Source organism: Mauremys mutica, chromosome 2, assembly GCF_020497125.1.
Source record: "Mauremys mutica isolate MM-2020 ecotype Southern chromosome 2, ASM2049712v1, whole genome shotgun sequence".
Classification (NCBI taxonomy): Eukaryota; Metazoa; Chordata; order Testudines; family Geoemydidae; genus Mauremys; species Mauremys mutica.
In genome coordinates, this window is record NC_059073.1 from 281,194,992 (window position 1) to 281,339,170 (window position 144,179).

A 144,179-nucleotide genomic window follows, 5' to 3' on the forward strand; every position below is an offset into this window, starting at 1 on the left:
TCTCCTGAGTAGGGCTGTAGATTAATCGCAGTAAACTCATGCGATTAACTCAAAAGAATTAATTGCAATTAACAAAATTAATCATACTGTTAAACAATAGAATACCAATTGAAATGTATTAAATATTTTTGGATGTTTTTCTACATTTTCAAATATATTGATTTCTATTACAACACAGAATACAAAGTGTACAGTGGTCACTTTATATTATTATTTTTTATGACAAATATTTGCACTGTAAAAATGATAAAAGAAATAGTATTTTTCAATTCAGCTCATATAAGTACTGTACTGCAATCTCTTTATCATGAAAGTGTAACTTACAAAGGTAGATTTTTTTTGTTACATAACTGCACTCAAAAACAAAACAATGTAAAACTTTAGAGCCTACAAGTCCACTCAGTCCTACTTTTTGTTCAGCCAATCGTTAAGACAAACAAGTTTGTTTACATTTATGGGAGATACTGCTGCCTGCTTCTTATTTACAATGTCACCTGAAAGTGAGAACAGGTGTTCGCATGGCACTTTTGTAGCCGGCATTGCAAGGTATTTACATTCCAGATATGCTAAACATTCATATGCCCCTTCATGCTTCGGCCACTGTTCCAGAGGACATGCTTCCATGCTGATGATACTCATTTTAAAAAAAAGTGTTAATAAAATTTGTGACTGAACTCCTTGGAGGAGAATTGTATGTCTCCTTGTAGCTGGGCGGTCATCCCGCTCCGCCTCAGAAGGGGTTAAAAGCCAGCTCTTGGAGAGGCTGAGAGAAAAACCTAGGCTGATTGGGGAAACAGCCACAGCTGGGGCCATGCCCCAATCAGGCCATAGTTGGCCCTATAAAAGGGCTGTGAGTCAGGAGTTCAGGCACACTCTCTCTAACTCCCTAGAGAGAGAAGGACTTGGCTGCATGGGAAGCTGAGGAGGGTACCTAGGGTGGAGCAGTGCCGGGGAAGGGCAGAGGGAGCTAGGGAGCTCCAGCCTAGAAAAGCCCCAGGCTGCAGGGAGACAGCTAATCGGCGAGGCAGGGACGGGGCAGGGTTTATGCAGCACACTAGGGGAAGCCAGCAAAGCCTGCCTGCAGGAGCCCAGCTTGCTGGAACTCAGTTTTTCCCCTCCCATCCCTGCCGTGGGATCAGCTGTCTCCCTCCTGCTGGGGAAGACAGCTGATCGGCTGTGGGGTGTGCAGCAAGCTGGGGGAAGCCGGGCAGGCCCAGCTTCAGAGCGGAGTGTGGGCCCCGCCCCTGGCGCCATGGAAACCACCCCTAAGGTGCAGCTTTTTTGAAAATGTGCTGAGGGGAAGCAGCTGCTTCCTCTGCACCCCACTAGCTACGCTACTGCTTTAGGTCTGTTACTGAGTGGCCAGAGAGGTTGAAGTGTTCTCCTACTGGTTTTTGAATGTTATGATTCCTGATGTCAGATTTGTGTCCATTTATTCTTTTGCATAGAGACTGTCTGGTTTGGCCAATGTACATGGCAGAGGGGCATTGCTGGCACATGATGGCATATATCACATTGGTAGATGTGCAGGTGAACGAGCCCCTGATGGCATGGCTGATGTGATTAGGTCCTATGATGGTGTCCCTTCAATAGATATGTGGCCAGAGTTGGCATCGGGCTTTGTTGCAAGGATAGGTTCCTGGGTTAGTGTTGTTGTTCAGTGGTGTGTGGTTGCTGGTGAGTATTTGCTTCAGGTTGGGGGGCTATCTGTAAGCGAGAACAGGTCTGTCTCCCAAGATCTGTGAGAGTGAGGGATCATCTTTCAGGATAGGTTGTAGATCTTTGATGATGCGCTGGAGAGGTTTTAGTTGAGGGCTGAAGGTGATGGCTAGTGGCGTTCTATTACTTTCTTTGTTGGGCCTGTCTTGTAGTAGGTGACTTCTGGGTACTCTTCTGGCTCTATCAGTCTGTTTTTTCACTTCAGCAGGTGGGTATTGTAGTTTTAAGAATGCTTGATAGAGATCTTGTATGTGCTTGTCTCTGTCTGAGGGATTGGAGCAAATGCGGTTGTATCTTAGAGCTTGGCTGTAGACAATGGATTGTGTGGTATGTCCTGGATGGAAGCTGGAGGCATGTAAGTAAGTACAGCAGTCAGTAGATTTCTGGTATAGGGTGGTATATATGTGACCATCGCTTATTAGCACAGTAGTGTCCAGGAAATGGACCACTTGTGTGGATTGGTCTAGGCTGAGGTTGATGGTGGGATGGAAATTGTTGAAATCATGATGAAATTCCTCAAGGGCTTCTTTTCCATGGGTCCAGATGATGAAGATGTCATCAATGTAGCGCAAGTACAGTAGGGGCGTTAGGGGATGAGAGCTAAGGAAGCATTGTTCTAAGTCAGCCATAAAAATGTTGGCATATTGTGGGGCCATGCGGGTATCCATAGCAGTCCCGCTGACTTGAAGGTATATATTATCCCCAAATGTGAAATAGTTGTGGGTGAGGACTATATGTTCCATTCTATGCGTCCGATGAAGTGGGCTGTAGCCCACGAAAGCTTATGCTCAATTAAATTTGTTAGTCTCTAAGGTGCCACAAGTACTCCTTTACTTCAAAGGCAGCTGATTCTCCTTTGGTATTTAAAGAGATAGAGCTGTGTGCAGAGCTAGGGGAGATGACCAGGCCCTAAATTACTTACCTCACAGAACCAAGATGGGCTCAGCAGCCTCCCTCTGAGTAAGAGGTTCTGCATCTAGAAGAAGCTTTCTCCCCCACCCCCCAACCCCTTCCTTCTGCATCCTATGCAGTCTATCGAAGATTCATGCCAGTTAATGCTAGTGCCTTTGATGGAGACTGTACCTACAGCAGAGTAGTTTGTGGCTGCTATGTAAATACCACATTTATTTTCAGCAAATGAGAGGATGTGTCCTATCAGCCACATTGCATTTGACATCTTCGGAAATTTAGGGCCCGATATTTGGTATCCAGTGAAGCCGTAAAAATGTGGACTCATCACATCCCTAATCACAGCACTTAAGCAGCTCACATGAGTACTGTGGGGCTTATTTATATTTAATATTTATGAATTGATTTGTGTTCTTTGTGCGGACTCTTTAAGTGCAACATATTAATCATATTGTTCTGGTTGCCATCTCTTGTAATCTCTCAGTTTTAACCCTATCCTCATTACTAACAGGGACGAGCAGAATCCTGCACTGTTCTCTTTTCAGGTGAGCATGAATGCTCTCAGTCCCCATTCCTTTGTCCTGCGTATGCTCCCAGCTACGATAGCTACTCTTTTTGCTAGTCCTTCCTCTTGTGACACCCCATGTCATTCCAGAGGTCTGAAACAATAATTTCTCAAATCCACAACAGGACGCGTGTGATGCCCACTTACTTGTATTTCAGGAGGATGCTGTAGCTTTCAGCCATGATCATGTGGTTTAGTCACATGACTGTATAAATGAGTGTCCTTTGACAAGGTTCCATCCCTTTGGGCACCTTTTGTGAAAGAAAGGCCTGCTTGTAAGGAAGAGCAGCTGTAATCCCTGAGCAATAACAAAATCGATACATAGATAACAAGGTCTGTAGATTTGGAAGTGCTCTTTTTTTCCATATTACAACAGTACATAGAGAAACTTTTTAATTATGTTCATGCAAGCCGTTCCTTTAACGTACAGTATTCTTGCCGACTTAACAGCTTTATACCGTACGGTAGCGGTGCAGGGAGGAGTTGGCTAGGAATTCTATTATCAAGCCCTGTATTGCAGAGGTCACTAAATGCCCTGTAATACGGACAGTGGGCATTGTTCTCTGCTGCACAGCACTTCATGGAGTCACTTACACCTGTGCAACGTGAGCATCAGAAATGGTACCCAATCAAAATGGCAGCCTGTCATACCTATTTTGCACTTGCTCTCCATAGGTATAAACAATGACACATGGTGCAACAGGGAGAATCAGGCCCAATAAGTACAGCAAATGCCAGCCACAATGGGGAGGATTTGAGGATAATTGTTCAGCCTTAACCCTGAATTGTGCAGGCACACAAATGTCATTTTGAATGTTTTGATTGGTGATGGAGGGACATCTCCACCTGGTTGGAGTTTGGGGTGAGTCCAAAAGGCTCAGCTACTTCTCTGATGCTTATCAAACCTTGGGCGTTTGCACAAGTGGGCTGAAGACTCTGCCTCAAGCTTTCCAGCACTGGTAGGACCTGGAAAGACACCAGAAATGAATTCAACAAGTTACCTGAGAGCCTCCAGAAAATGTTTGGCATAATCCTGAAATAGGGGAGAAGGCCCTAAAGCAATGGGGAGCTTCTTAATCTAGTTTTTATCATATCCAAACGGCTCTTGGCCAGATCATTTCTGAAAAGGGGTGTCACTGACTTGTGGTGTGGTTCTTGGCAGGGTCACTGCTGCCCCTGTTGGGACCCCCTTAGTTTGCCCCTGATCAGGGCACAGGGGTGAAAGTAACTTAAGGGACTTACCGGTACGCAGGGCAGCCGGGGTCCTGAGCAAGGTGGGGAGGGCAGCTCAAATGGAAGGGGTGGGGCCTTGGGCAGAAGGAGCGGGGCTGGGGTCAGACTCCCCCAGCCAGCCCTTCAGCATGGCCCGGCCACGATTTAGAGGGCCCAGGGCTCCCGGCTACTGCTACCCCTACCCTGGGACTCCGCCGATGATTTAAAGGGCCCAGGGCTCTTTAAATCACCGCTGGAGCCCCATGGTAGTGGTAGCGGTGTGCGGGAACCCCAGGGCTCTGGCAGCGATTTAAAGGGCCAGGGGCTCCAGTCACTGCTGGGAGCCCTGGGCTCTTTTAAATTGCTGGGGCCTGGGGAAGCTGCCCCTTTTGGCCCCCCTCATCAGTGGCCCTGCCAATACAGTCAGATGTTCTTACTGGTACACTGCATCGTCCTGGCTTACTTTCGCCTCTGTCAGGGCGGTACTTTGACTGAGGCTAGAAATATGCCTCAGGCTCTTAGCTGTGCTTGGGGAGGCAGCCTAGAGCAGGGGTATTTCCCCTTTGCTGTCCTAGGCCTTTCTGCCTCCCATCCCCTCCTTCTCTTCACTCTGTCCTTTACAGTAGACCTTGTTTCCTCTGTGAGTGCCTGCCTCCATAATTTGCAGTTCTGGCAGCTGCGCGTAGGTGTGGTCGAGCTGCTTGCCTGCAGATAGGAGAGGCTTCCCTCCCACTCCTGTCTAAGATCAGTATGGGGTTTACAGACCCCGGCCATGTCTACACTACAAAATTAAGTCAACCTAAGTTACGTCGACATACAGCCACTGCAGTAATTAAGTCAATTTTGCATGTCCACACAATGCTGCTTGTGTCGGCAGTGTGCGTCCTTACTATCTGCACTTGCATTGATGCAGAGAGCAATGCACTGTGGGTAGCTATCCAACTTGCCCCTATGTAGCACAGGGTGTTTTGGGAGGGGCCTCATGAAGGCAGACAAGAAGCGTAGGGTTTAAACATGGGTTCAACATTCCATGATGCCGTTTTCTCCATCACATAATCCCATGGGCATCCTGTTATGTTTTGTGCCTCTTTTTAAAATTCCCACAAACCTGTGTGTCAGCCATTTCTGCGAGAAGCATGGATCCTGCACTGCTCTTCAGTAGTGTGATGAGCATTATGAACACAGCATGCCTGATCCTTGCAGTATTTCCAGAGCCACAAGATGGAATATGATGATTCCTTGCAGGCTGCCTTGCTGTGCCATGGAAAGAAACAATTCAAGGTTGTTGTTGGCATTCACAGAGCAGCTGCACATGGTGCGCCGTTGGTTCTGGGCCTGAGAAACAAGCACTGACTGGTGGGATCACATCGTTATGCAGGTATGGGATGGCCTCCTGCACTTTCAAATGCAGAAGACCATACTCCTGGAACTGTGTGCAAAGCTCGCCCCAAGTTACCCTCCAGCGCTGTGACACCAAATTGAGAACTGCGCTCCCAGTGGAGAAGTGAGTGGCGATCGCAGTGTGGAAGCTGGCAATGCCAGATTGTTATCAATCAGTCGGGAATCAGTTTGAAGTTGGAAAATCCACCGTTGGGGTTGCTGTGATGCAAGTATGCAGGGCCAATAATCGCGTCCTGCTATGAAGGACTGTGGCTCTGGGCAGTGTGTGGGAAATAGTGGATGGTTTTGAAGCAGTGGGGTTCCCTGACTGCAGTGGGGTGATCGATGGTGCATACATCTCTGCTTTGGCCCCCCTAGATGCTGGTGGATCACTGGGGTTGTTTCGCCATCATCAATGTGGGCTGATCATGCATCTTCCCTGACACACGCATCTTTAAGAACACAGGCCTGTACAGAAAACTGCAAACAGGGACTTTCTTTCCACACCAGAGGATTACCATTGGGATGTGGAAATGCCCATAGTGATCCTGGGAGACCCAGCCTACCCCTTTCTCCCATGGCTCATGAAGCCTTACACTGGCCACTTCAACAGCAGCAAGGAGTGCTTCAACAACAGGCTTGGTAGGTGCAGAATGACAATTGAATGTGCCTTTGGCTGTTTGAAAGGGCGCTGGTGCTGTCTACTCACAAGATTAGACCTCAATGAAAAAAAATCCCCATGGTCATAGCTGCTTGTTGTGTGCTTTATAATATCTTTGAAGCAAAGGGGGAGAAGTTTCCCCAGGGGTGGAGGTAGAATGGCTGTCTGCTGATTTTGCGCAGCCAGATACCAGGGCTGTAAGAAGAGCTCAACGGGGGCTCTATATGGCTCAGGGAGGCTTTGATGAACCATTTTAACAATGAGCCACAGTAATGTGTGTTGCTGTAGTGTGCTGTGCCTGGCATTTTTCTTTTGCACTCTCTTATTAACATTATGAGTGCTGTGTGTGTGGTAATATAACATTGCAAATGCATCTATTGCTGTTATCTGTGAATGTCAGCCCCAGCCAATATATCTTGTGAACTAATAAAGATGAATTTAGTTTTCATAGACTTTTATTCTGAACACATACAGACATATTTAAAACTGAACAAAACTTTATAAATACAGGTGTATAAACCCCTCACTGCCCGGGGGAGGATAAAGAACAGTTGTGGGCTAAGGAGGCCGCGCCCCTACGCCCTGGAGGAGCATGCTTGGGCTGGAGGCAGGGTTTAAAATCCAGCCACGCAATTCAGACAAGGGCTGGGAAGCCAAGGAAGAGGATGTGCCCTGGGGGTGCCCACAGAGGACCAGAGCTGAACCTGCAGCAAGCCAGTGGACAGGGGAACCACAGGATCCAGAGACTGGGGCAGGGGCTGGAAGCCCAGAAGGCAATGTTCACCAGAAACCAGTGGTAGCAGGATGGGATATGGACTGGAGTAGAAAGTGGCCCAGGCAGTTTGATGGAGGCTGACACCATACAGAGATAGGTGAGCAGCTGAACCAGTCTCACAGGGCCCAGGGGTCAGAACCCGGTGGAGTAAGGTGGGCCTAGGTTTCCCTACCTCGCCTGCACTATAGCCACTGGGTGGGGCTGCTGCCACTTTGAACTGAAACTGTTAGGCAGGAGCCCCCTGCACCACACCCCTGATCACAACAGGGAAAAGAATCTTTGAAGGGGAAAGAACAGTCATTTCCATTTCACTAACACACCAGCCATGTCGCTCACAGGTCAGTGTGTGTATGGCTGTGATTGTCTGTACTCTCCCCTGGGGTGGAGTGGTAGGGGTACTGCGGTGGCTCTGGATGCCATGTGGAATGGGGCGGAGGCATGTAGGGACAAACTGGAAAGCTGTTCTCTGTGGGCTGTAGCGGGAGGTGAGCATGGATCTATTGAGCCTGAAGGTCTGTCAGAGACTGCAGCATTGGGCCAAAGAAATCTGATAAGGTTCAACAAGGACAAGTGCAGAGTCCTGCACTTAGGAGGGAAGAATCCCATGCACTGCTACAGACTAGGGACTGAGTGGCTAGGCAGCAGTTCTGCAGAAAAGGTCCTAGGGGTTACAGTGGACGAGAAGCTGGATATGAGTCAATAGTGTGCCCTTGTTGCCAAGAAGGCTGGGGGTGTTGCCCCACCCCTTGGCTTGAAGAGGTTTCCATCATATACAGGGTTTACAGTTTTGTTCAATTGCTCTCAGCCCCTCCCACCACCACCCCAACACAAATTGTTCTGGCACCCCTGTTACTCAATGTAGTACTTTGCACTTGTCTTTATTGAATTTAATCTTATAGATTTCAGACTAATTCTCCAATTTGTCAAGGTGGTTTGAATTCTAGTCCTGTCCTCCAAAGCATTGGCAATCCCTCCCAATTTGGGATCTTCCACAAACTGTATAAGCATACTCTCCACTACGTTATCCAAATTATTCATGAAAATATTGAATAGTACCAGATCCAAGTCAGAACTTTGTGGGACATCATTAGATACATCAACCCAGTTTGACAGTGAACCATTGATAACTACTTTTTGAGTATGGGTTTTCAACCAGCTATGTACCCACCTTATAGTAATTTCATCTCTATACCACATTTCCTTAGTTTGCTTATGAGACTTTCATGTGGGATTCTGTCTCAAGGTCTTTACTAACATCAAGAGATCACGTTTACTGATTTTCTCCCCATCCACTAGGCCAGTAGCCCTATCAAAAAAGGAAATTAAGTTGGTTTGGTAGGATTTGTTAATTATTATTCAGCTTGTCAGAAATCAGTTTTTATTTTTAATGTTGACAGATCTGTTTTAAGCACTTTTTTATATTTTCACAATTGTGGAATATTTTTGAGGGGTTAGACATTTATTTAATGACAGACATTGAGCTTCAAAGAGTTAAAATTTTATAACTGTTAGAAACAAATTGTGAACCTCACAGGTCAAAATATTCAAAGTAAAGATCCTTAAATCAAGCTCTGTTAAGTTCTCAAGCAATACTTTTCTTACTCTGCATATCTATAAATTTTTATTATTATTGATGGAAATATTTTCCCATCAGTTTGTGTGCATACAGTGACATTGATATTTACCAACATTTGCTGATTTAAAAAAAAAAGCTTATCCTGCCAAGCTTATTTAGCAACCTGTTTAATAATTTGTTCCAATATCTTGCCATGTGTAGAAGTTTGGCTGACTGGTCTATAATTCACCAAGTTCTTTTTGTTCCCCCTTTTAAAAGATAGATACTATGTTTGCCCGCCTCTAGCCCTTTGGGACCTCCATGCGTTATCAAAGATAATTGCTCATAGTTCAAAGATTGCTTCAGCTAGTTTAAGTATCTTTAAGGTGATTTTCATCAGGCCCAGATGACTTGAATACATCTCATTTTTCTAAATATTCTTTAACTTGTTCTTTCCCCATTCTGGCTTGTTTCCTTCTCCTTTCTTGTTAATATTAGTTGTGTTAAGCATCTGATCACAATTGACCAGCACCTGATCCAAGAGGTGAATATAGCTGGACTGCTTGGCAATAGTGACCATAATATAATTAAATTTAATATCCCTGTGGTGGGGAAAACACCACAGCAGCCCAGCATTGCAGCATTTAATTTCAGAAAGGGGGACTACACAAAAATTAGGAAGTTAGTTAAACAGAAATTAAAAGGTACAGCACAAACAGTGAAATCCCAGCAAGCATCAGCGAAACTTTTAAGTTGAGCCTCTATTATGGCATCTTTAAAATGTATACCCCAAATTAAAAAACATAATAAGAGAACCAAAAAAGTGCCACCATGGCTAAACAACAAAGTAAAAGAAGCAGTGAGAGGTAAAAAGGCATCCTTTAAAAAGTGGAAGTTAAATCCTAGTGAGGAAAATAGAAAGGAGCATAAACTCTGGTAAATGAAGTGTAAAAATATAATTAGGAAGGCCAAAAAAGAATTTGAAGAACAGCTAGCCAAAGACTCAAAGTAATAAAATTTTTTTTTGCTAAGTACATCAGAAATAGGAAGCCTGTTAAACAACCAGTGGGGCCACTGGACGATCAAGATGCTAAAGGAGCACTCAAGGATGATAAGGCCATTGCGGAGAAACTAAATGAATTCTTTGCATTGGTCTTCACGGCTGAGGATGTGAGGGAGATTCCCAAACCTGTGCCATTCTTTTTAGGTGATGACAAATCTGAGCAGCTGTCCCAGATTGAGGTGTCATTAGAGAAGGTTTTGGAACAAATTGATAAACTAAATAGCAATAAGTCACCAGGACCAGATGATATTCACCCAAGAGTTCTGAAGAAACTCAAATGTGAAATTGCAGAACTATTAACTGTGGTATGTAACCTATCATTTAAATCAGCTTCTGTACCACATAATTGGAGGATAGCTAATGCGACGGGAATTTTTAAAAAGGGCTCCAGAGGTGACCCTGGCAATTACAGGCAGGTAAACCTGACTTCAGTACTGGGCAAACCGATTGAAACTAAAGAACATAATTGTCAGACACATAGATGAACATAATTTGTTGAGGAAGAGTCCACATGTTTTTTGTAAAGGGAAATCATGCCTCAGTAATCTACTAGTTTACCTTGAGGGGGTCAACAAGCATGTGGACAAGGGGGATCCAGTGGGTATGGTGTACTTAGATTTTCAGAGAGCTTTTGACAAGGTCCCTCACTAAATGCTCTTAAACAAAGTAAGCTGTCATGGGATAAGAGGGAAGGTTCTCCTATTAATTGGTAACTGGTTAAAAGATAGGAAACAAAGAGTAGAAATAAGTGGTCAGTTTTCAGAATGGAGAGAAGTAAATAGTGGTGTTCTCCAGGAGTCTGTACTGGGACCAGTCCTATCCTCCATAAATTATCTGAAAAAGGGGGTAAACAGTGAGGTGGCAATATTTGCAGATGATAAAATAAAAAACTACTCAAGATAGTTAAGTCCCAGGCAGATTGCGAAGAACTACAAAAGGGTGTCTCAGAACTAGGCGACTGGGCAACAAAATGGCAGCTGAAATACATGTTGATAAATGCAAAGTGATGCATTTTAGAAAACATAATCCCAACTATACATATAAAATGATGGCGTCTAAATTAGCTGTTACCACTCAAGAAAGCGATCTTGGAGTCATTGTGGATAGTTCTCTGAAAACATCTACTCAATGTGCAGAGACAGTCAAAAAAGCGAACAGAATGTTGGGAATCATTAAGTAAGGGATAGATAATAAGACAGAAAATATCATATTGCCGCTATATAAATCCATGGTATCCCCACATCTTGAATACTACATGCAGATGTGGTCACCCCATCTCCCAAAAGATATATTGGAATTGGAAAAGGTTCAGAAAAGGGCAACAAAAGTGATTAGGGATACGGAACAGCTTCCGTATGAAGAGAGATTAATAAGACTGGGACTTTTTAGCTTGGAAAAGAGACAACTAAGGGGGGATATGATTGAAGTCTATAAAATCATGACTGGTGCGGAGAAAGTAAATAAGGAAGTGTTATTTACTCCTTCACATAACACAAGAACTAGAGGTCACCAAATGAAATTAATAGGCAGCAGGTTTAAAACAAACAAAAGGAAGTATTTTTTCACACAATGCACAGTCAACCTGTGGAACTCTTTGACAGAGAATGTTGTGAAGGCCAAGACTATAACAGGGTTCAAAAAAGAACTAGATAAATTCATGGAGGATAGGTCCATCAATGGTTATTAGCCAGGATGGGCAGGGATGGTATCCCTAGCCTCTGTTTGCCAGAAGCTGGGAATGAGAAACAGGGAAAATATCACTTGATGATTACCTGTTCTGTTCATTCCCTCTGAGGCACCCGGCATTGGCCACTGTCGGAAGACAGGATAGTGGGCTAGATGGACCTTTGGTCTGATGCAGAATGGCTGTTCTTATGACCTTTTTAGTGAAGACTGAAGCATAATAGGCCTTATACACCTCAACTTTCTTGGTATCATCTATTAACTCTCCTTGCCCACTAAGTAGTGGATCTACACTTTCTTTTGTCTTTCTCTTGCTCCTAGTATATTTAAAGAACCTCTTCTAGTTGCCTTTTATGTAATTCACTTTGTCTTAGCTTTTCTGATTTTATCCCTATATCCTTGTGCTATTCTTTTGTACTCCTTAGCAATTTATTCATATTTCCTGTTTTTGCAGGATACCTTTTGATTTTCAGGTCAATAAAGAACTCCTGATGCAGCCATATTGATCCCTTACTATTCTTCCTATATTTCCTTCGTATCAGAATAGTTGTTGCTGTGTCTTTCTTTAAGAAACTGCCAACTCTTCTGAACTCCTTTTTCCTTAGTTCCCCCCAATCCCATGGGACCTCTCCTACTAGCTCTCTGAGTTTTAGTCTGCTGTCTGAAGACCACTTTCCTTATTCTGCTCTTCTCACTCTTTTCTTTTCTTAGAATAAAGAAATCATCATTTCATATGCACTTTCATCCAAGTTCCCTTCCACCTTCAGATTTGCACCCAGTTTCTTCTCTCTGTTACTTAGAATCAGGTCTAAAATGGCTGTCTCCCTGATTACTTCCTCCACCTTCTGAAACAAGAAGTTGCCCCCAATGCATTCCAAGAACGTATTGGACACTTTGTGTTTTGTTTTTGTTGTTTTTCCAACAAATATCTGTGTGACAGGTTCCCCCCGGGGTGCCACCTGGAACTGGGGTACTGCTGATCCCTCTGACCCACCAGGCTGGGCTCCCTCTCACACTGTGCTGCTGTGACAAGCTGCAGACACGCTCCCAGTCTTGCACTTCCACCAGCATCCACACAGGTACGGACACACCCAGCTGCAGTTACATGCAGGCTTTCTGACCAGCCACTCCATGTGAACCAACAGTGGAAAGGCTACAGCCAAAATAAACCCCAGCTTTCTAGCTTAGGACCCCAGAGCGGTACCATCCTGCTCCGGTCCAAACCCCTCAACCGGTATGAATTTATTATCCAATTCATCTCCTCCTCAATGTGGAGAGGAGTATGCAACAGCCTCTCTGAGCTAAGATTCCCACACACTTCACTCCAACTCATTGGTTTAAAACATAAAATAAGTTAATTAACTACAAAAAATAGATTTTAAGTGATTATAAGTGATAGCAAAATAGATCAAAGCAGATTACCTAGCAAATGAACAGAAACGCAACCTAAGCGTAATATACTAGTTTGGATATTGATAGCAGTTTCTCCCCTAACAGATAGTGCAGGCAGACTCGTAGATTCTTTAGGCACAAGCTGCAGTGGTTTTACAGCTTGGGTTTCTCAGGTCTTCATAGACTGTCTAGAAATCCCTTTAGTCTGGGTCCAGCACTTCCCCCAGTCCAGTCCTTGTTCCTCATGTATTTCCAGGAGTCTTCTTGTGTGGGGAGTGAAGAACAACAGATGATGTCACTCCCTGCCTTACATAGCTTTAGCATATGGCAGGAATCCTTTGTTTCAAAATTTGGTTCCCAGATCAGTTTGTAGAAAAATACTGACATCCCAAGATGGAGTCCAGAATCATGTGGCCTGGTCACATGTCCTTGTAGAGTCATAGCAGCCATTGCTTACAAGCTGGCCAAAACATTCACAGGAAGGTTACGTTCTTTCAGGGTCCATTATCTTCGTTGATGGGCCATCAGCTCTATGGCTTCTTCATTGTTGTACCAGAAAGGCTAGTTGTGGGTGTTACCCAGATTAAGCATGATTGAAATACAATATTCTTAACTGTAGATAAAAAAATGATACATGCATACAAATAGGATAATCATATTCAGCAAATCATAACTTTTCCAATGACACCTCACATGACCTGTCTTGTACAAAACGCATCATAATTATGCCATAATCATATAATCATATCACTGTGAAGAATAGGGGGTGCAGTGTCACAAGCTGGATAGTTAAATTCCCCCTTTACAAGGGCTGGTGTTTTGAGTATTTGTTAATCTAGAAATGCCTCCTTCTCTTGATTGTGTGAAATATAGTAAAGCCCTAAATGTCCCTGTTTCTTTCCCCCCTTTTATCTTTACCCTGGGACTTTCAACTGGTCTGCCACTCACCTCCTTCCCCACTTTAGTGTATGCATTCTTGATCTATTATGCAACACATCCTCCCTTTTTCCCCTGCCTGCCCTTCCTGAACGAGCTATACCAATATTCCGGTCATGAGATTTATCCTACCAAATCTCTGGTGCCAGTTAAGTCATAATTTAGCTTGTATACTAAGACTTACAGTTCTTCCTGTTTATTCCCCATACTTCTTGGGACATGGCTGAAATCAAGTAGTTTAGGTTGCCTAGAAGAGGTCTAAACTGGAGACACAAATACCTGCAGTTAGAAAAATGAACGAGGGGAGCTCCAAAGGATTAGTGCCTCTTTAAGGGTTAATGACTGACTAGTGAAAATCCCTTTCTGATATCCAACCTAAGTAACTCTTATTCAAGCTCATTGTGTAGCATTTACGTTCTTTCTTATGGTGTCTCGAGTCAGGCATTTGTAAACCTAGCGCCTCTGTAAAGCAATCTTTCTACAATGAACTTGTTTCCTTTTTGAAGCTGTTGCCGGCACAGAGGCCCGAGGACAGCAACAGTGGGGGTTCGTTGCCCGGTGTGCGCCGCACTAATTAACACACCAGGGTGGAGAAACAAACCAGGTTTATTTGAGCCCAAATAAGGTGCAAGGGAGACATAGCAATCTCAAATCCTGCACACCGATACAAACAGCTCTCTCTCTTTATACATGATTTCAGCTAAGCATTTCCATTCCCCCCACACTCCTCCCCCTTACCCCCCCTTCTTCCCCCTCCTGTCTATTTTCTATAACAAATACATCATGCAAGTAGCCATTACACTAAGCAGGTTAAATCATACTTGGCAAAAACCACTTTAGCTCGTTAGTACCTCTTCTGTGAACAGTTATCTGTACTTTCCCACCGTGGGGGCTACGTTCTCATGCATATAACTTTAATTACAGCATCTGCTTTCCGCCTATCTTATTTAGTATTGGCTACATCTAGTGTCAAGCAGCCTTGCAGCTGCCAGTAGTCAGCACATAACACAAGAGGTTACAAAAGTTTAGTAAGGCTAACAAAAGCACTTTACATAAAGGTACTTTGGGTCACATAGGCCCAAAGCCATCCTCCCGAGTTACCTAGATTTATGCCTAGTGACACCAACAAAGCCTTTCCTCATAGGACTTTTCTTCCCATAACCCCAACCAGCTCTTTTACTGCTGCAGAGCGATCTGCTTTCTATTTGGTAGGTCTTCACTAGACCCGCTAAATCGACTGCTGGTGGATCGATCTCAGAACTTCAATCCCAGCTGTAGTGTAGATGTAGCCTTGAGACAATACACATGACCGTCTTTACAAAGTCAGCTTTCAGAGCAGTACCATACACCTAAAGAGAACAGAATCCAACAATCCTGACCCTTTGTCACCTGCTCTTTAATATACACTTCCTGGAAAAGCAGAATAATTCTTCACCTTTAAAAGTAAGAAGGATTGAGGGAAAGCCAGGAGTTTAGAATGCTAACTAGCTGAGTGCTCCTGTTATGGGTGGAATAAAATCTCTGTTAATGTTTCTGTCCGCTCATATCGGTTTCCACAATGCAAGTAATGTTGATTCATTCTGTGTCTGACTTGTTTGTCAAATGTACTTGATCCTACTATCTGGAGCATATTACCCGCTTGAGTTTTAAATGTAGAAGAGATGCCGGGGGGGTTGTTTAAAAACCGCCCTGAAGGAGAAATAGCAGAATAATGGCTCTTTAACACAATTTGCTGTCGTGCTCATCACACAGTCCCTTTGCTATGATACCTAGAACTTAGAAGAAAAACCTGGCTGAGGTGTTGTTGCAAGCCAGGAAACACACATCCAAGTAAATCAGAGCACAGCATTTCCCAAAGGGAAAATTGCTAGATGTGCAAACCATTTTTAAACTGATACCAGAAATGAACTTTTATCTTCAATCAAATTTACTGTAAATCAGAAATTACTCTGTAAAATGCAATCTATTAGGCAAAATGTATCCTGTCACTTTCAATTAACTAGCTAAAAGGTTGTTAATGAATAACTATTGACTTTAAGAGGAAACACTTCTTAACCAGCTTCAGATCCATGTTCATGATATTTGACAAATGAGCAATACAGAGCTGGTGCACTCATGCTAACCTGAAGGTAGCTGTTCAGAATGGCTATGCATAGTGATAAATATGTTGTACAATGAGTCAACTATAATAATAGAATAGATGCCTAGCTCTTTTAAAGTTGCGTGTATTAATATACTAACTGCTCTGTAACTGTTAGCACAATAGGGCCAGAATTGTCAAACTTGTGAGCCTAAAGTTAGCTGCCAAGAGGGGGATTTAAATGCATAACTTGCACTTGATTTTCAGAGGGGTTGAGTGTCCCCACCGCCCTGTGAGGTGAAACGGGGAGCTGTGGGTGCTCAGCACCTCAGCAGACCAGGCCGCTTATTTAAATGGCTAAAATATGGATTTATATGCTTAACTCTAAGCTCCCAAGTTTAGATAACTGAAGCTCATGTGCTTATATAGATTTACCTCCTCTGTGAGGTGGGGCAGGTGAAAACCCATAGATAACACATCACTTCTGTCAATCAGCGTGCATTGTCAGAGGTGTATGGTGGAATGCTCCAGGCCCCTGGGCAGCTGGGGCAAGCGTGAATGCTTGGAGTTGAATGCTGCTCCTTCCTTGTGGGCATGCCAAGCTCAAAAGGCAGTGGAAGTGGTATGGTTTCACAGTGTGCGAAGATGCCAGATGATCTTGCTTGGCAGGAAGGATGATCCCATGCTTAAGGCACTAGTTTGGGACTCCAATCCTGGCTTTGCCACATGACTTCAGGGCAAGTGACTCAATCTCTACGTGCCTCTGTATGCAAACTAGAGATGCTGCTGCTGCTTTTGTCTGCCTTGTGCATAGAGACTGGACTATTCCCAGCAGGACTGTCTCTTACTGTATGTGTGTGCAGCACCTAGAACAATGGGGCCTCTGGGGTTGCTGCAATAGACAAGAAGGAGACTGCAAGGGGGGCTTGGGGCCCATCGGCTATAATAATGGCTTCAGTGACTTTGACTTTCCAGGGCTTCCCTTGGCTGTAGCTTTTGTACAGATTTAAAAGCTACTTTGTTCAAAGCTTTACAGATTCAATTTAGCCTTAAATGAAACTGCTGTCTTTGAGCTGATCATTTCTAGAAACCTAGAGATCACATCTGAACCATGACAGCTGCCACCACGTTAATTGCATGTTTAAAGTACCAAGTGGTATGATTTTGTTGTTGTTGTTTTTTTAAGTGGTTTTCCTAGTGGAAGGGAAACCCAAATGTCTCCAGCTCCCTGAACTAACCGAGAATGATCAAGATCATAAAGTTCATGCCCGGCATGCTGCTGTAGCAGTCTATCTAAATGAAAACGAATCCATCAGCTAGCTCTCCTTAAGAGACCATCTGCAAGCTTATTGTTTGAAGTAAGCCTGTTGCTATAAAGGTTAAAAGGGACCCTGTTGAGAAATATTTGACCTCCCTTAACTGAGCAGTGTAATCTCTACTCTCAGTACCCTGCTGCTTCAGCACTGGATACTTTTTTTATAGGAGAACTGAAAAATTATTGTGTGTGATAAGTACACAGTGCACTATTTGTGACCCTGCAACCAACAAAGCACTCATAGTTTTTCTTTGCTGTCTCAGATGTACGTGGCACAAATGTCTACATTTCCTCATTCTTTGCCCCACCCCCACCCCTTTGATGTCTATCTGATCCATTTTTGTAGCCAGGCAAAGGACTAAAGCTCACTAGAATCCTGCTAGGTGAAGTCAAGTGGGTAGATCCCCAAGAATAATCATAGTACAGAGTCAGGTAGATCATGACAAGCTGAGGACAAGCCGAAAAGTTTATATCTGTGATTGGGCTGCCCAGGCCCGGCACTGCACACTCGGACATGGAGAAGTGGTACTGCCTGTCCTACTTCATTGACATGTGTATGACATGGGCCACTCTCACTCATTCTGTCTGGGTCTTGTATAAACACACACTTGTCTAGAAAATGCCAGACTGTAGCCAGGCCCCAAACATGGGTATAAGGAGCCATGAGTGCAAAGTCATATGGGGAATGTGAAACAACTGGAGTCCTTGTGTTCCCCTGCGTACAAAAATAATCTTGGCTACTGCTCCTAGCTACCCCAAAAGGAGTGGGGAGGGGGGTGACACCTTGATGCCGTTTGCACCTCTGGCTCAGGTTCATCTCCGTAAGGGAAGCAGCAATGTGCATACTTCCCCTGGATGCACAGAGCTCAGGGCTGTGGAGGTTTGACCCCATCAGAGACCCCCATCAAGGAGCTGAGCCAAAAAACTACAGCCAGGCCCTGAAATGGCAAATTTCTGTGGGCTAGATTCTGCCAGCCTCATTCACATTCAGTAGCATCTTATTCTAGAAAAACCTTATTGAAATCAATGGGAATACTGGCAGACTAAGTACTACTCCTGTGAGTAAAGGTGAGAGAATTTAACCCTATGATTTTTTTTCAATACAGCAGGAATTAGTTTACTGACTAGTTAATAGTATATCCAGACACACCTATATTCTTACCTCTTTCATCAGAAAACAGGACAGAACCCTTCCTCCCCCCCACAGTTAATTATAGATTCCTCATAAAAATTATATCCATTAATATCTGCTTTCCACAGGCCACCTCAGTAGCACCAGCCATGCATTAGAGGGCTCACTATGGAGTTTACAATGAGGAGGTTTAGTTGTTCGTTGGGAGGAAAATATGAATAGAGATTAGATTTACGCAAAGTCAATTGAAGGGGACCTTGACTTGCATGAAAGTATGCCACTAGATTGTCACAAATTCTTACCTGTCACAAGAACTCAGAAGTAGAGATGCTCCCTCTCCAATTGGTCTAATGTTCTGCTCGTCTGACTTAACTATTCATCTCACGTTCCCATCCAGGCAAAGACTAATGCTGCACAAATTATAGGAATGGATGTTGGGTGCATCAACAACAGTAAAAGCTAACAGCACTGCACAGGGACCGATAAAGCTTAGATAAAAACTCCTGGTTTTCTCTCTTCTTCATTGGTAGTTAAATGTGATTTCTATTATCTTATTGTTTGCTTTAATGTTATATGGATCCTGTCAAAACCCCATAGTCTCAGCACTGACTGTTCCACTAGAAAGAAAGGACTTTGTAAATAATAGTACCTTTTCTTGCTGAAATGTGTTTTAAAACAATCCTATCTGATCTAATGCAGCAAACCCTTCACTGTTAGTGATAGTAGCAACTTATAAGATTAGGAGGGTCAGATAAGTGTCGATATCAGACTGAATCTAACTCTCCTGACTGTACCCCACATTCATACTCATCCCTTGCTCTGTCCCAGCCCAGATCCAGTGCTGAATATCCCCCTTCCTAATACATTCAAGTCTTGTCCCCTTTCTTCTGCCATTCAAGTCCTGGCATTAGACCCTTAGCTGGTGTACATGGCTATGTCTTCACTGATGTCATAGCCTCGAGCATCTGGGCCGTTTGGATGGCAGGTCTTGCAAACTCTGTTGGATGGGATTTCTGGTCACCACAAGTTTCAAACTTCCCTGAATTTGTGGACTCTAGGGTTTTCTTGTTACTCCAGCCTCAGAGTGACCCATGTATCTCTGGGAGAGAGGGAACCAGTGCAGGGGTATCAGTTGTGAGGTTGGGCTGATTGTCATTAGAGGGATTAATAGTGCCATCTAGGAGGAAGTGTCTGGGATTGGATCCTTTGGACAGCAAGGGAGCGGGAGAGAAAAAACTAGCTGAATATTTCTTACTCAGAGCTGATTTGTCTGTCTCTCTTAATCAAGAAGTATTAGATGATCGTACACTGTGAGCTCAGTGAGTGAGGAAGTTCTGAGCCTTCCTGAGAGGTTTTGGAAGGCAGTTCCAAATTACAGGGCCAATGAGGAGAAAGCCATCCAAAGATCAAAGTTGGGTCCTAAGAATTAGAAAGAAAGCTGAGGCAGAGGCCCTTAGCCATCTAGCCGGTGTATAACTTGAGCCAAGAAGATGCCTGACCTAGGAGAACTTTTTCTGTAAGAGCAGAGGGCTAGAATCAGGGCAGCATGAAGGCAACTTTGTGCCGCTGCTCTGGCATAGAGGTGGATTAACTGGCCACTGTAGGATTCCCTCTGGGTGGTGGGGACCTTGGGTGGTCCAGAGTTGTTGTAATAACTCCTTTGCCACCATCCCTCCCGGCAGCTAGTAGAAAGGGTATGACTGAGTCAAGCAGCAGCATTTGGGGCATCTGTCCACACTGGTAATCTCCTTAGGGATATTTGTAACTGGCATAAATTAGAGCAGGCTTCAGGCTTCTCTAATTTATGCCAGAGACTGGATTTGCACACAGTTTGCCCCAGGATATGGGGAGCATTAAGGTGGCTTAAAATCAGTCTTGCAGTCCTCCCTGCCCTATGCTAAGCTGCAGCTGCAGATCTGGCTCCTATATTTTCAGGTGAACTTGCTGTCTTATGAGCAGGCAGGCAGTGCATGAATTAGACATTTACATGAGAATGTGACTCGCAGGAAAGACCTCTAGATACTGCCGAATTTGGTGAGTATTCAGAAGACAGGGTAGTTGGAGGGAGTCATTGGAATTACTCCATATCTATTGTATTTTGTTGAATTTCTCTCATTTGTTTTTTCCCCTTATGGAGGATCAGTTCATTAACAACCCCTTCCTCATGCCTTGTGCACAATTGTCTTCCATCATATGCCTTCAAGAGATCAGAAAGCCCATTATAAAGCTGGAGCCATCACCACCATTTCAAGAGCAGGATTTCAGGTAAATTGATTGGAAATTGCCTCCTGTGCAATTCTGAGCTGTTGAGGACAGGAATGTTCATTGGATGTGAAACTGGAACACCCATAGAGGGACACAACTGGAGGCCATCTCAACTTTATGGGCATTGGAAACAAGATGTGCATTAAACCAGTGGTTTTCTCAACCAGAGGTCCAGGGCCCACTGAGGGGCTGCAAGCAGGTTTCAGGGGGTCCACCAAGCAGGGCTGGCATTAGACCTGCTGGGGCCCAGGGCAGAAAGCTGAAGCCCAGGGCTCCAAGTCCTACCATCTGGGGCTGAAGCTGAAGCCTGAGCAACTTAGCTTTGCAGAGCCCCCTCTGGCATGGGTCACTGGGCAATTGCCCTGCTTGCTACCCCCTAACGCCGGCCCTGACTTTTATATGCAGAAAAACAGTTGTTGTGGTACAGGTGGGACATGGAGTTTTTATAGCATGTTGGAGGAGAGGGCCTCAGAAAGAAAAAGGTTGAGAACCCCTGCATTAAACTAATGTTGCAGTTGGACTTCATTGCAATGAATTTGCTCAGAAAGCCAGAGGAAGTTGGACTTCATTGAATAATGAAGTCCAACTTCCTTTGGCTTTCTGAGCAAATTGATGCACAGCAGCAAAGAGAATTTATTCATGAAGAATAAATAAAATAAAAAATAAAAAAGCCCAAACAAGTGGAATCTATAGCACCTGACAGATGCACTCAGGATCTCTGCAGACTTCTTTGCCCTGTCTCTGAGGAACAACTCTGTGTGTTGTAATATTTATATTCTGATAGCACCTAGAGGCCAACTGTGTCGGCGTCCTATTGTGCTACATTCTGTACAAACATAATAATAATCTTTAATGCTTATACTGCACTCTTCGTCCATAGACCCCCCCCCAGTGCTTTACAAAGGTGGGAAGTGTCATTATCCTCATTTTGAATATGGGGAAACTGAGGCAGATAAATGTCAAGTGACTTGCCCAAGGTAACTCAGTAGGCTCATGAAAGAGCCAGGAATAGAATCTAGGTTCCAGCCCATGCTCTATGCACTAAGCCAAACTGTCTCTCTTTTAGTAAGTGACAATCCCTTGCCCAGAGAGTTTATAATCTAGAAGACAAAATGCAACAGGTGGATGACAAACAAATGCATCAGGATGGGTCAGGGCAAAGGGAGAAAACAGTAACAAAAGTAGAATGTGTGCAATTAACCACTCAGGGAGCAGTAATCACAAATCACCATCTACCTAGTCGAGTCTCATTCAATAGCACTGCCTAGAGGATAGATTAGACAATCAGAAAGGTCTTTTCTATCTCTTACTTCTCTGATTTTTCTGACATGACACCTTGGCATTGCACTAATGCTGGCTATAATATTGTCAATATGTGCCAAAATTACCACTCTATTGGAAGCAGATTTTTGATGCCCTTGTTGGGGGATCTGATGGGGTCAATCAGGCCTTCTCTGTCCCCTTCTGGAGGCATTGGCACCCCTGCTCAAGGAAAATCCACTCAGTCCAGGCTACCAACAAGACAACGATCTAGAGCCCTAGAAGGGCCTGGAAAAATATTGTCCAATCAAGAGCCAGCAGGCCAATTAAGATGCCTGCATCTTCTTAGTGGCAGAGCTAGGGAGACGGGGATTCAGCACCTCCTCCTCTGCACTAGTGCAGAACCAGGTCAGGACTTTGTGTTTAATGCTGGCATTTGAGTTTTTTCTTTCTTTGTTTAAAGGCACAGAGAGCCAAGTCCTGGGTTATTTTGTTATTTAACTGTGGAGAGACTGATGCCAAGCGTATGGCATGAGCTATCGTGCTCCAAGCAGGCGGCCAAAACTTATGGATGAAGGCAGGGAATGCCTGCAGTACCATGCTTGGTCCAACAGGGACCTGTTTGATGTTGCTAGAATTCTGCAACTGGCCATTTCACAAGATGCTGCAATATCATATATGGAGCAGGGGCCTCCTGAAACATGGCTAGACATTGTCCATCTCTATGCCACATGGCTAATGACGTGTGGCTGGAAGGATCTACAGCCCCATTGATTCAGGATTGATAGTATTATGCAATATTTGTATTATGGAGCAACCAGAGGGCCCCCTCCCCCAGTATCAAGGCCTTGTTGTGCCAGGTGCTGTACAAACACATATGAAGTTGCAGCTGCTGCCCCACAGCATTAGAAAGCCAGGAAGCATGGCAGACATTGCTGGCTTTGAAGAGACAGTTTCCATGATAGATCTGAGGCATTCTTCTTCCCAGGACCTATATCATAGGTTTCCTAAATTAATTTATCAAGTCAAAGAAAGTTTGAGCAGATTCTTCAATGTAACCTTTTCTGGCAAACCTCTATGCAGGCAGCACGGTGAGATGGTGCTGTGATGTTACACCCCATATTCTTTAAGGAAATATGCTTATGATACGGATATAGAATTACTGAGATATATTTTATGCAAGATGGGTCTTGTAAGGTGTCATTGGAAAGGCTATAATTTACTGAATGTGATTATCCAATTTGTATGCATGTATCATTTCTGTATCTAAAGTTAGGAATATTGACTATGTACCAATTACAACTGGGTGTGTACTTGGGAAACACCCACCAGACAACAGGCCATCAGCCCTGATGGGCCATTAGGAAGAAACAATAAGGCTTTGAAGATACTAATCTCTCTCCTTCCTGAGAGGCATCCTGGGACATTGCTGTGACACTACTAGGTCATGTGGTCATGTCACCTGGTACTAAACACCATCTTGGACTTCTAGTAGTTTGCCACTAAAAGGAGTGGGAAGTCAAGACTGGGAAACAAAAGATTCCTGCCTGATGTAAATCTTATTTAAGGCTGGGGAGTAAGTTGATCTTGGTTCACTCTTCACTGAATCCTCACCCTGGAAACACCTAAGGAACAAGGACAAAGGGAAAGGGGGAGGAGTGCTGAACCCAGGCTGGAAAAGGGATCTGGCCTGTGAATACGATACCTGAAGATTTAAGCTGCAAGCAGAGTAGCTAACCTTCAAGAATTTCTGCAAGCTGCCCAAAATCAACATTTAGGGTGAGAAATGACTACTTGTAACCAGTTTCTTTAAGATCTTAAGCTCAGTGTGCATGTTTTGTTGTATTTGCTTAGTAATCTGCTTTGTTCTGTTTGCTATCCCTTATAATCACTTAAAATGTACCTTTGATAGTTAAAATTATTTTTTGTTTATAACATAACCCAGTTTGTGCAATTCATATCTGGGGGGCACGGGGGGAGGAGAAGGTGTGTATGTCTCGCTCCACGTTGAGGGAGAGGGTGAATTTTTGAGAGTGCGCTGTGCGGACTTTTCTGTACAGTGCATGACAATATTATTTTGGGTTTACTCCATAAAAGGGGGTGTGTGCACTTGAGCGCTGGGCTATTTCCTAGCTGAATCTTCCCATAGAGAGCTGCTTGGTGTGTGTGTGTGTGTGTGTGTGTGCGCATGCGCGTGCACACGTGCACACGCTGCCAGAGGTCAGGGAGCCTGATTCAGCAAAACAGGGAGAAGAAGCCCAGGCTAGTGAAGCAGGCAGGCTCACTGAAACCCCAGTATATCAGGTGGCATATCAGATGGTGGTGGGGGGGAGGGACGACACCCGTCACAGGTACCACAAGCAAAGCAGACAGAGCAGCTTTGTGCTCAAGAGCAAAACAAAACGATTTAATAACATTTATCATTGCCCCCCAGAAGAAAATATCAGAAGAAACTTGGGATAAAGTTTCCCTAGATTATTCAAGAACAGTACAGATGTTTCTAGAGCCACCTCCTCCTCCACGTATTCCATTTTGGAATTCTCCCTCCTCCCTAATCCTGCCTGCACAGACAATAAGCTCCTGAGGTGTTTGCCTCAAGATTTCAAATATCCCAGAAACCCCAATGATGCCTCAGGGTCCACTAATTGGGAACTGCTGCACCTGTGGCTTTCAAAAAAAACAGGAGTACTTGTGGCACCTTAAAGACTAACAAATTTATTTTAGCATGAGCTTTCGTGAGCTAAAGCTCACTTCTTTCAATTAGCCACAGCTGGACTAGTCAGGTTCTAGTGGTTGCTACCAGCCAGGAAATAACTAGTAGATTTATTCCCTCCCTGGGCACAGCTATAACTTTATGTAAGGGGATAAATAAAAATACAAACTCTTTCAGAGCTTTGTAATTATTGGGAGGCCCTAATCTTTCCTGTTGGTTTCAGGTGAGCTTTGTCTACACTGCTCCACTCAATTCCCTCTTTGTACAGGGAAAGAGACTATGGTTTTCTTTCTGATTTGGGGGAAGGGTAAACTAGAACATTGTAGAGGTTTACAAAGGAAAAGAATGGTAATGCCTTTTCACACCCTGTTGGAATCATGTTCATTCATATCCATGCACCCCTATGAAAAAGACTACTCGGGGCAGCATAAGAGCTGTTTGTTAAAGGAACAAAGCCCCCGCAGTTTTGGAGAGGGGAAGGAAAAGCCATTGGCCCCTTGTTAACTCCTTTTGGGGGTAACTTTAAACAAGAAAGAAGGGGCGGCAGGTGAGTTCATTCCCTTGGAGCTGTCTTTTCCTAGATGAATAAAAAAGGAAGGGAAAGAGGTAAACAAATCTTAAATAGACAGCCACCTGACTGGATTGTTGCTTGCATGTTGAGCTCTTGGGAGAGTCATGTATGTACGTCTCTACTTATTTCTGGCTGTCTACCTTTTGCAGAGCCTCATTTTGCCTTTATTTATGCCACTATCACTCTCCTCTTGATTGAGCTGCTGAGAACTCACATCTCCTTGAACAAGCTCTGTGGTGCATATTAAGTTAGTTATGCATGCAGACTCAAAACGTCTGGAGTGGGAGTGGGGCTTTTGCTGTTTGACGTTTCACTTTAAAAACGATCAGATCCATGTGATTATTTAGGGCCCTTACTTCTCAAGGCTTGTACTCCATCCAGCCCACTTCTGAGTGACCCCAAGTCACTTCTTTGGGAGACTCTCGCACAGTCCAGGTCTTTCCATCCTGCCTCTTGTACTGAACACAATACACATGGTTTTTAAAACATACTTTGTGTGTGTGTGTGTGTGTGTGTGTGTGTATCTATCTATCTATCTATCTATCTATCTATCTATCTAAAGAGGTGCTCTTTGGAGCTGTGACTAGTTGATATAAGGTTACCTGCTGTTTAAGCTGCACATCTGGGAAATGCAGAATGGTGTTGAAGGATTCAAGCACAGAAGGACTTGGGAGCCTTGTGAATCTGTGCAGTAGAGTTTATTCAGTGCTGGAAGATAGGTCAGATTTTGCTCCTACAAGGCATGTGAATAATATAGCCGCTCAAAGGCATTTTAGCAGCCCATGCGCTTCTACTACTGCATGGAAGAATGCATGTTTTAAATATTTCAGACACATCTTGTTGCACAGAGTTGTGTTGATCCAGTATGTTCTGTTGCATTATGTCAGAAACTGACATGACATGAGGTAATTGGATTTGATGTGACATAATCCAGACATAGAGGAACATGTGATAGATGAAAGAATTTTTCCTGAGGCAAGCAGAAACAGGCTGGTACTGTATAGTACCTGCAAGGGGGGAACGTTTTTAATTCTCTACTGCTGCTCCTCCAGGGAGGTACATTGTTCAGTCTATACACAGCTGTAATTGAAAACGCTCAGTGTGGATATTTTAAACCACTATACATGATGCTGAGTTTGAAGTGAAATGAAGCTAAATAAAAATTCTAAGAACCCCAAGTATCCAATAGCATGAGAAAAACCAGAATCCCATTTATATACAATGAAGTGTGAGCTCCCACAGCCTATGAAATACTACTGAATTTGCGTCAATTCCTTCAGGCTTAGAAGGCCCTTTCTTTCCTCTTTGCTATATTTTTGGGTGGCTAGCTGGCTGGCCATGGCATAGCTAGTTGGTGTTAGAGATGGGCCTAAAATGGAATTTCAGATCCAATTCCTCCTGAATTTGGAGGATGTTCAGAGACAGATTCTGAGCCAGTATCCATTGTTTGGTGGAAAAGCAAATGCTGATGGGTTCATATACGTCTCAGTTTAGGTCCTGATCCTGAGCTCCCTGTGGGTGCGTCCCTCCTTCCCACTGAAGACAATACCACTCTTCATGGATGGATTGGGGTCTTAACTAGTAACTCCCAGTCAAAGTCCATTCTGTCTAATCTTAGCTTGGGAAACTTCATAAACCCATAGATGTTCATTTTCTCTATAATTAGTGTGGGCCTGGGGGGGCCTGAGCAGGGGATATCCCAGAGAGCTTTTATATTAGCCACTGGCTTGATCCTAAGGTTGTCAACTTTCATTTGTGGAGGGACATTCCCCATTGAAGAGTTTTAGAGTGGGCAGAAGAGCCCCTGAAAATGCATTAGTGCGGGGTTACAGAAGCATGTCTTGACATTACAATGTCTGTGAATATGAGGTGATCCTCTGTCATATCAGCTATAGTAGTCTATTTATTTGTCTTAGATGTATAGAAACCGTATAAACTTGTCTGCCTGAGATTTTTTTGTGGTTCCTCAACACTGTTATATCCAAGTGTTTTCAGCAATGGCAAACTGAGTTTCAGTCTTAGCCTTGAACATCCTTCATTTGGGTTTGAAAGAGATGCTAAATGTTGTTCTTCTAGTCTGTGTCCTTTGAGGTTCTTTAATATAAATCTCTGCCCCATTTCTTAAAAGCCAGCTCAGCTGCATGAACTAGGCTTTATTTTTATAGGGTCATTATTTTTTATATTGATGATCATTTTCTGAAAATAGTGTGAGCGCTAACTGTGTACAGCCCTCTAGACATTTTAACAAAACCATATTTCAGTGGTGGTATCGATTGCCTATCGATACGGTGATATATGACCGTGAGTTAACATTAACGGTGCACTGTGTTAACTCAAGTAACGTGAAAAACAAAAATGAGAACTGGGCTTGTTCTACTTTTTGCTCCAGCCTGTGACCCTCTCACTGTGTTTTATTGCTCCCCCTGGGTGTTAGCTGATCACAGGGACAACCTCTAACTGTTTCCCTTAATGGGTGATAAGCAAAATCAGCCAGGGTTTCTAGTATGGAGATAGGATCTAAACTGTCATCCTCCCCTTGAGTTGGTGCACACGTTTTGTGTTGGTAAGTAGAGAAGCAATCAAGTTCACAATTAAAACAATTCCCACTCTTGATCACCCCTATACAATCCTAGAGCCTTAACATTCCACAGAAGGGGAGGGTTCATTTTACAGCAACTCGGGGGGTTTCAATTGAGTTCACTTTTAAGGCTAACCCCAGAAATGAATTAGGCACCAGGACAGCAGTTCAGCCTGCAGAACCTTGATTACTGTTAAGAATGTATAAATTGTAGAGGGAGAGAATCCTAGTCTGCACTATTCCTGCCTGCACCAGAGCGATAATCCCATGTTGAATACTCACCATCAGTCACAGCAGATCTGCACACAGCTAAAGTTGCTGGGAGCATTATTTTAATATAGGTATTTTTTTTAAGTACGGCAAGTATCTTTATGTCCATGTTTACAGAAGGGGAAACCAGAGGCACTGGAAGGTGAAGTGATTTACTCAGTGTCACACATAATGTTAATGGCAGAACTGGGAACAGATCCCCTGACCCTTGACTCCCTGTCTAGGGACCTATCTGCTGGACTGTGCTGCCTCTGTAAGATAAACCAGTAAAACTATAGATTGGTTATAGCAGTATGTGGATAAGAACGTGGCTATGTACAGGGAGTAGGAGAGGAAGGATGGTCGAGTGGTTAAGGCTTTAGCTGGGACTTGGGTTAAATTCCCTGCTCCACTATAGACTTAGGGCATGACACCTTTCTGTGCCTCAGGTCCCAGTCTATACAATGGAAAGTGCTATCTGACGGGGGTGTTGTGTGCGGATAAATACGTGAGATTGTGAGGCACTCGCACACTAAGTGATGGGGACTATATGCGTGCCTTAGATAGATAGCAGATCTGTCAAGTAAAACAGTGCCATTTTCACAGTTAGGAGAGCTGCCCTTAAAGCAAACAGAAGAAGCTAGAGAGAATCAAGGGCCAGTGAGGTCAGTTATTCCTCTCTGGCCTACTGTCTCTTGCAGCTTTTCTTTTTTTAAATCACAATTGTTGGTGGAAACTCCCCTTTTCTCTAGTTCCCCTCCCCAGGGCCTGATTGGACAATTGGGCACTTTCGGCCCCCACGTCACACCCTTTGCTGGAAGAGGGGGCTCTTGGTCACCTCTGCTACAGCCAGAGCTCACAGATGATCAGAGCCGACTGTAGGGTGAATAAGAAGTGGGAGCTCTTCAGCCTTTCCCAACCTCCTGGCTCCTGCTTGGGTAGGGGGTCTCGCTCTTCCACCCAACCACATGGCCACTGTTCCTGCTGTGCCCTGGGCTCTCCTCGGTGGTGGTCCTACTTTCTCCTCCTCCACCACCACTGCCTTGACGGCAGTTCTGCAGCCTGGTTTTCACACCCCTCATGTAGAGACTGCTCCTCTACTGGGGCTCCCTGGGGCTGCTGCTCCTTCTCAGGAACGTGAGTTGTCTATGTGCATATATAGCCCCTTTTGGCCTAGTATCTAAGCACCTATGAGTGGATTAACCACTCTTCAGCTGCTGCTGCTCCTGCTCAGGCTGGAGCTCCCTCTAGTTGGTTGTCTCACACTCTGCTATCTCTGCTCCCAGGGCCTGCTCTTCCTTTCAGTCCCCAAACAAAGGGGAAGGCCAGGCCTGGGGCTGGGGAGGGAGCCCAGCTCCTGACAGTGCACAGAATGGAGGCTAGCAATCAAAGAACAAGGCCACTAATAACAATGATTTGGGGGGGGCAGCATGAGGGACTCTTCAGACCATTGGAGAATGGGCGAGGGGGAAGTGGCACTCCTCCAGACCACCACAGTAAGGGGAAAAGTGGGAGCTCTTCCTCTGCTTTTAGCTTTGCTTCCCTTCCCCTTAACCCCTGCTCCTGTTTTACACTGGAGAGAGAGAGATCAGGATCAGGCCCTTTAAGAGCAAAGTATCCCCGTAGGACTCCACCCATAACTCACACAACATGAGCACTAACAATGGCCGCCAAGCGCTCTTTCGCCCATTTCTCAATGTTAACGCCTTGTACCCCAGTTCCCCCATGCATTCATCTCAAACTCTGGGGAGAAAAATAAAATCAGCCACAGATTACTCAAGTCTGCTGAGTGTGCTGTCTAGACCAGGGCATACATTCTTCACTCTATGCATGTGCATAATTCCCATTAACTCTAATGGGAGTTATGTGCTTGCGTTCACAGGAGAATATGCCCCTCTGTCTGACATCTCATTTCATCAGTTATGGTACTGAATGACCTGCAAACAGTGGGGGTCAATGTGCGGCAGCTGATCTGAAAGAAGCGAACACCAATCAGCCATTTTGGGTGCCATGGTTACATATAGGAGCTAATTCTCTTCCCTAGTGTTAATGGAGTGAAGAATTGGGCTCACATTCTCTGTGATATGAGTGCAAATGGGGAAACTATAAGATTTTTGCAATGTATTTACTAAACTTTTGCTGTTGTATTGAAATAAGTCTAATCTTAAGCTCCCAACTGTGCTTATGCTCGTGTGTAATGTACTAACTCCCAATTTACACCATAGTAAATGAGAGGAGAATCAGCCATGTGGTGATGGTCTGCAAACATTATGAGGTATAAATTCTATGGAAGAACAACAATTGGTACAAGGTGGTATAACTAGGAGTAAAGAGATAAAACTGGGAAGGGAAAATTAGGTTGAATATTAGGTAAAATTTCTAGACAGTGAGCTATATTAGGCTGTAGAATAGTCTAAAGGGAGTGGTAGAAACGTCATCACTTAGCATTTAAAACGAGACCAGACCCTTCCTTGCATATGGATCTGGAACCCCATGGAGAGACTTTTGGTGGGCTGGGAGAAGTGAGGAATGATGCTACAGAGGCAGGACTTTTGTACGAGGTCCTAGGGCTGGGCTCTGGTAGAATGCTGTATTCTCTTCTTTCAGACCAGGCGAGTGAGATAGGGAGTATAGTTAACTGAGCCCCACAACAGCCCTCTGAAGTGGGTATAAATATCCTCATTTTACAGATGGGTGACATGAATGTTACAGAGCTAAAGGGCCTGATTATTTTTTTTGAAGGTGCAGAGCAGCTGCTGCTCCCATCAACTTCAACTGGATTTGTGGATGCAGAGCACCTCTGAAAATCGGGCTCTAAATGACTTGCCCAAGGTCATACAGCAAGGGACAAAACTGGGCAGTCAATACGGGAGTTCTGACTCCCAGGGCCCTGTTCTATCTAGAGCAGGGGTCGGCCACCTTCGGCACATGGCCCATCAGGGTAATCCACTGGCGGGCCACGAGACATTTTGTTTGCGTTGACCGTCCGCAGGCCTGGCCCCCCTACAGCTCCCATTGGCTGGGAACAGCAAACCACAACCACTGGGAGCTGCAGTGGGGCGAGGGGTGTGCCTGCGGACGGTCAATGCAAACAAAATGTCTCGTGGCCCGGCAGTGGATTACCCTGATGGGCCATGTGCCGAAGGTTGCCGACCCCTGACATAGAGGACGACCCTCACTGTGTGTGATAGAATTTGTAGTAATTGGTAAGAAAATTTGGTCTCTGTGAGCGCTCTGTAAACATGTGGTGTAACAGCCTTGACGTGTACTGTTTAAAGGTACAGTCACAGCTTTAATTATAATGTTGCAGTGGTTTTATTTTATATCCATTATTTATACCTGACCCCACTTCAAGCCCCCTTTTAATATTATCAGCACAAACCTAAAAGAATCTGCCTCAGAATAGCCTAGTGTGTTGAGAGTGGAGAAAAATCTATGGGTGGAATTAAGGCATATTTCACATATGCCCACTGCTGTTCTCTCACCATTTACAGACCTTGATTTCTTTCCCTTTGTAAATGTTTTCCTGAAGCATGCTTGTCTGGATCAAATGTCACCACTTGGTTCAGAATTCACAGCATGGGCTTGATCCCGCTAGCTTTGCTTAGGCAAAACTCTCATTGACTGAAGTGGGAATTTTGCCTGAGAAAGGCCTACAGGACTGGACCTTGAGTGTTTGTCTATATCCAGTGTTTAAGGTAATCCCCATGCAGAGCATCATGCCACTTTATCCTTGCAGGGATCATCATCTTGTTCTGTGTTTGTACAATGCCTAGCACAATAGGATCCTGTCCATGAATGAGGCTCCTAGGTTCTGTGACGGTTTTATACCTGTAAGCAAGGTCCGAATGAGCTCTCTCCTGACATCTGGTGATGAGCAAGGAGAAACGACTTCAGGAGCAGACCGTATTTGCATAGACATGCCTAGGTAAGCAGCAGATGGAGCTGCTTTGCCAAAATGATCAAGTTTGGCTGGTTTGGGGTTAGTAGGGTAATGAAATGTTGTTATCCTTATTGTATGAGTAAAGGGCAGAAGAACTGTGCTTAATATGCCCTAAACTTAACCTCACTTGCTAAGCAGGGGCTAGGGGTCCCAAATACCAATGAAGATGAGAGTGGGTGGGGGGCAGGGATTCCTGTTTGCTGGTGAGGAATCTGCCTGAAGAATTCTAGACCCCCCGGTTGGGCTTTTTATTTCCTGGGTTTAAAGACAGAGCTAATTAGATCTATTGAGAGTTCTTGTTTCTGGTTGGTGATTCCTAGAGCTCACAGTGCTGCTGAGGCGGTCTAGGAGCTAACCTTCGGCCTTGTGTGGGGACAGTGAAAGACAACACAGAAATGGTACTGGTGGTGAAATCACTGAGAGCTCAAATCACTAAGGACAGGCCTACACTTAAAACACTGCACTGCTGTAGCGCTTCAGTGAAGACGGAAGTACCCTAATCTATCTCTGTGTGAGAGAGGGTAGCTAGGTCCTCTTTACAGCAGGGGTTAGGTTGGAATAACTGTGTCGCTTAGGGGTCTCAGCCTGGATGCCAGCCCAAAGCTAAACATCTACACTGCAGTTTTATAGCCCACAGCCCGAGCCCCATGAGCCTGAGTCCGCTGACGAGGGGGAATCTGCACCCGAGCGGCCAGCTCAAATAAAGCTCCAAGTGCTATAGGATGAAAAATCCAGTACCTAGAACTGGCTATATAGGAATCGACCGGAGAGAAGATATGAACAGGCAACCAAATGGCATAAAAGGAGATTGATTTCTCCCTCTCCACCTCTCGATTTAACTGCTCATTTTCATGGGGGACAGGAATAATAATAAACCACTGACTCCATTGGGAGTAAGGACTGAGGGACACATTCATCCTGGCAGCAGTGCAGCACCAGCAGGAAGGAAGCTTCCAGTCCCCATTCCGATATGGAGCTGCTAGGGGCCAGTTCAACCTATTGCAAAAGTCTAAGGCAGGCCTGAGATCTGCTCTACTATGCATCTCTGTCGTGCTCTAGCGATGGCTCATAGGGAGCATTGCAAATGTGCTCCGGATAGACTCTGGCCCCCCTCCAGCCTGCTCCTGATGTGCCACCTAACCTGCATTACCCCGTGTAATAGGGCCGGGGCAGAGCTGGCTCTCTGCCTGTTGGGCGCCCCTACTGCACTGAATTCACAGCAGAAGAGGAAACACTCCCTAAGGCTTAGTCTGTGCTTAAAACTTATGCTGGCACAGCTGTGTCAGCCAGGGGTATGAAAAAACCCACAGCTCTGACTGATGTCACTATGGTGACAAAGCCCCCAGTGTAGGGGCAGCTGTGTTGACAGAAGGGAGGTGTGTTCCTACACTGACAGAAGAACTCCTGTTGGTGTAGGCTGCCTCTACACTAGGGGCTATGCTGGCATAGGCTCTGTAGTGTAGATGTAACCTGAGTCAGCTTTGGTTAGGAAAATCTCTGCCCAGGAGTGGGAAGGAGGGATAATGGGGTTTCCATATAGACTCTGCCTTTTATGGATATGGGGGTCTGTGAGTTCTCAGGGCCAGACTTACAGCTCATGCATGCTGCTCTCCTGACATAAAGATGTGGGGGGGGGGGAACTCCCCAAAGGTGTGTTTCTTCTCCTCCTGTCGGATTTTCTGGGGCAATATGCCCCCAGCTTATAAATTTAGCAACTGAGCCATACTCACTAACAACTGAAGCATTAAATCTCCCATTGTGCTTTCAGGCTGATGCTCCACTTTTTATTGTCTACACAAATCTGTAATTATTAACTCTGAGCAATTTTCATGGGCCAATAAATGTTAGTTATGGTATATCTAGTAGCTTTATGAAATGTAATTAGTGCTGGAATGGTATGTGATACCCAGGCGTTCTGGAGAAGAACCTTTTATCAGCTGTAGACATTTGTCATGTTAACTAAGAAACAAAAACAAATAATGATATTGTTGTGCTGGGTTAGACCCCCCCTTCTGGGATGCCACTTGATGTTCTGGGGTTTCACTGAGCCCCTACTGCTCCACCAGCCTGGATTCTCTCTCCCAGCTTTGCTGAATTAGGCTCTCCATCCTCTTGCAGCGCGCGCGCACACACACACACACACAGATACAGACTGAAGTCAGCTCTGTGAGAGGATTCACCCAGCACTCATGTGCACACCCCCTTTGGGGAATAAACCCAAAATAATATTGTCTTCCACTGTACAGAAAGATCTGCACAGCACAAGCTCATAAAAATTTGCCTTCTCCCTCAATGTGAAGAGAGAGATGCACAACTTCTTGCCCCTCAGTTAGAAATTGCACAAACTGGGTTTAATAATAAACAAAACAAATTTGTTAACTATAAAAGGCAGATTTTAAGTGATTATAAGGGATAGTAAAGAGAACAAAGCAGACTATTGAGTAAGTAAAACAACACATGCATACTAAGCTTAAGATCTTAAAGAGATTGGTTTCAAGAAGTAATTTCTCGCCCTAAATGTTATTTTAGGCAAGTTGCAGAATTTCTGTAGCTTAGAGTTCCAGTTATTTCTTCCTACAGACTGGACCCCTGTCTCAGTCTGGATTCACCCCTGCCTTTCCCCTCAGATTAGTTCCTTTGTCCTGTTAGGTACTCTCAGCAGTCTTTCTTCTTGGGTAAGCAATGGAGGAAAGTCCAGATTAACCCCCTCCCCAGCTTTAAGAGGATTTACCTAAGGCGGGAAACCTCTTTTTGATCCTGGAAAATGACCCCTCACTCTCACAGACCTTGGGAGGCAGGCCAATTCTTGCTTACATACAGCCCCCAAACCTGAAGGAAATACTCACCAGCAACTACACACCACACCACAGAAACACTAACCCAGGAACCAATCCCCGTAACAAATCCCGTTGCCTACTCTGTCCCCATATCTACTCTAGAAACACCATCATAGGATCCAGCCACACCATCAGAGACTCATTCACCAGGACATCTACTAATGTGATACATGCCATTATGTGCCAGCAATGCCCCTCTGCCATGTACATTGGCCAAACCGGACAGTCTCTATGTAAAAGGATAAATAGACACAAATCAGACATCAGGAATACCGACATACAAAAGCCAGTAGGAGAACACTTCAGTCTCCCTGGACATTCTATAACAGATTTAAAAGTAGCCATACTTCACCAAAAAAACTTTTAAAACAGACCTTGAAGAGAAACTGCTGAACTACAATTCATTTGCAAACTTAACACCATCAATTTGGGCTTGAATAGGGGACTGGGAGTGGCTGGCACACTACAAAAGCAATTTTCCCTCTCTTGGTATTGACAACTCATCATCAATTATTGGGAGTGGACCAGATCTACCCTGACTAAATTGGCCTTCAACATTGGTTCTCCACTTGTAAGGTAACTCCCTTCTCTTCATGTGCCAATATATATTTATGCCTGTATCTATAATTTTCACTCCATGCAGCTGAAGAAGTGGGATTTTAACCCACAAAAGCTTATGCCCAAATAAATCTGTTAGTCTTTAAGGTGCCACAAGACTCCTCTTTGTTTTTGTGGATACAGACTAACATGGCTACCCCTCTGATACTAAAGACTCATTGTCTTTTTCTAATGGCCCATTAAAGCTGATTGCTTACTGTCTGGTGAGCGTTTCCCCAAGTACACACACAGTTGTAATTGTTACAGAGTCAATATTCCTAACTTAAGATACAGAAATTGTACATGCATACACATTGGATAATCACATTCAGTAAATCATAACCTTTCCAATGATATCTTACATGAGCCATCTTGCATAAAGTATATCTTAGTTATGCCATATTCATATCATAAACATTTCTATGAAGAATATGAGGTGTACTGTTGCAATTGTGTCCTTGGACTGGCCCATATTCCTCCTGTTAACTTACTTACTGTTTCCAAGATTTCCTTATGTGATGTTATGTGCTGGAATGTTTGCACTAAATTGTAATTGATCACTGTTAGCTCTGGGATTCTATGGGCATCTCCATATGGAGACTTACAGCGTGACAAGCTGGTATGCTGTAGATTTATACCCTGGCTTTCTGCACACCCAGTCTCTGTGTAGACAAGATCTAATTCAGGTTTCACTATCCTATGGATTATTGATTATATTACAGTGGAATCTAGAAACTTCAATCAGGATATTGAGCCTTATTTAAGGGTCTCAACATGCTTTGCAAACAAAATCCCAAGAAGCCTATGCCATAGGTTAGTGTTGTTATCCTTGCGTTATAGATAATTAATATGAGCCATAGTTGGGTTAAGGATTTAATTTTCAAAATGATCATTTTAGGGACTGATCAGAGAGGTGCAGAGTGCCTCCTATATGACCCACCTAATCTGCCTGTCTACGCATTTATACAACACTCATCACCTTGGTATTTTAGCACTTGACTAATCTGAAAATAAACCCATTAGGGATCTCTATCTCTTTCTGTCCAGCCCTGCAGCAGTCAAAACAGACAAGCCGGGTCCTGCTGCCTGACCCGCCTCAACATTTTCCTGATAAGGTTTAAACCCCTGTCCACACAGCAGGTATCTCCAGCTAAGCCTTCCACCTAGCTGCTGTGATGAAACCCCCATCCCCAATCCTTTTACCTGACCCTGGATCTCATGCAGGTCTCCCTCTGACTGAGTTGCTTGCCTACCTTTATCTGGGGATCAGGTGATCTGCAGGAATATCACCTGACTCCTGACTTCAAACCCATCATGTGAGAAGCAGCTAACTAGACACAGGCCAACTCCCTTAGATGGCCAGCTCACCCTGTGATAAGGTGTGTAACATTACAAAGTCTGAATGGCAGTTCAGCCCTCTTTGCCAGGGCATAAAAGGCAACACAAGAGGCATAGGAAGTGGCCTGACTCTCCTCTCATTTACACTGAGGTAAATAAAGAGCAATTCCATTGAAGTGTATGGACATTTGCTAGTGTAAACCTGGTGTAAGTTGAAAATGAGACCCCTGGCATCTGACTCTGTGTTCAATGGGGATCTAGCGCAGAGAGCGGTGGACTAGGTGAGTTGGAGTTGGGAAACCAATAAAAGGTAGGAACAGTCAGCACCTCCCAGGATTAGTCCCTCAGTGCAGACTGACATGGTGTGGGTTGGGGTTGGGGGAGAGTGGATTCACTCCAATCCAATGCATTTTTGCATGATTTATATTTTCTTTCGCTGACCTCAAAGGTCTTGCGATGTTTGAAAATTGCATTGTCTTAACGTTGCATTTGTAGGTTATACACATTGCAGAGTTATAAATCCTTCTGAACACAGCACACTTCTACGGCCTAATTATATTGTCACCAATAAAGTCTGGAGCAGGAGTGTATGTGGCACAGTGCTCTGCTGGCCCAGAGTTCAGATGGCATTCATAGAGGCATTTTATCAGTCAGTTTCAGGAGACATTAATTAACGAGATACTTCAATTAGATCATTTCTATCACTAGGAAGGAATTATTCTTCATGGTCAAGATTACATCATCTTAATTAGTCCCTCTCCAAGTAATGTGCTTCTTCTCAAACCCTCAAGAAGGGTATATTCATTAGAGATAATTAATATTCAAGTTAATTGACTGTACCCTACAATTCATGGAGCCCCTTTGAAATAGATTTTCTAGTTAGGCATAGGAGACATATCCAATAGCAAATAAGTCTGAGACAATAGTAAGCTGTTGGGAGTCAATTTGCAAAGAGGAGTCTTTCCCAGGAAATGATTTGTTAGGAATTATTTGTCCTGTGCTGTTCAATATGCATCCTGAATTAACACCCTGCTACTAGCTCAGTGCCTCTGCCTCACTCTGCTTTCCACGATTGATTAAACAAGTGGAATTCTCAGGAGTTTGCCCAATTTATTTCTATTTTTATTGTTAGGCTAATAAAAGGCAATCATCTAAAACTTTTGTTTAAACCCCTTTTCCCTACTGGACTCACACAAGTAATGGGCCTGCCTTCTACATAGTTTCTGGCATCTGTATTCTTGCATTTGGATTGCTAATATTTTCCAAATGTGCCCTACAGAATGCACTGGGATCTTTTTGCTGTTGGTTTTAGAACGCATTAAAGCTGACATTTTGTGGCCCAAATCAAATCGATCTTCTGAAGCTTGAGTTTGTCATCTATTTAGAGGGAACGCTCTGTTCTTCTGCTGGCATATAGTACGGAGGGTACACAGAGAAAGAACAAAACAATTGCATTTCTTTAAGTGTAATTTTAAAAGGGTTCCTTTATTGATTTTTTGGATAGAACAATGCTGAAGAAAACATTTCTGATTGTGATAAAAACTAACCTGCCAGGCTGCCTGACGCCATATCTATGGGCACATTTACTCTTTCAGCTTTCTGGCTAACCATACTCTTTGCATAATAACCTTAAAAGGATTGGTCTAGGATTCTAGGTAGATCATGACAATACTTTGCACTTCTATAGCATCTGATTCAGGGATCTCAAAATGCTTTGCAAATAGAATCTCAACGCCTCTGTCAAGGAGGTAAGATGGCTAATCTGAGACCCAGAGAGGTTAAGACTCTGAATTTTGGAGGTTCTGAGCACCCACACCTCCAACTGAAGTAAATGGAACTCCAAGTAGTTGACATCTCTGAAAAGCAGGGCCATAAGTGAATTGTTGAATGTTACACAATGAATCAGTGACATAGCTGCAAGTCTTGACTCCGGTTCTCTTCTCTGATCACTTTGGGGGCAGGGACCATCTTTTTATTATGTGTTTGTACAGTGCCGAGCACAATGGGATCCCAGTCAATGACTAGGGCTCCTGGATGCTATCATGCAAATAATAAATAAATAAAAGAACAGCACTTTGCATGAATTTGATTTAGCCTGTATTTGTTTGCCTAGCCATAACATCTCTTTGGATAGAATTGCAAAGTATTATTATGACTATTAATAATCAGTTATGTTTCTTACTCTGAAAAAATTCTTATTTATAAAAGCTATTTCATGCAACTCTAGTTTTTAAACTAGGTACTTCTCAGTTGCAGCTGGTTTTTAAAAATTAGATGGATCATTGTTCCTGCAAATTTAGTCTGAAGAAGATGGAGAATATAGTACAATTAGACTACCATAGCTTAACTTTCCTAAGAACAAGGCCTCAGGCAAGACCTGTGTGGCCCAGCATTCCCTAAACCTTCAGTCCACCAATTGTCTAATCCTCTTTCTGCTCCCTAACCTCCACTGACCTCTTCAGGCCCTTCCCCTGATCATAAAAGTTAATTGTCAAATCAGGGGACAGAATGCCATGTGATGAATAGCATCTAACCAGCTCAGCTTGAATGTTGAAGACTCGCAGTGAACAATAATGGCCAGGTCCATAGAAGTAAAGAAGATCATGACAAAATTAATGGAGTGAATTTGTGTAATAAATGTACTTGAGTCAACAACAGTCTGTGTCTGGGTATTTTCACAAGCAGGAGAGACTGTCTTCGCTGAGACAATTATTCACTAACACCTCAACCTCACAAGGTAGAGAGTTCCCTCCACTCCTCCTGTAGCCAATGGGAATTGAGGACATTCTACACCTTGGAGGATCAGTCTCTGTGGTAGGTTTGATGTAACCCCCCATTTGCTATCTGGAATCTCCATCTGAATGCTAATCAATCAGATAGAGAGGTATGGCCAGGATTTACAAAGGACAAAGATCCAACTTGCTTGGACCCGTACAAGACCCTTTTCCAACCTAAAGGCGAGGGACAGGAACAAGATTTTCAAAATTGACTATTTTTGTGTGTCTGTCTTTGGATGCCAAACTTGAGACAATTTAGTCACTAGTTGCTGTTTAAATTCTTGGCCCTGCATGTCTTTGCAATCATATTGTATCACTATTCTAACTTAAAGCCTTCTCTCTTTATTACAATATCCATATTGTATCACTATTCTAACTTAAAGCCTTCTCTCCTTATAACTATAGCAACATTGTTAGCAATAGAAGATGGAAGCATTTACTTACCATTTATTTTATTATCTCAGGTTTTTCCATTAACAAATTAATTTTAATTAAGCCAACCTTATCTGTTGAGGTACTTATATTGTGCCCATCACCATGGTATCTGGAATTAAGATTGTGAAGGTCAACCATTGCTGGCACCTCCTGAGAAAGAAATCTGTTTCTGACCTTGGGGGCTAAAATAGAAGAAAGGTCATGGCCTAAACTCACAGTCAAAGCAAGACGATTGTGAGTCATTGCCTCAGTGAGGGGTTCTGAGTACAGCTGACTGCAGTTAAGAGGGACCAGGGAAGAATTTATAGACTACAAGGGGGACTAGATTGAAATTTTTCAGGTGAACTCTCTGAGGGTCAAAAATGACCTTTTTCAAAATAGAAAATTTTTGCAAAAACACCTGCCCATTAAAATTTTTGGGCAAAATTATTTTTTCTGCATGTTTTCATTTTTCACTTTTTCTTTCTCTTTCCTTCAAACTCGCACTCATTTTCCAAACTAATTTTAATGAGGAGAAAAAAGGAGAGGACCTTGGAAAAGGAAAAGGCAAAATAAATATAAAAAATTAGTAGAAAAATTAAATGGACTCATTTTAAATCGCGTGAAAGGAAAAAATAACTTCAAAAATGTAAGATGTTTTGTAGAATTGTTTACATTTTCCAGCCAGCATTGACAGGGGTGATGCAGATTTGTCCAAATTAGGCACAGACTGACATGAAACTCTATAGTCTTCTGCAACAGAAGCTAATACGATTTACCCTTTTAGTTACAAAAGAGGTCGCTGTCCCTTTAAGTGTGAGTAGGTGCAGAAGGCTTTTGTCCCTTGCCATTGCACCTGAGAGAGGCATACTAATCAATGTCATTTATTTTAAATAGCTTTTCAATTCCCACTTCCTCAGGGTGTTTGGTATTTACACACATGACAGCCACCTTGTCCGAGCAGAGCCCTTAAATTGAATCCAAAAGGGGAGACGTGGGTGAGACAGAGCTGATCCGGCTGAAGGACAGAATTTGCTTTTCAGCTCCGTAATGTTGACAGGAAGTGATGTGTCCCCATGCCAGTGCCCCAGCCATGACCTCCTGATTATGTTTTCACAAGCAAAGGGGGCCAGTTATCTAACCGAGTATAAATCCAGACCAATGAACAAAAACCACAAGGGCAAGGATCCCACATGTCCAAACTTCAACCAACCTGCACTGTGCAGTCAGAGTGCCTTCAATGCACTGTTTGAAGGACAGTGTGGTCCAGTGGGTAAAGCACTGGATGGGGGTCCAGAGATGTGAGTTCTATTCCTGCACTTGCTGTGTGACTTTGGGCAAGTCACTTTTCCTCTTTATGACTGTGGTTTCCATTCCTACTCTTCATCCGTCTGGTCTATTTTGACTGAAAACACTTTAGGGGCAGGGACTGTCTTTCACTTTGTGTTTGTGTAGTGCCTAACACAAAGGAGCCCTAACCTTCACTGAGGTCTCTAGGTACTAATGTAATACAAATAAATAATAGGTCCTTTAATGCAATGTGTTCTGTCAGAACTTCATAAACCTGTTATGATGAAACAGGCTTATATTAGAAATAGGCTCTGGTCTGACAAGCACTGACAAGAGAATCATTAAACAAAGTTCACTCACTCTTTGAAGCTATTTTTTCCCCTTTGAATAAAGGGAAAAAATTATCTGGAATTTGTGCGGTGGCAGTTTCCTAGGGACTGTGTTATTTGGAAAGTGATGGAGTATTTTTAAAGTGATCTAAGCTGAAAACCCCAGCAGTGTATTGATTAAACACAGAGCTAAATATTGATATCCATGTAAAAGTACAGGTGGTGCTTTGCTTCTGTGTACGGCAGGCTAGGGGAAACCTGTGAGCTTGCTTTATCACAAAATCCAGAAATGGCATTTCATCAATCAGTGTAACATACATTTAAAAAATGCCCCTACAGAGTTATTTACCTAACTATCCAGTCTAAAATAGCTAGCATGTAAAGCAAGCCTCGGGTACAGTCATTATGCAGCAGCATCAATTTTAGGCTTGGATATATGTTATGGAATGGAAACCAATTGCAGTAGGAGGACGTGCTATTGTTGTTTTATGGGGGTAGGCATTGTGGGGATGGAAAGTCTTTGAACATAAACAGTGAAGGAATAACCCAGATTTTCCTTTCTAACCAGCATGTAACTCACACAACAGGATGTTAAAAAGAAATGCCCTGGAGACTCCTTGGCTTCTAGGCATGTTTTCTATAAGGAACCACACACTGACAGGGTGTCTCAATCCGCTGAGTGTTGACAAGCCCAAAAGCAGAGTTAAGAGAGCCTCTGAAGCTGAGTGAAGTTAGTGTCAACAAGGCTGGGATTTCATCCAACCATAAAGCATGCAACCAATATGGAATATCTGTCAATCTGTATTGAGGAGCAACTAGTGCCGTTACCATAATACTTAATCTAGACTCGCAATGAGCATTGAGCTCCGGGTATAGGATGGAGCTGTAGAATGGACACATGTTAAATGCTTTTTGTCCAGAAAGATCCCAAAGCACTTAACCCACTTAAGTATATGCACTTTTACTGTGATAACTGAGCAGTTGCAGAGCATTTTAATTACAGCTGCTAATTAATCCTGACAACAGCGTGGGGGAGTTTCTATTGTTGTCCCCATTTCGTAGATACATAGAGGTTAAATAACTTGCTGCAAGGTTCTCAGCAAGTCAGTGGGAGAGCCGGAAGTGCAGAGCTGAAATTCTTGGCTCTCAATCCTGTGCTCATTCTAATGATATCACATAGCTGCCTGTGTTTTATTTAGATACATATTCATGCAAGCACACAGTAGAAGAACACTGCTTGCCCCAAACTCCCTCTTAACTGACACTGAGTTAGGTCCTCTGTTTTGAATTATTTGCCCATTAATGCACATCTCTTATCTAACCCTCTGTTTATCCTAATTCTAATGATGTCTCCTAAACCATTGCTTATAAACAGGGTACTACTACACATGGTGTATAGGTCACATCACTGCTTCACCCCACACTCACACTCCAGCGGTAGCTGTGTTTAAGACAGCAGCTCTTGTACTCCAGCAGTGCTATGTAACAATGGGACTGATTCGGGCACTCTGTGCGAGGTGTCTATCAGCGCCAGTGTGGGGTACACACGTCATCACAGTTGCTCAGAGGAAAATAAAATAATTTTAAGGACTCAGGATTTTCTTCTGCATTTTGCTGTGTTCCCCAGATATTTAAAGGATATTTCTACTAGCTTTGCCACCTGATTCAGGTTCCTTGACACTAGAAACAGGTGTACTATTGTCCTTTTGAGTTTGCAATCACACAATCTCAAATGGTAGCTCCAAAAGAGATTTGAACTTCCCGAGTTCATTGTATTGATGTGTTCACTATGAAGCCTAATTGTGATTCTTAAAAGTAATTATGTTTAACTATTTTATTGTACTGGCTACATTTAGAGTAGTAGTTTTTAAGGCCAGTAGGGACCATTAGATCATGTAGTCTGACCTCCTGCATAACAGTGGCCAACACTTTTTACCCAATGACCCCTTTTATTGAGTCTGGGTATGGGTGTTTGGCTAAAGCGTATCTTCCAGAAAGGCATCCAGTCTTGATTTGTAGCATCTAGCCAATGTGCTTGTCCATTGCATTATCCGAAGCCACATCTTGACTGATTGCTGTAGGAATTAAGCTGCGAGTATTGAATCTATAAATAGCCCCATGCACTATCAAATGTTCTTTTATTACATTTCTTGAAACCATTGGTATTTGGCATAAAAACAAAGGTGAAAGTAGTATTTCCACTAGCATGAGGTAATAATAAGCATTAAACTCATGATCTAATTTATAGGATATAATGGAATTCTGGGAAACGTAGTGGGTTTATGATCTACCAGGAGTGAATCAAGTCAGTTCAATAAGCACACAAATATTTTTGAAAGAGCGTCTTTGATATTCTCTGATTTTGTTTTTAAGTTAGGGCTAAAGCGAGTAGAAATCAGAAAGAGCAAAACTTTGGCATGGATCCCGCCCATTTTCGGATAATCCTCTTCCTCAAAGATTTTGGGAGAAAAGAATCCCTGCCGAGCTTGCTAAAATTCCCTTCCAACTCCCATTGTCCCTGTTAATTGGTGATAGCATCCTTCATGCAGAAGCACTAGAGAGATGAAATAAAAGGGAATATTCAAGTAAAAGGGAGTGAACAAGAGGCTGCTATATCCTGTGAATGAAGTACATAACAATGACCCAGAATAAGCTAATATATAAATGAAAATATCAGCTTTTTCCTTAGCTGGACTTTTTGATGCTTTGAAAGTTCACGTTAATTCCAGCTGTGTGAGTCCCTTCATTAATTAAATGGTCAAGAGAAACTCCGTGTGCAGTACCAGCTCCGCGATCAAATGATGAAAGCAGCATGTTGACATCCTTATTCTAAGCTGCACAATCACCTTCAGGGGCTGCATTCAGAAAGAATTACTTTGGCTTCGGTGAATTTAAAGAATTCCAGACTCCTCTCAATAGACTGTAAATCCCTCAATGCAGAAACGAGAAGGAGCCTTGCTGACACCCTCCTTGATGTTCCTAATGGTAAAAAACATTAGGGCCAAGTAGGTAGATCTAATTATTTAAAAGGGTGCCAAGCTGCATTGTTCCTCAGTTTCTCCTTTCAGCGTCTATTTAATGAGAAAGGTTGGCTTGGTTTATTTTTTTTAAGTGAGTTCTGATTGCATTGCAGTTCAGATTTATACTCTCTCATGGCTTTTTGTTCATTTGAAAATTCACTGCACACGTATCCATTTGGGCATTTTACCCCTTGGAACTTAACTCAGAGAGATCAGCAAGAGAGTGAGTGTTCTTGATCAGGAATGTGGTACCAATATCAGTTACTCCATTGTGCCACCGGTCTCTGACTGGGGCTAGGGCTGGTGTAAATGCAGAAGAACTCAGTTGACTTCAGTGGATTTACACTGGCATGGCTGAAATCAGAATCTGGCCAATGGAGCTTTCTCCTATCTGTTCACATAGCATAGGTAAACTAAAAATAAACTGGAATATCTTTAGAATTATCCTTTCAGTCTGAAACCCAACTCGGCAATTTATACTGCAAAGCAAGTGACTTGGACGATGACCATCAGCTTTATGGAATGTAAGAGCCAAATCCTGGGGAAGACCTGAAGGGCTGTTGGTCCCATATCGATCAGCTGCATAGGGTGAGGCCAAGGAAAGGTTGTCCAAGTGGATTCCACTCTCCCTGCATATACAGAACACTGCTTGGAGGAAGAGCCTTGGGAGGATGGGAATATGACCAGTGACAGTATGTACCAAACCTTCCTCCTCAGGTTACTCGAGCTTTGTGAGGAGTCCAGATCTGGCCCTACAGAAACACAATGTAAACAAAATCATAGGTTCAGCTGACCTGATGCTGAAGGAAGACTGCAATGATTGACCATGCCTGATGCGGTGTTTTGGGTACATAAGGGTTCTGTAAACCTGTATCTCTGATTCATAGGAGTGCGAGGGCAGAGAATGCTCCTCACACTCTTCCCTCAACCTTGCACACCTGTACAGGTCTGGCCACAATCTGGTCCTCTATCTTTTATGAAACACTGACATTCTGCAGGTAGATTGTCTCTGCAGTTCAAGGAATACCACCAGGTTGAAGTCTCAGTTGCATCTGGAAATAATGAATACTTCAAGTTTGGAAAATTGTAAATCCTGAGGCCCCAATCCACGAAAGCTCTTCAACATGAGCTTTACATACTTTGCTGATTCTGCACCTTAATGGCTGGTTTGCCTGATACCCTGCATATATCCTAGGTTGGGCAAAACGTGGGCAGTTTGTGGGAGGGGCAGTAAATCTGTACACCTGGGCACCCTATGTCAGGCATCTAAGTAGGAGGGCTGATTTTGAGAAGGGCTGGGATCCCAGCAACTTCCATTGACCTCAACTGGGGTTCAGCATGTTCCGCCCTCCTGAAAATCAGCCCCTTTGATGTAGGTGCTGTGACAAAGTTCCTCCTCTACCTTGGTGGGTCCTGCGCTTATTGGCGGATTTGCTCACCTCAGTGATCTTCCCCTCTGGTGGAACCCACAGTCTGGATCAACTCCTCCTGTGTCTGATCAGGAGTTGGGAGGTTTGGGGGGAACCCAGGCCCACCCTCTACTCTGGGTTCCAGCCCAGAGCCCTGTGGATTGCAGCTGTCTATAGTGCCTCCTGTAACAGCTGCATGACAGCTACAACTCCCTGTGCTACTTCCCCATGGCCTCCTCCAAACACCTTCTTTATCCTTACCACAGGATCTTCCTCCTGGTGTCTGATAATGCTTGTACTCCGCAGTCCTCCAGCAGCACACCCTCTCCCTTTCAGCTCCTTGCACCTCTTGTTCCCAGCTCCTCACACCCGAATCTCACTGACTAACTGGGAGGCTTTTAACTAGTTCCAGCCAGCTCTTGATTGGCTTCAGGTGTCCCAATCAATGTAGTTATCTCCACTGCTTTCTAGAAAGATCTTAATTGGCCCCAGGTGTCTTGATTAACCTGGAGCAACTGCCATTTGGTTACCATGGTATCAGGGATTTGTGTATCCTGGGGCTAAAGTACCTGTTCCTCACTACTTTACTGTAGCCATCTGGCCTTGCCCCATCACAGTGCGTAACTGTTAGAATAGCAAATCAAGAGTGTACAAAGAAGCATTTGGGAAGGGATGTAAACCCACCAGCTTTGGGGCTGCAACTAGGGTGACCAGACAGCAAATGTGAAAAATCAGGACAGGGGGTAGGGGGTAATAGGAGCCTATATTAGAAAAAGACCCAAAAATTGGGATTGTCCCTATAAAATCGGGATATCTGGTCACCCTAGCTGCAACCAACATCAAACTATTGAGGGGGAAGAGGAAGCTTACCCTGGGGGCAAGAGGTCCCAGAACTGGATTCAGGGTTCCTTCCTCTGAAGCAAGTGGCAATGGTCACTGTTGGAGGCAGGACGTGGGACTAGACACCAGGGCCGGCTCCAGGGTTTTTGCCGCCCCAAGCAGCAAAAAGAAAAAAGAAAAGAAGCCGCGATCTGCAGCTCTGCTGCCGCCACTTCAGTCTTCAGCGGCAATTCGATGGCTGGTCCTTCGCTCCCTTTTTTTTTTTTTGCAGTAAGAAAACAATTTCTGCAGAGTGAGGTCCTGGCCACATGAATGAAATTTTCGGCCATGAATTAGAAGAGGCAGTGGTATTACTTGACCACCCCTTCTCCCCCAGATGCATAAGGTGGATTCACCCAAACACACTCCTTGACTCTGGGCAGGGCCGGCTCCAGCTTTTTTGCCACCCCAAGCGGCGAAGCAAAAAAAAAAAAAAAGAAAAAGATAAAGCTGATCGGTGGCACTTTGGAGGCAGCTCAATCGCACCGCTGCAGCAATTCGGCGGCGGGTCCTTCACTCCCTCTCTTCCTCTTCGGCGGAACCTCGGCAGCAGCTCAAAGAGGAAGAGAGGGACTGAGGGACCCACCGCTGAATTTCCACCAAAGACCCGGACGTGCCGCCCCTTTCCATTGGCCGCCCCAAGCACCTGCTTCCTTTGCTGGTGCCTAGAGCCGGCCCTGCCTCTGGGACATTGCTGATGTTGGACAACAACAAAAAAGAAGTGGTTTTTTTACCCACGAAAGCTTATGCCCAAATAAATCTTATTCTTTAAGGTGCCACCTGGCTCCTCATTGTTTTTGTGGATACAGACTAACATGGCTACCCGTCTGATGTTTAACTTATTATTACTTACTTACTGTTGAGTTGTTGTGGTGTTTTCCCAAATTAATATCATATTTCCTTAAGATCTTAATAAAAGTTTGGGGTTTTTTTGTTATACAGAGTCAGTGCTTGCAAGTGGGAAGGGAAGTATTGCCTCTTAGGGGCACCCATGGGTGGTGTTTAGTTTTCCCAGATTACTGGGTGAGGGCTTGAGCCAGTTTTGTTTTCTAATGTTAAGAGGAACCCCCAGATATTGAACTAAGCCCTTGCTGCCAGTGTCACCTGGCAGAAGCGTTACATTTGTATAGCAGGGAGGTAGCCTGAACCCCGGGTTAATACGAATAAACCCTTGCACTTCCATTCCAGCTATCAAGTGAGGATCTCAAAGTGCTTTCCAAATGTTAATTAAACCTCATGACATCGCTGTGAGATTAGTGGTGGATAAGAATCATGTCATCCGCCATTGAAGTGCAGCTATTTATAGTGAGGCACTTTTGGACAGGAAGTTAAATAAAATCCTGTATCCAACTGAAATTGCAAATTAGGTAGGTAAAGTGTAATGACCTGGGTTGGAATTTGGTCACAACAATTTCTATTATATCAATTGACGTCGAGCCTTTAATGACCACAAGTAGTCGGGGCCTCTGTTTTTACATCTCATACAGCACCTGTAAGAGCACAGTGTCCTCTAAAACTGGGCAGGTAGCATAGATGATTTCAGGGAACAGCACCACCTATTGAATCACCACTTCCTTTGTCCCTTGGGTGTTTCTCACTCTATCCACATATTGCCCCAAGCCAGTTCTGCATGTGTGAAATCTGACAGGCTAACAGGGTTTCATCTTTGGACAACTAGGGCACAAGTAAAGAATGACAAACCCAAAGAGAGTATCAGAGGGGTAGCCGTGTTAGTCTGGATCTGTAAAAGCAGCAAAGAGTCCTGTGGCACCTTATAGACTAACAGATGTATTGGAGCATGAGCTTTTGTGGGTGAATGCATCCGACAAAGTGGGTATTCACCCACGAAAGCTCATGCTCCAATACGTCTGTTAGTCTATAAGGTGCCACAGGACTCTTTGCTGCAAACCCAAAGAGAGTGAGAGGTGCTTTCAAAAATAGCCAGGTCCTGGGTCATGCACCCTGTGATGGGGTGTCGTGTATCAGTCCCTCACTGCTGAGGAAAGGATTAAGGAGCAGCTCTGGGCCCAGAAAGCCCCACCGAGTGACCCTGCCAGGCACGCTCACAGTGGAGGCTGAGCTCAAAAGGGAGCAGCTCAGCTCAGTCTGCGTGGATGGAGAAGGGGAGCAGTTTTGTGTTGCAGGCTTCTGCCAAGCCATCCCAGGCCTTTCTATTGCAAAGGTTGATCCAAGAGGACACCCCTTGGGAGCATGGACAGAGAGGACTCCAGGATGGACCCAGAGGCGAACCAGTGACACAGATAGAGGAACCAAAGCCAGAGTAGGAAATAGCCCAGGGAGCAGGTGTAGGGGTGTCCATCTCTAGGCTGCACATTTTGAATTATTGTTTCCTTGGGCCCTGGATTGGAACCTGGTGGAGCAGGGAAGGCCCAGGTTCCCATACCCCTGGCTGTTGATTCTCACCACTAGGCAATATGACCATAGACTCTCGCCACTGGGTGGTACTGCCAGGCTTTGACCCCAATCCCCACCTGCTGACACACCCTCAACTGAGAGACCAGCCACATCCCCTGCAGATTCCTCCATATGGTTTAGCTTTACCCACCATCATCTCATGTGTCTTGTTCAGATTTATCCAAACCAAACCTAGCGTGCCAGCCCTTTCATTCCTTACTAGTAATGATAGATTTTATGTCATTTTCAATGTCTACAATACTGACACAGTAGCTTCTTGCTAATTAGTTTATTTTATGCCTTATGCACCCTGATCACTTGGTGGCAGTATAAGAAACACAAATCAAGATTATCTTACTTTAGGCCATAGTGGATAATGGCTTTCAACTTTAAGTTCTTAGAGATTGATCCAGATGGTGCTTGATCTGCAAGGAGGCTACGTTTCTTTGGGATTTGCCTTGATGATGGATGCTGGTTCACAACCTCAATCCAATGCACAATGATGGAATTTCTTAAGACTGTTAGCCTGTGCTCAGGACTAAAAGAGTATGTATGTTTTACTGCAGGTCAGGTATCATATGCATGGCTCTGTTAGGAAATTTGCCCTGTACCTGCTTATGTTATACTGGGATCTAGTCAATGCTTACTTCCAGAGCACTGAAATCCATTCCTGGTGAGTTTCTGTTTGCTTTAAAGTGTGTTTGTGTCAAACCCCAAGGTACAATTGTTCTGATAAGTGTGAAACTCTGCTGCCTCCACCCACCGAGATATGAAAGAGTCATAACTGTGAACTATAAAGCACTTGATGATGTTGCGAATGGCTAAACCCGACAAAAATATCAACACTAGTTAACCCAGCCTGCCAAAACTGATAGCAAAATTAAGCTTGGAAGCAAGTAAGCCCCCCATAACACATAGTAATGGCTAACAAGCATAGGACACACTGAACAAAATATCAACTTCACAGCTTGAGAAAACACCTTAATGTTCCCTTGACTGGCTGGATATTTATCAAAGCGTAACCTGTAGGTTAACCTACAAAGCACCAGAAAACAAAGGTTTTGTGCTCTAATCTTTGTAGGGCAGGGGAGTTAAACAAATTAGGTGCTATGTATGGAATGTGCTATGAGGGAGATCTTTGTTGCTGGAAATCAGGTGGAATAAAGGATTTGGAATAGTCCTTTTCATACTTCCTCCTCTGTCCTTGTCTGCAGGTGGTTATAAGAAAGAAAGAAGTGGAAACAATTGACATCCATTGATGACGTCTTTTGAGTATTCGCATGTGTATCATCTGGAACAAGAATGTGTCCTGTTCCAAACAGTAAGGTCTGTTTTACTTCTACTTGGATTTCCTGCCCTGTGTCTGGTGTTTTCAAGATAAACTTGTACAAGGGAAGCATTCAACCTGAAATGCATAACTCAGCATAGTTATCCATCTGACCAAAGTCTCCCCGTGGGAAAGTTACTTGTAAAATAAGGTACAAACCCTGATCTCACATCTGTTTAAATCAGGTGTAACTCTAATGGAATCAGTGGAGTTACACCAGGGTAAGTGAGATCAGAATCAGGCTCCAAGATATCCGGTTTAAGTTGCATCAGACTGGGGAGAGTTACTTGTGGACTTGCAAAATAGTATTTTGCGTATCACATAATTAAGCTGTGGATCTCGCTGCAGCAGAATCTTATTAAGGCAAACAGCTCACAGAGCTACTAGAAAAGTCCTTTGCTGGGCCATTTCCACCTCCTAGGTTAACTACTGCTCTCTGGCTTTCTGCTTACACAATCCATTTGCTCAAATCGTCCTCCTGACTCAACAAGCTGACTACATCTCCCTTCTCTTTGAACTCCTTCCTTTGTTCCTCTTCTTCACAACACCAAGTTCAAACTTGTCCTCACCTTCAAATTTCTGCATATGCAAACCATCTGAGCAAAGGGAGAGTCATTGTCCCTCCTACAGCCGTTAGTTTACATTAGAGGCTGAGACTATACTGCAGGTGGAAGGTAATGGAGTTTACTCCTATTGCTCAAGCAGTGATGGTTCATGCTCCTAGCACTGTAGGTCCTGAGTTTGACCCTGCTGATGATCCAGTGGTTGCAAGGGGTGTGGTCTTATATACAACTCTGCCCCCACTAATTTATCCAAATCTAATCTCTTGTGCTGTCTGTCATACACCCCACTCGCAACATCAGTGCCCTGTTCAGCTGCTTCTCCTACCATCATTTTAGTGCCTTCATCTAGGCTGCCCCTAAGCATGGAACTGAACTAGGTTCCAAGGTTTGTGCCCTCTCCTCCTCCAACTCTTTAGCCCATTCCTAGCGCAAAACCTAGAACAAGGTGGGAAACAGTTTTCCTGTCCCACAACATTTTTTGAAAAATCAAAACATTTTTCCTTCCCCAATTAGGACGAAATGTCAATCTCAAAAAATTTTGTGAACCAAAAATCTGAAAAAAAAAAAAAATTCAGATCAATCAAAATATTTCCCTGAGATTTTGATCTTTTGAATAAACTTTTTTGAATGATAATTAGTTTAAATATTGAAATGAAAAGTTGTTTTGAACTGGGAAAAAATGGAAAATTTTGTTTAGAAAATGTGAAATGTTTTGACAATTTTAAAACTTTTTTCTAAAAAATTTTTTCAAGTTAAAAAATTTGTTGAAATTAACCTTTCCTATGAAAAGTTTTGGTTTTGACAAATTGGCATTGTTAACAAAAAAAAATTGTCAAAAAAATTCCCAACAAGCTCTGCCAATGCCTACAAGAAGGGAGTTCTCAAAGACTATTTTATTTGTGTGTGTATATTTAATGTATATAACGTAAAATTGGTTCAACCATGGTGTGCACTGGCCATTGCTGTGTATCCACCTACTCCTGTTACTCTAAACCCCGGATTTCCTGCTTCCTTCCATTTTATTGGCCCCTTTGTTATGTTGGAGTGTGAAATTTGATTGCAAACTTTTTAGGATAGGGATCATATGCTATTTCTCTGGACTGAGAAGTACCTGAAATAATTGCACATATGTGTAAGCAGGGTCTGAATGAGATCTCCCTTGACATCTGGTGACGAGCTAGGGGAAAAGACTTCAGAAGCAGACTGTGTTTGCATAGACATGCCTACTCTGCCTAGGTGCACAGCATGGTGGAGCTGCTTTGGCAAAATGATCACTTTTGGCTTGTGTTAGGTTACAAATCACTTTAGTATTGAATGCCGGGGTAATGAAATATTGTTATCCTTAGTCTGTGAGTAAAGGGCAGCAGAAGTGTACTTAGCCTACCCTGATTGAGGGGGTCACCCTAAACTGAAGTTCACTAGCTAAGCAGGGGGTAAGGATGCCAAATCCCAGTGGAGATTGTGGGATAGGGTGTTTTACCAAACTAATGCTTGGTTCCCTTTTAATAAAAGTTCTCTTTTGTTGTGCATAGGTTCAGTGCTTGTGAGAGGGGAAGTGTTGCCTCTTAGAGGTGTCTAGGGATGGTGTTACATTTTCCCAGATTACTGGGTGGGGGCTTGCTCAAGTTCTGTGATATATTGTTAAGAGGAACCCATAGATATCAAACCTGGGCCTTGTTACCGCCAACTCCACTTGGCAGAAGGATTTCATGTATATAAACAGGAGTCGTATCTGCAGTTACAGCAGGATCAAATTACAAAGCTATCAGATCTCAGGCTTCAGGGCATCTGCTGGTTGGGGGGGTCAGGAACAAATTATGGCTTTGTCCCTGCAAACTGCTCCATGTGGACAAACCCCTTTTCCTGTGGAAATCTATACTGACTTCCCCATAGTATCTGAATGCCTCATTTGAATGAACAGCTTTCATAGTGAGAAGGTAGCATCTGAAAACTGGGAAAACATGGAGAATCCTACAGGGCACTAAGAGGGCTGTTTTAAATATTAAGAGAACGCCCACTTTTAAAGAACTTGGTGAGGTTCAGTCTGGACAGATGGATCTGCCCATGCACAGCGGCTTGCTTTAATATTGTGCAGTTGGGACATTATTATGTAGTCTTGCAAACTTAGGTCACTTCAAGTGTTTGTGCTTTTCACTGATCTCCTGATCCTGGTTGCTGTTGGAGACCACATACTTGACTAGGTACATTCTTGGTCTGTTTCACTAGTTGCTTTGTTCCCATTAAGGGTCTGTCTACACTGCACCTAGAGTTAACCCAGGGTCTGACCCAGGTATTGGACGTGGACTCTGAAAAGCTGGGTACGGCTCCTAGCTCTACCACAAATTTCACATATGACCTTCGGCAAATCACTTCATTGCTCTGGGCCTCAGCTTTGCATCTACAAATTAGGGATAATCATGCTTCCTGTGTCTATTTGGAGTGTGAGTTTTTTGGGGCAGGTACCAGTACTTTGTATATGTGCCTAGCGCAATGGGGCCCTGATCTCAGCTGGGTCCTCAAGGTGCCACTGTGATACAAACAATAACCTCAAAATGGAGTGAAAGATGGCTTGAGGGTGTAATGTTAAATCAGAGACTGTAAGCAGCTCAGTACCATGGATTAAATAACATTATAATCATCAAGTGAAGGCTGCTTTGAATTCCTGGATAGTGTTTCTTAGTGATTAGTGCAGGGGACTGCGATTTAGAGCTCCTGGGTTGTATTCCTGGTTCTGCCACCGACTTTCTGTGTGATCTTCTGCAAATTTGTTCATCAAAAAAGGAAAGAGAGACTTCTGCTGCCCCTCCAGTCATGTCATCTGTGTCCCCTCTAAAAGGGAATTCTGGGGGTCCTTACTCACACAAAACCTCTTCTTGGCTCCCAGTCTGAATCCATAATGCCCACAGGACAATAATGCTGAAATGTGACCCCAGTTAATGCTACTTCTTCAGCCATCAAACTGTTTCACATTATGTTGTTACCTCCAGATGTTATTTACATCAGTACGGTAACATTAAACACTTGTCCAAGTAGTATTAATAGCATCAATAACAATACCAAACATAAACAGCAGCGGCACTAATAGTAATACTTCCAAAGCAGCTTGTAATTGTAACGACCTGTCATTGTTATGCTGACTCCAGATTAAATTGCTCTGTGTGCGGAAAGCAATGTGCAAAAAAGCCCATCTGTGCCAAGATTATTTTCCATCCTTTGTATTTTTGTTTGTTTACTCACACCTAATAGCTGAGAAAATGTCAGCATGCTTTACTCTCTTTATTGTTTGCCACATTCCAGACTGGCACATCTCCTGGGCTGCCAGTCACTGGGAACAGAATACAGCAGTGGATTGACAGAAAAAGGACTGCTTAAGTCTCCTTTACTTGATACTGGCTTTTTGCTGGCGAATCTCCATTGACTTCAGGGAAGTTATTCCTGATTCAGAGTGGTGCAGACTCTGACTCCCACGGCAGACTTGCTAAGAAGTCTGTTAAAGAGTGACCATAATTTCCAAGAGCTGCTTTTCTGATCATTTTCTTTCTCCCTATTTTATACAGCTCCCAACTATCCTTTGCCACCGGATGTCCTGGAAATGGCTCATATCGCAAACAAATGTGATATGAAGTTTTTTATGTATTTGATGTGAAGGGATTTTCAGGCCAAAGGAATTTAGAAATCTGAAATGTAACACATCAAAAATGGTGTAGGTTTTATTTAGTCATTGGCTTAATAATGATTTCCAAAGGGAATACAAGTCCACTTTCCACTCCAAAATCTGATATTTTTCCAGTGACAAATGGCAGAGTTAATAAAACTGATGCCTTTTCAGAAATCTGAGATGATGAGAAAAATCTCAGTGTCATAAATTTTTCGCATTCCGTGTAGAATTTTCTGCACATCCCCATTGCTAGACCATGTTAGTTAAGCAAAGAGCAGCTTCTAGCTAAACCAAGCTTAGCACACCTTCTGCTGTCTAAGGCCCTGAACCAAAGCTCACTGTGGTCAATGGAAAGACATCTATTGACTTCAGTGAGCTTTGGATCAATCCCTAGGTCATTAGCTAGATGAACTGTTCCCAGTTTGTGTCTCGTTCATGATAATGCATAGGATAGATGTACAGTACAGATTGAGAGCAACCACCAGTCAGGGGAATTCCTTGTTAAGTGTGCTTTAGTGCTATATAAGCAGCAAAGAGTCCTGTGGCACCTTATAGACTAACAGACGTATTGGAGCATGAACTTTCGTGGGTGAATACCCACTTCGTCAGATACATGCATCCGACGAAGTGGGTATTCACCCACGAAAGCTCATGTTCCAATACGTCTGTTAGTCTATAAGGTGCCACAGGACTCTTTGCTGCTTTTACAGATCCAGACTAACACGGCTACCCCTCTGATACTTAGTGCTATATGTTACGCTTCCTACTGTAGAAAAGATTGACAAATAACCTCCCTAAACATTTATATGTGGAAAAGTTTTAGAACAGGGGCTAAGACCTTGGATGGTGTAAATCAATGTGGCTCCATTGACTTATGGAGCTATGCTGAGCATCTGGCTCATGATATTTTAAAACCTTGTGCTATATTGTTACTTGAGCTGTTTGAAATCAGAATTTGTGTTTCACAAGAAATCCTGAGATTTTGACATTTGTTTTCATTCCTCATCAGGGAAAATAACCGCATCCCCCCAATTCAAAATTTTCTGTTCCATTTCAGTAAACGCAAAACATTTCATTCTGATTGTGACTTTAAATTTTTTTTACTAAATTTATAAAAAATCAAAATGAAAAGTCCCATTCTCTGCTCCTCTCTGATAGAACGCAGAAGAGCAATGTGGAAATGAAACCTAATTGTTTCAAAAGTTTACCAGCCTTTTTCAAACACAGAAAAGGTTCGGATCATCTTTGTTTTCAATTAGGGACAAATTAAGGTTTAGGGTGGTTCCCATTTCCGTTTACCTAATACTCAGCTTTCAGAAAAGTGGCTTTGTCTGTGACTAAGGCAAGTTTTCAAGGGTATCTAAGTCCCATTTTCATAAGAGACATAAGCATTTAGAAGCCTAAATCCCTGGTACTTAGAAGTCTATTTGAATATCACTGGGACTTAGGCTCCTAGGGACCAGGTATTTAGGTGCCTAAAGATGCAGATGTGGAATTTCTAAAAGTTCCTATATGCCCACAGGAATTTGGTGCCTAGATGCTTTTGAAAATCCCACTAGATGCCTATCTGCATCATTAGCCACCTAAATACCTTTAAAATCTGGCCATCAGTGCCCACTTCACCTTTGAAGATGGGACTTAGGACTTTTAAAATATTTTTACCTAAGACCCCCGTGTAGGAAACTATACATGACATAGTTCCGTCCTGATTAAAGCAGTTTCCATCCTGATTAAATGTTTTAACATCAGTTATAGAATTTTCTGTGCACAATGGAACACTTGTTTAAAAGAAGAATTTCGAGACCTCTTTTCCAGTTTTCTAATATTTTTCACACTCTTAGAAGCATGAAAATATTTTTCCTATTGAAATTATCTTTTTTTTCACTTGACAAACATTGATCCCCCTCCCCCCCCGATTGTTTTGAACTGAGAGGAAAATGACATCGTTGCTTGTGTAGCACACACAGCCTCATTTTATCGAGTGCCTTTGAAAAGGTCTCTCTGGGGTTTAACAGCATTTTTATTGGTGCACTGGAATTATCAGTCAGGTCAGCCCTAGGAATGCTGTTAGCTGCTGCCACAGAACCAGCAGAGGGAGCACAGCACATTGATTTAGGAAAGACTCACCAAAATGGAGGTGGTGGTGCTGATTTTTAAACAGTATTTGTAACAATATGGCAGTCTTTTTGTATTATTCAACATCTCATCAAATCTACCATAGAGCATTAGAAGCTGGAAGACATTCCCCATCTGAGTGAAAAAATTGTGAGGTTGGTAAAATGTTGCATCTGAAAATCTCAAATGTAAATTCATCTTCCCCTAATTTGGAAAGTGCTTTGGATGATGAGGCCAATTTACAGTGGTGGAACAAGGTAAGTTTATTTCTTTCCTTAGACTGCAGGTGGGATTTTCAATGGGACTTATGCTCCTAAATCACTTGGGTGCTCGTGAAAACTTCACCATGTGAGTTGTTAACCTTTGGATGTCTGTATCAGGGAGCAGCATGGTATAGTGGCTAGAGCACAGGACTGGTGCCAGAACCAGTAGGTTCTATTCCTGACTCTGTCACTGACTCTGCTGGGTAGCCTTGTGAAAGTCACTAAAAAATCTCTGCAACTCAGTTTACCTGTCTGTGAAATGAGACTAATAATAATTAGAAGGTTGGTGTACTGGGACCAATGCCTATCAAGTTGACCAGTATTGTCCATTGTTACAGTCTTGTGATGTCTGTCTGTACCTATTTTGCCAGGTAACATAGAATATCAGGGGTGGAAGGTACCTCAGGAGGTCATCTAGTCCAACCCCCTGTTCAAAGCAGGACCAATCCCCAGACAGATTGAACTCACAACCCTGTGGTTTAGCAAGCCAATGCTCAAACCACTGAGCTATCCCTCCCACTAATCTTTTGCTCTCTATTTGCACAGCACCTCGCATATCCTAGTCCATGATTGGGCCCCTTAGGCAACTACCATAATCCAAACTGGTTATTAATAATACTTCCCCAACCTGCCAGGACTGTTGTGAGACGTAGTTAGCTGATGTTTGCATATTGATTTGAGATCCTCTAATGAAAAGCTGTATACATGCAAAATGCATTTGTGTGTATTTAACATATATGATACAGTATGACTGAGATTTTCAAAGGCACAAATGGCATGTAGGCAGTTAGTTTTGAAAATCTCCCCCTATGTGTATAATAGCTAGATACTACAGTGGTTGATGCTATATAAATATCTTGGCTAAATAGTATGAACGCAGCAAAATAGAATTTCAATTTTCACATTGTACTACATAGAAACAATTTTTTACTTTTTTTTTCCTGCTTCATTGTAAACAAACTGTCGCTCTATCTGGCTTCATTGTAAGTGGGTTCTATGGTACATCCTCCAGGGAAATTCATTATGGTTGGCAGTCTGGAAAGTGCCAGTATTCTAACCACCACCACAAGAGGCTGCAATTACTGTACTTCTGTTTCTCAGCACGTGATGCTACTGTATTACTGTGCATATTAAACATGAGCGTACTCCCTGGACTCTTTCTGCGATGCTAGTAGTGCTCTGACAATAGCAGATTCCAGGAAACATGGCTGGAGTGATTTTTTTCATTTATTTTCCTCCCTTATTTTGCCTAGAGGGTTGACAGCAACTAAGGTACAAATCTGGAGTCATTTAAAAATACCCCCAAAAGCTAAGCATAGCTCTGCTAAATGTCAAAATGCAACACGTTTAAAGAAACCATAGGAACATATCACAGGAAGGAACTGTTTGTGCTACAGTTTTAGAATGGATTAATGAATGAGAATGAGCCAGTGTGATAATCAACGTTGTCAGGCAATAATAATAAGTAATAATAAAGGGTTGTTCAGAAATCCTTTAATTGGAAACAAGAGTCAGCTTTGGATAAACAACCTGGAGACAGAGGCTGGGGGTGTGTGTGTGGATCCAGAGCCCTTGGAGTGATAGATTATGTTGAAGCTGCTTTTATCTTTTGTCTAGTGCCGTTGTTGAATGTAAAGTTGGCTTCATCTGTGTGACATGTGTGGCAGATGCCTCTTTGGTCTGTGCATCCTACCGGGTGCAAAGGACCAGCTGGTTCAGCACATTCCTCCCGGCAATATTCTCTGCTCATCTTAATACGCTGCCCGGGGATCCGATGACATCCTTGGGAAAGACTGATTTGTGTGAGATGAGAGCAGGGTTGAAAGGCTGGGGGAGGGGAGAAGGGAAGGGGCTGCAGAACAGAAGTAGGCTGGTCTCCTGACACTGAAAGGAATTTCTTTTCTGTTCCACAGCTCTGAATGGGAAGCATATAGACACTCTCAGTGACCTCTTTCCAGGTGGGATAGTATCCAAAATATTCTATTTGATGAATGAATGTTTTCACATTAACAAATTCAAAGGCACTTGTACACGTTTGTAAGAGAGATTGCTGGGAAAGCGCTTGCAGTGTGGTACTGGAAAGATGTCCGCCAGCCAGATGTTAAGAGGTGTGTGTAGAAGTAAAGGATACTCTGGGTCTTGCAGAGGAGGGATGGTGCTAGCCTGGGATTTGGGAGACCCGAGTTCCCTGTTCTGCTACAAGCTTTCCTGTGTAATCTTGGTTCAAGGTGGATAGGGACAGATATTTAAAGGTATGTGTGCCTAGTGGGATTTTCGATAGCCCCTTAGACACCTAATACCCATTGAAGTCAATGGCAGTCAAGCACCCAGATGCTTTGAAAATCCTGCTAGATGCCTAAATACTTTTAAAAATCTAACCCTTACTTTCCCTCTTCCTCTGCTCCCCATCTGGAAAATAGCACTTCCCTTCCTCCGTGGGATGTTGTGAGGATAAATACACTGAAGATTGTATAGTGTGACCCTAAGAGCACCACAGTGCCCGAGGGCAAGGGACTCCCTGGTATGTAGCAGTGAGTCTCAGCTGGCCTGACCAACTCAGGGCATCCCACACACTGTTGTCATGATATTTGTTTAAAAGGTGTCTTGTGCTATATATCTGTAAAACTAGTAACTCACTGATCAGAAATATTCTTGTGTGATGTGTGTATGGCTAACATGCAACAAGCTAAACAGATATGCTGGAAATATGTGTCATATGTGTTTGGCAATCCATGCCTAAGCCCAGCCCATCCTAGACAAAGGAATGCTTTTTCACTGGCTTGACTCCATTGTCTCCAGTGTAAATGAAGCCAGGTGTGACCTATGACAATGAAAAACACATTTAAATGCAAGGTAAACAAAGCTGGCCGGCTGGCAAGTGGGGGAAGATGACCATGGAACAATCTAGATGCAGGATGAAGACTGCACCCCCAGGAAGCCTTCCTCCTGCCTCCTGAAACATGGCCAATGAACTTTGGGATGATATAAGTGATGGCAAAAGGCCATTTTATCATCCTTCCCCACAAAGAAACCAAGTGCTTTGGGCTCTGTATTGGATCCTTGCTAAAGACTGGCCAGCCACGCTGGGCAAATGACTGTGGTGAGAAAACACCTTTGAACAAAAGACTCTAGTTTGTTGAGTTAGTTTTAGAAGCGTATTTTTACTTTTGTTGGTTTGTAACCATTTCTATGCCTGTCCTCTCTACTTGGTATCTCGTAAATCTGTGTTCTCTTGTTAATAACCTTTGTTGAACTAGAAACCAACTCAGTGGTGTGTATTGAAGTGGAGGGTGTGTTAATCCCAATTAAGCTAACAGGCTGCTATGTAGAAGCCAAACTCGAACAGCTTAATGAGACAAAATCGGAGGGCCCAGATAATCTTCATCCAAGAATATTAAAGGAACTGGCACATGAAATTGCAAGCCCATTAGCAAGAATTTTTAATGAATCTGTAAACTCAGGGGTTATACCATACGACTGGAGAATGGCTAACATAGTTCCTATTTTTAAGAAAGGAAAAAAAGTGATCCGAGTAACTATAGGCCTGTTAGTTTGACATCTGTAGCATGCAAGGTCTTGGAAAATTTTTTGAAGGAGAAAGTAGTTAAGGACATTGAGGTCAATGGTAATTGGGACAAAATACAACATGGTTTTACAAAAGGTAGATCGTGCCAAACCAACCTGATCTCCTTCTTTGAGAAGGTAACAGATTTTTTAGACAAAGGAAACACAGTGGATCTAATTTACCTCGATTTCAGTAAGGCATTTGATACGGTTCCACATGGGGAATTATTAGTTAAATTGGAAAAGATGGGGATCAATACGAAAATTGAAAGGTGGATAAGGAACTGGTTAAAGGGGAGACTACAACGGGTCGTACTGAAAGGTGAACTGTCAGGCTGGAAGGAGGTTACTAGTGGAGTTCCTCAGGAATCAGTTTTGGGACCAATCTTATTTAATCTTTTTATTACTGACCTTGGCACAAAAAGTGGGAATGTGCTCATAAAGTTTGCGGATAACACAAAGCTGGGAGGTATTGCTAACACAGAGAAGGACCAGGATATCATACAGGAAGATCTGGATGACCTTGTAAACTGGAGTAATAGTAATAGGATGAAATTTAATAGTGAAAAGTGCAAGGTCATGCATTTAGGGATTAATAATAAGAATTTTGGTTATAAATTGGGGATGCATCAGTTGGAAGTAACAGAGGAGGAGAATGACCTCGGAGTATTGGTTGATCACAGGATGACTATGAGCCGCCAATGGGATATGGCTGTTAAAAAAGCGAATGCGGTTTTAGGATGCATCAGGCGAGGTATTTCCAGCAAAGATAAGGAGGTGTTAGTACTGTTATACAAGGCCATGGTGAGACCTCATCTGGAATACTGTGTGCAGTTCTGGTCGCCCATGTTTAAGAAGGATGAATTCAAACTGGAACAGGTACAGAGAAGGGCTACTAGGATGATCTGAGGAATGGAAAACCTGTCTTATGAAAGGAGACTCAAAGAGCTTGGCTTGTTTAGCCTAACCAAAAGAAGGCTGAGGGGGGATATGATGGCTCTTTATAAATATATCAGAGGGATAAATATCAGGGAGGGAGAGGAATTATTTAAGCTTAGTACCAATGTGGACACAAGAACAAATGGATATAAACTGGACACTAGGAAGTTTAGACTTGTAATTAGATGAAGGTTTCTAACCACTAGAGGAGTGAAGTTCTGGAAGGGGAGTAGTAGGGGCAAAAGACATATATGGCTTCAAGACTAAGCTTGATAAGTTTATGGAGGGGATGGTATGATGGGATAGCCTAATTTTGACAATTAATTTGGCAATTGATCTTTGATTATTAGTAAGTAAATATGCCCAATGATCTGTGATGGGATGTTAGATGAGATGGGATCTGAGTTACTACAGAGAATTCTTTCCTGAGTGCTGGCTGGTGAGTCTTGCCCACATGCTCAGGGTTTAACCGATCGCCATATTTGGAATTTTCCTCCAGGGCAGATTGGCAGAGGCAGAGGCCTTGGAGATTTTTCGCCTTCCTCTGCAGCATGGGGCACGGATCACTTGCTGGAGGATTCTCTGCTGCTTGAGGTCTTTAAACCACGATTTGAGGACTTCACTAACTCAGACATAGGTTTGGGGTTTGTTACAGGAGTGGGTGGGTGAGATTCTGTGGCCTGCATTGTGCAGGAGGTCAGACTAGATTATCATAATGGTCCCTTCTGACCTTAAAGTCTATGAGTCTCTAAAGGAGCAGTGAACTTGAACTTATTGTGTGTGCTACCGTGAGAGGGGCTGAACATTCCAGAGAAAGATTTTTGGGTTGACTAAAAGGGTTGTTGAGGTCCCCCTGCAAAGAGTAACTGGGCAAGAAGGGTGAAACCTTCTTGCTTGTAAACTGGCTGTTGGTGTTCTGGCTGTGAACCATGGCAACATAGCATTTAAGCCAGTGAGAGCTGCAAGGCAGATGTTGACTGAACCGCTTACTGGACTGGGTGAACCCCAAAGTGTCACACTTAGATACCACTGTAATGGGGGCCATATAATATATCTAGAGATAGTGTGTCTGTCTATCTAGTTAGATTGTAAATCCAAAGATTGTAAATCTGCACCTGGGAAGAACAAGGCCATAAAGTATTACTTTAAATAAAAATTCAACTCAATTACCTGTCTTGGGAGACTCTGAAAGAGCCCTGGATCCAGTAGGAATCTAGCATGGGTCCTTCATAGATGGTAGTATTTTTCATTTCTGAACCCTATATGCAATACATTTCTTTGGGGAAAGAAAACCAGGTGATTTACAGCAAGGATGCAACAGCCAGAAAAAAATATTTTAATTTATGGTGATTTAAACATACCATACCTGCATCACCTTTTCAAAACAACAATTGTAAAAGAACTATAACAGGAAAAAACGTGGGGAGGTATTTATTAAAGGCTGGGCCATTTTAGCAAAGCCAGGTTCTGAGCTGCCTGAAATGTAATGCAGCACTTATAAACTAAAGGCATAAGTTATTAACTTAACATAAATGATTTCAGATTTGTGTTCAATGGACTTGGAAATTATACCAAGGAATTTAAGATGACCTCATCAAGCCTGCTTTCTCTTTTAAAATGTATTTCTGTGTCAATTAAAATGCCTGAGTACAAAAAGCAAAGTTTTTATAGGCCTGGTTATACAAATTCATTATCACGCTATTATATACTTGGCAGTCTACAGATATACCAGTGATTAACTTAGCGTGCTTTGGCTGCCAGTGTTGCAATAGTTCAGAGAATTGTGGCTATTGCTTACACACCGCTGACTGAAATTGCAGTGAATATAGTTCTTGGATATCCTGTGGAAAGTAAGTTATTTCCAGCTAACTGCAGCCTATACAATATACGGAAGAGTTGTGGTCAGCGGGCATCTCATTACGGCTAAAAATAAGAAATATTAATAGAGAGAGAGTTTGATCTACCGGATAAGGTACACAAGTGAGACTCAGGAGGCCTGGGTTCTAGTCCTGCCTTTGCCGGCTGTATGACCTTGGGCAAGTCACTTTCCCTCTCTGTGTGTTTCTCCTCATGCTCTTTGACTGTCTTCTCTATTTAGACTGTAAATTCTTTGGGAGCAGGGACAGTCCATCACTTTGTGAGTGTACGACACACAGGCCCAGGGGGTCTTGGTCTTGGTCAGGCCTCAGGGTGCTACTCTAATAATAATAATAAAAAGAACAGGAGTACTTGTGGCACCTTAGAGACTAACAAATTTATTTCAGCATAAGCTTTCATGGACTACAGCCCACTCGAAAGCTTATGCTGAAATAAATTTGTTAGTCTCTAAGGTGCCACAAGTACTCCTGTTCTTTTTGCGGATACAGACTAACACAGCTGCTACTCTGAAACCTAATAATAATAATAATAGAGAGGCCCAAACTGAAAGTGTGTGAAACAACATTGCTGTCTCCTCTATTATTGTTGTTACCAGTTTTTTATTACAGTAGCGCCTAGAGACCCCATTGTGCTGGTCACGGTACAAACACAGGGCGAGATAGTCCCTGCTCCAAAAAGCTGATGGTTGAAGGCCCTGTCTACACGTACGGCAGCGCGTCAAGTGCAGGCAGTACACATGTAGCTACACACCGCAGTGAAAGGCAGCTGCGTCCACACTTGTCGCTGAAGTGTGTAGCTATATGCAGCAGGGAAAGGCTCCAGAAGTGGGGAGGCAGGGAGCCGCTACAGCCCTTCCCCACCGCCTCCTCCTTGTCAGAGCCTTTCCCTGCTGCTGGAGCCTTTCCCCACTGTCAAATCCTTTCCTCGCTGCATCGCCCTCACTACAGTCTTTCCCCGCTGCCTCCTCCCTGCCGCCAGAGCATTTCCCCGCTGCCTTTTCTTGCTGCCAGAGCCTTCCCCTGCTGCTTCTTCCCTGTCAGAGCCTTTCCCTGCAGTGGGGAAAGACTCCAGCAGCGGAAAAGCAGAGGGACACTACACTATTTTTAGCAGTGTGGGAGGCATTGCTTAAGTGCCTAAAGCCATGTTGGGTAGTTACCCTAGGGCACTCCACTCTACTCACCGTCTACACTGCTATATATACCTGGGCTAGCTGGGCGTGCAGTGTCACTATTATACATGCTGCCATAAGTTTAGATGTACCTTAGGCACAGATCCTGCAAAAGCTTAGAACCCTAGAATATCAGGGTTGGAAGGGACCTCAGGAGGTCATCTAGTCCAACCCCCTGCTCAAAGCAGGACCAATCACCAACTAAATCATCCATGTTAAACACATGCCTAACTTTGCAGACCTGAGTAGGCCCGTTGACCTTGGTGACAATAGATGAGACACACAAAAGGTGGGAGAATGGGATAATAATATTATCCCAAACTTATAAATGGGGACCTAAGGTGCAGAGAGACCAAGTGATATGCCCATGGTCACACAGGAACTGAATCCCGATCTCCTCCGAGTCCAGTGCTTTGGTCACAAGACTATCCTTTTCTTCTCCACCATAATTAGTTGAAAGCCAACATCATTTAACCCCTGCTAAATGTTACAAAATACCTAATAGAAAACTAAATAAAGTGATATTGTCAACAGAGAAGAAACTATTTTCTCAGGGGAATGGGTTCTTGCTGTCAGATAAATGCCAAGGAAAAGCCCAGGGAAGTACTGGAAATAGACATCAAGGCAAACCCATGGGGGAAATGTGTGAGATGCCGTGACAGAGGTTCTCTTCCTTTTACTTTGCTGTGTCTGCCTCCTGGGGACTAATTTGACCTGCACATCCCATTGCAGCTGTGGGTGCTTAGCACCTTTGAACATCAGTCCCCAAATGAAGACTTGATGTTGACCTGCCATTTTGTATGATTACTAGACTGACAACTGCCCAGTGGGAAAATTTACTGCAACATTCAGGCTGGGGATGGGCAGATCCCATTCAGAGACACTGATTCTCCCCGCACACTCTCCTCCCCTCCCCCCCGTGCTTCTACACTAACCCAAAGTGAAGCTTTTACAAGATTTGGGGTCTGTGTAATTTTTCTCCCTGCTATTTCCTACTCTTGTACAACTCTGCACTTGTGGGCTAGAGCTGGAACTGGAAGTATTAAGATGCTATGCCCTGAGAGAAGCTGCTTTTGTGGTATTTCTAGCCTGAGTAGGTGTCCCAATTAATGGAAATCTCATGAGAAGAGTCTCTTCTTACAGCTAGATTTCCAGCTAGATAGTCTGGACCCAAGAGGTTCAGACATTATGGATTGGGAAAGCTCCAGATAAATCGTCTACACTTTCTCAGTTCACCCACTGTTGATTCTGATTGCTCTTATGGGACTTCTTAACCTTTGGGGCGTGACAGGCAAGGGGTAAATATGGGGCACCATCATGAGGACTAGCCCTTTGGTTGGTCAGGCACCCAGCTATCCTGTGACAGGCACCACTAAAGAGAATGAGCCAACCCTGATCCACCTGTGGATGGGGGTTAATTGGATAAGTAGCTGTGCTGTAGTTAGGTAGTTAAGGAACACCTGGGCTGTATAAAGTGTTATCAGGGCTCAGGCTGGAGCCTGGAACACACAAAGGAAGATTCAGGAGAGAAAGCCTCTCCCAGGGAGCTGGGTAGGAAGCTACTTCCAGTGGTGTCTCCTGGAGAGCGGAGGCTCCCAGGGAGAGGAACAGCCCCCAGAACACAACGAGAGTCAGCTCCAGAGGAGAGAGACTTCTGAGATCTCCAAGCAGGAAGGCCAGGGAGATACACTGAGTCAGCAGAGGAGAGAATGCAGAATTCCAGGCAATGGAGAAGCCTGGGGACTTACAGCATGAGGGGGACGGTTGTTTAAATACCATATTTGATGATGCTTAAATAAACTAGACCCCTGAAGGGGCATTGTTCACTGCATAGAAGCCTCACTGAGCTTATTGAGAGCCCAGCAGAGGAAACTGAGGCAGAGACACAACTGTGGTTCCATACCAGGCTGTCTGGAGGTGTTGCAGGGTTGAGAACCCACATTACAGACACCCATTGGCTTTCACTCTACTGCTTGAGAGAACACAAAAGCAGCCAAATCCCAATTACTAGAATCCACTGGGAACAGGGACAGGGAGGAGAAGGAGCAGCTGCTTCCAACATGCTACTATTATCAACTTTGTTCTGCTCTGGCTCTGCCCCGTTCAGTCGCTGTGCAGCTTCCAGCAACACAGCTCCCCACCAGCAGCCAGCACCTCCTCTCATGTGCAGACGCCAGCTCTCAGTGTCCAGGGTGCATAACCAGAGGGTAGCCTCTATATGAAGGGGGGCCAGGCATTGCAAATCGTCCTTGAGATGTCACGGGGGGCATTCTTCCATCACATGAGTTGTTGTCTGCAATGCTGCCCCACAGTCACAGCATGGAGAGGAAACCAGGCCAAGCTGGTGCATAGTTGTGGCAACTCTGAGTCGGAGTCACCTGTTGAAACTGGTTCAGGATCTAACGCCAAGTAGACAAGAAAGCAGGTGCAGTGATGGACTCCTGTATATAGGTAGTGTGTTAGGATATGTCTACACTACCGAATGTTAAAACCTGCAGCAGCAAGTCTCAGAGCCTGGGTTTGGGGGGGCTCAGGGCTGGGGCAGGAGATTGGGGCACAGGGGTGGGGCGCAGGCTTACTTGCGGCAGCTTCCGGTCAGCGGTGCAGCCGGGGTGCAGAGGCTGGCTTCCTGCCTGTCCTGGCGCCATGGACCACACTGCGCCCTGGAAGCAGCCATCAGCTGGTCTGGCTCCTAGCTGGAGGTGTGTAAGTGGCTCCGTGCGGCTCTCGCCTGCAGGCACTGCCCCCCCCAGCTCCCATTGGCCAGTTCCTGGCCAATGGGGGTGTGGAGCAAGTGCTCAGGGTGGGGGCGACGCACGGAGCCTCATGCCCCCCTCCCCCCCCACACACACACACGTAGGAGCCAGACCTGCTGCTGGCCACTTCCGGGGTGCAGTGCGGTGTCAGAACAGGTAGGGACTAGCCTGCCTTAGCTGGGCAGCACCGCCGATGGGACTTTTAACGGCCTGGTCAGTAGTACTGACCAGAGCCGCTGGTACCCAGTGCCTTACATTCTGCAACCCAGTACTGGGTCGCGACCCACAGTTTGAAAACCACTGTGCTATGGTACTAAAAACAGCTGTGTAGACTTTTGGGCTTGGGCTCTGAAACCCACTCCCCTTCACAGGCTTCAGAGCCCAAATGTCTTCTCAGCTGTTTTTAGCACCATAACACAAGCCTTGCGAGCCAGAGTTTGTGGACCTGGGCTCTGAGGCTCATTGCTGCAGGTTTTAAAACAATGTAAACTTACCCTTTGACTCTCCTTCCCACCGACGCTATAAGAACGTAGCTTCCTGGTGGCACTGATCATCTGTGCATGGTAAAGGACCAGTTGTGCTCTTGTCCAGGAGTATGTCAGCTGCCCTTGCAAAGGGGTGTGGACGAACCAGTTGTGAGTGTCGCACACAGTCTACAGTTGTGGGATTTCTCCCCTGAATAGATGCAGACCTTCAGGTCGGTGCTGCCTGTAGTTTCCTGTCTGAAAACAGGGCATCAGTCAACTGAAATAAGTTAATTTCATCTGTCACAGCTCTCCAGGCATGCTTAAAAGTAATGGCATCTTGTCGAAGATCCTGGAGAGCTGTGTGCACTAGCACATATAGATTGGAGGTTGGTTTATTGTTCAAGCAGCCACTAATAATAGGAGTGGAAAATTCAGCTCCAAGTTGATCAGATAAGCGTGGCAATTGCACCTCCAAACCACAGAGCTGCATTCAGCTGGAGCCAACACCAGGGCCAATACAGATGTATGAAGGACCAAAGGATCTGCTCCCAGGAGGGTCCCAATAGTTTTCCTATGAAGATGGTACAGGAAGAGATCTTCATTTTCAGGTGTTCCAGGTATGGCCAGTTGTCAGGCTATGGTTGAATTTTACTCCCACCTATGTTGGAATGGCAGTAACCGTCCTTATATGTGGATCGAGATGGGTTGATTGACAAGATGATTGTTTAGATGTAAAGTAGTTGCCACTATCTTGGTTTCACTAAGTATTAGTCTTCGCTGCTGGAAGTAAGGAGTCAAAATGTCCATGTGTTGACTGAGAGTCCCTTCAGCCCTATGGAAATTGTTTCCAGTGTCAGCAATACAGATGTCATCAGCCTATACATATTTCTTGGCCTGCATTTCAGGACGCTCATATGTGTATATCTTGAACAAAAGGGGAGCCGGAACTGATCCTTGTGGAGGGCCATCGCAGAAAGAGTTAAGGATTGTCTCCCCAAACTGCAGGATGAAGCTTTGGTTACTAATCATTTCCTGGATGAACCGCACCATCGGACTACAAGGAATCAATTGCAGCAGCGTATCAGTCCGTTCGAAATGCCACTCAGTGCAAGAGGCTGCCATCAGATCAATAAGGACTGCACCAACTGTCTGTCCTGACTCAAATGCATTGGTTATGTCTTGAGTCAGACAAAGCACCTGATCTTGGGTGCATTGCCCATCCTGAATCCAGCATGAATGGAAGGCAGCTGAGCATTGACTATCTCATTAATCTGCATTAGGATTAGTCTCTCCATCAGCTTGTAGGTAACAAATAGCAGAGAGATCAGTCACTAACTCTTTGGGTCTGTCAGTGGTTTCCTTGGCTTGGGAGCAGCTGTGACCTTTGCTCTGCATCAGGCTTTGGGATGCAGCACTCCTGGGTATAACAATTCAGATAGTGAAGCAGCCCGCTTTTGGTGATTGGCCCAAAATGAGAGACAAACTTGTGGATGTTATCTAGATCAGGAGCCTTGTTAAGCTGCAATTGATGTATAACCAGATTGAGCTCTTCATCAAGAAGTAGAAGGCACCTTCAGGTTTGTGTCCACATTTGGAGCCTGTCATCTCTCAGCAACCATCATTTTAACTGCATTTTAACCATTTTAACTGCACAGCTGAAAACTTTATCTCGATGTGGAGCGCTGCCATTAGCCACAAGCTGGGATGCAATGGAGTTTGCTGTGACTGGGTATTCCCTCTTGCCAAGGCTAGAATCTTTCCTCACTCTCTTCATAGCTTGCCAGGTTTTGCAACTGGAATGCATTACGTTCAATTTGGAACCTGTTTCTTTCCATCGCTCTTGCCTAGTTTGACTTAGAAGGTGAATAAGGTCTCTACTTTTGTCAAAAACCTTCTGTTCATTCTTGGCAGATTTTAAATTCCTGATATAGTCTGGTTGCATCACATGACCATCCAGGAATGAATTGTTGACAAAATCCCTGAGGCCTGGATATCTTTTCAGTGGCCAGAACTTTTATTGCAGAAAACTTGGTAGATGGCACTGATGTTGTTCTGAATGTCTGTCTGATTCTGAATCTATATCCATAAGAGTATCCAACTTGGATTGGAACATATCCCACTTTGCCTTCTACAAATTCCTCCAAGGTTTCTGGAAGCCACTTGGAATTTGCATGCCTGTTCTGATCAGGCATGGCCAATGCTGGGATTGAGCAAGGAGATCAAGAATTTTACACTTTGTGACCACCAGAGGATGTTGACCAGTTGTAGAAAAAGCAAGGTCAGGAGACAAACCCAAGGTTTATCTTTTGCTGTGAAAAGTGGGTGGCTGCTTAGGATCATACATAAGCTTCAGGTCGACTGTTAACATCCAGTCCTCTAGCCTACTCCATCCAGATCATCATCATCATCATCATCACCAGGGTATGCCTAGTTGGAGTCGTCTGAATAAACTCGGTAGACTAAAGATTTTGTGATGATGGGTGAGCCAAGAGGTGGCCAGTTGGCAGATGGAGGTTTGTAGATATTGATAAAAGTCAGGTCTTTCACTTTGGTAGCCTGCCATTCGATAACATCATTTGGACCTGATGATGAGACTGGAGCTGCTGGAATACCTTCTCTGACATAGGATGCCATCCCGTATTGCCTATGATGGAGGTGAGACATGACAGCAAAGTCAGGAATTGATAGTTGAGTAACAGTAGTGGCGTTTGTTTCCTGAAGAAAGTTGACCTGTACTTCAAGATCTGTGGCCAACTGGAGGAGGAGATCCCAGCTGGCCACTGAAATTCCCTTGATACTGAGGTGCAGTACCTTGTGATCTGACTCCAGTGCTAAAATTTGTAATGCTCGCCCTCATAGGGTCCTCACTGGGCTGTGTTTTTCTTCCACTTTTTACGATGACAACTTGAGCTCCGATTTTGCAATTTGTCTGTTTTAGCTTCGCTTTTCGCGGCTGACAGGGTCACCACATGAAGGCAGTAGACTTGCTCCCTGCACCAATAACCCCACTAGCTCAATACCCAGCAATGCCCCAGCAGATATGCTCTACAGGAGTCCTGCATCAGCAAGCTATCTCCCAGCAACCAGTACCTACTATCCCCACATCCTGCCCGCTCTCCAAACCACTCAATGCCATTAATCCCAGTTCCACCAGCCTTTGGATTGTGAGAGCTAGCTAAGTGGTAGCAAGACACCTGGGGTAGTTTTTGGGTGCTGCATAGGAAGAGGTTAAGAACCATGGCTTTGGACAAGTGAGTTAGTTGGAGTTACTGCACCAGAAATGAGAAACTGCTAGATTTTCATGTATAGATGTCTTACATATGGCAGTGAGTGTATAATACCAAATGGCTAATCCAATAGCCAAAAAACCCCTTTTGAAAATTAATGGCCACATCCTGGACCAAGCTTGTTTCCTACATGAACCATTGGACCTAAGCCTACAGTAAATCTCCAGGTGCATGATCTGTAACTGACACTTGAGCTGGCTAACCAGTTTATCTTTCTAGGTACAGAGTAATAGTCCATAATTAGGCAAGGGTCAGTGAAACTCCTTCTTAGTATATGAACAAAATGATGCAGTGTAAAATGAAAAGTATTTTAAAATGATCCTGATGAAGCATTGGCCTGCTAAACCCAGGGTTGTGAGTTCAAACCCTGAGGGGGCCATTTAGGGAACTGGGGTAAAAATCTGTCTGGGGATTGGTCCCGCTTTGAGCAGGGGGTTGGACTAGATGACCTTCTGAGGCCCCTTCCAACCCTAATATTCTATGAATCTTCTATGAATACATCTGCATATATATGGAGATATACCTATCTTATAGAACTGGAAGGGACCCCAAAAGGTCATCAAGTCCAGCTCCCTGCCTTCACTAGCAGGACCAAGTACTGATTTTTGCCCCAGATCCCTAAGTGGCCCCCTCAAGGATTGAATTCACAACCCTGGGTTTAGCAGGCCGATGTATCTGAGGCCAGGTTGTGATGTAGCAGCTTGGAAAGCACAAAATTGTGTCCATGCCAAATTATGTATCTGTGTCATATTCTTGCTCTACGTATAGTATATTGATAGGGCCTCAGACTTCTGCTGCCATGGTTTATTATCTTTATTTATACCTACGTTACAGTAACGTAGAGACCACAACCACTATTGGTGGCAGGATGGACTAGGTCCGGAGGCCCCCTGCTGGAGGCCTCCGTGGCTCTGCATCACCCTGCCCTAGAAGAGAGCAGAGAGAAGTCCTCCAGGCAGCGGAGAGTGGCTGCAGAAGAGTGGACAATCAGAGGGGCTGATGGAGCGACCAATCCAGGGCCAGAAGGGCCCTACATAAGACAAGCAGCAAAGCAAAGAAGTTCAGTTGCTGGGTGGAGCTCAAATAGTGAAGACTGAGTCACTGGCTGGCTGAAAGAGCAGCAGTACTGTGGACAGTTCACTGTGGAAAGCTCACTGCAAACAGGACTGAAGCCCAGGGAAGGCTGCTGAAGACCAGGTGCCTGGCTGGCAGGAAGAGCAGCAGGACCAGTGGAAGGTCAGTGTGGGCAGGCTGAAGCCCAGGGGAACTGAGCACTGAACTTGGCCAGGCCAGTGAGGCTGAAGACTGAGCCCAGGGAGGCCTGCTGAAACACCTCCAGCTGTGGGTACCGAGATGGGCCCTGGCTGGGTGGTTGAAGAAGGCAGTGCCTCTGGAAGAAGCCTTAGAGCTATGGCCCCATACCAGGGCCGATATAAGAACTTGGGACTGTATACCCCAGAAGGGGAGGCAGTGTATGTGGCTCGGCTGGAGGGCTGAGTCACTGAAGACCCACCAAGAGAACCATCAGCCTGGAGGGTGCTCATGAGAGGTGGGTGCCACCCCAATATAAGAACTAAAACCAAAAGCAGGCTCACACCCAACCACCCAAAGGGGGCTGCCTGTGAGAGGCAGGTGCTGCCCCATGAACCAGACTGCGATTGCAAGTATATCGGCCAGAGAGAAAGGGGGCATGCATGAGAGAGGGTGCTGACCCCATTACAGGGCCTCATTGTGCTATGTGCTGTACAAACATGTAATTAGAGAAGTCCCTGCCTGGAACAGCTTGCAGTCTAAATACAGAAGATAGGCAAAGGAAGCAGCATTATTCCCATTTTACAGATGTGGGAACTGAGGCACAGAGAGACCAAACAACTTGCCCAAGGTCACACAGGAAGCTTGTGGCAGAGCCAGGGACTCAATCTGGATCTCCTGAGTCCCTGCTTTAACCACAAAGCCATTTTTCCTTCCTTTCTAAACCTTCCCTCTTTGACATCGTTGGGAAAATTCCTACTGATTTCTATGGGAACAGGATCAGACCCAGAGACTAAAATGCTTTGAGATTCTTTGGGATTCTCTGTGTAAGTTACTATTCCACAGCATGGGGTACAAAATCCAGGTTTAGAGAAATCTAAAGTAAAAGAACAAGGTAAAATGTACACAGGCACAGTTGCCTGTCTTACTCCTGAGAAGGTATAGCATAATAGCTCCGAGTCTGATCTTTGTAGATGCGATAGTCAGGGAAGGCTGCTGTGGGCACAACAGGGCCCTTATCTCTGCATGGGGGTGTCTGGTCACTACTGTTACACAAATCATAACAATAATTAATGGTGGTGTGGAACCAGCCCCACTTGGGTTGTCAGTGAGGTTTGAACTGAGATCTTAAGCACAAGCCTCTGTCCTCTGAGCTAAAAGATGGATTCCTACAGCTGGCAGCAGTAGCAGAGTCATAAAACCTCTTACGTGAACCAGCGGTTAGAAGGGGCAAAGACCCAAACTCTCCAAGTGTGTGTTACAGGCAGCCCCACATTTTAAGGTGGCTCAGCCGCTGCCCCTTGGAAGTTCTGGCAGGCAGATACAATGCCTCAACTACAGTACATCCACAGCTCCACCTCGTACACCATCCATTCCCAGTGCTGTATTATCGCCTAGGCCAACAAGGTCTAGGCCTAGGGCGGCAAATTTGCTCACGTCCCCTCCCCAACTCCGCCCCTTCCCCAAATCCCCGGCCTGCCTCCTCCCCCAGGCGCGCCGCACTTTCCTCCTTCCACCTCCCTCCCAGGCTTGCCGTGCAAAAGTCCTGGGAGCAGGGGTGAAAGTAACTTACAGGACTTACCGGTACTGCCGGAGTCCTGAGGGGGCGTGGCCTCATCCAGAAGAGGCGGGGCCTCTCAAGACTTAAAGGCCCTGGGGCACCAGCTGTGGCTGGGAGACCCAGGGCCTTTAAATCAACCAGGGGCTCCCAGCTGAAGAGGTGGCTGGGAGCCCCCCGGGGTCAGGGGCAAATTAGAGGGCCTGAGACTCTGGCCGCCGGGGGGAACTCTGGGCTTTGTGGGGGTGGGGCAGGGATTTAAAGGGCCCAGAGCCCCTGTCGCTGAGGGGAGCCCCGAGCCCTTTAAATCCTGGCCCCAGCCCGACTGCCAGAGCCATGGCCGGGATTCAAAGGGCTCTGGGCTGCCCGCAGCTGCGGGGAGCTTTGAGCCCTTTAAATCCCCACCATGGAAGGCAGTGCGGTCCAGCAGGGCGTACTGGCTCTTGCCGGTACGCCGTACCGTAACTGACCTGCTTACTTTCACCTCTGGCTGGGAGGGAGGGAGAAGCGAGTAGTGGCACTCGGAGGAGGTGGAGCAGAGGTGAGCTGGGGTCCGCGGGCACTGGGCGTAACCAGGGAGGGGGGAACCGCTCCCCACCCCAGCTCACCTCCGCTCCACCGCTGCCATCTCCTGAGTGCGCCGCAACTCCCCTTCTCTCCCCTCCCTTCCTCCCAGGCCTGCCGTGTGAAAGTGCTGGGGGGGAGGGAGGGAGAAGCAAGTAACGGCACGCTCTGGGGATAGCGGAGGTGACCTGGGGCCGGCGGGCGCGGGGAGTAACTCTTCAGGGTGGGGGCAGGGAACTGCTCCCTGCCCCAGCTCACTATCACTCCACCTCCGCCATCCCCTGAGCGCGCCACAACTCCCCTGCTCCCCCCTCCCTCCCAGGCTTGCCGCGGGAGAGCGGAGGTGAGCTGGCGTGCGGGGTGGGGAGGGGGTTGGCAATTTTTTGAGGGCCTAGGGGTGGCAAATTTGTTAATCCGCCACTGTCCATTCCTCACTCTGCCCAGTTAGCTCTGCTTCTCATTGTGGCAAGAAGATTAGGACATAGTCCTGCTTCCTTTGCAGAGGCTGCAGAGACATTGGTGCCAGCCAGCCGGCGTCCTTGAGCTCACAGATTTCCATTTTGTGTAGCTGCTGCAGATGAGCAGCCAGAGATTGCTAGCTAGGCCCCTTCTCAATTCACAGGCCTATGTAGGCAAGCCTGGACTTTCCACTGGTTGTTGCATCTTGAGCTCTAGAATCTAAATTCACATTTAAAATAATAATAATCATGTCAGTCGCTAGCCCTTATGGTTGTTAAACTAACCTGAACAATGTGACCTGGCTGCAAACTGCTGCAGTGACTTGTTCCTGAGTCTGCAGACAGCCTGACACTGATAGCTCGAGGGAGGTGCAAGCTGCCCATATTCGTTTACAGTGATGTTAACTCTGAAACCCAGTGATGACAATATGGATGTCAATACTAATCACTTCACTGCTGATTAAAACATTCACAGAAGGAGAGGGATGATCATATTAGGCAGATGTGCACAACCTACTGTGAGATTATCTACCATTATTTTCCACTATCTAAGCTTGAATTTTTCAAAGCTACTGTTGTTCTTGCTGCCTTTCCTTCTTTCCCTCTGTTGCATGAGATGGTGGAGGCAGTGGGGAGCTTGGTGAAGTGCCAAAATCCTCCCATCTAATGTTTAATATAATCACTTGGGACACTGGTCCAGTTCTTCAAAACTAGAACCATCCTTTTGAACTGAGATACCTGGTTGTGCTCCCCACGCTGAGCTCATGAAGCTCGTTGTGGCATGTTTGCTAATCAAACAGGCTTCTAGCATAGCATCAGTTCTGATGCGAGCCATGCGAGCCTGTCTTGCTCCCATCTACTGTTCTGGTTTCAAAAGTGATAGAGTGAAATCAAATCATTATCCTCTACGTACTCTCTCCTCTAGGGGTACGTCTACACTACGGGACTATTCCGAATTTGCATAAACCGGTTTTGTAAAACAGATTTTATAAAATCGAGTGCGCGCGGCCACACTAAACACATTAAATCGGTGGTGTGCGTCCATGGTCCGAGGCTAGCGTCGATTTCTGGAGCGTTGCACTGTGGATAGCTATCCCGTAGCTATCCCATAGTTCCCGCAGCCTCCCCCGCCCCTTGGCATTTCCGGGTTGAGATCCCAGTGCCTGATGGGGCAAAAATCATTGTCGCGGGTGGTTCTGGGTACAGCCTCACCCCTCCCTCCCTGAGCCGCAGACAGCCGTTTCGCGCCTTTTTTTGCTTGGTGAACTGTGCAGACGCCATAGCACAGCAAGCATGGACCCTGCTCAGCTCCATACCGCAATCGTGAATGTTTTAAACACCTCGCGCACTCTCGTGCAGTCTATGGTGAACCAGGACCTTCAATCCGAGGCGAGGAGGAGGCGGATACGGCAGCGCGGCGATGACAGTGATGAAGACGTAGACACAGAATTCTCTCAAACCGCGGGCCCCTGCGCTTTGGAGATCCTGATGGTAATGGGGCAGATTCTATCCATTGAATGCCGATTTTGGGCCCGGGAAACAAGCACTGACTGGTGGGACCGCATTGTGTTGCAGGTGTGGGACGATTCCCAGTGGCTGCGAAACTTTCGCATGCGTAAGGGCACTTTCATGGAACTTTGTGACTTGCTTGCCCCTGCCCTGACACGCCATAATACCAAGATGAGAGCAGCCCTCACAGTAGAGAAGCGAGTGGCGATAGCCCTGTGGAAGCTTGCAACGCCAGACAGCTACCGGTCAGTCGGGAATCAATTTGGAGTTGGAAAATCTACTGTGGGGGCTGCTGTGATGCAAGTAGCCAAAGCAATCACTAAGCTGCTGCTACGAAAGGTTGTGACTCTGGGAAACGTGCAGGCCATAGTGGATGGCTTTGCTGCAATGGGATTCCCTAACTGTGGGGGGGCGATAGATGGAACCCATATCCCTATCTTGGCACCGCAGCGCCAGGGCACCCAGTACGTAAACCGCAAGGGGTACTTTTCAATGGTGCTGCAAGCACTGGTAGATCACAAGGGACGTTTCACAAACATCCACGTGGGATGGCCAGGGAGGGTTCATGACGCTCGCGTCTTCAGAAGCACTACTCTGTTTAAACGGCTGCAGCAAGGGAATTACTTCCCAGACCAGAAAATAACAGTTGGGGATGTTGAAATGCCTGTCGTTATCCTGGGGGACCCAGCCTACCCCTTGATGCCATGGCTCATGAAGCCATACACAGGCAGCCTGGACAGTGGTCAGGATCTGTTCAATTACAGGCTGAGCAAGTGCAGAATGGTGGTGGAATGTGCATTTGGCCGTTTAAAGGCGCGCTGGCGGACATTACTGACTCGCTCAGACCTCAGCCAAACCAATGTCCCCTATGTTATTACTGCTTGCTGTATTCTCCACAATCTCTGTGAGAGTAAGGGGAAACCTTTATGGCGGGGTGGGAGGCTGAGGCAAATCACCTGGCCGCTGATTACGCGCAGCCAGACACCAGGGAGATTAGAAGAGCACACCAGGAAGCGGTGCGCATCAGAGAAGATTTGAAAACGAGCTTCATCAATGGCCAGGGTACAGTGTGACTGCTGTGTTTGTTGATGAACACCCAACCCCCTTGATTGACTCAGTCCCTGTAAGCAACTCCCCCACCTCCTTCGAGTACAGCTTACTTATGCAAATAAAGTCACTCTCATTTAAAAAGCATGATTGATTCATTATAAAAAGAGGGAGAGAAGTAAGGGTGTGGTTTGGGAGGAGGATAGGAGGGATGGAGAAGGCCATTAAAAAAAAATTCACAGTAACGACATCCTTCTGGTTGGGCTGTCCACGGGGGTGGAGTGGGCGGGTGCACGGAGCCTCCCCCCACGCGTTCTTACACGTCTGGGTGAGGAGGATGTGGAACATGGTGAGTGTTGAGGGTGGTTATACAGGGGCTGCAGCGGCACTCTTTGATCCTGCTGCCGTTCCTGAAGCTCCACAAGACGCCGGAGCATGTCAGTTTGATCACGCAGCAGCCCCAGAGTTTTATCCCGCCACCGCTGATCTTCCTGCCGCCACCGCTGATTTTCCTGCCGGTCTTCCTGCCGCCACCTCTCATCTCGGTTGTCCCTCCTGTCCTCACGTTCATCCCTCCTGTCCTCACGTTCACTGGCCTCTTTCCTGTAATTTGAAACCACATCCTTCCACTCATTCAGATGAGCTCTTTCATTGCGTGTAACTTCCATAATATCCGAGAACATCTCATCTCGCGTCTTCTTTTTCCTCCGCCTTATCTGTGCTAGCCTTTGGGATGGAGGAGGGATGGTTGAAAAATTTGCAGCTGCATGAGGGAGATAAATATTTAGAAAGATACATTTTACAGAACAATGGTTATACTCTTTCACAGTGAACAGCAGTATTCACCTAGCACATGTGATTTCCCTACAAGGTCGCATTTTTCATCTTAATAGTGAGTGCCTGCAGCTCTGGAGTTACAGATCTCACAGACACAGGTCCAGGCATCAGAATTCAGCTTGCATGCGGCCATGGTAAGCCACTGTCTTTCGGCTTCTGTAGTGATTTACCCCTCCCCCCCAACGCATGGCTAATACCACGCTAGCTCCCTGCTAATCAACAACCTTCCCACCCCCCCCACCCCCCACTGCGTGTCTGGTACCTTGGGGAAGATCGCCGGTGACCAAACACAGAAAAGATCATCGGCATTTCACTCCTCCCCTCCCCCCGCTTCACTACGTGCAGGAAAGTTTTTTTTTAAGCTGATGCAGTCCACGAACCCAGTAGAAAAATGGCCACCCCCCTTACTTAAATTCCTGATTTTTAACCAGGTTATCCTGAACAATATCACTTTGCTGAGGATAACAGAACAAGATAAAGAACGGATGCTTCTTGAATGCCAGCAGTCACCGGGACCATACGCTGCTATGCTTTGCCACGCAATGATACCTGATTACTTGCTACATGCATGGCGTGGTAAAGTGTCCTACCACGGTGGGCGGAACAAGGCTGCCTTGCCCAGAAACCTTCTGCAAAGGCTTCTGGAGTACCTACAGGAGCGCTTCATCGAGATGTCCCTGGAGGATTTCCTCTCAATCCCCGGACATGTTAACAAACTTTTCTAAGTAACTATACTGTCTGCGAATGCATCCCAAGTCCTCAGGGCAAATCAATCATTAAAAAAGGCTTGCTTAAAAAACAATGTTTGCTATTTGCAAAGGTACACTCACCAGAGCTCCCTTCCATGGCGTCATTGTCTGGGATAGTGGCTTGTGAGGGCTGGGAGGACGGTAATTCCGTCAGGGTGATAAAAAGCTCCTGGCTGCTGGGGCTCACGGAGTGCTGTGTGCTCTCTGCTAGGTCTTCCTCCTCTTCTTCATCTTCATCTTCCCCGTCTGCATAATCCTCAGCCATGGCAGAGATTACAACCCCCACCTCGGAATCCACGATCAGGGGTGGGGTACTTGTGGCGCAGCCCCCTAAAATTGCATGCAGCTCAGCATAGAAGCGGCATGTTTTTCGACCTGCCCCGGACCTTCCGTTTGCTTCTTTGGTTTTCTGGTAGCCTTGTCTGAGCTCCTTAACTTTCACTCTGCACTGCACTGAGTCCCGGCTGTGGCCTTTATCCGTCATAGCCTTAGAAATTCTTTCAAATACTTTTTCATTTCGTCTTTTGGAACGCAGTTCTGTTAGCACTGAATCCTCTTCCCCAGATAGCGATCAGATCCAGTACCTCCCATGCAGTCCATGCTGGGGCTCTTTTACGATTCTCAGGAGACTGCATTGTTAACTGTGCTGATGAGCTGTGCGTGGTCACCTGTGCTGATGAGATCTACACGCTGGGGAAGCAGGAAATGAATTTCAAAAGTTCGCGGGGCTTTTCCTGTCTACCTGGCCAGTGCATCTGAGTTCAGAATGCTGTCCAGAGCGGTCACTGGTGCACTGTGGGATAGCTCCCGGAGGCCAATGCCGTCGATCAGCGTCCACACTAACCCTAATCCGATATTTTAATACCGATACTAGCGTTACTCCTCTCGTTAGGGAGGAGTACAGAAACCGATTTAAAGAGCCATTAAAATCGATATATGGTGCCTCCTAGTGTGGACGTGTCATAAACAGATAGTTAAGGGTTAAGGTCTGTTTTACCTGTAAAGGGTTAACATGTAGTACCTGGTGACCACCTGACCAGAGGACCAATCAGAGATAAGATTTTTTCAAATCTCTGTGGAGGGAAGCCTTTGTCTGAGTGAGAACTGTTTTTGGATCTAACAGAGGACAGTCATGTCTCCAAGTTCTCCTGGAGTAGTTTCTACTAATTAATAGTGAGTATTAATTAGAAAGGCGAATTAGTCTTATGATTTGATTTCTATATTTGCAATTGTGTGTTTGCTAAAGGAAATGCTTTATTCCTGTTTGCTGATATTGCTTTTACTGAGAAAAGGGGGAGAGGGGATTCTCTCCAGAGATTGATAAGGTTATACCCTATGAATGTCCAGCTTGGGCTCATAGAGATTCTGTACTTTCTTTTTGTTCTCTTAATAAATTCTTTTCTATTAAGGACTTGTTGGTCTTTCCTTGGGTGGATTCTCAGGGAAAGGGGAGGGGGAGGTATCCCTCTGTAGTTGGATCCCGGTATCTCTCCTAGGAAAAGGGAGGGGGGGAGGAAGCAGGGGGAATGGTTTGTTTCTCCTGGGTGTGAGAACTCCATGGATTTGGGGCTCTTGGAATCCCCTAGGATTTTGGGGAAGGACTGTGTCTCAATCCACATTTCATGATTGAGTGGTGGCAGCGACAAGGAGACCTACCCTAGGATTTTAGGGTGGGAGAATACATGCGGGTCCTCACTTTGAAACCGCCCAGTTTCAAGTGAGGGTAGACTCATGACATGGTGGCAGCGGAGTTTCGAACCCATTGTTACAAGGAGTTTTTTTCAGCTGGGCTACGCTGAAGGGAGCTATTCTCTTCTTCTAGAGCAGGAAAGCAACCTGAGAGAAGAGGCAGTTTACAGTTTCAGCCAGGTTGGCTGGAGGAAATTAAGTTCCAGCAGGCTTTGTTGGAAGCAGTTTTTCTTCTGTTTGCTTGGACAGGCAGCTTCAGAAAAAGGCAGTTTCAAGCAGTTTTCAGGGTTAGGAGGAGTTTTTTTTCTCTGCTGGCTATGCTGAGGAAAAACTCTTCCCTAGAGGTGTGTCCTTCCTTTGTGATATCAGGTATCACTCAGGATTCCTAAGGTGGGGGGAAGTGCTCGACAAAGTACATTCCCATCCAGTGGGGAAAACAGGTTTGGGGGGGGGGGGGAGACAGAAACCCTCCAGCCACATTTTTTTCCCCTGTGTCTTTTAAAATCCTCTGCAGGCAAGAAACTCCCTGCTCAGAGAGTACTTAGCAATTGCAAGGGAGAGTTGCAGGGCAGGTTTCCACCTTCTTGGGAGCCAGGAGAGGGAGATTGTTTTTTGTTTTTCTTTCAAACAAATTTTCAGCTGGGTTTAGCTGAGGGAAAAAGGTTTTCTAACGGGCTGTGTTAGAAAAGAATTTTTTTCTTCTTTTTTTTCTTTTCTTTGTCTGCTTGAAAACAGCTAGGAAAGAGGGGTAAGTTTTTCTAACAGGCTGTTAGAAGGACCCCCACTGTGAGGTACTTAGCAAGTGCTAGAAACAGGACAAACCAGTTTTTTTTGGTCTTCTCAGTATATCAGCAAACAGCAACTACACATTTGCAAATGAAAAGGTTTTGTTTCTTTTCTATTCAGTCTCTCGGGAATAGAAAGGGTTAGGAATTGGGGAAACCAGTTCACTAACTGCAAAGGGGTGTGACCAGCACCAAAAAGCAACACCAGCAAGCCACACATAAAATTCACTGACTGCACAGGGGTGTGGCCAGCACCAGAAGGCACTGTTCCCCATCCCAAGAAATTTCCCACCTACATGGCAGGTGAGAACACTCAGGCCTTCTTCAAAAAGGTTAAAAGGACCTGCCATGGGTACAGCATCCCTGAAGACCAGTACAAGGACTGGTCAGGAAAAAGGACTTTTGCTGTCTATTACAATTATTCCATCCCCATGCTACTGGGGGAAGACTTGGCCAACCATGTGCAGCTGGCCAAGAGGGGGGGAGTGGTCACCCGCGGCCAGGCCGAACAAGCAGGCACTCCCATCCCTGTTCCTGAGCCATCCACCAGGACCCTGTCTGTGTTACCAGAGACCCAGACAGAGGTGGTGGAACCGGATCTCATGCCAACAACTACAGCAGCCATAGTACATCCAGTCCCAGGACCGGAACTGGAAAAGCAACCAGCGGCAGAACCAGCGCCAGCACTGACGCCAGCGCTTGCAACTCCACCGCCAGGGGGCGCCAACGGGCCTAAACTGACAGGAGCAGCAGACAACTCTACCCAAGAGGCTCAGCCAGAGCCTAAAATATCACCTTGTGCACCAGCGGAGAGCGGTCCACAGTCAACGAAAACAACCTCATCACCTACATCACTCCCAGAGGAACTGGTGTCTCCCGCCTCAAGAAAACAGTTCCAGACTGAGCAGGAAGCCGATGACAGCCTTAAGAAAGCTTGGGCGGCGGCACGCAGCAACCCACCGCCTCTCAGCTCTTCTACCCAATTCCAGTTTGTTGAAAAACAAGGACTTTTATATAAGGACATTCTTTCTGGTAAACACCAGGAAGGCCAGCATCCTCAAAGACAGTTGGTAGTTCCAACTAAGTACTGGGACAAGCTCTTAAGCTTGGGCCCTCACATCCCAGTGGGCATTCTGGGGTCAACAAAGCAAAAACAGGTTAAAAACGTTCCTTCCACTGGGGGAGGATGGGCAAGGACGATGCCAAGTATGTCCGCTCAAATGCATACAAAGTGTTCTTCAGTGTCAAATATCTTGTTGTTTACATACTTAGTAGTATATGTAATAGTGCATGTGTTTTGTTTATCTGTTTATGTTACAGTGCTAGGAGGAAATCACCACCAGTAGTTCCCACTATTGGCGATTTGGGGGGGCGTGTCATAAACAGATAGTTAAGGGTTAAGGTCTGTTTTACCTGTAAAGGGTTAACATGTAGTACCTGGTGACCACCTGACCAGAGGACCAATCAGAGATAAGATTTTTTCAAATCTCTGTGGAGGGAAGCCTTTGTCTGAGTGAGAACTGTTTTTGGATCTAACAGAGGACAGTCATGTCTCCAAGTTCTCCTGGAGTAGTTTCTACTAATTAATAGTGAGTATTAATTAGAAAGGCGAATTAGTCTTATGATTTGATTTCTATATTTGCAATTGTGTGTTTGCTAAAGGAAATGCTTTATTCCTGTTTGCTGATATTGCTTTTACTGAGAAAAGGGGGAGAGGGGATTCTCTCCAGAGATTGATAAGGTTATACCCTATGAATGTCCAGCTTGGGCTCATAGAGATTCTGTACTTTCTTTTTGTTCTCTTAATAAATTCTTTTCTATTAAGGACTTGTTGGTCTTTCCTTGGGTGGATTCTCAGGGAAAGGGGAGGGGGAGGTATCCCTCTGTAGTTGGATCCCGGTATCTCTCCTAGGAAAAGGGAGGGGGGGAGGAAGCAGGGGGAATGGTTTGTTTCTCCTGGGTGTGAGAACTCCATGGATTTGGGGCTCTTGGAATCCCCTAGGATTTTGGGGAAGGACTGTGTCTCAATCCACATTTCATGATTGAGTGGTGGCAGCGACAAGGAGACCTACCCTAGGATTTTAGGGTGGGAGAATACATGCGGGTCCTCACTTTGAAACCGCCCAGTTTCAAGTGAGGGTAGACTCATGACAGGACGGTTGTGGCGTTAAATCGGTTTTACGCTCCTAAAACCGGTTTAAATGCCTAGTGTAGACCAGGCTTAGCAAAGGATAGGCACAGAGATCATAAGTTGTAGAAAGGGAATTGACTGTATTATTTTTTTCCCCTCCCCCAGGATACTGTACAATAACTTGACTGCTGATCATGAAACCATCCAGAATATCTCACTGTGCCTAAATCAGCTGCAGTTAGAGGGGTTCAAATGAAAGAACTGCAAGACAGTGATAGGTGAGCATTAGTTTACAAGACCTAATCTAGGCTGCTTGGCTAAGCTGTGAATGCTTTAGGCCAAAGACCTGGCCAGACAGCCTTGTTTGTCATTAGAGAAGGTTGTGACAACAGCCATTTATCTTTCTTAAATTCTTTTCTTTCTTTCTTTTTTTTTTTTGGTAGAGAGAAAATTGTTCATTCTATTTCCAGTGATCAGTCTCTGTGAAGTGCACCCTATATATACATACATATACACACACACGTAGGGTTAATATTTGCTGGGGCTCATCAATAAAATTTCCAGTGGTTTTCTTTCTGATGCTGCCATCCATCTGAGAGTGAGTGGTCTGTGGGACTTTCTCTGCAAATGTGAGCAGCTTATTTTTTTCATTAATAACCCGAGTGGTTCATCAATAAAATCCCTCTTTTTGCCCTCAGTAAAATGAGCTCCCTGTGTGTGAGAGTAGCTTACATTTAGCAAGAGTGCCAAAATTAGCTTGTTTCCCTTTTCCTTTCTCTTCATTGAACAGACTTTTATTCTGGGGGAGGTCTTTTCACAATACATCAGATTTCACAATAAGTGCATTTTCCCTTCTTGTGTTTATTATAGTCCTGGAACCTGCAGGCCAGGCCCAGCTCTGATGTGATCCCACAGTTAAGTCATAAACCTGGGTTTGTGGCTTCTCAGGGTCAGATTGGTATGATCCAGCAACACAATTATTTCTTCGCTATAAGGAAATTCACCCCAGTGCAGAAGGCTATATCAAGGTTATGCACCACATAAGTCCCAGTTACAGTATTGCCAACCCCAAGTATTCAAACCATGAATCAGTCCCTCCCTCCACCTGCAGTCATGAGATTGGATGGGGGGAACCAGTAGACATGATGTAAATGGCTTTTGACACAGTCCCACATGACTTTCTAAAAAGCAAACTAGGGGTATGTGGTCTAGATGAAAAGTATTTGGTGGGCACACAACTGGTTGAAAAGCTGTACTCAAAGAGTAGTCATCAATGGTTTGCTGTCAAACCAGAAGGACGTGTCTAATGGGATCCCTCAGGGGTCTGTCCCGGGGATAGTACTGGTCAACATTTTCATTAAGAACTTGGATAATGGAGTGGAGAGTATGTTTATAACATTTTCAGAGGACGCCATTCTGAGAGGGATTGCTAGCACTTTGGAGGACTTGGATTAGAATTCAAATGATCTTGATAAATTGGAGCATTGGTCTGAAACCAATAAAATGAAATTAAATAAAGACAAGTGCAAAGTACTTCACTTAGGAAGAAAAAAATCAAATGCACAACTACAAAATGGTGAATAATTGGCTAGGCAGCAGTACTGCTGTAAAAGATCTGGGGGTTATGGTGGATCATAAATTGAATATGAGCCATAGTTTAGGTTCCTTTCTATTTTCCTCAGTAGGATTTGACTTAAATTTTTAAAGGATGTCGTCTTGTCTCTAACTGCCTCTTTTACTCTTTAGCCATGGTGGCATTTTTTTGGTCCTCATACTGTTGTGTTTTTTTGGGGGTGGGGTGGAGGGAGTATACATTGAGCCTCTGTTTATGGTGTTTTTAAAGTTTCCATGCAACTTGCAGGCACTTCACACTTGTGACTGTTCCTTTTAATTTCTGTTTCACTAGCTTCCTCATTTTTGAGTAATTCCCCTTTTTGACATTAAATGCTACTGTGGTGGGTTTCTTTGGTCTTTTTCCTCCTCCAAGGATGTTAAATTTCATTACATTATGTTGCTATTAGTGAGTGATTCAGCTGTAGTCACCTTTTGGACCAGATCCTGTGTACCACTTAAGAGTAAATCAAGAATTGCCTCTCCCTTTGTGGGTTCCATGACTAGCTGCTCCAAGAAGCAGTCATTAATGATGTCTACAGATTTTATTTATGAATCCTGTCCTGAGGTAATGTTCCCAAACAATATGGGGACAACTGATATCCCCCATTATGATTGGGTTTTCTGTTTTTATAGCCTCTCTAATCTCGCAGAGCATTTCACCATCCCCATCCTAGTCAGGTGGACAGTAGTATATTCCTAATGCTACACTCCTATTATTCATGCATGGATTTTTCTATCCATAGAGTTTCTATGGTACAGTTTGATTCATTTAAGATTTTTACTATATTTGACTTTATGCTTTCTTTTAAATATAGTGCCCACCCACACCAGCGAGACCTATTCTGTTACCAGTGTACAAAATATGAGTATTACCATGTCCCATTGATTATCATCATTCCGCCAAGTTTCTGTGATGTCTATTGTATCAAATAGAATGGAATGAATGGTCAGTTTTCACAGGGAAGAGAGGTAAATAGTGGGGTCCCCCAAGGATCTGTACTAGGATCAGTGCAGCTCAACATATTCATAAATGATCTGGAAAAACAGAGAAACAGTGAGGTAGCAAAGTTTGCAGACTATTGAAAAGATAATTAAGTCTAAAGCTGACTGCAAAGAATTACAAAGGGAGACCCACTCACAAACCTGGGTGACTGAATTTCATCTGCCATTTTCTTGCCCAATGTTGATAAATGAAGAGTAGTGTACATTGAAAAACATAATTCCAAGTACAGGTACAAAATGATGGAATCTAAATTAGCTGTTACTACTCAAAGAGATCTTGGAAATAGTTCTCTGAAAACACCTGCTCAACGTGTAGCTGCAGTCAAAAAAAAGCTAACAATGTTAGGGATCATTAGGAAAGGGGTAGGTAATAAAACAGAAAATATCATAATGCCACTAAGTCCACCATACACCCACACTTTGAGTGCTGCATCCAGTTCTGTTCATCCACTCTCTAAAAAGATACATTAGAATTGGAAAATGTACAGAGAAGGGCAACAAAAATGATTATGGATCTGGAATAGCTTCTATACGAGGAGAGGCCAATAAGACGGACTGTTGAGTTTAGAAAAAAAGTCCCTCTTAGTTGTCTATCATATAAAACCATGAATGGTGGGGAGAAAGTGTTTATCCCTTCACATAACACAAGAATCAGGGTCACCTAATGCCATTAATAAGAAAGAGGTTTAAAACAAATATAAGGAAGTACTTCTTCACACAATGCTCAGTCAACTTTTGGAACTTGTTGCCAGGAGATGTTGTGAAGGCCAAAAGTATAACTGGTTTCAAAAAGGAATTAAATAAGGTCATGGAGGATACGTCCATCAGTGGCTATTAGCCAAGATGGTCAGGGCTGCAACCCCATGTTCTGGATGTCCCTAAACCTCTGACTGCCAGAAGCTGGGTCTGGATGACAGGGGATGGATCACTCAATTGCCCTGTTCTGTTAATTTCCTCTGATGCCTCTGGCACTGGCCACTATCAGAAGACTGGATACTGGGCTAGATTGAGCATTGGTCTAACCCATTCTTATGTTCTTACGTACCCTAAGGGTTCAGGCATATCTTTACTCTCGGGAGCAGTGCCTCGCCATCTACACTTTTGTTTATAGACACATCTGTACTCTACTCATGCCTGAAAGGAGAGTTCAGTGTAAACATATCCTTAGACATGGGAGGTAATTGTTCCAACAACTTGGCCCTGGTGAGGTCTTAGCTGGAGTATTGTGTTCAGTTCTGGGTGCCACACTTTAATAAAGATGGGGACTAATAGGAGAGTAACAAAAAATAATGAAAGGTTTAGGAAACTGGACCTATTTAAAATAACAAGGAGGCTCCAAATGAAGCCTATTTAGCTCTTTCTTGAATGGGGAGGGGGGAACAGGTTAAACTAGTCCGGGAAGGGTCCACTCTCTTGCTTTCATAGGGCTCTGGCATTTTAGTGCCTGGCTTAACGAGGTCTTTCAGCTGAGGGTGACCCCCTCATTTGGCACAGATTAAGCACAGTCCTACTTCCCTGTATTCATACAATACTGCCAACAACATTGGTAACAGCATTTCACTACCCCTGCATTTAGTACTAAAGTGATTTGTAACCCAACACCAGCCAAAGTTGATTACTTTGAGCAACCCACTGCTCTATCTACTGGATATCTAAACAGAGCAGGAGCAAACTGTATTTACGTGAATACACCTAAAGTCTCTCCCCGTCACAGCTAGCTGTCAGGGAAGAATTCATTCAGACCCTGCTTACACTAGGATTTATTTATTCCAATTAAAACTGAGAGTCTCAAATAAGCCCATGATTCCAGGAGCTGGGGCTTTAAGACAAAGCACTAAATATTGTGAGCCTAGGGATGACATTGCCAGAGTTGACAACACTGGACTTAAATGGTCCATAGTCTTATGTTGGCTATTTGCACATCGTGTGAATTTCACCCTACAGGATCAAATGGAAGTTTGGGGGCGGGGGTCTTATCCAAACATGCATATCTTGGGTGAAAAATAGTGAAATGTTGTTGACATGTTGAGAATCTGAACCTTCTTGACTAGCTTTAATAGTAACAATTACAAAGGGGAGATGTGGAAAAACAGTGATCGCAAGCTGATGCCTGGTGTAAGTCAACTGAAGACAGTGGGGTAACACCAAAGATGGATTTAGCTTATGAATTACTATTTGCAGGTTTGCACATGTGAATAGCTGAAGGTTAGATAAAAAAGCAAGACTATAGGAAGAGTAAGTGCACATTTTTACACTATATTTCAAATGGGAAGGTTTATTAGCTCCTATTATCAGTTAAGCTGCAAAGCCCACTGGTACTTAAATGATGATGTTTAAATCACCCTCCGTCTCTTGAGAAATGGAAGGTAATGGTACCCCAGCTGGTCCATGCCTATGCCAACTACCATTTGCTTATCTGAGCTGAGACACAGATGGTCTTGTTCTCTCTGTTTATTTTTGCTGAATGGCCTTTCCAGCCGCTTCGATCTGTGACCTTTCCAGTTTCATAGCGTCTCCTAAAAATGGGTGTCTACTGTTTTGCCAGTACACTGGGACATCGGATTCATTTTCCCTCAAAGGGCTAGAGTCTCAGCTGGTGTGAATCAGCATGACTTCAGTGTAACCTTCCTGATTTACATCAGCTGAGGAGCTGCTCCATTGAGTCTCTCCCTCCAAAAATTTAATGGAAAGAACAATGAGGACATACTGTTGAACATATGAAGAATGTCCATCTTGTTGCATTTCAAGCACAGGTTATGCACCCTGCAAATAATAGCCCCATAAACCATGGTTGGCTCTAATATAATACTTGGCACTTTTCATCTTCAAAGTAAACCTGTGGTATAATATAAAAGATGTTCTAATCACTGCATTTAATACAAAGAGGAGTAAAACACTAAACAACTTTTAATGTCAAATATAATCAAAGAAAGGAATGATTAACAATCAAAGAGCAGTGGAAATCTTGGCAGACTAATGACAGAGTAGCACTTGGAAGATGTAGTTCCTCTTAGAATTCAGGAAAAAGCAGGTACTTTGAGTGTAGGGTATGTTTTGAAAAAATGTAGGTACACATTTAGCAGTGGTTTGTTAAATTAAGAGGAAAGAAGAACTTTCCTTCCAACAACACTGAAAGTCCTTGCTTTGCCAAGTTTTGAAATAGCTGTGTTCCATGAGGTCCTAATCTGTATCCCTGAACTACAGCTTCCTGTGAGGCGCACCAGTGCAATGGCTGTTTCTACTGGGAGATCAATCGCTTTATTCAGACACAGGGTTAATGGCTGGTATATCTCAGAACTGGTTTGAAAATTTCATGTGCTCCTTGTTATGGCAAAGATGGGGATGAAATGCATGACTTTTATTAGTATCACAGGAGCAGATCCAGGCACTATTGTTTTAGGTGATGCATACACACAGAGTAAGAGACAGTCCCTACCCTGAAGTCCTAACAATCTAATCAGGCAAAGGAAAGGAGAAACTAAGGCCTTGTCCACACTACAAAGTTTTGTCGGCAAAAGCTGCCTTTTGCCGACAAAACAGGGGAGGTGTCCACACTACAAAGCTAATTGTGGAGGTAAAACTCTGCTGTTTTGCTAACCTAACACAACCACCTCGACGAGAGGCATAAAGCTTTTTGCGGCAAAGTTAAAGTGACAAAGTGTTAGAGTAGACACTGCTGTTTGTTTTGTCGACAGAACTGACTTCCACCAGTATCCCAAAATGCCTGCTGTGACCACTCTGCTCACTGTTTTGATCTCTGTATCCTGCAGGCATGTGCCCCTCCCCTTTCAAAACCCCTGGAAGTATCTGACAGTTGAGCGTGCTGCTCCCTTGGGGAAACAAAAAGCAAATAATTAACATGGAATAATCCTGTTCTGCCCTGCACTAGTGTAACCCCCAAGCAGGGCCAGTGCAACCTATTAGGCGACCTAGGCGGTCGCCTAGGGCATTAGGACTTGGGGGGCGGCATTTTCTTTGGCAGCGACCGCGGCGGCCGGATCTTCAGCCTCCCCGGGTTGCTGCCGGCATTTAGGCGGAAGGAGCTGGGGCAAGGGGGCACGGGGAGGGCTGCCTGCAGCAAGTGGGGGGGGCAGCACGCAGGGGAACTCCCTGCCCCAGCTCACCCCTGCTCCACCTCCACCCCGAGCACGCTGTCGCTGCTTCACTTCTCCCACCTCCCAGGCTTGCGGCACCTAAGGTGATTGGCGCCGCAAGCCAGGGAGGCAGGAGAAGTGAAGCAGCGACGGTGTGATCGGGGTGGAGGCGGAGCAGGGGTGAGTTGGGGCGTGGGGGGGGTGCCTCAGGGTGGAGTGGGGGAGCTGCCGCAGGGGGGCGCCTCAGGGTGGGGGCTCGGGGACGGGGGAGGGCGCAAGGTGGAAGTTTCGCCTAGGGCATGAAACATCCTTGCACGGGCCCTGCCCCCAAGGAGATTACCTAGATTCCTGGGGCTCTGTCTGCTGGCAGCTCAGGGGGAGCCAAGACAAACTCAGTCTGCCCAGCAACCAATAGGGAGTGAGATGCCCCTCCCAGGGAGTTCAGGAAAGGGGAGAAGCCATTTTTGAATCAGTCTGGAGCCAGCCAGGGTAAGGGCAGGACTGGCTGTGTGGGGAGCTGGTGAGTCCCAGGTCTGCATGCAGGGTTAACTGGCCTCTAGGGACATGAAAGCAAAATCCCTCACCTGGGCTTTTCCTTCTCCACTGATGATTCTCAGTTTGTAGAGTTTTTTGCTGGGAAACTCCCCCAGCCAGGCTGTTAGCCCTCCAGCTCCCTTGGTGAGACCAGTCACCACATGGGCAGCTCTGCTCTGCTGCTAGTTCAGGGCTGCTGCCTGCTATGTGTGTGTCTGGGCGCTGGGCTAGGAGACGACAGTTTGGATTTTAGTACAGTTGTGTAACCTGCACCTTGAGCCCTGCACCCCTTTGTGGTGAGGGGAAATCCTGGGACCGAAGCAGCCTGATTCCTGCTTGAAGAGGATACCTGCCAGCAGAGATCAACCCCTCTGTAGTGACAAAGGAGCCCAGAGTCATCTCTGAACCTGAGGATCATTCATGGAGTTTGTGAGTGCACCATCTTTTAGTTAGTCAGTCAGGAAATTTGTTTTGGGGACCCCCTACTCCCTGACCTGTGTCCTCAAGCCAGGGAGTGAGGGTTTGGGGATTTTATAACCTGTTGCATATTAAACCTGTGGAGGGATTTACCACCTTCTCCCACTTGTGAGTCCATTAGGCTGTAACCCAGTCAGCCACACTCTAAACCACTGCAGAGAAGAATTTTGTGGTCATACGTCATCAAGGGCCCCCAACAAAGTACGCATACCAATGGGGCACTAATCTTACATTTGCTACATCAAGTCACGTGACTGGAGAAAGTCACAGGTATTAGCAGCGTGGGCACCGGTGACCCTAAAAATTGTGTTTTACCCTGTTATGTTATATTTGTCTCCTGCTTAATATAATTATTGTGTTGAATATATTGTATATGTTTGTTGTTTCTTGGAAGTCTCCAACTATCTGGCAAATAAGTGGGGATTACCCTGTGGTTAGAATTTTCCTCCCAAGTTGCCCTGGCAACCCTGCCAGGAAGGAGCTAAGGGGATGGAGGCACCACCAAATAAATTCATAGGAAAAATAAAGATACACCCTGCTGAGTGGGTGGCGGGATCCAGAAGAACCCAGACCTGTCCATCAAAACCTGTAAGCAGGTTGGCATTAAAGAAGGTAACTGGGTGGAGAGGGGTGCAACACTAGGAACACCAGGGTAGACAGACTGCTGCTGCAGGGTGTGTGTTTGTGTGTAGTGTACACATGGACTAAAGATTGATCTACACTACAGACTTATGCCCCTATCACTATGTCACTAAGGGTTGTGACAAACCTACACCCCTGAGCAGCACAGTTGTACTGACCAAACTCCTGGTGGAGATAGGGCCATGTCAACGGGAGGGCTTCTCCAGTCAACATAGCTACCGCCACTCAGGGAGGTGGTGAACCGACAGGAGAAGCTTTCCCTTCAGCGTAGGTAGTGTCTTCACTCTGTGCTGCAGCACTGTATGTGTAGACAAGCCCTGAGAATTCTTGTCTCCATTTGACAGATGGAGAACTGAGGCACAGAACGTTTAAGTGACTTGCTTAAGGTCCAGGAATTGAACCCAGTCCTACAAGGTGCGGAAGTCGCTCAAGCATACCATGCTCGGATTTGAGAATGCTCGGCACCTTGTGGGATCAGGCTCTTCATCCCAGGACTCCCAGGTATACTCCTTTGTGAACATAAGAATGGCCGTACCGGGTCAGACCAAAGGTCCATCCAGCCCAGCATCTGTCCACCAACAGTGGCCAATGCCAGGTGCCCCAGAGGGAGCGAACCTAACAGGCAATGACCAAGTGATCTCTCTCCTGCCATCCATCTCCACCCTCTGACAAACAGAGGCTAGGGACACCATTCCTTACCCATCCTGGCTAATAGCCATTTATGGACTTAACCACCATGAATTTTTCCAGTTCTCTTATAAACGCTGTTATAGTCCCTAGCCTTCACAACCTCCTCAGGTAAGGAGTTCCACAAGTTGACTGTGCGCTGCGTGAAGAACTTCCTTTTATTTGTTTTAAACCTGCTGCCTATTAATTTCATTTGGTGACCCCTAGTTCTTGTATTATGGGAATAAGTAAATAAATATTTGCCACCTGAATCATTCCTGTCCTCACCCCTTCCATCCTGATACTTCATTTACATCCTGCCCTCCACAACTCCTTCAGTTTTCCTTTAACATTTTGCTCAGTTATTGCAGAAGTGAACTATCATTTGTGATGTACTTCAGGAGTCTTGTCATGACATCCCTCAAGCTCCTGCTGTGACTGCACAGCCCGTATGCAGAGTTCTCTGGCTAAACACCAGACGATAAGCCTCACGGGGGATCTTTAGAGTAAGAGAGTCTAAATATCTCTGGAGTAAGAGGGTCTAAATGACCCACTGGTTCAAACCAGACTTTACGTGCTAGGAAACGACAGCTCACAAGGAAATGGAATATGGCCCAGTTGAATGGCAGACAAAGTAGTGACAGTACCAGCGTCATCAGCTGGAAACAGCCGTATGAACTGACAAGGAGCAAGCTTTAGCTCTGCAGCTTTCCAGCCAGGGTGCCATTTGAGCCTGTGATGTTGTGACGTTTTGGTAAAGGTTTAAAGGAAGTGCCAAGGACTCCCAATGGCTGACGAGGTTTGCTAAAGCAAGTCCCCACCAAATGCTCTTTTTCCTTTATGAACTGGCAATGCCAAGATCATTGCTTTTTCAAACGCAAACGGGACGCTCTCCAGCTGAGCTGCCTTACTTACTGCATCATGAAACATTCTAATACAGCAGACAATCTATGGAACTTGCTTTGATCCGCTGGAGCACACAGCCCGCCCCGCCCCCCGGAGCGCTGCTTTACCACGTTATATCCGAATTCGTGTTATATCGGGTCGCATTATATCAGGGTAGAGGTGTAGTTGTCAAGGGAGATTTTATGTAGAGTCAAATTCTTTTTCACTGAATAGCACCTTACTGTGCTAGTAACTCCATTGAAATCATTGGGGCTACTTGTGGAGCAAGGGGCTACCCAGTATAAGGATGGTAGAACCTGGCTCTTAGCAAGTGTTGCATTAATCTAATCTGAAGGTCACAAGTGGCATGGATGACTGTGGCAATGTCATCATCAGAAGGAAATGGTTATGGACATGATGATGTCATGGTAAAATTAAGCATAATTCATGGCATAGTCATAGTAATTGATAGATAATTTCACACTATGGTGATGAAAACAAAAAAGTATCCGCTCCCTCACATTAGTTTGCTTTGATCTAGTCCTCTTTGAAACAGGACTAAATCAAAGCGAACTAATGAACTGTTGTTAATGCATCACACTTGATCAAAGCGAACTAAGGAATTGTTCCGATGGATCCTGCTGCTGCACATTAACGATTAGTTAGCTTGCTTAGATCTAGTCACGTTTAAAAAAAGAACTAGATAAAAGCAAACTAATGAATTGTTAATGTGTTGCAACAGAGTCCATATAAAAGGCAAAATTCACATCTTCCCTGACAGTGGTGACCACTGTGACATAACTGTATCCTTAGAAATGGTTGCCAAGTAAAGAAGAGAAAAAGGCACAGTTGGCCATTGAAGCCACCTGGGATTTCAAGCTCAACTGAGGATCCAAAAGTAATCCCTAAATACTGAACTTTCTTGAATAGTGATGGGCAAAACACCACAATAATGGAGGCAAGCACTAAGTAATCCATTTATTCGTGTCTGAATATCAGTGGCAACAAAGCAGAATTTTCTGAAGCCTTCACAATCCATCTCTAACTCTGAGCACTCAGCAGCTGACCTTCCAGTGATCTGTTGCACACCATCCACTTCCTCACTGGTCATCCCCCTCCCCACGATGACCCTTCACCATTCCATCCATAATAACTTTCTCTGTGCCTATTGTGACAAAAGTACCTAAGTCTGCGACTATTGATTTCCGACAGTAATATTTTGAACATAGGCATTCATCTTTTTCTCCATCCAGGAAATACAAAAGCACCAGCACCACATTTCAAAAGCTTCAATTGCTTCTTGGCATCAGCATTAACTTCCCACAATTCATATTCATGAATTGCTATGGAAGAAATTACCATAGGCTCTGCATCAGTCACACCTTAATGCATTTTGAGATGGTCTTTCCACTGAGCAAGCCATCCCTAGTCTTGTTCCAAAGAAATTGGAACAGACTCCTTGTCTGGATATATATGATCCAAGATCATTAAATTTACTGCTTCTACAGCTTTCCTGTTAATCGTGATGTCCACTTGCATCCTGTTTTTGTTAATTGTGTCAGCATACATAATTGTTTTCATCACATTCAGGACTAGTCCATATTCCTCACTAACTATTTTTACAGACACCAACATTTGTTATCTTACATCAGGAATTGCAGTAAACAGGATCCATATCATCAGCATAGCGGAGGTGTCCACCAATGGAAATCCCAGCTCCTTCCGCCTTGCCAAAACCTTCCAAGGCATGTCTCATTATAAATTCAATGTATATATTAAAGAGGGCTGGGGACAAAATACATCCTTGTTTCGCACCCTGCCAGTAGAAAACCAATCACTGTTGCCTACTGAGGTTTGCACCATGGTCTACTGGTGAGGATAGAGACTTCTGATGAATTCAGTCAGATGCTTTGGAATCCCCATGCCTGCCAGTAGCCTCCACAGATAGTCACGTTGAATGGTATCAAATCTTCTGAGTAATCAATTAAACACACAATCAACAGGTGTTTGTACTCTTTGCCTTTTTCAGTGGGGTGATGGATATTTGCCATCTGGTCACGTGTGCCTTGGCCCTCTCTGAAACCAACTTGTGGTGGTAGTTCTGCTTCTGCGCTTCATTTCATGTGATCCTGGAAGAGCAGAACTCCCTGTAGAGCAAAACTTTGCTCACGTGCACTATCAGGGAGATAGTACAATAGTTACTACACTCTGTTACGTCTCTCTTCCTTGGTTGGGCAGAAAAATACCCTGCACCCAGTCCTCTGGCCAATTTCTAGTCATCCGTACACCTTTTCAAATTGGTCACCTAAGATCAGTGCCGTGTTCACCAATTGCTTTGAACAATTCTGTAGGCTTATCTACTAATGGTGCTTTCCCAAGCTTCATTTTCATAATAGCATGCACCACATACCCTTGCAGGATTGCTGGCACCAGCTCCATACCCTCTTTTCTGTTGTATTATATTATGAGTGGCTCTGTGAGGCAAACAGATAGGCACAGTAATCTCTCGACCTGTGTTTAATGTTTTCACCCTGTAGCGAGGCAATGACTTACCCAGCAGCACCTCCTGCTGGTCGTCTAGGGAATTAGCTAGCCAGCCTCCAGAGCACCCTCTGCAGGCCGGTGTCTCGCCTTGCCGCCTGCTCCCGTGTCCCTCCCAGACCCCGGTGCCCCTTCTCTTGGGGTTCTGCCCCCTGCAGTACCCCGCAGTCTCAGTGGGTCTCCCCTCCCCGGGGAACCCCCACTCCTCTATCCCCACCTCGCCTCAGTCTTTGGCTACTGCCAGTCCCCATCTAGCCCCTGCTCACTGTGGCAGACTGCAGTATAATTGCCTCTCATCATCGGCAAGGAGGGTTTGGACCTGCTGCCTCTGCTTACCCTTGGGCTGCCCCTCTGCAGCCTCAGTACCTTCTCCGGCCTTTAGCAAGGCCTGCAGCCTGGGGGTTTCCTAGGCCGGAGCTCCTCTGGCCTTTCCCCCCAGCCCTGTTCCACTCTAAGCACTCTGTTCAGCTCCCCAGCAGCCAGGCCCATCTCCCTCCACAGCTAGAGAGAGACTGCCTGAGCTCCAGCCTAGCAGCCCCTTTATAGGGCCAGCTGTGGCCTGATTGGGGCGTGGCCCAGCTGCGGCTGCTTCCCCAGTCAGCCCAGGGTTACTGGTTCCCCGCCACAGCCCTCTCTGTGGCTGTTTTAAGCCCTTCAGGGCAGGAGCAAGGTTACTGCCTCGCTACACACCCTCAGTAAGGAATTTGCCATCATGATCTTTTATTCTGTTTGATCTTGGGAAAATCTATTGGTAAGAAGTCTGACCAATGTGAACCTCCCTTTTGTATTATTACTCTCTTTATAATTCTCAAGTTCCATACATTTTGCCCTTTTATATATTTGTTCTTGTCTAGCCTCCTTCGAATCTGTGTGCTTGACTCCTTATATTATGTCCTATGTTCTTCTGTTTCCAAGCCACTCTGTGTCATTTTTCCACAATCTCTATACCTTGTTAGTTAACCAGGACGCAGTTCAACACTGACTTTTTGGAATGTGTGCTTTGGCAGTTTCAAGCACAATAGTTTTCCTTTCATGCCAAAGATCACTGCAGTAGTCGTCCTCCTTCACCTGGACAGAAATTATATAATTTTCATTGATTCTTGACAAGTCCAAATTCAGCGGACCTGTCTAACATCGTAACTTTTTAAGTTTGAGGCTAGCAGATGATCTGACCCACAGTCTGCAGTTGGGAAAGTCTTTGTCCATTGGGACAAAGGAATGTTTGAGATTGAATTATTATATAGTCAGTCTGATTCTTTATCATACGGTCAGGTGACCTTTATGTGTATATATGTCTAGGATGTTGGGTGAAGATGTTTGTAATGGCCAGGTGATTAGAGCAGCAGAATTCAATGCCTTGCTTTCTCATTTTGTGAACACAGGCCATTGTTTCCCATTACTACTTTAGAAGAGCTTACAGATCCAACATTTGCATTCAAGTTCCCAATTACAAGAGTGATATCTTTAATTTGCGTTTTAGGAGGTGTCTCTTCAAATCGTTCATAGAACTCATAAATCAGATCATCAACATGTGGTGCTGGATGGTGAAACCCACGGGCCAGAAGGCCTGTCAGATTGTACTGGGGAGGAGACTCCGGCCAGTAAGAGTGCAGGCTGTGATTGTGATGATGGTGCTGTACCAAAACCTTTGGGAAGTACATTGTCTGATATTTGCACCAAGGAAAAGAATGAGCTAAACCTTCATAAACTAACCATCAGAGTTGGAGCATGGAATGTGAGGAATATGTATGAAGGGAAGCTTGCCGCTGTGACAAAAGTATTTGAAAGATGTAAGATAGAAATATGTGGAATCTCAGAGCTGCATGGGAAGCCAAAAGGTTATTTTATGATGATGGATAGATATGCAGTGTACTTTTCAAGATCGGAGAAAAGGAGAGAAAATGGGATTGCATTTATTTTAGCCAAGGGGACATCAAAGTGTGTACTTGGATACAATCCAGTCAGCAATAGAATAATTACAATTTGCCTGTGAGTGAAGCCAGTCAATATGTTGATCCTACAGGTTTATGCCTCTACAACTGGCATGCTCTATCCCCAGTGAATTCCTAGTTATCTACAACCAACCCACATAACCTCTGTCCCTGCAGAATTGAGCCTCAGCCAGCTCACTTTCATCCAAGTCCTGTAGCACCAAGCCATCTGGGTCTGATGAAAAGAAGATGTAGAGCTGCACGTCTCAAGCAATGATTCCACCACTTCCTTTGGGAGATTCCATGCTAAAGTATTTAAGGATAGAATTCAAAGCAGTAGCAGAACTCCCAGCATTTAATTTCTCTAATGAAAGTAGCACTAGGTGGGTTGCAGATAATCAGAGCGTATCAGTTGTCAGATGAAAGCATTTCCCAATGGCTTTCTGGTTTTATTTACAAGACAAGGTGGGTGAGGTAATATTTTGTTGGATCAACTTCTTGGTGAAAGACACAAGCTTTTGAGCTACACGGAGCTCTTCTTCAGGGCTTTTAGCTGAAAATGTGTGAGGGGTTCGGTCACAGAGACCCCCTTGGGGCTGTCACCTGGTGTGCTGAGACTACCTCTGAGCCTGTTTTCTCTGCCAGTTTGGGCCTCCAGAACCCTGCCTTGTTGAACCAGACACGCAAGTCTGCTGCAGCACAGACCCAGGGTCTGAACCATTTCCCCCAAAGCTGCAGACTTAACTGAAAACAGCTTAGCAAGTGCTCCTGTCTCCAGCACCCAGACACACAGCTCGCAATGGGATCCAAATAAATCCATTTTGTTCTGTATGAAGCTTATACAGGGTAATCTCATAAATTGTCTACCCTCTATAACACTGGTAGAGAGAGATGCACAGCTGTTTGCTCCCCCAGGTATTAATTACTTACTCTGGGTTAATTAATAATAAAATCACTTTTCTTTAAGTATAAAAAGTAGGATTTAAGTGGTTCCAGCAGACAAACAAGTAATAACAGACAAAACAAGGTAAGTTACTATGTAAAATAAATCAAAATACTTAAGGCTAACTTAATACACTAAGGATCTAGTTACAAATACTAACTTCTCACCCTAGATGTTATCTCGGGGACAATCCTTTTCAGACCAATGTTGTGGGTCCAGCAATCACTCAAACTCCCGTAGTTACAGTCCTTTTGTTCCAGTTCCTTTCAGGCATCTCTTTGAGGTGGAGAGGCCATCTCTTGAGCCAGCTGAAGACAAAATGGAGAGGCTTCCAAGGTCTTTTATATTCTCTCTCTCGTGGGCAGAAACCCCTTTGTTCTTCTGTGCAAAATCACAGCAACAAGATGGAGTTTGTAGCCACCTGGGAAAGCCCCATGTCCATGAAGGATTCAGCTTTTTGCAGGCCGACACCATTGTTTACATGTTAGTTTGAATGTTCCAGGGAAAGCTCAGATGTGGATTGGTGTCTCCCAAAGTCCATTGTTAGTAAGTACTCCCGATTACTTGAATAACCCCTTCACAATATCTTCCTCAAACGTCCCTTATGTGTTTCCTACAGCAAACACTTCAAATAGAAGCATAGATCTAATGCTCATGACTTCAGATATAAAATGATACATGTATACAAATAGGATGAAATATTCAGTAGATCATAACCTTTGTGAATATATGTTACATGGCATATCTAGCACAAAGCATGTTCCAGTAATGTCATATTTACGCTCATAAGCATATTTCCATAAACATGTAGAGTGCAACATCACAAAATGCATTTGATATTTTTTGCAAAATAGGGGCTTTTCCCCCCAACTCCTCTTAAAAAGGAAACTGACATTAAAAGTAATTGCAATAACAGTTCTAGAAACTGAAGTTCTCATTTTATCTACAAAACAGATATGGTATGTTCAGTGGCAGTGCACACCTAACCTGCCAATATGCCTAAGACCACTTCTGGAGAGAACACCTCTGTGAAAGAGAGGGTAGTCCATTCTTCATGCCCATTCTATCAAAAGTGTTTCTGCTCAAGCTGCCAACCGTGGTTTCAGATTTTGAGGATAGATTTATGTGGTCGTCTGTCCAATAGGACCCAGATAGAGACCTGCAGTCCATTTTACATAGGCAATCAAATGGCCTTCAGATATTAACAAGTTCTGGTCACCTGAGCTGGATTTGAACCAGTGGAATGACTGGTAAAAGCCACTATGTCACTACCATGAGTGTCACTTTGAGGGAAGTGGTCTCTATTTGATAACTTACAATGAGTATGTTGTGTAAGGTTTCAGAGTAGCAGCTGTGTTAGTCTGTATCCGCAAAAAAGCACAGGAGTACTTGTGGCACCTTAGGGTACGTCTACACTACGGGACTATTCCGAATTTGCATAAACCGGTTTTATAAAACAGATTGTATAAAATCGAGTGCGCGCGGCCACACTAAACACATTAAATCGGTGGTGTGCGTCCACGGTCCGAGGCTAGCATCGACTTCTGGAGCGTTGCACTGTGGGTAGCTATTCCGTAGCTATCCCATAGTTCCCGCAGCCTCCCCCGCCCCTTGGAATTTCCGGGTTGAGATCCCAGTGCCTGATGGGGCAAAAATCATTGTCGCAGGTGGTTCTGGGTAAATGTCGTCAGTCACTCCTTCCTCTGGGAAAGCAACGGCAGACAAGCATTTCGCGCCTTTTTTCCCTGGATTGCCCTGGCAGATGCCATAGCATGGCAATCATGGAGCCTGTTTTGCCTTTTGTGACTGTCACCGTATGTGTACTAGATGCCGCTGACAGAGGCGATTCAGCAGCGCTACACAGCAGCATGCTTTTGCTTTTGCATGACAGCAGAGATGGTTACCAGCCATACTGTACCATCTACCAATCCATAAATTGGTAAAAAGATGATCATGGTTACCAGTCCTTTTGCACTGCACCATCTGTTGCTGTCATAAGTGCCCCTGGCTGCTCTTAGCCAGGGGCGCAAAATCCAAAATTGGGAATGACTCCCTGAGTCAATCCCTCCTTTTTGGTATCTAAAAATAGAATCAGTCCTGCCTAGAATATGGGCAAGTATACTAGAGAACCACTGTATATCATAACCAGAGAGCATAGCTGCTCTGTGTCAGATCCTGCAGAAATTATGAGCAGTATGCTATTCACAGGGGGTGCTCCTGCAACAACCCCACCTGTTCATTCTGTTCTTCCCCCAGCCTTCCTGGGCTACCATAGCATTGTCCCCCCACTTGTGTGATGACACGGTGACTTGTTAGTGAGAAATGAGTGGAAGGCAGCCTCCAGCTGCTATGATAGTCCAGACAGGACATTAAGCAGTGTGTAGGAGAGGAGCCCAGCATCCCACTCCTAGTCCAGGGGCAACTGAATCTTTTCTTTACACATGAAGGGTGGGGGCTGATGGAGCTCAACCCCCTGTTGCTATGATGAGGATGGTAACCAGCCATATTGCACCATCTACCAGGAAAAATTAGGGGCAGGCACCCTTGATCGACCTAACGGATGCTAGTCTGCATGGTTACCAGTCCTTTTGCACTGCCCCATGTGCCAATAGGCTGATAATGACAATGGATATCAGTCTTATTGTACCATCAGCCACCCATGGCAGGGGGGGAGCAAGGATGTTGGTGTTGAGTGCTGCAGCATCGTGTCTATCTGCAGCATTCAGTAAAGATAGGGTGACATGTAAAAGAGTCAAGAGAGGATTGTTTTCCCTTTCACTTCTGGGGGTGGGTGGGGGGGTGCGTAGATTGCCAAGCTATGCCCTGACCCACCGCGGACACTGTGTTTGACCCTAGAAGCATTTGGAGCTCAGCCAAGAATGCAAATACTTTTCAGAGACTGCAGGAACTGTGGGATAGCTTGAGTCCTCCAGTCCATGAGCGTCCATTTGATTCTTTGGCTTTCCGTTACGCTTGTCACGCAGCAGTGCGCTGAGCCCCTGCTATGGCGTCTGTCTGGAGATTTTTTAAAAATGATTTTGAATTTCGTCTTCTGTAACGGAGCGCTGATAGAACAGATTTGCCTGCCCTTACTGCGATCACATCCGCATGGTCCATGCGGGAGCTCCTTCTTTATTTTGATTTTTAACTGCATCGCCACACGTGCTGATCGGAGCTCCACGCTGGGCAAACAGGAAATATTCAAAAGTTCACGGGGCTTTTCCTGTCTACCTGGCCACTGCATCTGAGTTCAGATTGCTGTCCAGAGCGGTCAGTGGTGCACTGTGGGATACCACCCGGAGGCCAATACCGTCGATCTGCGGCCACACTAACCCTAATCCGATATGGTAATACCGATATTAGCGCTACTCCTCTCGTTAGGGAGGAGTACAGAAACCGGTTTAAAGTGCCCTTTATACCGATATAAAGGGCCTCTCAGTGTGGACAGGTGTGGCGTTAAATCGGTTTTACGCTCCTAAAACCGGTTTAAACGCCTAGTGTAGACCAGGCCTTAGAGACTAACAAATTTATTTCAGTATAAGCTTTCGTGGGCTACTGCCCACCTCATTGTATGCATAGACTGGAACATATAGTAAGGAGATATATATACACACATACAGAGAACATGAAAAGGTGGGAGTTGCAAACTAGATACCATCAATTTAGGCTTGAATAGAGACTGGGAATGGCTGAGCCATTACACACATTGCATCTATTTCCCCATGTTAAGTGTCCTCACACCTTCTTGTCAAACTGTCTGAAATGGGCTATCTTGATTATCACTACCAAAGTTTTTTCTCTTAATTAATTAGCCTCTTAGAGTTGGTAGGGCAACGCTCACCTTTTCATGTTCTTTATATGTGTATATATATATCTCCTTACTATATGTTCCATTCTATGCATCTGATGAAGTGGTCTGTAGCCCACGCAACCTTATGCTCAAATAAATTTGTTAGTCTCTAAGGCAGGGAACGGCAACCTTTCAGAAGTGGTGTGCCGAGTCTTCATTTATTCACTGTAATTTAAGGATTCACGTGCCAGTAATACCTTCTAAAAATATTAAAATGTATCTTTCTGTAAGTCTATAATATATAACTAAACTATTGTTGTATGCAAAGTAAATGTTTAAGAAGCTTCATTTAAAATTAAATTAAAATGCAGAGTCCCCCGGACCAGTGGCCAGGACCCAGAGTGAGTGCCACTGAAAATTAGCTCGAGTGCTGCCTTCGGCACGCGTTCCATAGGTTGCCTACCGCTGCTCTAAGGTGCCACATGTACTCCTGTTCTTTATGTCATGTAACACACAGTTCTTGTTCATTTGACACTCCTCTTAAAGAAGAAAGCTGGAGTTTTGTTTTATTGTCAGAGGAGTTTACACTTTAGTAAGGTTCATTTTTAAGGCCCATGCCATGAGCAAAATATGTATAAACTGATTGGGAGAAATGTAGCGTTAACTTATACACTGGGTAATCATGTGTAATTGATTTGTATCATGCAAGCCAAAGTTTGGCTTCCAGTTTGATCCATTGATGTTTCCTCTGTACAAACTTAGGCTGGAGATATTGCAATAATAGGCTATTTTGGAAGATGGCCAGTGGTCCTTGCTTCCAGTGAGGTCAGAATTACCATTAGAATGGTTTTCCTTACGGTAGTCTAACACTCCTGCTCAAGACATACAAATAGGGTACAAAAATGCAAATATTAAGTAAACTTTCATTGAACTTCAAGAAAAGGCTTGGTATAGATTTAATTATGGGGAAAGCTTAGGGAATGGTTTAGTTTTTAAATGTGTGTACTGTAGCGAGGGTTTTAGTCTCACTGCAGCAACTTCTAGGAGATGAAGGATAATATTGCAGTTAAAGCAGAGAGCAGAGACCCAGGCAACCCAGCTGTTACTCTCAGCTCTGTCAGTGTCTCACCATGTGACCTTAGGGAAGTCACTTTACTTTTCTATGTCTTAATCATGCTGTCTATAAAATGGGAATGATAATGCCTCCTAATCGCACAAGGGTGTTTGTAAGAATGAATATGTTAATTAATGTATGTAAAGTGCTTTCAGATCCTTAGGGCCGGCTCCAGGGTTTTTGCTGCCCCAAGCGACGAAAAAAAAAAGCCACAATCGCAATCGGTGGCATTTCGGCAGCAGGTCCTTCTCTCCGAGAGGGACCCACTGCCGAAGAGCCCAACGTGCCGCTCCTTCCCCTTGGCTGCCCCAAGCACCTGCTTGCTGAGCTGGTGCCTGGAGCCGGCCCTGCAGATTCTGGGATTGAAGCCACTACTAGAAGGGCAAAGTAGTGCGGGTAGAAATGTTTCAAAATTAGAAATATCATCATTGAATGTTTGAATTTTGAAAAGCTTCTTGCAAAATGTTCTCTCCCCAGCTCTAGTGCAGAGTACATAAAACCAGTCCTGTAAGTCTGGAAGTTCAACATTAAGCACATTGCCTATTGGCAAGGTCCTTTATAAAAACCTTCTCTTGACCTGGTAAACTCAGTCTTTGTACTTAGATACGTGTTTTCCTAGGCAATCTCCATCTACAGTGAACCTTTTTTCATTACAAATGTTATGGATAATTTTTAAAATATTACATAAAGTGCTGGTTAAATATCTACCCTGTGTACGTTTTCTCATCATCACTGAATAGGAGAATGACTCATTTCTTGATTGTTAAGCTGAACACTAGAGAAAGCTCATCTATAGACTTATGTAAATCACACCAGGACCTTCAGCAAAAAACTCTACCACTTGAGCCAAAACAGTAACTCCTTTAACTGGCAGCTGTGGTAAGCTATTAGCCTCGTGAGACTACTCACGAGGCTCGGGATATGACACACACTTTTCTAGCACGATTTCCCCCTCCCCCATGTCCCTGTTCACCATAGAAATAATATTTTGTAAATCTAAACAACTGTCTTTCAGTAACTATCACATGCACATAACATGTGAATGGAGGCAGTACAACACTACCTGGCAGCTGTTTTCATGCAAAAAAAAAAAAAAGTTCTCATGATTAATTGTCAAGAGGTGTGGGGAAGGGGGGGAGAAAGAGGCCAGCTAAATAGTTTAGCAATGTGAAATTTATATGGTCAGTGAATCAGTTCATAAACCTGTCTGTTGAAAATGCCACGGCTTACTCTGATCAAAACGCTCCAGCAGGAGCTGCCTCTAAGACCTTAGAGCTCAGTGGAGAATTGCAACTGTTAATCTGAGGAATATTAAGAAATAAAGCAAAAAATAAACGCCCCTATCCAAGCCTCAAGTCAAGTGTCTATGGTCCTAAATGTACTTTGTCTATGTCACCTTGGCTGCTAAATGCGTTCTATTGATTTCTCTCTCTCATGCTCTATTTTTTATTTATTTGTTAACATTCAGTCCAGTTGTTTCATTGGTACAAAGTGTGTCTTAAAACAAAGGACTGTGATGCAACCATTGGCAAGAGCAATACCTCCCTTGCTCTCCGTCCTTTGTTCTCAAGGCCAGTGCCACCTAGGGAAGGAAGCTGGGTTTCCCAGCCTCTGGGCTAGATTTTGACTGTAGGCACAGAGTCCTGAGCAAAGGGGGGTGCCCAAGCTGCCTCATGCCAGATATAGCTCTGTTCCCTCTGTAGCCACCCTTCCTGTTCACTGGCCCAGTATGAGGTTGTTCAAGATAAGGGAGGCCTGCCTTGTGACTTTTTATACAACTTTGGGAAACTGGACTTGAGGCTGGTTTGTGTGCTCTGCGTTGTGTCAGCATGTATTCACCTCGGACCAGACCCACTCAGACAAACCACCAGGAACAAGGCTTTATTCTGTAAAGAACATAGAACAGGATTACAGTCCAGCAGCCTCTTCTGCCATAGGTTGCGTGCTCCCTGCGACATGCTCCCAGCTCAGTCGGTGCTGAGACCTTCTGCTGGGGGGGCGGGAGGGTACATCCTGGCAGGAATCAGGAAGTTCTCCCAATATGCCGCAGTTTATAGTCCACAACTTGTAGTTCTCACAGCTGCTGTTGAACCACACTGGACCTTGGGCTACACCTCTAAGGTACAATTCTGCCTCCTGATCCTGGAGGCGGGGCAGTAGTTTGGTGTTGACAAACCATTCTCCCTCAGATACTCTGGCCAGTAATGGGGTGAGGAGAGTCAAGCCTGTGTCAACTGCTTGCACCTTCCTGTCCCTTCCCTGCCCATTTGCTCCAGGCAAGCAAGCAAGTGGGTGAGCAGCCCTGCCTATACCTATGCACCCAGATCCAAGGTCCAGTAGCCCCCAAAGGGGGTCCTTACTCCTTGAAGCAGGCACATAGTCTGAATCAAGTCTAGCACTAAGAGGTCTCAGAAACAGAATGGGATTAAGGGCCTGATCCTGCGAGGTGCTGAGCACCCACCCACAGGTCTCATTGACTTCACTGAAAGCTGAGAGAGCTCAGCACCTCACAGGATCATGCCCTTATTGGGTCAGTTTGTCTATTTCCAAATGTTTCACTAACAGAAACAATAACACTCCTGCCCCTCCCCCCCCCCCAAACCAGGCCAAACAGCGTGTTAAATAATGAGGCTCTTTTGAAACCTGAACACAGTGGCAGTCTGGACAAGTGGTACCTGAGGCAGCGTGTTATATTACGAATGTGAGAGAGGCCAGAACATCCCTGAGGACAACTTTCAACTCTGTTCTGTGTGTGTGTGTGTGTGTGTGTGTGTGTGTGTGTTGGGGAGAGGGGGATTGCTTGTTTTTAAAGCCAGAGTGAGATGTGGCAGGATGACATTGTCGCAGTTTCAGGGTAACTTCACCTGTGTTTCCCCCACCAGGGTCTCTCAAGGGCGCCCACTTGAAGGTTTCTAGCTGCCAGCCATCACCTCTCTTGGGCAAAGACCTGCATCTCACAACCTTCTGACAGGGGGGTTTAAGGGTGCACAGCACCCTGGAGCCACTGCAATAGCCTCAGCAAGCCAGTCTGCCTTAAAAGGCCGAGGCCTGTGCCTGGCTTGTCTGTGGGGGCTATGAACAGTGTATTGCCAGCAGTTACAAGTTACCACACGGCATGCACATGTATTCTTCAGGTAACAGCATTACAGAGGAAAAAATACACCAAATGAGAAATATTCCGGTATGCATGCTCACAGCTTACTGGAAGTCACCCATCAGTCTTATGGGGACCCAGTAGCTCAGAGTCTTTCCAGCTCTGCCACAAGGGTTGGGGCCCACCTTGGACAGCAGGTCCTGGCAGTTTGCTGGCAGAGGAAGAAGGCTCTGAGTCAGTTGAATCCAAATGACCTTTCTCTGTTGGCTGCCGGTGAATCCAGTTTGAACTAGTATAGGCAAGCCTCCTCGGGAGGTGGCACCTCCCTGGAGGTGTTATAACCGGAGTGATTTGCTTTAATCATCCCATCCTGTTTTCATTTCCTGGAGAAGCTGTGGTAACCCTCTCCCGTAACGTGTACAATCCCTGGTCCACAATGATACATAAGTATCAGAGGGGAAGCCATGTTAGTCTGGATCTGTAAAAGCAGCAGAGAGTCCTGTGGCACCTTATAGACTAACAGACGTATTGGAGCATGAGCTTTTGTGGGTGAATACCTACCCATCCGACGAAGTGGGTATTCACCCACGAAAGCTGTTAGTCTATAAGGTGCCACAGGACTCTTTGCTGCTTTTAATGATACATAAGCTATTCATACTTAAGATATTGCAGGAAGTTGCCCTAGCTGTCACAGACATATTTAAAAATATTTTTTCCCTTCAGGAGCTGGAAAATAAGGTTACTGATCTGGAAGGAAGCAGTGTTTGTAGTAAGATATGAGACACCTGACTAGATATGTGTAGGGCCCTACCAAATTTATGGTCCGTTTTGGTCAATTTCACAGTCTTGTGATTTTAAAAATAGTAAATTTCAAGATTTCAGCTATTTAAATCTGAAATTTCACACTGTTGTAATTGATGGGGTCCTGACCCAAAAAGGAGTTCTGGGGGGATTGCAAGGTGATTGTAGGGTGGGGCGGTTGTGGTTCTGGGCAGTTGGAGAGTGGCGGCTGCTGGCCTGGAGCCCAGCTCTGAAGGCAGAGCCGCTGCCAGCAGCAGCGCAGAAGTAAGGATGGCCTGGTATGTTATTGCCACCCTGCCTTCTGCGCTGCTGCCTGCAGAGATGGGTCCTCGGTCAGCAACCGCCACTCTCTGGCTGCCCAGTTCTGAAGGCAGCAGCGCAGAAGTAAGGATGGCATGGCATGGTATTGCCACCCTTACTTCTGCACTGCTGCTGGCAGGGCGCCGCCTTCAGAGCTGGGCACCCAGCCAACAGCTGCTGCTCTCTGGCCGCCTAACTCTGAAGGCAGCACAGAAGTAAGGGTGGCAATAATGTGACCCCCCCCCAAAATAACCTTGTGAACCCCCTACAACTCCCTTTTGAGAAACACTGCTCTCCCCCGTGAAATCTGTATAGTATATGGTAAAAGCACACACAAGACCAGATTTCACAGGGGCAGACCAGATTTCACCGTCCGTGACGTGTTTTTCATGGCCGTGAACTTGGTAGGGCCCTAGATATGTGCAAAGGATGCTTCTCTCCCCACCTCTCACATACACTTTTTCACTGGCCATCAGGGCTGAGATCAGTTCAAGTGTCTTGGCCACAAATTTGGTTAGTGAGCAAGGAAACTGTGCCTTTGTTCCAACACTGACAAATCCTCTGAGTTTGATTATCTAAAGTACAACCATCTGCAGCCACTCTAATCAATGGCATGTGCATGGGGCATAAATGCCGGCTGCGTTGTTCGTGCGAGATTTTCATTAGTTCAAATTGTTGTGCTGTGGGAAAGAATTAATGGGATAAAGCGAGTGGCTGTGACTTGTCCAAATGCAAGAAGGGGACATGTAACACATATGAACTGTGGGTAACATGTTCCCTTTGGTAGCTGGTCCACAGAAGATATGAGTCTGCTTCAGCTACTGGCTTGACAAGCTGCTGCTTTAGTTCAAGTGGTAGAAGCTTATAGGAGATCTTGAGTTGAAGCCCCCATCACATGGTGCTGTTTGCAGTCATACTTTTCAAACTGCAAATAGCTAGAAAAGCTGACATACTATAGCACATTGCGGGAGAGGAGGGCTACTCACATTTTGCCCCTTAGCAACTTCAGAGGAGCCCATGGCTCTCACTACATATGCACCAAATGGAACAACCTGTCCAGTTTCTTATATTGGTGCACATCACCATATCAGCCAAAGGCTTGTTTTCCATCTTTATCATTAATATGGAGGCCTGGCCTGTGGACACTGTAGCCACATGGATCAAATCAGTGATTATATACTGGAACTTGAAGTCTCCCCTGACTGAAGCTCTAGGGCAACAATACAATCTATGGCTGCCATTTCTGCCAATGTCTGAGTCCCGTTCTGACAGCGTCACCCCCTCTGGTGAGTGGCAGCAGATGCCCAGGGCTTTGCAGGTCGGCTTCCCAGTAGAGGAGAAATCAGTGATGTAGAGTCTGGAGACATGCTGAGTGTATCTTATTTTCTTTACATACATACACCAGTTCTGGAGCTGAGGTCACAAACAGCATGCAGGCAATCCCCTCTTTCGGGAATCTCAGCTCAACACCAGTGCCCAAGTCCCAGGGAACACTTCTGTCACAAGAACTGACTCTAATCAGAGACCAAAACTGAAAGCAAATTCTCCTGCTGCTAATACAGCTGCTGCTCCCCAGAACCTTGCATAACAAAACTAACACCACACAACATGTCTTTACAATGCTGAACATTTGCTCACACACTAAGAGAAAGAACTTGGAAAAATATTTGTAACAGTGCCATCTGGAGACACTTGCCCTAGCTATTAGAGAATTGTTTACTATAATCTTTCACATAAGCATGAGGCTATTCATATTTTTCATGCTGAATTCTTGTGACAAAGGCTATAACAGGAACTTGCAATGGTAGGCCATGAATCCATTCTCTTGACTGATAATACTGACTGTAGCCAGAACTGGAAACAGAACAAATGGAAACCTTTCTCAAGTGGTTGGTACTCTCTTAAAATCAGAAACTTCTGGTCCTTCTTGGACACCATATCGGTCCAACTGGAGCAATACACAACATGATGCTAGTTTAAGTAGCGGCTTTTGTTTTTCTCCTATCTGTACAGCATGACCTTCAATCCTATTCCTCTTCTAAAACCCACATTTGTTTACCATTACATTAATCAGCAGTAGATGTGTTTGCTTTGTATTCTGAGACAGCTCTTAAAACTACCCTCTTCTCTTTGAATTCTGATAGGCAGGTTAAAGGGGCATCCAGACACATGGTTTAATCTACACCTTGCCTGACAACCTTTTCAGCATATTCATTGCTTCCTCTCGCACTTTCATTACAAAACAATGATCTGGTTTTTAAAATTCCACTTCATATCTGCCCACTTTGGGGATTGCTTTATGACAGCAAGGCCTGTTTGTAACCAATTTATCTTCTTTTCATCGTGAATGTTGATCTGGGCTATACCAGATGAAACGCCTCCTACTGCGAAGTGCTACTTTATGGGAAAGATTGAGCATTTCTGACAATCTCCCAAACCAGAGCCAAGGCCCATAGCTAGCAACCCCCCTGCCATTCAGCAAAGCACTTAAGCACATGCTTAACATTAAGCAAGTGCTTAAATTCCATCAAAGTCAAAGGGTTTTAAGTGCCTGCTTAACTGAAGGCCAAAAGAGGAAACCACTGCAACTTCCCTGGCTGAGTTTTGGTCAGTCTCATATATTCAAAGCAATGGTGGAAGCCAGGGCCATCATAGGCAGATTAGACTCTTCCTCTTCTTTGCTTATGAAAGCCAGTGTAGAATAATGAGGACTCTTACTGAAAGAGCTAGTCAACATCTCACCCAGTAAGAGCCTAATCCTTGCATCTATAAGAAATGCAATGAATCTGACCCATGCACAAGCAGCCATAGGACACTATGACTTCACCAACTCCTGCCCATCTCTAAGCTCCCTTTCCTGGGTAAGATTGAGAAGATTGTGGCTTCAGCAATGTTTCATCTCTGCCCTGAAAAAAATCTCAAAGAAATATTCACAAAGATTGAATGCATTTGTGTCTCTTGTGTTTGCTTTTCTCAAGCCTTGCTAGTATAAGGAATTTGAAAGTCCCAATGTTTGGATATTGACTGAAATGGAAAATGTGCAGTTTGAAATTCATGCTGCTGCTGTTTAGTTAAATATAATTTTTCCAGTCAAGGAACAGAAGTGTTCCCTCACCATTTATATGACCAACCCACACAGCATGAATTGCAGACGGTAACTGTTCACAATGTACTGTTCCCCAGGGACCTGCAGGTTGATAATGATTCACTGAAAAAACCTGCAAATAATTTTAGATTAAGAGTCCAATTAAGAATCTATTTGCAGACAATTCACCAACACAAAAAGAAGTAAAATTCATTGAATAAATTATTCATTAGGAATTATTTATCCAGTTCTAATTAATGAATTTAATGGGAATATCATGCTTAAATTTAAGCACATTTGTATGTATTTGCAGGGTCAAGGTCTGAGCAAGAACTTCAGGCTTTGGGGTGAAATCCTGTCCCTATAGAAATCAATGGCAAAAATCCCATTGACTTCACTGGAGCAAGGATTTCTCTCTTGGATTTTAGTGTAATGGCCCATCTTTGCTGTTTTTTAATGAGTCAGTGTGCTTGATATTGAATGATGCAACATACTCCTCCTTCTAGACTTGGGTTTTCCATTTATACGCGTGGAGTCTTTCCACTAGGCTCACCTACTGTGACGTTCCCCTGGTGGTATCTGGATCGGTGATCTGCTAGGTCACTCCAATCCTTGACTCTGGGAGCCAGCCTTATCCTGCTCTGCTGTGAGAACCCTCACTCCTGGGCTGTTCACGCACAGCCTCTAGCATGTAAGCTGCTCCCAGCTACATGAATGAGCACTTTTGGCCAGCCACTGCTTGGATTGTGCAACTGAATGACACTATCCAATATCTCTGGTCCCAGACACAACCCTAGGAACTCGGTCTTAGAGTGTCCAGTTATGCCCACCAGACACTGCAAGCTTATATGACTTCGTCAATTTAACAAAGAAATTGATATGTACCAGGCTTGTTATCCCAAGGGGAGTCTGACACACTTCAAACCAAACACACTCCTTCAGGTAGAATAAACAAACAAATTTATTAACTACAAAAGATAGATTTTGAGTGATTATAAGTCAAAGTACAAGAAGTCAGTTTTGGTCAAATGAAATAAAAGCAAAATGCTTTCTAAGCTGATTTTAGCACTTTCAGTGCCCTTACAAACTTAGATGCGTCTCACCACAGGCTGGCTGGTTGTCCTTCAGACAGGCTCTCCCCTTTGATCAGCGCTTCAGTCACTTGGTGGTGGTGTCTGTAGATAGAGGTGGAAGAGAGAGAGCATGATAAACGTCTCTCCCTTTAATCATGTTCTTTCTTCCCTCTTGGCTTTGCCCCCACCCCTTCAGAGTCAGGTGCCATTACCTCACTGTAGTCCCAAACTGACCAAGGGAAGGGTGGTGACTCACTCGAGAGTCCAACAGATCCTTTGTTGCTGCCTAGGCCAGTGTCCTTTGTTCCTGTGAGGCTGGGCTGGGTTTGTCCCATACATGCCCTGATGAGGTGTGAACTGTCCCTGTGCTCCTGGAGAGCTTTTTCCTGGGCTTGTTTTAAGCCGTGAGGACACATTTTCAGCCTCATAACTATATACATGAAATTACAACCTATGACATTACTATAAAAACAATGCTCACTGTATCATGAGCCTTCCGAAGACACCTGACATGACAAACTTTGCATTGGATACCACACAGTCATATTATAAGGATGAACATGGAGGTGCAGGGTGTTCCCCCAAGGTACAGAGTGTGTCACCTGCAAATAAACATTTTAAAGCAAAGGGAAAAAAATGAGTAGCTTATCTGTAATGCCAATAACTTTTTTGTTGTATCATAAATCATATAGATTGTTAGAAGGAAATCGTATTGAAAACTAGGAGTGGGGCTGACCCCCAAAGTTTAGATCCAGATTGGAATTTGACCAAGGCTTGGGGATGTTCAGGATCTTAGCTGGGGTCCATCTCTATTTAAAATAAGAAACAATTTCTGCTGAAATAGAAATTGTGAAAAATTGAGAATACTTTAAAACTTAATTTTTTCTCTGTAAATAGTTTAGTTTGGCCAATATTTTTAAACTTGAGTACATGAAGCTAAGTCCCACTCCAGAAAAGCATTTAAAATATGCTTACATTAATCACGTGAGTAGCCCCATAGAAATCCATAGGAGGATACCTGTAGGTGCAAATGTAAATACATTAGTAAGTGACTAGAATCTCTGGTATCTAATATAAGTGGTTTGATTTTTATATGTGCTGAGAACCCACAAATCCCAGCAGAAATAAATGGGATCTGTGATGGGTTTTCAAAAATACCATGTTTTTGTAGGTGCCTGAATATGGACTTAATACCTTAATGTAGTCAGCTAAGTTTGAAAATGTTGGCTTTAGTCTACTATCAATTAAGGTTCTTCTTCTCTTGATGGTCTCTGTGTGTATTGCACATGTGAGTTCAGAGATTTTTTATTAAGCATTATCCATTGGTCTGCACATGCACAGTAGTTCTTGTGCTCTTAACTGAGAGTATAAGGGGAGGTGTGGAGTGGCACCTCTCCATTTCCTTCTTACCGCCACGTGGCCTGAGTAAAAATCCTCTGTGTCCACAGCTTCTTCCTTCAACTGCTTCAATCTGTAAATACATTGTACATAGTTTTAGTATTTTATTCTTTTCATCTTAAGTACTAGTTGTAACCGTGCCTTTTTGGGCCATAACTGAGAATGCCAAATTCAGGACAAACTGCTGAGAAATAGGGTGGCTAATCCCCCATAGGATATACCTAACCAGCAACAAAAGTAAACTTCTGTTTCACCACACTGGCTAACAAGAAGTCATAAAAGCAGTTTCCTTAGGCATTCAGATTCTTGTATTACCATCGAAAACACTAGACTTAGAGATGTGTGGTTCTTTAAAACCAAATCTCTTCAAATAAAAGGTTCTTCTGATCCCAGTGGATGCTGCAGACACTATGTCTAAAAGGATGGCTGTAGTCATTGTCATGAGGAGAGATTCCTGGTTACAATTTTCATGTTTCTCTAGAGAGGTGCAGAGCACCATTCAAGATCTGTCATTTGATACAATTAGCCTTTGCCATGAAAAGACAGATGAATCTCTCAAGGACTCAACGACAAGACTTTTTGTTCTTTGTGTATTTATGTCCCTGCCCCTAAGAGAAGGCATCACAAATAGGGGTATAGAGCAAGATTACCTCCTCAACCATTTTACCATCAATTCTTCCACAAACTACCATGCAAACATCAGAGGGTGCAAAGGCCCAGGTTCACAACATTCACTGTCACAGCTCATTCTATCCCACAGCCAAATAATTTCTTTTGATGGGACCATTGAGATCTGTGTCCCTTTATTGATGCCACATCATCCATCCCCTCAGTTTTTTGGAGGACACCTTACCCAATTTGCCCACAGCTGGTAGGCTTTAACAACAAACAGATGCTGGAAATTATTCACTGTGGCTATCTGATTAACTTTCTGTCAACCCCTATCCACAAACTCCTTTCCTGGTTCCTTTTCAGGGACCAATCTCATTAGGAAATTCTGCACCAAGATTTGTACTCCTTTCTCCACCCAGGAGCCATAGAAAGAATCCCACCTCAATATCCAGAGAAAATATTCTACTCCATATAGTCATCGTCCACAAAAAATGGGGGAATGGAGACCAATTCTCAATCTATGCTAACTAAATATATTCATCCAAAAATTAAAATTCAGACTGTCACATTGGCATCAATAATTCTTTTTCTGGAAGAGGGCACATGGTTTGTGGCTCTTGACATGAAAGACACAAACTTTCACATAGATGTTTACCCAATGAAGGTTCCTCAAGTTCCTCCTTGGTCAAGACTATTAGCAATTCAGAGTCCTTCCTAGCTATGGCACCCAGGGTCTTTACAAAAGTATTTTCAGTGGTGGCAGCTTGGATGAGAAGAAATAGGTATAGCATCTTCCCATATGTCGATGACTGACTTTAGATGGGCAGAATGTACAAGGATATCCATTTGGTAACCTGATGCCTGCTCCATCTACTACCTTCCGGAGGAATTTGTGTCAACTATGAAAAGTCCACTTTAACCCCCAACAAGTCCATAAACTTCATAGAAGTGATCTTGGATTCGACTACAGCAAGAGCCTATCTACTTATTGAGAGATCCCATGCCACTGGTGATCTCATAAAACAGACCACCTCAGAGTTTGGACTTCAGTCAGAACTTGCCTTTTCCTCCTTGGCCACATGGTCTCATGTTCATGATGCCATTTCCAGGCTTAATCTCCTTTGCTTGCAAATCTGGCTTCAGTCCATCTACTCACCAGAAAAAGTCAACATCAATTCTAAAGTAACAATTCTGTCTAAGATTCTGGCCTTTCTGATCTGGTGGATGAAGCTGGAGAAAGTTTGAGTGTGGACTCCTTTCCTCATGCATACACTTAAGGCAACTATCATTGCCTGCCTCTTAGGTTGGGGAGCGCATATGGACATCCACTGGTGAAAGACCATGTTCAGGACCGAATCATGAATCTCCCATTTGTGGTATGTGGAAAAAAATGTCTGCTGAGACTGTCTGATGGGGAGTTCTATACACTTGATTAGTATGCCACTGAAAGGGTTATGTGATGTTTGATAGTCAACCTCTGGAACTGATGTATCTCTACACACTGAGAGAGAGATCTTGTGCCTCCCTGTTTGTTTATATAGAAGATGGTTGTCATATTGTCTGACGTTATCTGTATATGCTGGGATCAGCTGAGTGGAAGGAAAGTGTTGCAGGTCCGATGCACCTCCCTTAGTTCCAGTAAATTGGTATGCATCCTGGACGCTCAAGGGCTCCAGGTGCCTGTTCAGTATGACATCTTGGGACCTCCTTGCTTCACAGGTGAACAAAAAACTTCCCCTGTACTGCTCCAGAGGAGCTCTAGGCAGGGGCTCCAAGGGAAAGGCCCTTCTGCAACCATGGAGGGATCACCTCAGATATGCCTTCCCTCCCATCCCATTAATACCACATGTTCTGTGGAAAATCCATCATGACAAGGCTGGAGTCATCCTTATTGTGACCAAATGGGTGAAAAAGTTCTGGTTCACAGACTTATTGAGACTTTCAATCCATAAGCTGATCAACATCCAACCATTTCCAGACCTGTTAACCCAACACAACTGGGGACCATTGCAACTTAAGGCCTGATATTTGGATGGACATCAGATGTAGAGTGTTCACATTCCTAGGTGGTTCAATCTATCCTCAACCAAAGCAGGAAGGTTGCTCCATCAGATGCTATTCAACTAACAATGCCAGTTATCTCCAGTGTCTACTGGGGTCTCTGCTATTCTAGAATATTTACTTACCCGTAAGACATCATGTCTCTCTATTAGTCCCTGTGAGTCATTTAGCAGCAATCAGTGCTTTTCATCTCTCTGTTAATGACCACACTATCTTCACTCATCCCACAATGACTAGATTCCTGAAGAGACTTATTAGATCCTTCCCACCACTAGTGAAGCCAACACCTCAATGGGACCTCAATCTCGTTCTTTCATCTCTCTCTAAACTTCCCTTCGAACCTTTAGCCACATGTTTTATGTCCCATCTTTCAATTAAAGTTGCATTTCTAATTGCCATCACATCATCCAGAAGAGAGAGCAAGCTGGAAGCACAGAAGGCAGACACATCATATACAACCTTCCATAAAGAAAAGGTCTCTTTTCACTCCAAGTGAAATCAGCTCCAAAGTAATTTCAGAGTTTCACATGAGTCAAACCATCCACTTACCAATATTTTTTCCAAAACCACATGCCTCTGATGAGGAGAGAAGGCTTCACTCTCTAGACATCTGAAGAGCACTGGTCTTTTATCTACTAAGAACAAAAGCAATTAGAAAGACACCTAGACTTTTTGTTACCAAAGAAAGACCAAGAGATCAAGCTCTGTATGTGCAGAGATTTCCTAAATGGATTTCTGGTTACATTATCCTTTGTTCCCAACTAGCTCAAATCCCTCTCCAAGCAACCTCTGCAAGATATGCCTCTACTAGAGATATGTAGGGCACCTACCTGGAGCTCCTTACACACCTTCACAAGATATTATCCTTTGGTCCAGTCTTCTGTTGCAGATACAGTTGTGGGGACAGCAGTATTACAGTCATCTATCACTTCTGCATCCTCACACCTACTTCTTGTTTGCCTACTACTTGCTAATCTCCCACATGTGGAACACACAGAGGGATCATTACTCAAAGAAGAAATGGTGCTTGCACATGTCCATTCCACTGTAGGTTGTACACCGTTGTTGGAGAACTTTTTCCCTCAATGGTACCCACCAAGGTGGCTCGAGTGCACTCTGTTGCCACATGCCATGGCGTGCTGGTATAAGAGGGCAGAGCCTTCCCAACCCCCACCAGTTCCTTCTTACTGCCAGTGATAGTTGTTTTGGGAGCGCCTCCTTCTGCTCAGACCTCCCTTCAACCATCTCATTCACGGTCATTGAGACCACTCAAAGGAAGTTGGCACCAAAGGCATCATTCTCCAGATCCTGGTGTGACACTGTATGGAATATGGGTGACCATTTATAATATTATTGATACCAATATTACAAAATTGCAATGACTCATACAAGATGTGACATGTAATGTATCAGTGGAAAAGTTATGATTTGCTATGTATGATAATCTCGTTTATGCGTATGTATCATCTTTGTATCATGAGTTATAAATATGTGTGATATAGCTGCATCTCAAACTTGTGCTATGTTTCTGGGTGACACCCCCAGACAGATTGGCATGAGCACTATCCAGCCTGCTTAATGGCCCATCAGCTGTACAATGAACCTATTGAAAGAAGCCAGGGCTACACCTCTGAGTGTAGGGACATGCCTGTGGACAGGGGACTCCAAGTGCTTTTCCATGCCCGGGTGCTGTGATCTTGTGTTTGGGACAAAGGATGTACAAGCCACATGGCAAAGGATATAAAAAGGCAGTTGCATCTTCTCCATTTTTGTCTTCAATCCTTCTCATCTCTGGAGTAACTTCTCTACAAATTGAAGCTTTGACTGAAGGACTGATAGACCCTTCCAAGCTTTGGATGTATTCCAGAGGGATTTTACAAGATAGCAAACTCACCAATGCTGGACTCTGATATATGGACTCTGAAGTCATATGTATGTATCTGATTGCTTTTCATTTATAATAAAACCCTTAGTTTTAGATACCAAAGGATTGGCTGGCAGTGTGGAATTTTGGGTAAGATCCAAACTAATATTGATCTGGTAATGTGACTGACTCTTTGGGGATCAGAAGAACATTTTGTATAGTGAATAGAGTTTTAAATAACTTCACTTTACTGGACCTATTGGCTGATTGGGAGCCAGAGACTGGGATGCAATACAGGGGGGCTGTCTGATTTCTTTTTTTAACTTCTTGATAACCAGTCTGGGGGATCAGGAGCACAGTTTGTGACTGGTTGGCAAATATAACTACAGTATTAACCATCAGTTTTGGGAGAATCTGCTTCCCATTTTTCAGCCTGCCCTGACTGTGTGGCATTTTCAGTGTGGGCTACTCTAAGCACCTCAGGTCACACTCAGTACCAAGATTGGTAATGAGCAGCCAGAAGTCACTTGAGTGGGTTCCCCACCACAAGTCATGAAGCAGCCGCCATCTAAGAAGCCTGTTGCATCCTCTTCCTCATCACCAGCAAGCAACTCACTGCTGCTGGAGGACCCAAAGCTCATCAAGATCTGTTGAAAAGGGTGACCTCTGTTTTTGATATTCAGGCAGAGAAGGTGCATGAAAGATCTCACAAGTTGGAGGATATCCTGGTATTGGCAGCACCTGCCAGGGTGCCTATGCCAATTAATGAAGCTATTATGGAGCCGGTTAAGGCACTTTGGCAGACACCATCCTCCTTGCCTCCCACAGGAAAGTGAGCTGAAGGGAGGTTCTACCCCCTTTCTAAGGGATATGAGCATTCATACTCTCACCCTTTCCTGCTTCCTTGGTGTTGGCACCTGCTAATGAATGGGAGAGACATGGACATCAAGTATCTATGCCCAAAGGCAAAGATTCAAAGACACTGGGCTTGTTTGGGCACAAACTTTATTCCTTAGAAGTCTGCAGCTCAGAATTGCAAACGAGCAGGCACTCCTGAGTCGCTGTGACTTCATCCCCTGAGAAAACATTATACAATGTAAAGACAAGTTACCAGAGGACTGTAGACTGGAGTTTGCAGTAACAGTGGAAGAGGACAAGATGGTTGCCAGAATTGCTCTCCAGAACAGTTTAGATGGCATAGACTTAGTGGCTTGAGCCATGGCATCAGCTATTTCTATGAGAAGATGTTCATGGTTACAGTCATCTGGGCTCCCCACAGAGGTCCAGCAGACAATCCAGGACCTCCCTTTCAAAGGTCCCTCTTCGGTTTTGGATAAGATGGCCTGAAAGATTCCTGGACGACACTGAACTCACTTAGAATCTATATTTCAGTGACAAAGAGGAAACAGTTCCATCCACAACAGCCATACAGATACCAAGGGTTTGCTCCCCATTCTCAAGATCTGCTGAGGAGAAAGGGTAGGGGTTATAGGAGACAACCTCCGCCACCCTCTTTTTCAGCATCAATGGACTCATCCTGTCCAGCCGCCTCATCCAAAAAGGCATTTTGATGAGTTGGTCAAGGGCAATATTCCAGTTACTGTAGTTCCACCTGTTTCCCACCTTTTGTTTACAAATAATTTATCCTGCTTCCTAAGTGCCTGGGTCCAAGTAACATCAGATTGATGGGTCTTAAGCATGGTGGAACTGGGATATGGACTCCAGTTCATTTTTACCCCTACTTTTCACCTTCTTGCCCCGTCCCTCTTCAGGGATCACTCTCACAGGATTGTCCTTTACTAGGCAATCCAGTCACTTCTTGCGGGGGGAAGGATAGCTCAGTGGTTTGAGCATTGGCCTGCTAAACCCAGGGTTGTGAGTTCAATCCTTGAGGGGGCCACTTAGGGATCTGGGGCAAAAATTGGTCCTGCTAGTGAAGGCAGGGGGCTGTACTTGATGATCTTTCAAGGTCACTTCCAGTTCTAGGAGATTGGTATATCTCCAATTATTACCTTTCAGGCTGGAGCCACAAAGGAAGTCCCATTGCGCCTCAGGGGAAAGGCTTCTATTCTTGCTACATCCTTATTCCCAAAGCAAAAGGTCTCAGAGAGTTGAACGAATTCCTAAAGAAAATAAAATTCTACATGGTTGCCATAGCTTCAATCATTCCCTCCCTGGGAAACACCGCAACCATCAAAAGTTTCTCAGATTTGTGGCAAATGGGTCCCCATGATCAGTTCACAGTACTTCCATTCAGTCTCTCAGCTGCACCTTGCATGTTCACAAAGCATATGGCAGTGGTGGTGGCACATTTACAAAAACTGGGAATCTTTTTTCCCATGTCTGGATGACTGGTTGATCAGAGGTAAGTATGAGGCTCCAGTGTTATCTAGTGTATTCACTGTCCTGTCCACATTGGATGCACTGGGGCTTCTAGTAAATTGGGACAAATCATTTCTAAAACTGGTATGGAGAATAGCATTTATTGGAGCAGTCTGAGACTTCACAAAGGCCAAGGCCCTGCTCCCACAATCCAGGTTCGAAACCCAACTGGGCCTGGTGCCGTGACTGAAAGCATATCCTCTCTTCACAGCATGCTGCTGCCTTAGTCCCCTGGATACATGGCAACGTGTACCTGTGTAGTTCAACATGCCAGGCTGCATCACAGAAAGCTGTGGGGATGGCTAGAAGCAGCATATGCCCCAAGTTGGTTCGAGTGCCAATGCCAGTTTTGTCATCTCTGGATTGGTGGATGGACCCTCTGAAAGTCTGTGTGTGGGTCCTGTTAATCCTTCCACTACCAACCCTCACTGTAGTCACAGATGCACCATCCCTGGGTTGGGGGTCTCATATGGGGTACCTGCTGACTCAAGATCTCTGGTTGTCTCAGAATCTAATGACTTATAGAAATATCAGGGAGTTAAGAGCTGTTTGATTAGCTTGTACAGTTCCTGCATATAGTAGGAAAGATTTTTTTAATTCTAACAGACAACTCTGCGATTATGTTTTACATAAACAGAAAGGGAGGGGGTGCAGTCTACCCAGCTATGCCAAGAGGCAATTAACTTCTAGGACTTGTGTATAACCAATTTAATACAATTTAAGGCTGCTTATCTTCCAGGGAAACAGAACATGTTGGAGGATCGACTGAGCAGGACCGTCTCTGATCACCACGTGTGGTCATTACACCCAGATGCGGCCAGATCCATTTTCCAGCTCTGGGGGACTCCCCAAATGGACCTGTTTGCAACAAAACCCAACAGAAAATGCCATCAGTTTTGCTCCAAGGAAAGTCTCAGCCCGGGCTCACTTACGAATACTTTTCTGCTTCCCTGTAAGGACCCTCCACTGTACGCCTTCCCTCAGATTCCCTTGCTGCCCAGGGTCTTGTTCAGAGTCAAACAAAGCCATGCTTGTCTAATCCTTATAGCATCAGCATGGCCTTGACAACACTGGGACATGACTCTATTGACTTTGTCAATCAAACTTCCTTTGTTTTTGCTGGATCCAGATGTGATTTCTCTGGACCACAGCCACCTGCTGTATGCCAGCTTGTGACCCTTCAGGTGACAGCGTGCATGCTCAATGGTTAATGCATTTGGAAAGATCCTGTTATAAGGATGTTCAGAAAGTGCTTCTGAATAGTAGAAAACCCTTAATGAGGGGCACGTACCTCGCTAAGGGGAAGCACTTCTCCATTTGGTCCCAGCAGAAAAGTGTATCGCTGGAGCATGCACCCCTGCACCTCATACTGCACAATCTTCTATGCCGAAAACATCAGAGTTTGGCTATTAGCTTCCAGGTGTACTCTTATAAAACTATCTCAGCCTTCCATGTCTCGGTGGATAGTAGATCTCTTTTCTCCAATCCCATCATCACCAGAAGGGCTGGGTCATATTGTACCCACATGTGCAAGATCCTATCCCTACTTGGGATCTGAATTTGGTCCTAGTAAAGTTGATGGGCCCACCATTTGAACTCCTTACAACTTGCTCTCTGCTTCATCCCTCTGTGAAGGTAGCATTTTTAGTGGCCTTTACCTCAGCCAGAAGGGTGGGTGAGTTGAGACCCCTGGTGTCTGAGCATCCCTCTACAGTTTTCCATAAGGATAAAGTTTATCTCTGCCCTCACCCAAAGTTTCTCACCAAGGTAGTCTCTAATTTTCATGTTAACCAGGCAATCTATTTGCCAACATTCTTCACAAAACCTCACGCACACAGAGATAACGTGAGACTTCATTCATTGGATGTGATAAGGGCTTTAGCTTTCTACCTGGAGTAAGGTCCTCCACACAGTTCATTGTGGTTGTGGACAGAGCTAAGGGCTGACCAGTTTCCACTCAGGGAATCTCATCCGGGATCTCTTCGTTCATTCATTTATTCTACCAACTGGCTAATATAACCCCACCAGCTAGAGTACTGGCACACACTAGAGCAGTTTTCTTGGTGCAAGTACCTATCATAGACATTTGTAAAGCAGCAACTTGATCATCAGTCCACACTTTTTATTCTCATTATGCTATTTCCCCATCAGTCCAGGACTATGGATGTTTTGGATGGTTTGTCCTATAATCATAATGTTCCGGTAGACTCTGAGCCCACCTCCATGTTTGTATGCTTGTGAATCACCTATAGTGGACTGGCCACGTGCAAGCGCTTGAAGAAGAAAAAACGGTTGCCTATAACAATTGTTCTTCGAGATGTGTTGCACATGTCCTTCCCCTCTCTATTAGAATCTTCCAGTATGAAGTTACTGAGAGGAATGTGTGGCAAAAGAGGAGGCTCGAGCTACCCTGACGAGTACCTCTGAGAGAGAAATGTGTCTGTCAGCTGTGCATGAAGTGCGTGCATCACGCTTACCGTGGAATATTCATATGCAACACACCCCAAAGAACAACAGTTACGGAAAGATAGGTGACCATTTTTCACTTACCTGTAACGGGAGGCTCTTTGAGCAACATGGTCCCTATTTGTATTCCACTACTGGTCCTTCAGCCCCTCTGCTGCAGAGCCCCTTATAACCTTGGTTCAGAGCACAAGGAGAACAACCGCACACCTGCAGACCAATGGACACTGCTTACTAAAAATCTCCTGATTCATGCACATGGCACAGCTGTGTACCCACATGTGGAATACAGATAAGGACCTCAAAGCTCAAAGAACCTCCAGTTACAGGTGAATAATCTCCATTTATTTGGTCTTGAAAACTTTAGAGCATTTTGTTAGCATGATTACTGGCTTGACTTCAACATCAGATCCTTAAGAATCCAGCTATATGTTTGGATGCATTTTGACATTTATAAACGTTCATTTTTTGCTCTCCTAGAATCTGGTGCTGTTTATGCAAAATGCATTTGTCAAGATGCAGTATTTTTGACAGAGCTATGCTAAACCTTTAACAGGTAGGGCTCTAAAATTACAGACCACAAATCTCCCCACTAAGCACTATTTACTAACGTGATAATTGTGGAACATTCAGTGATGCGTTAAGTGCCATGGAGTGGCAGTATAATTACAGTATATGGCAAGTTACAATATAAATAAAAAGTAAATACATGATTATTTTTGGCTTAGGTCACATGGTAAATACTAAGTGCAATTATAGTACCAACTAATTTGCAGGAATATGTAATTACTCTGGGGCTTAATTCATTTGCAAAGACTTGTCCAGCTTTTCACACTGTGTTAGGCCATGGAAACTATGCAGAATGGATTATTCATGGCTATGGGGTAGGGGGTTCCATAGCAAGTGAGTAAAATCTTATATATTAATGACTTCCCCACCCCCAACCCCACAGCGGCTCTATAGCCACATGAATAGTTTGGTTAGGATTTTCAAAGAAATCTAAGGGAGTTAGGTGCCCATTGAAGTCAATGGGAGTTGGGCCCTGAACTCCATGGAACTGATTTGACAGTCTCAGCCCAAGCTCCCTGATAGTTCTGGTCTCACATGCACTGCCTTAGTGGGAGCTTTATTTTTCCCCCTTTGGATCAGTCAGCCAGCAAGTGGCTATGTGAAGTTCACAAATCAAAGGATATGTCTAGTTATTGCTCCTCATGCAGTGGTCCCAGTGATTCTTCCATTCTGTAACCCCTATTCTTCCAGGTGCTGACAGCTGGTTTGCATTAGGAGCTTGGGTTTGTAGGTCTGTGTAGTACTAACCAAGGTTTTTGGCACCATTTGTGTAACCCTTCTGCCAGGCGAAGCCAGCAGCAACCAGAGGTGGATTCAATATCTAGGTGTTCCTTTCCATCGATACAACACAGAACTGGCTTGACTTCCCACCCAGTAACCTGGGAAAATTAGACACCACCCTGGGGCACCTCTGAGAGGCAATATTTCCCCACTCGCAAGCACAGAGTCTGAGTGTAGAAAAGAAACTTTTAATAAAAGGAGGGAAGTAACTTGGCATTAATTTGGGAAAACACCACAAACAGGGTTCATAAACCTAAACTATAGGCAAAAGACCCACCCCCAAGTAAGTTGGGCAGTGTCCTTTTCCCCTCAGGTTCTTAAGTCCAGCAACCCAAAAGTCCCTTTAGCGTGCCAGTCCCTTCTCTGCACCCCACTCACAGTTGCTGTCCTTGGTCAGTGCAGATCCAGAGTTCAGAGGTGCAGCTGCAGAGTTCACCTCCCACCTTGGGAGGAGGTAAAGAGGCATCTTACTTGCTCTGCTGCTCGGGCACTCATCTGCTGCCCCTCTCCAACAGCCGCCCTGCTGGCTACTCTCCATCCCTCCATTGCCAGTCAACTGTCAGTCATGTTCTGCTGCCAGCTACCTCTCTGCTGTGACCTCTGTACATCAGTCTCTTAGTGACTTTTAGCTCTTAGCAATATGGGCAGAAATAGTCCCCCCACAACTGATTTCAGCTCTGGTTGAGCATTTAAAATAACAAAAGAGGCTCCTAATAAAGCCTATTTAGCTCTTCCTTTGAACAGTGGGGAGGACCAGGTCAAACCAGTCTGGGGACTCCTAGGGAATGGCCACACCTCCTGGCTAGGACATCTATCCCCACCTCTCTTACTGTCACAGGGCTCTGGCATTTGAGCCCCTGGCTTAACAAGGACCTTTCAGCTGAAGGTGACCCCCTTCATCTGGGACAGGTTAAGCACAGTCCTGCTTCCCTGTATTCCTACAATAATTACAACATTTTGGTAACAGTGTTTCACTACCCCTGCATTCAGTATTGAAGTGATTTGTAACCCAATGCCAGCCAAAGTTGATTACTTTGCGCAAAACACTGCTTTATTTGCTGGATATATAAGTAGAGCAGCAGCAAACTATATTTACATAAACACACCCAAAGTCTCTTCCCCTTCCCAGATAGCTGTCAGGGAAGGATTCATTCCCTGCTTACATCTGTTTAATAGCAAGTGGATCTGGTATAATCAATTGGTGGTACGTCAAAGGCAGTAGCCCCAGCCCTGGGAAGCAGGAAACAGGAAGTGTGTACAGTGGATGTTATCCTGGCTCTAAGAACAAGACCAATATTTAACATATGTATTACCCTGAGGAGTCAATGGACCAGTCAGGGAATGCACAGTACAAACTCCTAGTGAGCTATATTAGGGGAGAAGTTTATCAGAGAAAGGAGGGAAAAGAAAAGAAAAGGTATTACTTTTTAAAAGCAAACAGAATATTTATCATTTTACCCAGTAAACAATAACGGATCTCCAAGGTCTCCAGCCGACTCTTCTTTCGCATGCCTGATGTAACAACCTGTGTGGGACTTTGAGGGAGAAGCAGAGGCTGCAAGAGGGAAGGGTTAAGAGAAGGCACCAGGAAGCCAGTCTGTGTGCACAAGGCTTGAATCCTAGCTGTAGTTGCAGCACCTTTGTAAATAGTTCTCTTAATAAAGAGCAGTTTAGTTTTTCAAGGTTGGAGTCCTCTCCTGTTATTATCCAGCATGTGGTACATGAAACACCTGAGACCTCGGAAAAGAATTCTCCCCATAGGCTTGCAAGAATATCAGTAGTAATCTGATTGTCTGTTAGCAGGACTTGACCCTGGGCCCGGCAGTGCCAAACAACAGACCTCTACCATTTGAGCTGAAGGACTAACTAGATTTGCTGGGAGCAGTAGCAGACAGTTGTCTTCTATGGACCAGCCATAGACAGCGATGCAGTGACATTTTACAAGCAGGTTACATATTCATACACATCACAGCCATGTTTTTTTCCCAAGGCCAATGCTTGCATTTGGGAGTGGATGCAAGATGAAGACAGGAGATGGGAAACAAGCTTAAACTATAGCACAGATCCAACACAACAACAACCCACTTAGAGTTGCTTATAAACACACAGTCTAACCCAGATTCTTTGCTGAGGTTTCAGAACTTTTGACATGGTCTGGTACAAAGCAAACCTCCTGAGCCCACGCTGTGCTGCTCACAAGGTTTCTGTGATCCTATCATTAGGATATGTTTCGCACAAAGTATGCGTCTTGTGAGACATCATTCTAAAAGTCTTGATCTGCTAGACATTAATATCTCATTGGATTGTATGTGTTATCGTTCTATGTGAAGTTATGAAGTTTGGCTGTGTATGTGTTACTGAAACATGTGAGGGTGAAAACACCTACAAGCCACCTTTCAGTTACAACAGTAAAAAGGCCAAAGAATGTTAATGGCTTATTGAGGAAATGCACACAAGCACAAGGCTTACCCCAGGAACTTTGTATAATAGAAACCTCTCAGAGCTGGCACTACGCAATGGGAACTGTTTGATCCAGGTCACAGCAAAAGAGCTTTTCAGCAAGTGGGAAGAAGGTATAAAAGGGGGAAACGACATCATGATGGTACCTCATTATCCCCACAATAACACACCTGGAAACACCTGAAGGCTGAACAGGGGGAAGTGATAGTCCCAGGCTAAAGGTATTTCTAGCCTGTGTATGAAAACTCGGGAAACCCAAGCTGCAAAGCAAAGGTAGCTTGTGCCTTAAGAATCTGCCAGCCTGTTTATCACTCAGGGTGAGAATTTGCTAATTCATTTCCTACCTATCTAGTGTGTTAAGTTCAGTCTGCGGTTTTGTTTATTTACTAGGTAATCTGCTTTGATCTGTTTGCTATCACTTAATATCAACCCTAATATCAAGGGTTGATATTAATAAACTTATTTTATGTTTTAATCCAAACCAGTGTGCCTTTGACTAAGGTGCCTGGGGCAAATCTCAGCTTGGTTACCACAAGTGTGCACGGTCCCCTTCACATTGAGGGGGAGGCGGACCAGGAATTAAACTCATATACTGGCCAGATTTGACTAGGGCAGGACAGTACTGCTCTGGGGTCCTAGGTTGGGAGGCTGGTGGTTAGAGAGCCTGCATGTGACTGCAGCTGGGTGTGTCCCTACCTGTGTGAATGCTGGTGAAAGTGCAGGCTGGAGGGCTTTGCTGCTTGTCACAGCAGTACAGTGTGAGAGGGAGCCCAGGCTGGTGGCTCAGAGGGCTCAGTGGTACCCCAGCTCCAGGTGGCACCCCGGGGGGAACCCATCAAACTCTCTACTGCCCTTTTCTGGGGTGGGATGTGGCAGGGCCGCAAGGCCTCTGGTGGGGGGCCTCAGGGCCTAGTCCACCCTGTCAGACCATTTCTTTGTGAATTCAAAGTCAGTCCTGATTTTGTGAATTTTTTGTGTTGAAACAGGCCCATTTTGAGTGGAATTGTTTTCATTGAGAAAATGGGTGAATTTTGGTATGTTTTTTGCGGTCCAACTACCATTTTTGTGGCATTTAGTAAATTTAAATTTTTCACAGGGAGGTGTGTGTTTGAGAGAGAGATTTCAGCTGTTCCACATTGTCCCTGCCTGCGCTTACCCACACCTAACTTCATGCAGCAACACCTACTGTTGACAGTGTGATGGAAGCAGAGCTGGAAGATGGCCACAATCTCAAAGAAGCCCTTGAAGAAAGTGGAGTACAGCAGGTACCATAACCATTTATATCCACATAGGTACCAATAACGGAGAGGTGGGGCCAGATCCTACACCAGATTAGGACCTGGCCCATGATGACTTCTCCAGAGGGCAGGGAAAGCAGTTAAATACAATCTTAAGGGTCAGATTTTGTTCTCATTTACCGTACAGTAAATCCAGAGGCATTGCAATGATTCAAGTGGAATTACTCCAGATTTACATCCATGTAACTACTGTCCGAATTTGGATCTCTGAATAAGAAATTCTACCCTCTTTAATCCCATGGTTTTTTACATCTGATGTCATTGTGATATGTCTTTGGTTTATAGCTTACTCACTAAAGGACAAATTACTACAGCTGCCTTGGAGGATGCTTGCTTCATTTAGTTTGCTCTTCTTCACAATATCTTTGAAAGCTGGTCTTGTTTGAGAACAGTTTTCACCAGAGTTGCTCAACAAGCCATAACAGTCCCTTCCCTAAAATATTGTTTATACCATAAATTATTGCATGCAAGGAGTGTCCCATGGGGGAGGAAAAATAAATATAGTACTGCCTTGTAGCCTGAGTTGTGCTCTGCTCCCCAGAAGGGATAACATTTATAAATCAAACATGGGTTTAATTAACCTTCGTTCTTTGCACAGGATTAGGAGGAAGACATTCACACTGATTTGAAGGTGCAAGGCACTCACTTGATTCTGAAAAATTTCAGGAATATAAACCAGTGAAGTAGCAGTATATTGTAATACATAAAGCTCCAAATTCAGCTCTCAGTTACACCAACATAAATCTGTGGTAACTCCATTAAAGTCACTTTAAAGCAGTGTAACTGAGAGTGGAATTTAGCTCCCAAAGTGCGTATCACTGGCTTGTCGTTTTCATTGTGAGAAAGACTTTTCGAAAAGAATGACAGTAATATTAAACAGTCACATTTGAAAGGGGTTGATGTATGCTTCACCATCCTGCACTCTGCAATCATATACACTTATACTTAACCTGTCATTTCAGTTAGTGATATTAGTTTAGCTGGTACATCATTTTTTCCTGTTGATAGAGAGAAAATGGCTTCACTGATAAAATTATGCATCTTAGTTATGAAGGAAAAAACCAGGCACCTTATTTGGGAAGCCCTGTTTGTGAAAGTGGACACACTAGAACTCTTATTTTCTTAATAATACATTTAAGGTGAAATCAGTCAGTTAGAGCTGCATTACTTTTAGCGGTGCTGGTAATTTACCACTGCCCTCTTTACCTCAAGACTTGGGTGTCTTTCTAAAAGATGTGCTCTAGATCAATCAGAAGTTGTTGAGTTTGATGTAGAATTTGATTTCACTGTGTGAAATTATATGAGCTGTGTAATGCAGTAAGTCAAAGTGGATGAACATAATGATCCCTTTTGGTCTTAAAAATCTATGAGCTAGAGGCCCTACTAACATTAGGAAATTCTCTAACTTCACTGACACCAGCTGAGCTCCATCATAGTTAGCAGCACCAGAAGCCCAAGCATAGATGGGCTGCCAGCTGCCACTGGCATTTTCAAGCACTCTCTCAGTTAGAATCACTCCATGTTCATGGCAGCTTCACCTGTATATCCTATAAAGGTATGTCTATGCGACTAGCACTACAATGGCACAGCTACAGTGCTGCAGCTATGCGGTTGACGCACTGTAGTGTAAACACTTGCTACAGTGGCGGAAGGGTTTTTTCTGTCGCTGGAATAAATCCAAGCCCCCAAGAGCAGTAGCTAGGTGGTTGGAAGAATTCTTCCGTCAACCTAGCTATGTCTACAGTGGGGGTTAACCTAACTACGTCATGCAGGGTGTGAAACTCTTCACAGCCCTGAACAATATTGCAGGTGTAGACCAGGCCTAAGACTCCCCACATGGCTAACGCTGAAGAAGCTGAAGTTATGGTTGCGATGATCAGAATATTTTTAGCAAACGTCTAATGTAGACAAGGCCTCAGGGATTTCAATAATACAATGGGTTGAATGATGTTAACGGAAGTTCTAAGGAAACCTTACAACAGCGTAAGAGCCGGGCCATGTCGTCTGTTCTGTGCAGAGCTGGTCCCCTAAAGGTGGCATGTTATAAGATAAGGTGTGGTTGGCATGCTACCTCTGTAATGAATATGCTTCTCTCTAAGCAAATTCCTAACCCAGGAAATAGTTGAACTGTCTTTCCACACCTGCTCATGAGGACAATGGTAATGGGTATATGTGTGAGTGTTTAGCACGTGTCCACTAACTAGCTCATAGGACTAAGGGTATGCCTACACTACCCGCCGGATCGGCTGGCAGCGATAGATCCAGCAGGGATTGATTTATCGCGTCTAGTCTAGACGCGATAAATCAACCCCGAGCCCTCTCTTGTCGACTCTTGTACTCCAGCGCCACGAGAGGTGCAAGCAGAGTCGATGGGGGAGCGTCAGCAGTCAACTCACCACGGTGAAGACACCGCGATAAGTCGATCTAAGTACATCAACTTCAGCTACATTATTCACGTAGCTGAAGTTGCATAACTTAGATCGATCTTCCTCCCTTCCACACACCCCCCCAGTGTAGACCGGAGCTAAGAGACCTGGCTCTGCTGTGGGACCTTAAGCAAATTGCTTTGCTTTCTGTAGACTCATTGACTTCACTGGGACTACTTGTATGAGTGACTGCTCACCAGTGGAAGTCAGAGGTTCACAATTCCCTCCCCCCCCCCCAATGATTAATATAAAATATCCTTGGGTTTCTTATTTGTATCCATCCACAAATTGATTATGATGATCATGCTTGGGTCTGAGATTCTTCTTTCCATTTTCCCTGGTTCCCCTAGTACATTGCTCCTCTTCTTCCTAGGTTCTTTATTATATTCCACACAAGTAATTTCCTGCCGGTTTCATTTCAGATATGCTCCTAGGAATCAGTACAATCATCTAGATAATAGAATGGAGAAGTTGATGTAGCTTCTAAATGAGATTGAGTCATTTAAAGAGGGCATCTCTCTATCATCCCCTTGAATCCGAAACAGAAATTAGAGCTATGGAAATGTTTGTGGTGGAACCTGAAACCAGAAGAAACTTGGCTGATTTCTAATATCATTGCATACTTGACATTTGCAGCTCAGGTGAGTTGAAGGTACATTGGTGAGTGACTGTAAAGCTTTTAACCAGCCCTGGGCTCATTTATGGCTTTGCATTGAAACTTGAATATTTTTTCTTTCACATCTTCACCATGAAACTTGCCAGAATCATCTGAGTTTCTTTTGTGTTGAGCTTTTGGGCCTGTTTAAACCCCCACATTGAAAGCAAAACTGAAGGAAAGGTGGATATTAGAGTTAAACCCAATCCGGAATATCTCGTTCTGCTCTGGAGTGTTTTTCTAATCCCTGGATTAGAAATCGCTGAATCCCAATCTGGCCCTGGATCCCAGTCTGGTCCTGTGCTTAGAGGTTGGATCCAAATTAGCAGCAGCTAATTAGCTTTGGAGCCTGCATAGATTAGACGCTGTGCAGTTTTGCTGACCAGAGCCCTAAGGCAACAATAGTACAGTAGATTTCATGGCCTTCCCTTAGAAATCTCAACTTTTCTCATGTCTTTACTCTTCTCATCTTTGTTCTGCCTCTCTTCTCTTTATTTCACCCCTCACGTGGGTCCTGTGTAGAAAGGACTGAAATGATTCTAATTTTCCTTCTATCAGCATATAGGTACAGCTACAGGTAGATTAGCTACTACTTTGCTTACCTGCCTTGTTGTAGATCTGATTCAATAAATGCATGATTTTTCCAGGTGCTGTGTACCTTCGACTCCTACTGACTTCAATGGGAGTCAAGAGCATTTACCAGTCTTGCAAGTTCAAACCCTAGGTAGGTACCACAAGCTTGGCTGTAGTTCTGATTCTAGGGCTGGCTTGTTATAATATTCCTATTAGCCTTCTTGGGAATTAAGCAATATTCATGTTCTGACAGCTAATGTTTTAAGCAACATGGATTGATGGATGCTGTGTTGTTCTTCTCCGAACCTTGAGGTTGGTTTGGAGAACAGGCTCTCTCATAAGATTGTCTGATGTTGGAAAAAAACTCAAGAATAGCCTCTCCCATAAGAATTCATAGTTCTGGTTCTGACCAAAACCAAGTTGTGCAGAGAACTGTTTAAAATAAAATAATAATAATTAGCCATGCCCTTTCCTAAATCCCAGAAAAGATTTGGATTCCATTAGTGCTTTGCGATGAAGGTTCATGTTGGTCCTTATTTCATCTAAACCAGATTGATCGTCCTCTACCAGCACTGGCAAAGGTGTCTAGAAGAGCTACCTAGATCCAAACCCCTCCAATAGCCTGCCTTCAGCAAGACCCATGGCAGTTGCATGGCCCATGCCTTTCAGCACTGTCAGGACAGATGCGTTCACTGAAAAAAACCATAGATAAAGTTTAAAGTAAATGGTTGATGCTTTCCAAGAAAAAGGACCTAATAGGAAAAATAAAACCTTTTGAATGACAAAGTTTTATCTAGCTCCCTAGCAGGTAGCACTTTCCCAAGGTATTGATGCCTTTCGTGTTTAATGCTTCTGTCAGAGATGATAGGATGCTTTTAAAGGGAAAACACTGCTCCAAGCCAATGGGAGGAAAATAGAATGGAGTATGTTAGCAAGATATGTTACCTGTGTTCTGACAGCTAATGTATCTTTCTTTGCATCACTGCACCTTTGTCCTCTATTGTTGCCAGATAAAAAGAGAATCATTATGGATACTCCCAAAGACAGCTGGTAAACATATACGATAAATTAAGTCCTAGGTTCTCCTGACAGGACTTTAGCTTAGAAAATTCAATGCAATATCTGTACAGGGCCCAAGTACATTTTTTGCAAAAGTTACTTGAGAAGCCTGTCAAAATTGATGGACTGTAGGTGGTTGTTCAGAGTGCAGTTCTGGAATTCTGCTTTCCCTGCAAGAAGGGAAGCATCATTTTTTATTTTTTAAATTGCTCATTTTTTTTCTTGGTGCTTTCATTTTAGTGCTTCTCTTGTGTGTGTAACACGTTAGAAAGGGGGTGCCAGCCAGCCAACCACACTCTTTAAAACATAATTGTCCTTTTCTGCACCACTGAACTTGCTCAAAAAGACACCATCTACTCAATTATATTCTTACAAGAAGGCAAGACTGAATTCTTAGAAAAGGTGTGGAAGAGGCAGGGCACAGATCTGCGAGACAAGTTGAAGAGGAGAGGGAGACTGCTTAAAAGAATTGTTTTCCCATGGTAGTGGGTACCTGTGGCAGCCAAGGGGACTATATCTTCCATTGCCATGCATTGGCTTTGCAACAGGTACCATGGGAAGGCAAATTAATTTAAGCTGACCATGTGGTATCTTATCTGACAAGCAGAAGAAGGCAACATGGACTCAGCCAGCCATGAACTGGTTCAATATGTAATTGCTATGTATGTTGGAATCTCAAGCTCCTGATGACTCTCCCCTAGATTCAGTAGAGGGGAAGATGTAACTCTGTGTCATTGGCAATGATTGAGGATTGTTTTTAAGGGAAAGATACACGCAGCTTCTATGCACAGAGAACATGTTCCTGCTTCCTTTGAAGTCACTGAAGTCAAGGGGAGTTATTTGTATGCTAAGGTGGGAGAATCAGACTGGTACTCACAAGCAGAGACTGCACAAGCACTTAGGCTCGCTCTCTCTCTGATCTCTTCAACACCTTCTAATTTGTCTGCACTAGGACGGTCATTAGTAGTGACACTGATCAATGAGATCAATGTGAAAAATGGAAAAAGAAAATGATCCCACAATAGAATACATGAGGTAAGATAAAAGAGAACCCCAGCATTACATTTTGAATTGACCTAAGGCCCTGTGGTTAAATCACTGGACTAGGACATGGGGGATCAGGGTTCAAATTCCAGCTCTGCCACAGACTTTCTATGTGACCTTGGGAAAGTCACTTAACATATGTCTGTATTGCACATGGGAGGTGCAATTGAAGCTCCTTTAGACATACCTGCGCTCAAAGCTAGCCAGTGTGTGTTTACAGGAGCTAGTTTGAGTAGCCACGGCAGCATGGGCTAGCCTCCTGCAGTACAGACCCAGGGTATATAGTTGAGCGGCTGGCTCCTGCTGCTGTGGCAACACAACTGTTGTTACTGGAGCTAGCTTTGATCTAGCTAGTACAAAGCTAGCTCAGATATGTCAACTCAAGCTGCAGTCACACCTTCCGATTGCAGTGTAGGCATACCCTGTGGTCAGCTATTCAAAAGAGCTTACCCACTTCTGGGAAAAATTACAATGATCCCTTCTGGCTTTAAAATCTGTGACCCAGCTTCACTCTCTTGTACTCACATATACACACCATCTTCCGTCACTCTCTCTCTGATGTCAGTCGGAAGCTGTCCTCTTCCACTATGCCAGATAGGCTAAAATGAATAAGAATAAAATTCAAGAGAGGGATGATTAGGCTCCAATTGCATTATTTGCACGTGAAATTAAAAGTGCAGGATCTACCACGTGAACACCAAAAGGGAGGTAAAGTGCAGCAAAAAGGTGGTTTGGGTGGTGTCAAATACTGCATAAGAACAGTGTTACAAGATGGCACAAAGACAAGAATAATTTCAAAATAGCAGGAGAATCATGTCCGCTTTCCAGCATGTTCTAGCATCAAAGGTAAATAGTATATGCAGCATAATGCTTCATAATGTAGAACTGTAATAATTGACTGAGGTATAATATACCAGGTATCGATCTGCAAACTCCATTCTGTTTGGTGAATGCCATTTTGATTGTAACCTGTAGTGTGTCCTTTGCTTTGTGCACTGAAGTCTCTATCTTGGTCTGGGACACCCAGGAGGTGGTAGAAACACTAAATTCCCTCCAGTGTATGTTGATCATAATAGAAGTTGAGGTAGATCTTGAATCATGCTGAAATGATTGTCGCTCACTCAGGAGAGCTCCAGTGTGGCTGTAGTTCAGTGCCATGATACAATCACTGCAACAAGCTTGTTCTCCAATGCCTTCCCAAAATCCCCCAGCAAACTCCCTCAGGTGGCCAGTCTTGCTATCTTTCCACTCTTCACTTGCAGAGAGTGTCCCTGCCCAGCAGTCACCTGCCAGTTCATATTGTCTGCTCAGCATGCTGGTCCCCAGCTGGGAGTTTCTTATACTTCTGATCCAAAGAGCCACAGGTGGATAATGATTGCTGAGATGGCATCCTGTCGGCATGCTGCCATCTTTTGGCCGGTGACATCAAGGTCACGATCAACCTTTGGTCCAATACTTGCATGCACCAGTGAGCTGAAAGCCCATGCCACCTCATAGGTCTGGGCTTTGAATAGATTGTTTTAAGTTTACTTCTGTGGTAATATTCATTATGGGCCAATTGCTCAGCTGGTGTAAATCAGCATCGCTATGAGTTCCTGAGGAATCTGACCCTCTATTTTCATACCCTGTTTGTGTGTGTGGGGGCTGTTGGATGGTTAGTAATAGCAATATTTGAATGAGCGTATCACTCTTCGTAGCAGAGTTCAAAGGACTCTGTAAAAGCTGGCAACTAGTATCCCCATTTTACAGATGGGAAACAATTAGCCAGGCGTTAAGCAGCTTGCCCAAGTCACACAGCAAAGTTACCTGAAGAGGCTGAACTGGGACTAGATCTCGTCTCTGAACTCAGTCCCCTCCTCAAACTGCCCAGTTACAATACTTCCCTCCCTACCTACACTACAGATTGTATTTTATTATTAACCTGCAGATGCCACACTAGGGATTCCTTTTTTTTTCTTTTCATGCATTATATGTTCCCCTGGAAGGGAGCAGCATGGATTTCCTGGTGCTGCTGGTCATTAATGCACCATGTGGACATGCCTTGAATCTGGACATTTCGGCTCATGCTAGTGTCAATGGATGTAATGGTCAAAGAACATGAAGATGCACCTAACAGGGAGGTAATCAGCTGAAAGGGAAGGAGCAACAACAGCACAGCAAGAAGTCAGGAGCCTGCTCAACGTATGAGCTACTCTGTTCCTGGTGAACATTTAGAGAACTAAAGGAAGACTGGAAGATGTCATCTCCGATGCGCTGTTACTTAAAAAAACTTACATCAAGGAAAGGATGGGGAGGTGGGAGATCACTGGTGGAACACTGTGTCTTTCATTTCTTAAGAACAAGGGTTCAAATGCAATTTAAGTTCCAAGTGAAGAGGAGCTAGGGAATCCTGGCTAAAAGGCCAATTTTTGGAGCCACAGAAGCTCATCACTCCTGAAATTCAGGACCCCAAGCCATAGTAGCAGTGGTCCTAATTGTTAGACCAGTGGTTCTCGATGTGTTATGTGGGTGGCAGGTTGAGAACTACAGTGCTCCACCAAAACCCCTACAGTCCCCTATGCCTAGCACCCCCGGCCCAGAGACCCCTCCACAGAGGGGGCCAGGAGGGGAGCCTTGGGCAGGGGGCGGGCAGATGAACTGAGAACCCGCCATGTGGGGCTGGGCAGCCGGAACCTGGGATCCCACGGTGCACGGCCAGGCAGCCAGACGTGGACCCCGTCGTGTGGGGCTGGGCAGCCGGAACCCGGGATCCTGCGGTGCACGGCCGGGCAGCCAGCCATGGATCCCGCCATGTGGGGCTGGGCAGCTGGAACCCGGGATCTCGCGGTGCACGGCCAGGCAGCCAGACGTGGACCCCGCCATGTGGGGCTGGGCAGCTGGAACCCGGGATCTCGCGGTGCACGGCCAGGCAGCCAGACGTGGACCCCGCCATGTGGGGCCGGGCAGCCGGAACCCGGTATCTCACGGTGCATGGCTGGGCAGCCAGACGTGGACCCCGCCATGTGGGGCTGGGCAGCTGGAAGCCGGGATCTCACGGTGCACGGCCAGGCAGCTAGATGTGGACCCTGCCATGTGGGGCCAGGCAGCCGGCAGCTGGACCCCGCCACACTGAGCCGGCCAGCTGGACCAAGATCCTGTGGTGCGGGGCAGCTGGCAGCCAGACCCGGATGCCGCCAAGCAGGGCTGGGTAGCCGGGCCCCTGCGCCGGGCAAGGAGTGGAGCGCCAGGCATGGGCTGGCAGCCAAGACCCTAGGCACAGAGCCCCACATAAAACCTGGCACCCCGCAAACCCCTGGTTCCCAGCATCCCCCATCCCCTCACAGCCCAGAGCCCCTCCCCCATAAACCTGCCAGAGACCCACTCTCCAGCCCCCTGCTGGCAAGAGCCCTCCTGGAGGCTGCCAGATGCTGTCTCCCCTTCAGCCAGCCCCGCACCCTATCAGATCAGAGCAGCACATTTTGGATTTTTTTAGCACAGAGCTGGACCACAGCTGTTTGCTAATCGGCCCGAAGGTTGACTACTGCTGCTCTAGAGGCTTAAGTATGAGAGGCCAAATTCTGCATAGATGTTCACCAGAAACTCTTGGTCAAGAAGGGAAGGGTGGGTATAACAAGACACTGGTCTTAGCACGTCTGCTATGGCCCTTGGTCCTTTAAAAGTGGGAAATCAGGATATTGTGGTTCCCCACAAGTAGGACTGGGAGTCTTCAGATGAAACTCTTGATTAGGAAGGGTTATGTGGGTGCCTGTGAGGCTTGTCTGACCTTCACCCTCTCCGGACCCTGTTATTCATTAGTTGTCCCCTGTTTTCAATTGGTTCCCGGGTCCAGTGGTCCCTCCCACAAGGCAGGCAGCTGACTTCCCAGTTGGATTTAAGGGAAGGCAGCTGGGCCATAAAGGGAAGCAGACTGGGTGAGCCATGCCTGAGAGTCAGTCGGGAAACAGGCAGAGAGAACAGAGGTGGGGCTTTTGCCATGGGCCTGAGGGAATATGCGGAGAGCAGTAAGCTGTATAGGTGCTCCCTGGGAATAGGGAGGCAAGGAGGCCTGGATTAGTGGGAGAAGGAGACCAAGAGGAAGGCCTAAAGGATTGGCCCTGTGTCCCCTGTCCTGTACACAGGGTAGGGTGCTGGGAAAGACCCTGGAGGGACGGGAGACTTTTATTACGCCTAGGGCAGGAGCATTATTGCTCTGAGCTTTTGAACCCTAGTAGGGACCTTGGGGAGGGGTAGCCTTTGAGCCTGAAGACCAAGTGAGATTGATGAAGAGTCTAGAGTCACAGAAGGTGGTGGAGTCCAAACCTTCTGAGTTACAGGTTTGGACTTTCTTTTGTCACCTGAGGTGTCCACGTTACTAAATTACCTCATGAAATGGATGTTATTACCTAAGAGAGTGTTGGAGAAGTATTCTTAAGAAGCCCTGAGAGGGGGAAGCAAAGGGTGGGGTGTGTGTAGGGCCACCCCACACCAGGAGGGGGTGCTGTGAGATGTGACGCTCTGACATACTCTATCTTGCGCTTGGCTCCTTATGCATGATATGACCTCCTAGAGCTCATCCCCAAAGTCCCTACCCAGTCCTTACTTAAGACCCTCTTAAAGACCCACATCTAGGTCCTACTTTGAGAGAAATGATGGTCTTGTAGTTAATCCATTGGACTGGGAGGCAGGAGACCTAGGGTCAAGTCCCTGCATAAACATTGATTTCCTGTGTGACTTGGGCATATTGCTTAAATTCTCTGTGCCTCAATTCCCCATCTGTAAAATGGAAATATTTCTTTTCTTCTTCCCCTTGTCTGTAATGTCTATCGAGTTCTAAGTTTTTCATGGCAGGGCTAGTCTCTTACTTTCTATTTGTACTGCACCCAGTGCAATGGGACTCTGGTCTTTGTGGGGGCCTATAGAGGCTACCATTGTACAAATAAGAAATGGCAATAAATTTTGCTGAGTTCTGACCGTTAGTTGAATTAACCTCTGCTCTTCTTCCCCTAATCTCTGTCTACTTGTCTATCTATGCGTCCGCTTTTAGAACTTGTCTGTGCACAGACTCTGCGCCCATTTAACTAAAATTACTTTAAAAATCAATTTAGTTAAACAGGTACAAATCTGAGTGGACACTATTGTATTGGCATGTTTCTGATACAAGCTAAACTGTTTTAAAACCCAGATTTCAGTGAGATGAGTGTCACCACAGTCCTTGGTACCAGCTTAAGTAAATTTGTTTCAACGCACACTTTTAATTAATCCAGTGCATACCTATAGGTGGACAGGGCCTCTCATTCTGAGCTTGTACGAGCAAGAATAGCCTTTTCTCAGCTGTTTGGAAAGCATTAGCACATTTTGGCTGCTACTGTAAATAAATTATTAATTATAATACCCTATGCAGCCTTCAGGGGCGGGGTAATTTACATCCTGCCCTTAGAAGGGTGGCTAATATTTTTAGCAATGGCCCTATGCAACAGAAAACATTAATCCATCACTGCTTTCCTCCTATGCAGAGAAAGGATAGTCCAGTGGGTAGGGTGCCAGACTGGGAGTTGGGAGGCCCAGGTTTAATTTCTTGCTCTGCTACAGACGCCCTGTATAGCTGTGGGCAATTTACTTAGCCTGTCTGTTAAACAGGGCAGTGCTATTATCCCCATTTTACAGGATAAATGCATTAAAGGTTGAGGCACTCAGATGCTACAGTCATGGGAGCCATCTAAGTACCAAAACTCTATAGTCATTCCTTTCTGTGGGCATGCTCTAATGATGTACATTATTATGCAGGGTGGTTACTGACCATCAATTACACTGTTCAGACTATAAATGTGTTGGACATATTACCAGTACAATTAGTGTCCAACTTCTAAGACCAACTGATCTATTTTTTTATGAAATTTAAACATTTATAGAGCTCCACAGAAATAAAGCTTGAAAAAACCCAGAAAATACTTCACCCTTAACATCTTTCAACAGATCTTATGGTGCTGGGTAGAAAACGAATTTAACAGGATATTACTGCTCTGTTGCAATATTTCTGGTGTACAACAATATTATAGTTGGTGTTAAACTTTATTACTAGCCCTGTGATAAAATTAGTTCAATATTGGCTGCTTTTATAATGTGGTTTTACAATTGCAATATGGGATAATGTGATAGTACAAAAAGAGAGCGAGAAATCAGAGTATGGAGAGGAACAGAAAGTTACATTCAGGGTAGGTACAGAACGGGGGTTGCATTTTAAAGCAGGTTGCTGAGAGAAGCTCTCTACACTGGTTGCTTGCTGCAAAAAAAACAAAACAAAACAAAGCCTCTCTTTTCTATTAGAAACTGAACGATTGCTGTTTTGAAATGTTTGCCAAATCGAGAGCGGGTGGTAAAAATGAGAGAGTGTGAACAAGGTGACAAATCATTATATCTATGAACTCATTCACCTGGAAATGAATTTAGAGTAAAGCCATCACATTGTCATTGGCAACCTAATGCACGGATTGTTCAAACAAAATGTAACTGGCTTTTAAAGAATATTTATTTTCCCTAGGCAGGGTTATTTAACCTTCACAGTATTTAGCATGTTGTGACATACATTAAAGTTTAATTGGCATTGTCTGGTTAGGCCAGCTGAGGATCTGGGCCTGCATGTCATTATTCCAGCTGAATGTTTTATAAGACACATGCTATAGTTCTAAATCAACTCCAGCTGAACAAAATTGGCAAAGAAAGAGCATAAGATTTCAGGTCAATAAGGCCGTTCAAGCAGAGAAGGCTTTCTTTTTGCTACTTCCTAGAATGCCGCTTAATTGTTCCTTGAGGCCCCATTTCAGGAAAGCACTTAGCATGTGTTTTAAGTTCCTGAAAAGGCTTTCCTGAATCAGGACCTGAGTAGCCACTGGCTGACAACTTGGCCTAGCTGGGCATTCTGTTTTCCTGCAATGTTCCTTGCCCACCCTAAATCTGGACTTCTTTAATTTACCTCTGCATCACCACCATTCTTTCTGGGCTAATACGTATGGCTTGTTACCTGACGATAACCACCTAGATTATAAAAGACATGGGAGTTTATTTCAAACAAGAAACAGGCCTGGAGATGCAAAGTTCTGATTCAGATCTGGATTAGAAATTCCCTATAGTCTAGGGAGTGCTCAGATCCTGAGGTCCATATCTAATGGAAACCATTGCAGAAGATCAGATCCAAATAAAAGCATGATTAGCCCCCTACTGATCTGTCTTTTAAGAACTTAGTGGTTTGGCAAACCATGGATTTCACTGGTTGGGATTTAAGGCATCTCTTGGACACTGTTGTACTCGTCACAAACAAAAGCTGCTATCCAGACCAAGGAGACATATTGTACTATGATGATGTTTTGAGCATGATAACTCCTTGCTGATTTCAAAAGAAATGTCTGTTTTGAAAACCTGATGGCACAATCTAACCCCAAATGTTTCCTTATTCCAAGTCTAATCTGTTCTCATGTTGGGCTGCATGCTCCATTTGTAGTAAAATGGAATGGTAAGTGTAAAGATTCTTGAAAATGTGTTACAAACCTGAGCAGCGTACATTAATGTGTTCTGCTATCCAGCCATGAGAAATAGATATTCGTGGTAACCGGCACTGGGAATGGCTAGAAACACCCGCTGGAGAGATGAAAGCCCTGTGGGAAAGATGTCTAGTTCTGCACTACTACAACCTGCAGAAAGAGGCTGTGGCTTGTGGAAAGATGCAGCAAAATTTCACAAATTCCTTGTGACCTGAGATTAAGTCCACACACTCCCAGAATTTGCAGCTGGACCATCTAGATGAAGGAGTTTTTGGCTTGTGCATAACTTCTGGAAGCAGGTTTGTTGTGTAGTAAGCTGCAGCATCTCTCACTGCATTCACACTGTTATACCATGTTATGCTGTGTCATGCTGTGTGACATCCAGGGCCGGCTCTAGGTTTTTTGCCGCCCCCAGCAAAAAAAATTTTCGCTACCCCCCACCCCAGCCCTGGGCTCTCACCCCCCCCCCCACCAGTGCCCTCCGCCACCTGCACCCCCTGCCACCCCAGCCCTGGGCTCTCCCCACACACACACACCTGCACCTGCTGCCGCCCCAGCCCCGGGCTCCCCCCCACCAGTGCTGATCCCACCCATTCCCCACTCGCCTCCAGCCGGTCCAGTGCTGGCAGGTTCAGGGTAAGCAGCGGGGCTCCCGGGCCACGTCTCAGCCCAGGGTCCCTCCAGCCAGGGCTCCCTCCTCCAGGACCGGCCGGGACCCAGGAGGGCAGAGCTAGGGGACCATCCCAGCAGGGGGCTGAGGTGCCGGGGCAGGGTAGCCCCAGAGGGAGCAGAGCTCCAGAGAGCAGGACATGAGCCCCGCACGGCAGCACCTCGCCCTTCATGGCCCCATTGCTTCTGCTGCTTCTGCCCTGCCCTGCTGCAGTCCCTGGGCGGCTTGGGCCGCTTTGCCCAGCCCCGGCTGCAGCGCTGGGGGGCGGCCACCCTGCGGCACCTGTAGGTGGCTCCGTGTGCCCCGCAGGGTAGCCCCCAGCCCGAGTGTCCCCTGCTCCGGCCTGCCCGGCCCAGCCACAAGGTGTGGGCGCTGCTCCCCTGCGGCGCGAACCGCAGTGGCCCCAGGGCAGTGCTGCTGCCAGGCCCGGCTTAGGCTTTTGCTGTCCAAAGCAAAAAAAAAAAAAAAATGGCTGAAATGCTGCCCCTGAAAATGTGCCGCCCCAAGCACGTGCTTGGTTTGCTAGTGCCTAGAGCCGGCCCTGGTGACATCATATAAGGTAGCCTTTAGTGAGTGAGGCTACTGATCAGAGGGCAGCATAATTCACTGCAGCAACATGAGTAATGTTTACATGAGAACACCCCATTTTTCTAGCTGGCTGCTTTTCTTAAGACTGAGTGGCTGGCTGAAGGATAGCAGTACTAGTGAATGAGGGGATTAAAGCAGAGAATAATTAACGGTTCTAGGTCAGTTCTATTTATCTATCACTATAGTGTACTTTCAAGGAGGAGGGGGGTGCTTAAGGGCTAGATTACGGGTTGCTTCTGTATAGATGGTTAAAATGGAGAGGACACGGGGATCCCTGTGTTAATAATATGTGGGAGGAGGGGGGAAGCATACATCTGAAATGTATGCGCCCCCTCCTGCATATTATTTATTAGTATTCCAGTAGCACCTATGAGCCCTGACTCCATTGTGCTAGGTGCTGTCCAAACACAGAACAAAAAGACAGTCCCTGCTGCTCCAGATGTCACAAAATGGGTGTAGTTGGGCCATTGCTATTGGCTGCTGCACCAGCCAACAGTCTGGGGCCAGCACTGAAGGAGAGAGCACATTGCTTCACCCCTGTGTGTTCTTCCCCTTGCCTCTCTCAGCTGTGGGCAGAATATCACCAGCCAGTAATGCTGGTGCTGTGGGTCTCCCCCCAAACATAACAATAACTCCATATGTCACAGCAAAGCCTTTATATAGCAGCTGTCATCCTGAAGGATTTCAGGGTGCGTACAGGGAGCGCTACATCATACAGCACTAACATGCAGCCACTTAAGGGGTGAGACAGAGCAGCCTTCAAAACAGTGCCCAGCAACACTGCAGGAGGGGCTTTCTCTCTGGCTGATTAGGGACACAAAGTATCGCTCCACTGATAGTCTGCAGTATGTCTGGACTGCAATAACCCCCTCTCCCCCCACACACACATACTCAAAGGTGTTTAGGTGCCTGATTTCAATTGAGAGTTAATGAGAATTAGGTACCTAAATACCCGTGAAGCGCTGGGCTGTAGTCACTGGAGGAAAGGGCATAGGGGGCTAAAGCTGGCTGTTCGTTGGGGGGTGCTCCGAGGACCAGCTTCTGGTGCTAAGTAGTACCATATTGCACCAGAAATCCCACTGATGGCAGTGGGGCTACTCAACATGAGTGAAGGGATCAAAATGTGGCCACATAGCTCCAAAATTCTAAGACAACACTCCCTTTAACGTGGCCAAGACCTACCTACATATATACATATAAAACCATCCCTCTGCTAATGATCAGTTGAAAAGAAGCTCCTGGCAGTAGATAATGTAGACTTCTTATTTCTGTAATCCGTATGCCCATGCAAACTCAGAAAAATCCATCAGCACCAGAGTGTAGTTTGTATACTGTGAATGCATGGCTGGGTT